At 37.7% G+C, this 144,179-nt stretch overlaps 3 protein-coding genes across 3 annotated transcripts; 2 read left to right on the top strand and 1 right to left on the bottom strand.

Annotated features, from left to right (window-relative positions):
* The first annotated feature begins 16,681 nt into the window (after window positions 1-16,681).
* On the top strand, window positions 16,682-36,199 carry slc7a14a (solute carrier family 7 member 14a). The gene is made up of 8 exons (XM_055202152.2): window positions 16,682-17,118; window positions 26,091-26,605; window positions 27,587-27,823; window positions 30,097-30,314; window positions 30,462-30,608; window positions 31,613-31,821; window positions 34,247-35,124; window positions 35,216-36,199. The coding sequence occupies exons 2-8, from the start codon at window positions 26,299-26,301 to the stop codon at window positions 35,590-35,592; spliced, it is 2,373 nt and encodes a 790-aa protein (XP_055058127.2). The 5' UTR covers window positions 16,682-17,118; window positions 26,091-26,298; the 3' UTR covers window positions 35,593-36,199.
* A 5,458-nt stretch (window positions 36,200-41,657) lies between these two features.
* Window positions 41,658-44,287, bottom strand: cldn11a (claudin 11a). The gene is made up of 3 exons (XM_055202151.2): window positions 43,802-44,287; window positions 43,072-43,236; window positions 41,658-42,621 (listed from the first exon to the last, which is right to left on the bottom strand). Exons 1-3 carry the CDS (start codon window positions 44,025-44,027, stop codon window positions 42,365-42,367), a joined length of 648 nt encoding a protein of 215 aa, XP_055058126.1. The 5' UTR covers window positions 44,028-44,287; the 3' UTR covers window positions 41,658-42,364.
* Window positions 44,288-72,093: 27,806 nt separating this feature from the next.
* grin3ba (glutamate receptor, ionotropic, N-methyl-D-aspartate 3Ba) lies at window positions 72,094-132,295 on the top strand. Its single transcript, XM_055202150.2, has 9 exons — window positions 72,094-72,664; window positions 94,706-95,370; window positions 104,725-105,817; window positions 105,945-106,090; window positions 113,874-113,989; window positions 120,792-120,943; window positions 127,341-127,505; window positions 128,571-128,641; window positions 129,581-132,295. The coding sequence occupies exons 1-9, from the start codon at window positions 72,212-72,214 to the stop codon at window positions 130,140-130,142; spliced, it is 3,423 nt and encodes a 1,140-aa protein (XP_055058125.2). The 5' UTR covers window positions 72,094-72,211; the 3' UTR covers window positions 130,143-132,295.
* Window positions 132,296-144,179: the final 11,884 nt, after the last annotated feature.

Here is a 144,179-nt window from a genome sequence, read left to right as displayed (position 1 = left end):
CAGTTTTTCTGTCCTGTGTTGACAACATGATCTCCTGTTGAAGTACTTTAGGGTTGGTTCTTATTTTAATGGCCAGTAGTTACAGTATGTCCTAGTTGTGGTGATGCCCTGCTACACGGTAAAATTCTGGCAGCTAGGGTGCCGGAAAAATACTGTAAAATAATGGGCACAATAAATTACAGGAATTTTCCGTGATACAAAATACATAGATTCTGTCATTTTACATGCACATTGACATGTTTTTCATGTGATTTTACAGTGGATATGTAAATTTGCTAGCCTGGGTGCAAGCCGAATTTAGCCCCGCCCACAACATTTCGGCCTGGAGTCGCTCCGTTGTGGCACTACTATGCTCGAGCGAAAAACTGATGGAACAAATCAAATTGTCAGGGCAGGCTTTTTACAACCACGTCACCAAAGAGCGCTTATGTTGAATCTGATCACAACAAAGATGGCCGCCACTGGAGAATTGTGATGTGACGATTCTGCCATCGAGTTCTAGAAGATTTCGACTGCGCGCACAACAACGTGGATATAAGCTTCTTTTCTGAAGCCCATGGATTAAGTTAATTTACAAATGGTAAGAGTAAGTCTGACTGTATGACTTAGTAAATAACTCACAATGTCATGATATGAATGAAATAGTGTAAGGTGTCGATGTACGGTCGCTAGACATTATTATAGTACAATCATAATGTTAGTCTTTTTTTCTTTTTCTTTTTTTCTTAGTCTCATTGTAGCGAAATAACTAGCAGACGCCATTTCAACATATGTCACACACTCGGTTACTCTGATTGGTCGTAGGTCTATCCAATTGAGGTCTATAAATTTTTTTGTCCTGGTTCTAATGAAACACGCCCCATAATCACAGCCCCATGAAGCGGTGACAGACTCAAATTTTGACTAGAATTTTGAGTATGACAACGTCAGGCTATAAATTTGCAGTACATTTCTGTAATTTTACCATTTTTATCTGTATTTAAAAAACATGGAAAATCTGTAAAATTACATTTTTTTTTACAGTGTTAGTTGATCATAAGAAATGATGCCTGGGTGTAACTGAGGCAGTACCCTTTTAAAACGTACACATTTGAAACATTTTCAATATGAAGGGTTCATATTATATATTATCTAATGGTGTACTATTAGAGTTGGGACATGATGTTGTTCAAAATTCCTCCATTGACCAAATTTCCTAAAGATATGATAACTTGTTTTGTTTTATCTTGTTTTGTCTTTCTCTCATGGTGATTTCTCACTCACACTGTCCTCTCCACTGTGGAGGAATTCAATTCACTTTGCACTTTTCAGAAAATGTTGTACTCAGTTCCTTCTCCTGTAATTATCAGCATTGCTCCACATTATTAACTTCCCAACACTGCATTTATTTTCTTTTTGTCTCATGCGCGAGATAGAAAAAATCTTAGAAATCACGTCTCACTGTCTGGAAACAGGCCCAGTTGTATATGTTCTAACATTACATGTTCTGCTTAATATGATACAGATGCATTCAAACGCAATCATTAAAAAAGACACACGTGTGCAAGGAGAAACTGCATGTTGGCATTTTCATTCATCTGAATAGCGGTCTAAATGCAAGTGCTCGGTTTGCATGGGTGTGGGAGTTTAACAGCCAGTCAAATGAGATGTGATTGCCATGTGACTAATCACTATGAAATGTAACGTGAAATGCAGTCCAGGAAAAAAAATCCATTTCATATTTTTAAGGCCTTCCAAAAACATTACATCTACACTGTAAAAATTCCTTGTTGCACATTAAGCTTAAAGAGCACCAATGGTCCGATTCACGATTTTAAATTTTTCTTCAGTGTGTAAGTGTGTATTAGTAAAGTAACGAAATGCAAAAGGTACAAATCCCAAAGTAAATTAAATCTCTTTTATTGGACTATAACAAACACACGGATTAGGCAACAGTTTACTTCCTGGAATTGTTGTTGTAGACAAGACCGACATTATCATAATTCCTCAGGCTTCAGAGTCATAGCCTGTAAGTTAACAACCGAATCTTTCAAATATGGTAAGGAGTGTCACCTTTCCAGAGGTCAGAGGTATTCACAACGTACAGATTAGCTGGCCAATCAGGGAGAAAATGATTTTCAAATCGATGAGTTTTGTACAAAATCAGTGCGTTTCAGGAAGAGAGGGAATACTGGAGCTACAAAAATGTACGGTATATGGAAAATAATGTGTTTTTTGAACCATATGCAAACACATTGTATTATACCAAATACACAAAATATGTTTTTTAGCATTAAAATAGATGCACTTTAATCAATTTGATATTACAATTAATTTTAACTTTCTTGTCTAGTGAGAAGTTGGTATAAATTATAAAAATAAAGGGTAACACTTTATTTGAAGGGGTGTTTATAAGACTGACATAACACCTTCATAATCATGACATGACACGTGCCATGAACATGAAGGAGATTTTATGTCATTCAATTACTGTATGTCATTTTTAATTCAAAGATAACAAGTCCCTTTCACACATACAGTCTTTACTGGTAATTTACTGGTAAATTGCAGTTAACAGGTCATGTGTGAACAGAACTTTCCGGTAAATCAGTGCTGCTAATTTACAAGTAAGAGCGGTTGTAAGATTACCAGTAATTTACCTGGTAAGCGCTAGTGAACAAAAAATCTAGATTACTGGCCACACTGACAGCTTCAGGCCAATCAAAACGTTTTGATACAGATGACGCGTTTACCCCTGCACTGTTTATGGACGTTTCCACACACACGCTGCTTAAAAGTCAAGCACACCTGAAGTAAACGTCCACATTTCTTCACCCAAGTTGTTTAAAACAGCTTACCATCTATTTGTTGAATTGCCAACGTCCTTAGCACAACCTCTGTGAAGGCTAATTTGCAAACGCAATGTTGTTTGGTCATGAGCAACTTTGCGACCATCAGCGTTTGCCACAGATGTAAAAACAATAAAATACGGGCTGTGTATATGAAGTCATATTGTTTACAAATACAACACTGAGCTCGTTGGCCACGCGCCACAGGTAACTTCTGCTTTCCAAGTTTACGCTATTTTGTTATTTGTTATGTTGTCTTACTGGTAAAAAGACAAAACGTCACTGTGTGTGTGAACAGCAGAGGTGGGTAGTAACGAATTACATTTACTTCGTTACATTTACTTGAGTACATTTTTTGGGTAACTAGTACTTTTAGAGTCAATTTAAGGATGGGTACTTTTTACTCTTACTCAAGTACATTTCTAGTGAAAAAACTGTACTTTTACTTCGCTACATTCGGTGGAGTTACTGCGCTACTGTCAAATGGTAATAATTAATGAATATATTTTATATATTTTTTTAAAGTTTATAGGGCGTGTTAGAAAGTTTTGCGAAACTGGCTGCGTCACCCTTTAGCGCGGCGCGACCGCATGTAGATGATAGGAGAAGCAGATGAGGGCGCGTGTGCATTCTGCGAGTAATATCGGAGGCAGATCATGCGTGGCTTCAAGTTCGGTCTATGTTTTCACTCCAAGAGGTCAAAAAGAATAGTTTCATAATGCGATGCATGCTTTGTTCAATAAACGATTGACTATTTTTTGGACTATATTATCTGGTGGCGTTCTATTAGACTTGGGACATGATGTTGTTCAAAATTACTCCATTGACCAAATTTTCTAAAGATATGATAACTTGTTTATAGAAAATTATTATTGTTTATTATTATTGTTTGAGATGTCTTTGTTATGACAATTTGACATTACCAAACAACCTATCTGACCACTTTTTACCAGTAATACAAAATGAATTTGTAATTAAGTGTTAATACTCTGTCATTACAGTGTCATGAATATTTTTCTTGACCTCAACTACAGTGGTACAAATATAATGTCATTAAAATGTCATTAAGTGTTAATATGCTGTCAAATAGTTTTATAACAATGTCATTAATAGTATTTAGTTCATAATGTTTTTTTAAAGTTTCATCCATGTGCTTAACAAATAAAATCAATCATTTAATAATAATAATAATAATAATAATTAAAATTGATAAATTTATATTTTATTGCATTTGGAGACCGGTTTACCTAAAATTAAATGAAAAAAGTAATAATGGGTTAAGCCATGGAGTGTAGGGTCCATATCGCTGGAAAAACAATTAATTATATTAAATAAATTAATAAATCAAGTAAATGTTTTGTTAGTTTTTTCTTCTATGTCCGAAAATTTCAGAACCCTCTGTGTGAGGAAGAACAAGTTCTGTTTTTATGTATTGTGCACATGTATAAAGTTAAGTATAATATTTTGACATATCTGTTACATTTTGTGAAGGTATTTTAAATAATTTGAGAGAGTATTAACACCTAATGAAATTTAAATGGCAGTTTAATGTAGTGTTAAACCATAAAGTTACTTTCATAAGTTTGATAATTATTCTGCTAAGTCATGTTTATGACAGATTTATGACAAGTTATGATGTATTGGTTTATGTCAAGTTGTCATAACAAAGACATCTCAATGTCAATCTTTGCATTAAAAATGATACTTAATGACAGTTGTCATAAAAGTGCATAAAATCTCCTTCATGTTCATGACACGTGTCATGTCACGATTATGAAAATCTCATGCCATTCTTATTGACACCCCTTCAAGTAAAATGTCACCAAATAAAGTTTTGTTTTATGAAATAAACTGTATTAACATTTTTTGACAAAATATACACTTTTGGGGGTTATGATGTCTGCATCTACCAACTATGCTATGCTAAACAGCCAAACTCCCCCCGGAAACTACATGCTATACGTGTGGAGAGTATGCATAAAAACACACACTATTTTGACATTAAAGGTCATTCATGGGGTCATTTCAAACCTGGCGATGAGGCAGTTGTAACATGAGGACGGTAGCTGATGGGCACTGTAGAGTTAAGACGCAGCTGGAGTTGAGGGAGGTAATGGAGATTTGACCCAGCTCTGGTCATATAAAGCCAGCTGTGGAAACACAGACCTGGTACAGAGCAGCAGAGCAGATTCAGGTTGCAGGTGTTCAGCAGTGAGGAGATCGTTGGATTGTTTTTCTAAAGCTTGGACCATTTGAGAAGCAGCCAGCCGTTTAAAGACTCTCCGTGGCAGTGGTTTCCACTGTGAAAGCGATAGATGAGGATAATGTTTATGATGAGCAGATGATCAGCCCTTGGCAAAGCTCATAGGGCAACCTAACAAAATTCAGTTAGATGCACGAGATGCTTGATGCAACAGACATCGTGTCAACTGCACTGTGTCTAAACTGAAATTTAAAGTGTTTCCTGATGTGGTCATAATCAGTCACATCTGCAATACAAGATTGAATTTCACACAGGCGTCTAAATTTGTGAATAGCCTCATTATGAAATATTGAAGAAATGACTGTGCAAACAGTCCTTAATCATCAGGGTTAGGAGGCAGAGTTTATCGCTCGCTGCAGGAATATGTTTATTTGCGCTCATCAGAGTCATTAAACATTCATTGTCTCCTCCAGTCCAATTGTTTGCTCAGCTAAACCGGAGTTAAAGATCCATGTTAAAGGCACAATAAGAACTAAATAATGTAGCTCTTTACTATACTATACATCCTTCGTTCTTCTGTTTTCTTTCTCTTGTAAACTCATGGCTATTTATAACATCTGATAGATCCAGAAGATACTGTGGCTCCCTTGGGTCTCATTGTATTCTTCCAGAGCAATACAGTGTTTTTTAAGGACTGAGAGTGTGTATCTCAGTTACTGACACACCGATACGCACTGCTACACTAACCTTTGATACAGGGCATCATATTTGGAGCTCGTTCAAGGACTGCACTAAGAGAAATGATAAAGCACAGGAGACCGTACCAAACTCTGTGCCAAATCAAATAACACAGGAATTGCTGAGTCTGAAAAACGCTGAGCATCTGGGACCTATTGTAGTCTTCATATGGAGATTGTTCATTGCTGTGTGTGTTGCTATATATGAGGAACTGTCATATTATTTGCACGTCTGGTTGTGAGAGACTAATGTTCGCATTACCGTGGTTTACTTGGCTGGTTTAATTTCCTGTGCTGTGTTTATAAAGGGCAGGTGCTGCTGTTTATCTTGTTGTTATTCAACTCATTGTCTCTGTTCCAATATGATAACAGTCCAACAACAGAAGTGATCAAACAGCACTTAATAGTGTCTCTTCTTTTTATTTCAATTGCTCACACAACCTTTTTATTTTATTGCATTATCTTCAGTAACAACAGGCTAGCATGCATACTGATATTGTAAAAGAAAAATTACTGAACTAGAGGACAAAATGTATATCTGAATAATACCTACACTGAAACAAATGATTCATTCAATTTACTCTATTACATTAAGGTAAGTGGTCGCAATCAATTTATTTAAGCTACATTAAACAAACGTTTTTTGTTTTGTTTTGTTTTTCGAATTTTTTTGATTAAATGTACCTAAAATAAATTGATTGCGACTGCTTACCTTAAAAAAACTTTAAAATAAATTGTAAAGTAAATTGAATGAATCAAAGGCACACTTAATTTATATTGTCCTTCCATAGATGCCCAGGTGAAAAGTAGTACACTTCCATAGTGTACTTAAAGTGCTTTATTTGCGCACACTAATTTTGTTCTTAATATACTAAAAATTCATCTTTAGTACTTCTTAAGATGTTCTTAAGATCATCTAAGTGTACTTCACTGTGCTATTTTGAGACACCATAAATATGAACAAAAATGTGCTAAAAATTAGGGCTGCACGATTTGGGGAATTTTTCCCATTGCGGTTATTGATGCTAATATTGCGATGTGCGGTTGCGATTAAAATAAATGGTATCATGAGTCAACTTGATGGGTTTTAAGGAAAATCCACACACAGTTTAGTGATAATGCTAAAATGTGTATTGGTAAAACTAGAAATGTTTTCGAATTGCCACGTGATGTAGCAACTGCTCAGTGTCAGTAATCCTAAATCCAAAATACCGCCATACAACAGACGTAGAGTTTTCTTTTAGCTACCAGATCACTGTCAACCTCCTCTGCATCCATCTTCGCTCTGGTAAAAGTGATGACGCACACCACACACGTGCATGCCACATGTGCACTGCCTTTTTTGTTCGTTTTTCTTTCTTTTTTTAAACAGCAAGGAAAATCATCAAACTGTTATCAGAAAGTTTGTGTTAACAAGTCCACATATATATTTATTTAATAAAATTTTATTTTATTTAATATACATTTATTTATTTAATATAATTGCAACATTTTGCTGTCATATAATCGCACAGGCTGACATCGCGATTGCGATGCGATTAATTGTGCAGCACTACTAAAAAGGTATTTAAAATAGGTCTGGGAAAATATTAATCGCGATTAATCGCATACAAAATGAAAGTGATTTTTGGAATAATAAATGAGTGTGTGCTGTGTGTAATTATTATGTACATATAAATACACACACATTCATGTATGTATTTAAGAAACATTTACATGTGTATATATATTTATTTATATTTTTTACTTTATATTTATTTTTATATATTCTATATTATATATAAATTAGAAAAATTTAATATATGTATGTGTGTGTGTGTTTAAATATACACAATAATTACACACAGTACACACACATATATTATGCAAAAAAATAACTTTTATTTTGTATGCGATTAATCGCAATTAATCTTTTCCCAGTCCTAATTAATTTTTTTTTTATTTAGGTACCACTTATACTAAACTTGAACCCATCTTTGTATGAAAGTTGAGTTCAAGTTTAATACAAGTGTTAACTAAATAATTTTTTTATACAGAGATAGGATGTTAAAAGTGCATTTTAGTTCATATTCATGCTGTCTCAAAATAGCACAGTGAAGTACACTTAGATAATCTTAAGAACATCTTAAGAAGTACTTAAGATTAATTTTTAGTATATTAAGTACAAAATTAGTGTGAATAAAGCACTTTAAGTACACTATGGAAGTGTACTACTTTTTCACCTGAGTGATTAAGTGATATTGCATAAAGCATACAGTACTTTATAAGAGGTCCTCTACAGTATGACTGTCATGCTTAGTTACATACTAAATCTTCACAACTATAAAAATATAAATTTTAAGCACATGAGTTTAAATGAAGCCTGGCTAAATTAATTCTTATTGCATTATTTAACAAAACAGGAAACTTCTATGGTGGCTTGGATTGATTATATTGGGATTTAAACTCTAACACCATGAAGCATTTAGTCTTGTTATTATGTACAGTAGATAGCAGATGAAGGGTCTGTGGGAGGGAATCAGGCCTGGTTGGACTCCAAGTAGATCTGCTTTGACAGCTGTGTAGGTGTAAACAGAAACTTACTTTAAAAGTTACTTTTTAAACCCTTGATCATTACTGGGGAGTATCAAGTTACTGTATGAATTTTGCTACTACGCCAAGTATATTTTGAAGGTTATTGCATATAAGCTGATCTATGGGGTTTGTAAGAGGTGTGTGTGTGTATGTAGTCTAGTGTAACAATAAGTCATCAAAAGATACCACCATGATCAAATCTGTGTGTGTGTGTGTAGCTCTTAGTTTTATTGTAATGATGCATATACTGGCATGACAGATTTATATATATATATATATATATATATATATATATATATATATATATATATATATATATATATATATATATATATATATATATATATAAAACAAACTTAAAACATTGTAAAGTGAATTATGTTTTATAGCATTCCAAACCTAAGACTGTAAATGCCTATTCATATTTTTTGGGTCACTAAAGAGATTACGTGAGTGAAAGATTCCTCTATGTTTTTCATTTTAAAGTGGTAGAGCCTGTGCTGAAGGCAAGAAAAACATTCAGTGAAGATCCGCCTGGGGTTTGGCCATCACTTGTAATACTTGAACACTAATTTGCGAGTATCGCTACAAAGACTGTTCATGCACTATTTTTTATTTTTTGGTTATCATCAGATGTGCACATGTTGATATATTCTCAGTAGGTGATAATAAACGGGATAAAGTTTCATGCATTTAATCACTATCTGTTTTTTTTTTTTGAGGTGAGTCGACCCTCAGTTCCCACAGCAACTACAAAGCCATTCATGTGCTGCAGCTCTAGTGTTACTATGGCGACTGTATCTAGATCATCAGGATTTACCAAAGAATGGAAAACAATTAAACAAAGAATGAGTAAAAATAGAAGAAACTGAGAGAAAAAGATCAAATTATCTTCTTCAAACAGTGTGTGCACACTTTCAAATGTGAAATCTATAAATAGCAAATGATCAGTTTCAGATCCCTGCCTTTGAACAATACCTATGTCACTGATATATAAAAGAGCCCAATGTTTAAATCATTTTCGAGCAGGAAGAATATGGCTTAAATTTCCAAAAGACTGCAGCACTAGGACAAGTAAATGTCCATAGGTCTGCTCACACCCTGACACGGCACACAGCACTTTTCCATGACTGTTTTCCTAAATATGAATATTGCAGTGTATTTTTGCATACACATACTCTACAATCAAATGTGTGCATGTGCACGCTTTACAAATGAGGCCCCTGGTTTGGCCGCCATCATTGGTATTAATTGCATTGGTTTCACAAAAGCTTTTTTTGTGGCGAAAAAGTTTTTAAGATATAAATATGTAAAAATGTAAAATGGTAAAATGTATGCTAATCAGTAGAAAGTATACTATAAAAAATAAAAAAATCTGTAAACTCTTTTAAAAAAATCTAATTAAAATCATATACTTTTAAAATTGTGTTATGTCTGTGTGAATGCGGTTAGGGTTTTTTCCCAGTTTGTAATTTAGTTAAGAGAACAGGATTCTAATTCTGAGTGTTTATATTCATTTTGCAGTCGACATTCTTCTTTGCATAAGTTTACAGTTTGGTATCGATTTCACCCCATGAGCACCCCAAGAGGTTTCGGGATGTCAGCAATAATCAGCTACGCATAATTAAACACCTTCATCTAAACATTTCCACCTTTGAAAGGAACTTCATCATTAAGGCTGCTTTTAAAGAAACTAATTCTCCACTCATCTATTATGTAAGGAATAATTGACGACAGGCCATTGAATTATAAAAAAAATAATGCACACCAAAGGTGGTAATGTGGCATGAAGCGTTACACCGCGTGTACATTATTTTCAAATAATTCAAAGTACCGAAGTCAATCATTCCGCTTATACCACAGTTACCACAAACATTGCTCTGGTGCCTATTTTTAGGACATTTGACAAGTTAGGTGTGCAGTTATCAGAAATTAATGCATACACACAGAACATTTCTCAGCCAATCAGAATACAGCATTCAACAGACCCGTGGTATAAAGAAAGATAATCAACACCCATGGAACATTTCTCAGTCAATCAGAATAAAGCATTCAACAGCCCCGTGGTATAAATCCCAAAGCCATATAAGTGAACCTCTCTCACACCAGATCAAAGTAAACGCAATTAAAGTACTCTAATAGATAGTAATATATAATGATATTCTGATATTGACTCTATATTTATTACCTCTCCTATGGAGGTTTTATTTCCACTGTTTTTAAATTATATTTATTCACATTTGCATATTCATAATGCACTCTTAATGAATAGCTGATTTGTATAAATCAAAGGATGGGAGGTATCTTTGCCTTTCTGACAGCCTGCAGTGTTCCCATTAATTAGCCCTTTTTATGAGTCCTTCATCCCACTTCAATCTGGATGACTCTGGCACCAGATGGTGCCCAGTTTAACTGATAGACGCTCGGCCCTCCCACTGGATGACTGATGCAAAAGAAAGATCCAATCACAGCAGCCTTTTTGAACTCTCTATTGGCACCAAGATAAAACAGCAGAAATACAGCTCTTCTTCACAGACAGACAGCCAGTGACACCAGCTTAACTATGTTGAAATAAAAATAGAAAAATAAAGACTTAAGAAAACAACAATTAAATAAATATTTAGTGTATTTATCACTAAACAGGTTGTGTATCTAATGATCTTGCCATTCACTTAACACAATGCAGGTGTTTTTAGTCATAAAATTTGAAAAATTATCATTGGGAGAAACTTAAACCATGCTTAAACAATGCCAACCTCATATGCCGAACCTGAATAAACTGCATAAAATTAATGATAAAAAATTAATTTGTGATGCGCCATCAGTTGTGGTCCTGAACGGCCTTGAAATAAAATTCTGAGTCCTCTTTGTCTGAGACCGAGACCAGACCGAGTAAAAATGCGGTCGATTCCAAGACCTTTAAAAACTGGTCTTGAGACCGGTCTCGAGACCAAGACCGGTCTCGAGAACTACAACCCTATTTTATGTATTACAATATTAAGTTACTCCCCAAAAAAGTAACCAATTGCATTAGTTACTTTTTCTTTCTTGGCTAAGCCTTGATTTCTTTTAGGCCTTGCCTACCCAGTCTTACGAAATTTCGTAATATAGTCACGTAACTTTTTGATTCTTTTTTCGTGATATTGTCACGAATTTCCGCGTTTTTTGTGATCGTATCATGAATTTCTGTTTGCGTGTGGTTGTCACGTATTGGTTACTCAACTGCTTTTTCTCAACTGCATTGTCGCTTCGGTTTAGGGTTAGATTTGGTGTTTGCGTTAGGATGTCACTTTAAGTAGGTTTATATAATTTTTTCGGAATAATTTTTGTTTATATTTTCTGATTTTTAAACCATTGCCGCTTAGTGTTAGGGTTAGAGTTGGGTTTGGGTAAGGATGTCAACCCTGAACGGAGGTGACAATGGAAAGAAAATAGGACAAAACAGTTGAGTAACAAATACGTGACAGTTACACGTAAACACAAATATGAATCAAAAAGTTACGTGACTGCATCACAAAATTTTTGAGACTGGGCTGGCCTTGCAGGTGTTTTTAGCACTGAGAAGTTAAAAAAAATTGCATTTTCCATCTTAAAAATGTCAAGCCCTGGCCTGCCATCTCTGTTTCTTATCAAACCGTTCCCGCTCAGGCACGCACACATAGAGTTCGTAAATTTAGTAATTCAGTTTAATTCAGAATCAACTTGAATTCACATTTTATATATTGTTTTAATACAAACTTTTTTTGAACTTTGACTGCTTGATTTTCAGAACAGTAATGTGTCACTTTGAGGTTACAAAGTGAGACTTGACCGGTTTGTGATATCTAAAACCAGCAATATTGGCCAGTTCTGAGACAACCAGGTGCTATTTTTAGAGAAAAAGTAATAGCTGTATTTGTACTGGATGTCACGCACACAAGCCACATTAAAGAACCGATTACCAATATTGCAAAAAGTAAAAGTTGGATTACCTTAAAAAAATACTTCAATTGGTAACACCTAAAAAAACTAAATTATTTAAACTTAAATTTTTAATTTCAAGTATTTTTCACTTAAACATATAGTTGAAAAAACTTATTATTTTAGGTGTTACCAACTAAAGTAATTTTTAAGTTGTTCTAACTTTTCACTTTTTACAGTGAATCGATAAAGGCTAATTATGATTTTTGAAATTGTGCTTAAGAAATAAAAGTTATGGTACAGTTGATGTCAGATTTAATTGTTGGTCCGAAATGCGTTCTTTAAAGGGATAGTTCACCCAAAAATGAAAATAATTTACATTAAGTCATTTAGCAGACGCTTTTGTCTAAAGCGAATTACAAGTGAGGTAAACAATAGAAGCACTTATAGCAACACAAGAACAGCAATACATAAGTGCACTGGAAATAGTCTCATCAAGTCCAACAGTATGCATAGACAAGGGTTGGTTAGTAATTTTTTTTAATAGAAATGTACAGATAAAGAGAAAGGGAAATAGTGATAGTAAGTCCGTTATTAGGAAGTGAAGTAATGGTGGAAGAGATGGGTTTTTAGTCTTAAAGACTTTAGTCTCATGACTGCACTAATTGTGATTTAAGAGATATCTGTCACATTTTCCCCATACTGTAGGACTTTAGTCTAGCATGACTAAAATAACTGCAGGCTTTGCACATGGCCACCATGACATGACTGCAAAAATTCAGTCGTACAATGTAAAGCTCATCTGTAGAAGAATCAAAGACAGGTCATTACTTTATTTATGAATACAGAGTGGTGGGAAAACACATTCTACCCACCCACTAATAAGTTGACTGATGACTCGAGGTTGCTAGATTGAACTATAATTACCAAGAATCTCATTTGTGTTTCATTTTAGAGCATTATGCACACTAAATAATGACCGTCTAGTCTTCTAATGACTAACATCTGAATCTGTACTGCTCACTTAGACAGCAGGAAGGGTTGCCCGAGTGACATGATCAATCAATCACAGTTCATATTGTTTTATTTCTGTTTAGGAGAATTATATAATAGTGTGAAAATGTAATCAGTAGCACTGTAGTTTCTGTAAATGACTGCATAGAAAGCAAATGGAAAAAGTAATTAAAAAGTCTGCCTTGACTCATAAAAGTAAAAAAGTTACTCATCCAGATACTTATATGACAGAGAAAGTATTTTCTTGTTTTGTGAGCAATATCACCAGACTTTTGGTGATTAGTTGCTGTCACCATCTGAGGCTTAAACTAATGACCAATTTTATTCGTGGCAAGGCAAGGATTTTCACTCTCCTTAATGGCTCCATCACCCTTTTAAAGGTCGGACAGTTCTGCTTGATGGCATATCCCCTACTTGCATGCAAAGTCAGGGTTCGTCTTGTTCTGCATCACAGGAGGCTTGGCATTAAATCCGCTCAGTGCAGGCGCGCCATCCACCATATGAGCAATCAGAGCTATCTGCTATTGATAATGAGCCGGCTTAGAGATGGCACTCCTGAGGTGGGTTTGTGCCTCAAAGAGAAACAGACCACGGGTGATATCTGACTGTTGCCAATTAGTAACAAAATCATAACGCTCAGTGCAGTGCAGTCCTTATAATTATGTTCTGAAACACAAATGCTGGAAATGGGTTTTTAAGCAGTAGATTATTATTGCAGTAGATTTGGGTATTAACAAGGTTAACAGAAAATATACACACATATACGCAAATTGTTTCAGCATGCAACAACATAAAAACAGCTTTAGTTCTGCAAAGAATCATGCAGATTCCCTCTAGAGAAGATTAGATCTGATAACAAGTGAAAATCATAGCTAAAGTGTATCAACTACTACACTGAGCTGATGTTACTGTGTAAAATTAATGTATACAGTGTTAGCTACAGATCTTTACAATTCTTGCCTGGCTGCCAAACCTCTCTTCGCACAGCAGTGATTCATGCTTATCATCACCATGGCAACGCACATCCGATGAAACCGTCTATGGAGGGCCGTTTAGTTTAAACTTTCCTCAACACACCTGCATGAAAGTTTCATGTCTGTCTAAGACATTGATTTGCTGGATCAGATGTGTTTTGATAAGGGTTGGAGCAAAACTCTGCAGACAATGGCCCTCCAGGAGCAGGATTGGACACATCTGGTCTATTCAGGAATATCAGCTGATGTCACTCACATCTCAAACTTGTCTTCCGCCATCTTGAGTACCTGAAGTGGTCGCGTGTGCATCAAGCTATTTTTACAACACTAAGAAGGCTCGACTAACACGGTCTCACACTGGGTTGGGCTCGACACAACATGATACTTTGCTCGAAGTATCGCCTGTGTCTCTACATGTGAACTTGAGCATTGAGAACATTGTTTGTGTACACAGAGTTTCCTAAAAAGAAGGTTTTGAACAACTGACTTTGGTTTCTTTGGCGTCCGCTCGCCGCCATCTTCCCAGTCAATATGAATCAGTCTCCGAATGCGACGTAAAGAGGGAGGTGAGTAAAGATGGATAGCTCCTTAAGCATAGTTCCATATAAATGCACAGATAATTCGTTGTTTTGTCACAAATGTAAAACAATATTGACCTTCTAGTTGAAAAAGGAGCCTCTCATTCATTCGCATTTAGAAATAGATTTTTAATGTCTGGCAAAGATGGCGAGTGGACACCATAACAGCCAAAGTCAGTTGTTCAAAACCTTTCTTTTTAGTAAACTCTGTGTACACAAACAATGTTCTCAATGCTCGCGTTCATGTGTAGAGATCAAGGTGATACTTCGAGGAAAGTTTCATGTTTTGTCGTGCCTTCTTAGTGTTGTAAAAAAGTGGTAGTGCGGTAGCAGCGGACAGCGGCTGGAAGAACGCATCAGGAATCGAGTAGGCATCACACCCTAACCAAGATATATATTTTTTAAAGTAGCGTTTCTTTTCATGACAGTCGGGTGCGAAATGTTGTCTTTCGTAGCCATTTTTTGTATCCGTAAAATCATAGACAGTAAAAGATAAGAAATCCGTAAATCGTAGCAAGCTAGCCAATGCTTGTCAGTAGCCTACTGGCACTCGGTAGGTACTTAAGATTGCGGCAGGCAACTGGAATGACATAAAAGGTCACATGACTGATATTTATGAATAGTAAGGGTATAGCTATATAAATTGTGGATACCGTAAATCAGATAATTTGTAGTAGATAATGTGTTCCTGTAGCTCAAGTCATAGGAGAAAAATGTGTAAGAGGCATGAGACTAATTCTTTATTGTCTCTCATTGCTGTCGGAAACGATTGAGATAATAAAGAGATCTCAGTTGTCATTTCACGATCATATATCATGTCTGACTGAACTTAATTGTGCAGCAAAGGCCCTAAGTAGATTTGGGTAGGTTTGGGGGCGATGGATTTTATTTGATTTTTGTGGGTTCTGACACTCAGGGTGAGAACTGAAGAGAAAATGATGGAGTGGGTTGAGATAATTTCGCATTAACGCATTGTTATTCCCTTTTCATTTTATATTGCATAATCCAAGTATTCGATGCTGATTGGCACCAAAGGTACCTTACCATACAGCATCTACAGCTGACTTAAACTTTTTTGTTTTAAGGAAATGTAATATGTAATATTGTATGTTATTAGCATTATTGTGTTTTCTATATTTTGGAATACCCAATATAAACCTGAAATCCACTTTAACCATATTACATTTACACAACATTTATTTTGGCAGACACTTTTATACAAAGCAACTTACAGTACATACATTTGATCAATTTGTGTGTTCTGTATTCAGTTTGTGAGATTGAATGATCTTTTGCAATAGCAATTGAGCTACAGAAACCGCTTGCTGTACATGTGACTTAATACAAATCTGAGTGACAGTGACAGAGGCTTAAGGCCGGGGAGAGAGAATCAAAGCAGGGTTACAATCCTAAGGCTCTTTGGTCTGTTTTAAGCACAGATTTGATGGAGACAGTAACTTCCCCCCAATATTCACCGTATGAATCACACACACATGGCTTAAGACCTGCAGAGAAAAACAGCAACAGCATAAGATTTCAAACTGGGGACCACCGCAGGTAAAATTATATGCGTGTAAAATCTTGCTCAGGGTGAACCCATGTAAATTATGTTGCAATAGACCATTTTCCCACCATCTGAATATTATTACAAAGTCATAAAAATGACCTTAGAATTAAATGAATAGACTATATAATGCATTTTTAGGTGATGGATGTGTCAAATATTGTACATTCATAAGCAATTGTATTTCATAGGAGGCCGTTATTTTGTAAAAGTGTGAACCTCATGCTCCTCATACGTCATTTTTCATCTCCTTGATTTTGCACTATTACAATAGATGCACGAGCCACAGTTCCTGTTTCCTGCCCATCCCCTTCATAAATGCATGATGGCGGATCACAGATTTTCGGTATCGCCTAAAGACATCACCGATATCATAACCTGGTTGACGTATGCAGTCATAATAAATAATACATTTTGTAGCTGATCACGTGGAGACAGTGTCTGAATAATTTAACCCCCGCGTTGCTAAACAAGTGTATGCTCCTCTTTGTGCGCGCGCGCTAGGACGCCGCGTACAGTTGCAGCATCAGTGAGGAAGTACCGACCCCTTAATCCCCAATGATGATTTATTCGCCGACAGCGCTGCTTTGACTTGGTGTGTATTATGTGTACATTATGTATATTATATGAGACGCAAACAGAAATGTATCCTGTTTGGATAGCAGCTGCGTTTGGACTACGACACCGTATCACAGTGATCTGAACCGCAGCACATCAGCACAGCTGGACAGCGGGCACCTCTGAAGGTAAGAGATGACCAAACCCTGACACTAGCTCAAGTGTAGGAAATGTTTATTGAATTAAATTGGATAGTTTAAGTCAAAACCGTAAACATAAAAACCGTAATTTACCAGCTTATGGCAGTCCACATGCACAAAGAAAGTGATGGAAATACACAACAGCAGCGCTTTATTATAAGCTTTGTATTCTCATTTTGTATTATTGGCTTTCATCTCTGAGTCATCTGCATTGATTAAAATATTGCAGGGATACTATGCTCTTAACTTTATAAACTATATATGTTCTTTTCTATATTCTTTTCTCGGAAGGGGCGGGGCGAAATGGTTATCAAGTAAATGTGTACATTTCAATAACACGTTCTTTCATTCCCATTTCCTCAATGTGCTCCAAAAGCTATATCTAAATTTAGATAAGCAGTGGACTCTTTTGATTGCAGTGTAAATATATGTGTTGTAGTTAGTGCTGTGGGCGTTGAAACGAGGTTAATCTCTAATGACATGATGGCAGTTACTCATGGATGCTGCTTTTAAAAGCAGCGGCGAGTCTCGCGTCTTATTTTCCGCCAGCGCTGACCATGGTGCTGAAATACACAAACGCTTGTTTATGTGATCAAGTTGCTATTAATATATAGCTCACGTTTAACTGCTACTTAAATTATCATTGCGTTATTAAAATAATCAGAAATGCTTTATCAAAGTTTAATATGAAATCATCTTTTCCAATGTGGGATTTTGTTGTCATTCACCACCTTAGAAGTTGTCTGATCATTGGCAATTGTGCATTAGACTGCTCTTAAACAGTTAAATAGAAGAGCAATTTATTGTCATCAGGATGTTAGCACTCTTTATAAAGAAGTACTTGTAGAAAATCAAATTGAACTGAACGTTTTAGTCAAATGAATTGGTAAAGTCAATTGGTGGTTATGAGGATAACAGACTCATCATAAAAATGGTGCACTTGTGAATGCATCTATTTAGAGACATATTGCCACTCCCTTAAATTTGCCTTTTGAACTCTGACTCATGATGAGTTATATATGGGTGTGACCTGCTTTTCTCAATGAACTGCACTCTTACATGCTCGAACCAATCTCCCACCACCATCATTATGTCACTTGTTCTGTTTGCACACAGCACTATAACACAATTAAAGCCTTTCCATCAATTAGGACCACCTGCAGATCTGCACTGGTAATGGCAGTGAACAATAAACATAACAAGATCTGGGCAGTCATGAGGAAACTACACATAAACATCATAATATAATCTTATTAGACAGATCCAACATGAATAATGATGACTGTCTGCCTAACTCTTAAATATGGTATTGCTGGCAGCATGTAAAATTGTGTTTGTTGTGTGTAGCCTATAAGATATTTGCTATGTACTACAGTAGATGGGTTAAAAGAGACATCACTTGGTGCCATGGGAGTGTTTGTTAATTAACAACCTCTGACTGTGCATATGTGACTGTTGCCTGAGTCGTTGCTATGACCAACTGATAAGCAAAATAATGCTAAACTTCTGTAGTCATTGTACCTTGATACTTAGAAATGGGAGTCGTGCTGAGGGAGACAAGATAATACATTTTGGTATGAAATGGTGTTAGCGAGGCAGATTCATTCCACTCAGCAGCCAGTTTATGTAACCGTGCTGTGCACTAGAGGAGGAGGGGAGAGCAGGGAAAACAAGAAAAAGGGAGGAGTAGCAATACAGCCTTGATAAAAAGATTTGACTGCATGTATAAGTTTCATAAAAGTGTACAGTTTGTGCATTAAACAGATCTAAAAGATTTTTTTAGATAGGAACTTTATTTGCATATGTATATTTTTATGACAAAAAGAAAGTTTAAAGAAAGTCAAAACCTTGGGAGGAATAACAGGGCCACAAAATTTCTAAGTGTGGCAACATCATGGCAAAGTTATATAAGTATATGGGTCATTCTACAGAAAAGGTGGAATTCGGGTGATGGAAATCTGCTTAAATAAACTTCTTTCAACATACCCAAAACTTCTTTAATAGCATTAATTAACTTGTCAAATCTATGAATCCGCAAAACGGGGAGCTTAATCTAGGTTTAACTTTAATACATTTTAATAAAGAATCCATGACGTTGTATCTTCAATACCTGACAAAATGAGAATATAATAAAAGATAATGAATATAAAACATTTTTTTCATCTTGTTTTGTTTTCAATGCTTTTGTGTTGGTCAGTTAACGGAATAGTGCTTAAGAAGTACTCATTAAAGAAGTAACACCAATGACGGTAACACCCATGACAATTTACAGAAAAAACTAACATTTTAACAAAATGGCTGCCATTAGCCATGTGCAATTTTATCAGAGATGTAACAATCACATACTTATTCAGTATAATGTATTTTTTATGTAAAGAGCTTAACACTCCCAGCTATAAAAAAGAGTAACACTAAAGACATCCAAAAAAATCTTATCTCAAAATTCTTAGATATATCATGATATTTTAGACAAATAAGGTAAGACATCTCAAAAACCTTTTGCCTTCCTCCACTGCACTTCTTCCACTGACGTCTTGACCCATGAAAAACTTAAAAGAGCTGATGCATTGTTTCAAAATAAAAGTGCTTTGGGTAGGGGAACACCAATGACATAAATTTGGGGGACAAATATTTATTTGATATTATTCATAGTAATAGTGTATTTTTACCATTTCAGTGTTGTAGTAAATTCATGCAGGGTTAAAGGTAAATGTAAATTAGATTTGTTTTATAAAAAACATGGTTTTAAATAAGAAGTACACAGTTCAACTTCCATGTATGATCAAAGGGGCAGGGCAATTTTCAGGACCAGACATTTAAAAAAAGTTTTAAAAAAGAAAATTATATAAATAAACTCTCTCATCATTTTAAAGACAGTCTATATTTATTAAATATATATCATTATGGAATTATTAGGTCAAATTAAATGATTAAGGGGTCTGCAAAAGCAAGGGACAAGCATGTCCACCTTTTTTGTAGAATGACCCATATGATATAGCCTTGCTCTACATCATGGACATTTGCTCTACATCATGGACAATTCTATATAAATAAGATCAATTCAAGTGTTTACGTGGTTAGTTCACCCTAAAATAAATATAAATTATTCATAAAATTCATAAATGACAGTCCTCTTAATTTCCTTGAAGTAGCAGTAAACTTCAACTGCCAGTCTCTGAAATTCTTCATAAAATCTTAATTTGTGTTTTACAGGGGGAAATGATTTTATGGGTTATTCTTTGCAATGATTGCAAATAAATTTGATTAAATTTGAATAAATTTGAGCAAATAAACCTTGTTTTCTCACTCTGTTAAGCCTAGTCTGCTCTTTCTCTCTCTTCACCCTTTGCCAAGGTGAATATTGGCAGTACAGTGCAATTTAAGCAATCTCTTATACAGTACATGCAGTTCTCAAAACACCATTTTTACACACCATCTGCTCAGCGCTGGAGATCCTGCTTTCGGTTAAAAAGCAACAGTCTACGGGGGTGAAAAAATAATCAAATCTCGTCTTGTGAATTTAGCCTTTATTTTTACAGTAAAAGTGAATAATGTAGAACTATTCTTCTCAGTCTTGTGTGTTAAAATGCCACAATAAAATGTCACTGCATTCTTAAAAACGTTATGAAGCTATTGGAAATTACAAATAGAAACATTGACATTTAAGCAAAATCGCTCAAGCAGGAGTGTGATATAGCTCTATAACCTGTGGCCTTGTGCCTCTGGCCTAATCACAGCCGTAATGATATAGAGCTATATCACACGACTCATTGCTTTAATACAACAGTTTGATGGCACAAGTTTGAAAAAGAAAACTAGAAAACAACAACGGAGTGATTTAACTCTTTTCCCGCCATTGCGAGTTATATCGCCAATTAAGAAAAAACATTTGCATGATTAAACGTGTTCCTTATGAGTTTTTATGGTAATGTTTAATACTGCGATTATCCAAGCAGATACTTACCCAATTTATAAAAAATCTGAAGCAAAAAAGTATTTATTAATTGTACACTCAGTGTATGTTTTTAAAAATCGTTCTGAATCTGATTTTTTTTACCAATATACCAATATAGAACCTGATCTCACAAATTTCCGTGGCATAGTCACAGAATTTTTTTGCGAATTTTTCCATGGCATTCTCACAGATCTCCGCATATTTCCGTGGCCCTGCCACGGACTTTCTTTTCCGTGGCATTCTCACAGATTGGTTACTCAACTGTTTTGTCCTATTTTCTTACCATTGTCGCTTCGGTTTAGGGTTAGATTTACAGGCGACAATTTATTTAAGTTTAGAAAATATAAAAGAATACATCCGAAAAAATAGTATAAACCAATACTTAAAGTGACATACAAACGCAAACACCAAATCTAACCCTAAACCGAAGCGACAATGGTTTGAAAATAGGAAAAAGCAGTTGAGTAACCAATCCCTGAGAATGCCATGGAAAAGAAAGTCCATGGCAGGGCCACGGAAATATGAGGAGATCCGTGAGAATGCCACGGAAAAATGAGCAAAAAATTCTGTGACTATACCACAGAACTTTGTGAGATCATGTTGGGAAAAATACCAATATTTAATAATTTATAAGCAGTGAATTATAAGATTGAATTAAACAAATATTGGATTTTGGATATAAAGGTTGAGAAAAGACCGCTACAGTATGGTATGGTCTGATATGACCCTACTTCTTTGCAATCTGGTTGTTAAGTCTGACATCATGCAGCGCTTTCGGGTCCAAATGATCTCAAATGCCATAGGGAAATAACAGAAAAATAACGCTAATATACACTTGTATCATAATGCAAAACTACCAAAAACACACAGTCCTAATTTTTTATCTCCGTAGCAAAATCCAAGATGACATGGAGTCATGAACATGGATTTTTTATGAATTATTAATATTTTTCTGTCGGTGATTCTGTAAGCCTGGAGAGTGTGATGTACACTGTCTGTGACTCTATAAAATGTTTGTGTAAATGTATAATACGAATAAATGGTGCTCATACATGGTGCACACGTCTGTTTAAATAATATCCTTTATTGAAATGAGTGGAGGCTTGGACCCGGAAACAGTATTCTTTACGTCATTACTTAACAAAGGGATAGAAGCTCTAACAGAAATACAGACAAACGTTTTCCAACCAGCTCACATGTTGTGCAGATGTATATTTTCAAATAGGGTGGAAGAAACTTAAAAGGTATATAATGCAAATAAGTTTATTCAACCTTTTTCAGGACAGTGGTGTTTTACTGCATATAAAGCATCTGATGTAAAATGTGTTTCACATGAAAGACCACAGGTCACAAGACTAGATGATTGACCATACAATGCTGGAACAAAATCAAAATGTCCAATGACAGAACAGGCCTCAAACATTTACTTCAAGCATACTCCATATGTGAAATGCATTTTTGTTATTAAAAATTCGATTGTGCAAAGCCTCAAATGAAAGTATTAAACAATCATAATGCTTCATGTACCCCAATGAAAACCCGATATGTTTGTATTAGATACCACTGTTCACTAATAAGAGATTAACAATGGCAATAGCTCAATCAATCAGGCCTCCATAACAAAAGCCATAAAATACGCTCAATCTCTTTATCCCCCTATGAGCTTACAATGGAAATCAATTCCTCTCACATTGCCTGCAGATGGCCAGACGCTCTGTCTATCATCTCCTTCCTTACCGATCACCCCCACAAGTACACTGTTTACCGACTCCTAATCGACAGTCATAGCTGATTTAAAGGAACAGTATGTAAGAAATTTATATCAATTAATCAGAAAATGGCCCTGATATGTCAGTAGACATTAAGAAATCATTTTCATTTCAAATACTTATATCATTGACAACAGTGGTCTGGCCAGGATATAGTCATTTAAAAAATGGAGTTGCAGCCCTCAATTGATGTTTATGTTGTCATTTTGTGTATTGGCCACCAGTTGTGTGATTGCAGTACCAGTTTTAGCCACAAGTGTTGTGATTGCAATACCAGCTTTGGCCACAATCCTACATACTGTTCCTTTAATTGAACCTTTATCGTCTACCTGGGGAACCACCTGCTTTATTTTTATTTTTTTATTGTCATTCTGAATGTAGGCCTGTGTAACTAAATTTATTTGCTCAGAGCACATATGTGACAGCTCACTAAAACTTGGTGGCAACTTAAAAAAAAAAAAAAACGCTGAACGGGAAAGAGTTCAGCATGCTTCCAATCATATTTGATCATCACTTCAACAGTTGCACAATATAAATGTTAATGTATAAATTAGATGAATGTTGATTTATAAAATAAACACCACAGTCTTAAATCATATTGTCATTGTGTCTTTGCTGCGTCTGTGTTGGTTGGGAACTGTGCTCTGTTTCAGCCACACTTGATTCTGAGGAACTACTTTGTTTGGCGGAAGAGTAATATTTGTACTAATATAATTACAACTTATTTGTGTTTCATTTTATGAAATCCTGCTATGCATATGAAGTAACCGTTTTATAAACGCAATAACCCCCGCGAAGCAGTGGGGTTATAGTGCATTTTATAACAGCTAAGGGGGTTTTTAGCTGTTATAAAATGCACTGGTAACCCACTGCTTCTTGGGCCTTATTGCTTTATTAATTATCTGAAAAAGCAGATTATGTGTGTTTACATGGCATTACTTGCATCACACGTCACTCGTCTTTCTTTATTTTATTTGCTTAGGTTTTATAGGCTATGTAATAAAAACATCACGTGAGTCATATATAACCAACCAACGTATTTATGTTCCTGTGGGCGGAACTTATCAAACAAGCTAATGACATAGCGGTGCATGTAATAACGTTTCACGTCATGTAAACTAGACTGTCACACATATTTGCTTTATAGTAAAAAGTAATGATTTTATGTATAAATATATTGATACAAACCTTTGTTTATCCACGTAAATCTGTTTGTGTGAAAACCGCAGCCTCTCAACACCTGAAGTGAATTCAAACAGCACCACACACTGAGTTAATTTGACCCAACATTTGGGTTGATGCGTCGCGGGAGGGATTCATTCAACTGTCAGTGAAAACAACATAAATATTAACCTAATATTAACCCAACTAACTGCCCAAAAAACTATTCAAGACTGAAAAAAATCAAACAATTAAATGACCCAAAAGGGTAAAACCAGTGTTTGGGTAGAAATAATAACCCAGCATTTTTTCGAGTGTAGCTGTGTAGCTTTGTCTTGTTTTTGTGACTTTCCTACTGTACACCCACACAGTGTGTTGCACTCCAGGCCACTGTTTAAACCTATGTGTTATAAAGTCAGTGGTGAGGAACTCATATTGTTTTAAACACATCAACGTCCGTCCAGTACCCTGAAGGCAAACAGTGTTATGTGACTGTGAAGGTTCAGATCTGATGGGAGTCCATATTAGATTAGAGCTCAGGCCTTCAGTTTGTTGTTAACTTGCTGACATTGCACTATGCCCAAGGCTGGTATGAACTTTACAGTTTCATTTTTGTAAAAAACAAGCAGGACATTTTCCTGCTTCACTGTTTCTTTAGGAAGCACAATGCTAACCATGGTGTACAAATAGTAGTATTAGTTTCTTTTTCAGAAAGTGTCCAAATTGTGTTTGCTGCGGCATGTCTCATGTGTACCACAACCATGTAAAGTATACAGTCCAAGTTGTTGTCAGATAAATTTGATTATTTAATTCATTTTAATTAAAAAGGTTCTCTTTAAAAATGGTGCTGTTTTTTATCTGATACAGTCAGTTAGTAGAAATACTAGTAAAAACCTAGTTTTCTTTCACTACCTTTTACTTGTAATTACAGGAAAGCAGACAAAAGCAGGACAGAAATCATTATACCGGTCAATAACCATGTGCCTATGTGGGAGGAATAGATTGCTCAATGCTCTGTTATTCTGTCATCCTGCAGACAGTTAGTCAGACACAGAGAAAATAGAGAGAGAGAGAGAGAGAGAGAGAGAGAGAGAGAGAGAGAGAGAGAGAGAGAAGACAAAAGAATTGGTGAAAGAGCAGATCAAGGAAATAAGGGGAAATAACTTTAAAATTCAATATAATATGTTGAAAAAGGTTAGAGGATAAAGCATGTCAGAGGAAATTATGTCAAAAAGAGCAAGAATAAACACACACTGGTTTGGTTTTGTGTCTGTTTCTTTTTGGCTGTGGACCAGAGCTCATCTGTACATTTTATTGGTGTAGTTCTTGATGTTCAAGAGAATCTCAAGATGTTAAATCAACAACTACTTACACAGGGCCATTAAAATGAGTATCACTTCCCAAACAGCTTTTATTTTTTAATTTTTATGTCTCTCATCTCAGCTGTCTTACACAATTTGGCAGTGTAAAAATCTGATAATGACATGCCATCCTTCTGTATCAAATCTAAGAATACATTTGGATTAAATTAATAGACACCGTCCGAGAATTGACAGGTTTCTCATATTATCATTCTTCTTATTTATGATTATGTCTGAAGGTTTTGTATTACCTATCAGTATCAATGTTCTTGACAGTATCATTTAGCTAGACAGATGACTGTGTTCTTATCTGCTTTTCTTGACCCACAAGGGCAGTGAAATATTGTGGTAGTAAAAAAACAAATCTGCTAAACTTGCGTAAGGTTTTATAAGCAAAAAATAGTGAATAGGCAATGGGACAAAGGGGTTGTTGCCTCTTGCATTAATATTTAATCAGGTAGATAAATGCAGATCTGGTGAATAGAGCAGTATATTCATTTATGCTACCACAAAAAGGCTTTTACCATGACACAGTTATTTATAGTCAACAACAGCCCCTCAAAAAGCATGTGAAAATCTCACACTTGAAAAATGGCAAATGCATCCTTGTTCATGTTGAAAAACAATAAAGAGTTAAAAAAACAAAGAGATATTTTAAATAAATGCTGAAAAAAAATTCATCATGTTGATGATGTTATCTTATTTTGTTCACAGCACTGCTTCATCTTCATCTTCAAGATCATGTGGATCTCTCTGATAATGATGCTCCAGTGAAGAATAGTAAGACCGCAACATCTCAGCAGCTTTCTGTGGGACCCATTCATAATCACAAAGTCCATATCCCAAAAACGACACTTTTAATTCTCCACAGACTCTAATCCTATTTCTGGAAGCCCTCTAAACTATAAAACCAGGCTCCAGGATGAGCGGACTCTTTGCCAAACTGGACCCACGGCGGATTCAGTGGGGGGCCACCTGGTATGCCTTCCAGTCCCGCATCCTGCGCACAAAGCCGGTGGAGTCGATGCTGGAGAGCACCGGAGGTGGCACCGGAGCTCATGGCACCAAACTTGCCCGCGTGCTCTCCACGGTAGACCTCGTGTCTCTGGGAGTGGGAAGCTGCGTAGGTACGGGCATGTACGTGGTATCTGGACTTGTTGCTAAGGAAATGGCAGGACCTGGTGTCATTGTGTCTTTCATCATTGCTGCCGTGGCCTCCATCCTGTCAGGTGAGTGCACCGTCAACTTCCTTTGACATACAGAAGAGGAAAATGAGCCAAATGCCAATCTGTCATCTAGCAGTAAACCTGCCTCTAGTGAAGTGTGACTGCTGGAGATGATCTACTTGGTGTTAAGGAGCAGTGGATAACAATTTTTTTTAAATCAATCTATTGATCCTGAGTCAGTAGTTTTGCTTTAAAACACATGTATGGCTGTAAAGTTAATTATAACGTTTACAGGTGGGGCTGTGAACAGCATGCAGCACCCTAAATAGAATCAGGAAAATTAAATAGGGAAAATCATTTACAGGTGTGACTATGAATGGCCAAAATAGAAATGGAAAGGAAAAATGGGACATTTTTTCTTGTAAGTTAGGAAACTTTGATCCCATGGAAACAGACACAGTGTTCAGATAAAACATTTGAGATTTTTTTGTCATTATCAGACGAATAAAAATAATACATTACACACAAATAACACATGGATCACATTAAATGGTTAAAGTCCATTTGGCAAACATAGTGGCACAGACCAAAATCACTTCTTTTGTTTCAGATAACAGTTAAACATATCTAATAGTTTAATAGTATCTAATCTCTATTTTATGTTATTTTTAAAGTGAAAAGTGCATATAGAATATGCATGTAATTTTAGGGTTATGCCCTCTTCCATAGCTCTGATGCCAGATAGTGCTTTGAGGATTAAATGTGCAAACACATAATCCTTATCCATTCCATTGGTGGTTGGGTTTACAGGGATCCAGCCTGTAAAGAAGGATTCCCCTGTGCTATCCAGCCCTCTGGGATTTTCTGGGTTTGACATTTGAGAATTTATCTGACACTCCAGCCCCCACCCAAAAAAAAAAAATCAATGTCCTTGTCTGAGCAACGTCTTAAAGACTTGCATGCTTGTATTGATATGGTATTACCTATAACTTGCCCATAACAGTCATGTGCTGCAGTAATACTGTATTTGCTATTTCTCCACAGGGGTGTGTTATGCCGAGTTTGGTGTGCGGGTGCCTAAAACCACAGGTTCGGCCTATACCTATAGCTATGTGACAGTGGGTGAATTTGTGGCTTTTTTCATTGGCTGGAATCTGATTTTGGAGTATCTGATTGGCACTGCAGCAGGAGCCAGTGCACTTAGCAGCATGTTTGACTCGCTGGCCAATCACAGCATCAGTGGTTTCATGATCAACCACATAGGAACTCTCAATGGCCTGGGTAAGTATGTAATGAAATTAAGTGCGCTTTTGATAAGTTCTTATCGTTTTGAACCTTACACATATTAAAGGATTAGTTCATCCCTAAATAATTTTTTTCTTAATAATTACTCACCCTCATGTCATTCAAACCCTTGATGCCTTTCTTTGGTATTCAGAACCAAAATGTGGATTTTTTTTAAGTGTGGTTTTGGGATTTCTGGATACAATGGGAATGGATTGTGACCAAGTGTTCTCAAGCTTTAAACGGATGCCATAGTGTTCAAATTACTCCATGTGACTTAATTGAGCTATATATTGACTTAATTGGGCTAAACTGTATATTTAAGCATACTGAATTGTTAAAACAATGTAATCTGTTATTTGATTAAATTTTTGACACAACAGTCCACTACCATTGTAACAAACCCAAAGCAACATTTTTTGTTAATTCCCCATTTGAGATCTGAAGGCCAAAGAAAGCCAATGGGCATGAATAACAATTTCTAGGTAAGGTATTCCTTTAAAGTCATTTTAGAGAATTGTTTCTAAACACATAATTATAAATGTTAGAAATGTATTGCTGAAACAAAAAACCGCAAACCATGTAGTACTAAATTGTGGAGTTAAACCTTTAAACAGTTTTTCCACATTTCTGTGTTCAGGAATATTTGGGCAGGGCTAAAATGGTGGCTCGATGATGCACCCAGTCCCTTATACAAAACATTTATTTAGGTAGCGGTATTTGAAAGTTGAGAGAGAGAGAGAGGCAGCATGTGGGCGTGCTTTAAGCGTTGACACACTGTAAATAAAAAAGTTCAAACAAACTGGTTTTGCAAGTCAATTCAACATACTATTTTAAGTTTTTACCTGTGCTAAGTTGACATAACTTATAAAAACAAGTTGAAACTGTTTCATTTAATTTTTTAAGTTAAAGTAACATAAAGATATGTTGATTTGACAAAAATGCTGCATTATTTTTTTTGTCTATTTTCCCCAGATTTTGATATATTTTATTTACTGGTCGTTTTGAATCAGTTAAATTTGGCTGGGTGGACCACTTTTTTTTGGTCATGTGACAAACTCAGATTAAATAATTAATATCACCTAATGCTTTAAGTAAACAGCTACCGGGAGTGCTGGTGTTGATAAGGGCTCAGATTAAAAAATAAAACAGACTTGCGGGGAAAGGGTTTATCAAATGTGGGTTTAAAAGGACATTAAGTGTGAAAAGATTATGCCTGCATTTTTATTTATTTTATCCCTTAATTTATCAGTGGATATTTTAAGAATAAATTATGGATAAAAATGACCCCTCTCTCTCTCTCTTCTGCAGTCAAGTGAAACGATTGCTCCAGTTTTTTTTTTTTTTTTTTTTTGCTTTATTAAACAAATTTATTAAATGTAAGTTCAGGAGGTATACAATCTAATCTTCAAATTATTACCAGGATATTAAAGGAGCCTCTTGTTCCCGACATCAGTTCTTTCGGCATCCCTCACCGCCCATATATAATTATTAGTAGTAGCCTAGGGAGATGGGCAAATCCTCGAGGCCCCCTTATAGTGAACAGCAAGCCAGATTGTCACACTATACGATTATATGGGCAGATGAACCTGTGAAATGTTCCTGTGATCAAATGCTTCTTCCAAATTGCTAATGCTTCTTAATTCTTTAATAGAATTTATAAAGAGAAGGAACATCAGGTTTTAACTGAGGCAAGTGACCGTGCAGAAGTTATCGTACTTGAGTTCATTTATAGGCCAATAAAACAACATAGCTTAATACTACAGTAAAGGTCTCACAAAAGATACATAGTGCAACTAGGCTCTTAAATAACAGAAGAATTAAAACAAGGGTGTTGGGCACTCAGAAAAAATATTTCACAGCATGCTAACAGGAAGAGTTTTCATTTATGATACTATATCTGCCCCAGACAAAACATCACATATCAAGCCAAAACACATAGTCTTACTCAGCCAGTAAAATCTCTTCTGGTAGCCAAGTCCAATATAATCTTTGCATCTACGTCTGTAAATTGTAGCCACAGTGCGGTTCATAATCACTTCTGTTTAGTACTGTTGTGTCTATTCTTTTGAAGTACATGGTTTATTAATGAAAGCATAAGGGGGTCAGATATTTAAGCTCATTGCTATCCATCTATCATCTGTTTGTCCGTACACATTCTAAAATGTATAAACTACACAAAGGTAAAAAATAGCCGTAAATGTAGTTTTTGTCAAAGTCTAAACTAATTTTGTAAAACAACGCTGTTGACTGTTGTTATATAATCTCAGGTAAAGGCGAGCAGTCGTATCCTGACATCCTGGCACTCGTCATAGCCATCCTGGTCACAGTGATAGTCGCTCTGGGTGTAAAGAATTCAGTGGGCTTCAACAATGTGCTGAACGTCATCAATCTGATGGTGTGGGTCTTCATAATGATTGCAGGACTGTTCTTCGTCAGTGGGAGCAATTGGGACGAGGGGAGATTCTTACCTTATGGCTGGTCGGGGGTAAAGAGCCTTTTGATTTTGTTGATTTTTGCTTTGTACCTAATTTAATTTCATGGTGAACAGGAAATCTTTTATATAAGCCAACATTTCTTACACTCAAAACAAACAATGTTTAGGAAATTACATTGTCTACTGTGTGCTCAACAGGTCATGCAAGGTGCAGCCACTTGCTTCTATGCCTTTATTGGGTTTGACATCATAGCCACCACTGGAGAGGAAGCCAAGAGTCCCAATACCTCCATCCCTTATGCTATCACTGCCTCTCTAGTCACCTGCCTCACTGCCTATGTCTCTGTAAGTATAGATGTGACGTGATGCATCATCTGCTGTTCATATCGTTTTTCTAGTTGCTCTTCAACAGAAGCAGTCTTTTGTCAAACTATGACATCATACTGAGTATTCTGAAAGCTTGGTGCAACAAACAGGTTATGAGCAACCCTGCAACGAAACCACGCTTGCAGATTTTAGTTACATGTACAAGTTCTGCAGACATGAGAAGAGATATATAGCTTAAGACAAAATTATTTTTTTATTTTTTTTGCATAGCCGGTTTATTGTTTTGGATTTGAAAACCGGTTTCTATAATAAGCAGATTATTATATTCTGTGCATGTAAACGCACTCACTGAATATTCTCTTCTGCTATCTGACTTTATCACCTTGCAATGCTGTCTTTCTGTAGGAGGTTGCTATAGTAACAAACTGAGATTTAACTTATCAACAGGCATTGTTCCTGCATCTTAAACTAGATTATATATGATAAACCAGTACATTTAAAATGTTTCATTTTTCACACATTTAAACCTCTCCCCAAACCCACACTCTTTCATGTCTGCATTGGTTTTAGCTGAAAATTGTCTTTACCAAAATGGCTCTTCATTTTCACATCTATGAGACTGTCGGATGAGAAGCAGACGTGCTAATGAAGTGTCCTCCTCTCATCTCATGCTGTTTTAGTTTAGCATAGACTAATTTTAGTTCGGGAACTCGAGTTCTCAGTCTGTATGTTTGTGTAGGTGTACAGTACGTTTATGTGCATAAGTGCTTGATTTATTGTATGTTTGTTGCAAATTAAGCGTATGGCTACTGACAATCAATTATTTTTTAATTTACAACACAGTTACTTACTGTATATTAAGTGTCTAAATGCCTGTTTTTAAGCAAACATTTTAGCCTAAAACAAATGATACCTTAAAGAAAATGCAGAGCAGCAAAAAAATTATCGTTGAACAATCAGGGAGGGGTAAATAAAACACACACTCTTTTCTGTATTCACTCTTTCTTTCGTCTCTTTTTCAGGTGAGTGTGATCCTTACATTAATGGTTCCCTACACAGAAATTGATGAAGATGCTCCACTGATGGAAATGTTTTCTCTACATGGTTTCCAAACTGCAAAATATATAGTGGCCATTGGCTCAATTGCCGGACTTACAGTTAGTTTGTTAGGATCTCTGTTCCCAATGCCGAGAGTCATCTACGCCATGGCAGGAGATGGTTTACTCTTCAGGTAAGGACAAAGAAATAACCAACAAAGAAGAATTTTTTGATTTATAAATGTCTTTGTTTCGATGGTAAAATACTACAGTCATGGTACGATCTTCAAAATGTTTCTTAAAAGGTCTTTGTCAGGCTGTATGGTATGGTTCCATATAAAAAATAACATCTAAAGCAGTGGTCTCCATACAGGAGTATGCCCGCAAAAGCACAGTCTATTAAAAGCCTCAATTTTATTATTTATTTATTACATATTTTTATATTACCTTGGCTTCTTTAATGTATGTTAACCAGTGTTGGGAACGTTACTTTGAAAAAGTAATTAGTTATAGTTATTAATTACTTCTCACAAATAGTAACTGAGTTAGTAACTGCGTTACGTTATTATAAAAGTGATTAATTACCAGGAAAAGTAATTACTGCGTTACTTAAAAAAATCGAATTTTTCAAATAACTTGAATGCCCCTTACAAAATTAAATATTTTAAATGACTAAAATGGATACTAAAGAGAAACGACAAATTTTGTGGCAGCATGTGACGATGTGAGGTGCTTTATTAGATCAGAATTACTTGCCACAGATGTGGAGAGACTTTTTCTTAATGGGCATAAATTGCACATTACACAAACATTCTTGCCTTTCACCTCAACAATGGAAAAGTAGTGCTTTATACTTTGTGTTTGCGACCGCTACCTTTGAGCTTGTTGTACTTGCCATCACCTTGTCGCCAGTGTTTTCGGAGTGATTGATGCGCGATGACCGGGCTGTATGTCAGTGCTTTGAGATGGGGCACAGCAACAGCACCGCTGCTCGTTGAGAAGAGAAAACGGCGCGTATTTTCATGTCAGTCTACAAAAGTCTCCAACCACGGCAGAAAGATAGCTAGATTTGTCCTATAAAGTCGCTAAAATTATAGAAAGTTGCTAAATCTAGCGACAAAGTGACCAAGTTGCTCAGACTTTTTTACACTGCTCGCTCGGACTCACTCGGCCTGTGCGAGTGTGTGCCTGTTTGTGAACTCTGCCTCTGGTTGGCTAACGATGGAAATTAAGCCAATCATCAGCAGCTTTGTGGTTCTCCCACCCCCTCTAACACACACACATACCAATCATCATCAGTTATGTTTCTCCCAACACACACACATATACACACAAGAGAAAAACAGTGTTTGGCTGAGAGAGCGAGCATACGGGTGAAAATTACTACAGTGAGATCAATTTTAGTAACGCGCAGAATTTTTATGTCAGTGACAATAAGCGCCGTTATAAAGGGGGAAACAATAATTTATTTGAGATCGTTACTGAAAAAAATAATGCAGTTACTAATGCCGATTACTTATAACGCCGTTATTCCCATCACTGATGTTAACATTTTAAGCAATGATAAAACATAAGTAAAATAAAATAAAATCAACAAGTAAAAGAAAAAAGTTTTTCCTATATAAAAAGTAGCCATCCAGATTGTTTTATTCATTGCGGTAGCCCTTGCTCACAAACAGTTTGGAGGCCCCTGATCTAAAGGGTTTCAGTTTCACAAAGAGGTGGTTTATACCTGGTATTAAGATGCGTTTTGGTCAATCAGATCACAAGTGGACGAGAGAGACACATTCAATACACCAGGGGTCTTATGTATAAAACTGTGAGTAGGATTCTTACTAAAAGTCTACGTACGCACAAAAGCCAAAAATGGCATACACCAAAAATGATGAAGACTTATAAAATAAAGCAATGTTCCCTTTATAAATCACAGATCACCTGCAAGTGTGCGTACATGAATCATCCTAATATCCCACCCTGCAAGCCCATTCTCCCATCAAGTTTGTTTTTTTATAAATCACAACCTTTGCGTGGGAACTGGCGTACGCACGTTTCTAGCCCTGTTTTGTCCGTACGCATGCTTTATACACGAGGCCCCTGGTATTTTCTTTTGTCCACTTTCGACCACTTCTGTTCTGATTACTGAGGGCGAGTCCCTCTGCTTTCACTCATTCCCGAGAGGGAGAAATTACAGGTTTAAATTGATGTGCACTATATGAGGACAGAGTCCGCCGCTTGTGTGGTTAGTAAAAATGTTGCACAACTTAATTTGTACATGTATATGTAAGAGCTTTCTCTGACATTTCAGGGCAATTGATAAAATAAGTTTGCGCAACTTTGACACGCTCACAAAATGTAACAAAAATAAATACACCTGTATTTAGCATTTAAATACACGTTACCTTTAAATTAAATTTTCAGGATGACTAAACATCTACCAAATTTTGTCCTCGCAACCAAAATGCACACCAAAGCCTTGACATTTTAATCGATTCTGTTGTAATTGTCAGTCAAAGACATTACATTTTCGTACAATATCAGCTTGAATTGTTGACGTATAGTAGATTATAGAAAATAGCTATTATGTAGACAATCTGATGATAGCTGTACTGTATGTTGCAGGTTCTTGGCTCATGTGAGCACATACACAGAGACACCTGCAGTGGCCTGTGTGGTATCTGGGTTTCTCTCAGCTCTGTTGGCTCTGCTTGTCAGCCTGAGGGACCTAATTGAGATGATGTCCATCGGCACCCTGCTCGCCTACACATTAGTGTCGGTGTGTGTCCTACTGCTGCGCTACCAGCCCGAAGGAGACATCCACGGTTTCGTCAATTTCCTTTCAGAGCAGAATGCAAAGCGCAAAGAAGGGGTATTGGCTGAGTGTGAGAAAGATGCCTGTTCGCCGGTAAGCGAGGGCGATGACTACGGAGGACCTGCCACAAATACCTGTGGAGCAAAGAACCTCCCGTCGCTGGGAGACAACGAGATGCTGATCGGTAAGCCCGACAAATCCACCTACACCTCCAGTCACCCGAACTACGGCACCGTGGACATGTCCTCAGGCATCGAGACGGACGAAACGGACGGCGCTTACTTGCTCAAGCTAAAGAAGCTGCTGGGGCCGCGCTATTACACCATGCGAATCCGGCTCGGCCTGCCGGGAAAGATGGACCGGCCCACTGTCGCCACGGGCCGCACCGTCACCCGCTGCGTCATCCTGCTTTTCATTCTCATCTTCTGCTTCTGCTCCCTCATCATCTTCGGGTCGGTTCAGATCGCAGAGGGTCAGTGGTGGGCTGTGCTTTTGCTGGTGATACTTCTGCTGGTCATCACGCTCTTGGTCTTCATTATCATTCAGCAGCCTGAGAACCCCAAGCGTCTCCCCTACATGGCTCCCTGCGTTCCCTTCGTCCCAGTCTCTGCCATGCTGGTGAATATTTACCTCATGCTCAAGCTTTCCAGCATCACGTGGATCCGTTTTGGTGTGTGGTGCCTTGTGGGTAAGTTTAAGTGGGAGCCATACTGTTTCCTAAATGATGAAAGTTCTCTGACAATCAGTTGTACAATATCTTATGTGTGTTTGTGTCGCAGGCATTCTAATCTACTTTGGCTACGGCATGTGGAACAGCACCCTTGAGATCACGGCACGTGAGGAGGAGGCCCACGCCAGCACGTACCAGCGCTATGACATGGGTGTGGATGACAATTTGGCAGCGGATGATGATCTGTATCCTTCAGGAGATGGGGGTCAGTTCCAGAGCTGGAAATCCCATGAGGGCAAAGGTGGGCACCAGAAACAGCAACGCCAGGAGCAGCACGACTCTCAGCATGAAGTCTTGGACAGGGCGGACAACAATAGGACCTCCACTTACTCTTCAAACAGCAGGGCCAAAAGCAAAGCTGGCAAAGCCAGTCCAGGCTTTGAGGCGCTGGTGGTCGATGATGATTTGGACGATCCTTTGGAATGAGAAAGCAGTTTGAATGTACTCGTCTGCCAACAGCTGCAGAACCCTTGGGCTAGGTTGTTATCTCTCTGCAGTGAATATTTATATCATTCCCATGTCTTCATTCGCAGATGTTTTCTTCGTTTGTTTTTTACTAGAGATACAGGATAGCCAGAATGATCAGGGTGGTGTCCTTTATCTTTAAAACACATTTTGATTGTGTTCAATCCTTTTTAAATTACACAGCACCTTTAACGATTCATTAGTTTGGTCCTGAGTTTTTAGATTTACCAAGCACTTGAATATGTCCTATTTATTGTCTCACTTAATAGCACCACCAAAATGATAGACTAGCAAAAAAATTTATTGTCATCTATTGAATAGTTTATAGCTTATCACAGTCCCACAGCTTCCCCTAAAACAACTGACAGGAAGGTCATTTAGCTTGGGTCCCTTACTGTATTCCATTAGCCCAGTGGCGGCCAGTGACTTCTTTTTTCGAGGGCGCACGATGCGAAGTTCGTCACAACATGTATGTAGCCCGTCATGTGTGTGGTTCGTAATTTCAAGATGTGTATTAGGCGCGTCGAGTGGTCCTATGTGCATCACGTTTCTTGTCAAAATAAGTGCCTGCTGCAGCTCGTCTAAAGGGTTTATGATAAAATTGACGCTCGCGTTTGCCAGATACTCGCATAATCTCATGCGTAATCAGAGTTTACTTGTGTATATTTTTATCATAAATGGTTTTGACGCGTGTGCAGCGGACACTTGTTTTGACAAGACACGTGATGCACATGGTTCACATGACGCAACAAACACATGTTTTGAAAACGCGAGCAACACACATGACACTCCGAAAACTTATTTTGAATTAGCGCCCCTCGGAAGAGCAGTCACGAGCCGCCACTGCATTATCCTCACATTTTCTTTACGTGGGGTCAATTTAAAACCAGCCGAAACATTGCTATTCAAAGACCTCGCTGCAGATGTTCACTTTAAAACTAACCAGATTTGCACATACTTTTCTTACTCTTGACTCTTGCTTCAGATATCATAGATTTCCTATTATACATGAAATACAAAAGGTAAGGACAATATAGCCTCACAGTGAAAGAATCAAAAACCCCTTTCTCTTCCATGCTAACATCTAGCCCAAGTAAGGTTTGGATCGTAGGTTGTCCCAAATAGTAATTGGACTTTGCTTGCAATAGTGCCTTCATCTGTTAATGTGTGCTTTAAATATGTCCATGCTTGTTTGTTTTATGTCCATGGTTGCATTTTCATTCGATTTTGACATTTCTCAGTGAAGGTTCATACACGCGTGCCTGTCCGTTGTCACGTTTCACCGCTCCATTCATCTTCTGCCAGTACTGTAGCTCCACTCCGTCCTTGCAAGCAGGCAGCTCTGTGTAAATACTGACAGTGTGACCACAGTACAATTTGTGTCTCTCGGCTGGTCAGGGTGTTTCCATTGAAAAATGACAAGATGTGGGCAAACAGAAGCTACATGAAATTTGCATGTAGTGGGGAGCGTGTCGTGAATTTTTGTCTGGGTGTGCCGTTCTGCTGTTCTCTTCCCCTTGATTTACGTGGCGTCTGACTGATTCGTCCAATCGAACTCCATCTGTGCCGCAGCTCTGCCAGCCGAAAAGGCAAAAACGAAAAAAGAAAAGACAACCAACGCAGGTCTCAAATACATACTTAAAGCAACACTAAAGTGTTTTTTTTACCTTAAAATAATGTTTTCAAAAAAGTTTCAGTCGTTCATCCACCCGAAACATGGTGAACAGCATTTTCACATTTGCTTTGCAGCCCTCTATCAGCCAAAACCGCACTAAAAACGTTTTCAACCCTCGGGTCGCGGTCCTGTAATTCGAGTGAAAACAACAAAAACTTGCTTTACGGCAGACCTACAATCCAATCAGAGCCAGCTTTGCTGCAGTAGGCTAAATTATAATGGACAATTCCGCTTCCAACCTGTAGGGGGAGCAAAGAGCAAAAACTCTTTAGTGTTGCTTTAACACATATTTACAGAAAAGGCACAATAGTTTTTGTTTGCTTTTAGTTTCTCTCATTGAAAAAATAGAAGAACGAGTTGCCGTACAAAGCTGTCTCTCTTGAGTCCCATAATCTCACTGCATACATTCGCCATGAAGCATAGCATTTACAGCTTTGTTTGGGGCCTGCGTTGGTTTGTTTCTTGCATTTGGTCTATGATGTGATTATTTTTGTCGCTGTGGCATTTTGCTGAATGTGTAGCATGTTCAGACATACAGGGCCCAGACTTCAACTGTGTTCCTGAGTATTTGCATGTGTGGTGACCATCGAAAGACTTGACGTAACAAATGTAGCGTACTGAGAGATGAGAATAGCAGTCTGCCCTTATGCCCCATCCCTTCCCGGGTGGCCTCTGTTTGCAAAGCAAGCCAAAGTCTTCAACCTTTGTTTACTGACAAAAGACACCATTTTACTTTTGTAGAGCAGAACACCATATAAAAGTGTGGAAGCGTAGGACAAAGAAATTGAAGAGAAGTATTTTTTTACAGGCATTTCATAACTTCGGGTTCTCTGTGGGGTTGCTTATCCACCGCTGGTGGTACTTTGTGGGTTCACTTATGGTTTCAGCAGAACTTCTAAAGAAAAGTTGTGAAAGCATATATTTTTAATGACCTCTTTCTAAAATGTTAAAAACGTAACTGGAGATGTTTGGATTTTGATTTGGTAGTTATAATGTTTATGTTGGAATGTTAAAACGTACTTATAGAATAGAGTCAACGAGGGCACAGTTTAAAATCAACAAAACACTATTTTGCTATTATGAACCTGTTTGAAAAAATCAAAACTACTGCTTTCAAGTCAGCTACTATTTGTTATTTGTCTCTGAGAAATGGTACAGTGTTTGTACTTTATATAAGCTATCTTACCTGCTATCATAGTTTGTTCGGTATTTGTTCAGGAAATGTGGAGATCGGCTTCCCCTGCCAATCTGATATTTGTTTCTGCTGTATATTTTGGTATGAAGTGGATGTATTCTGGTTTCTATGATTTTTTTTAAAGAACCTATTTATTGTTTCTTCTTCTTGTGGTTTGCTCTCCCGTTGCACTGTGTAATGAAATGTTAATATTGCTTCCATGCAACAATGAAAGTCATTTATTGCAGATCAGATAAGACTCCTGATTTTCCTTTCTCTTAAAGGCAGTATCACAAAAATCAAAATCCTCACACGAGTGGCTTGTGTTAGCGGTGCAGTCTAGCTCAGTTTCCTGTGGGGTGGAGCGCTGAGCCTAGAATAACAGGCAGTACCTGAGCACAATGGAAACATGGTCATACTGGGAGCACCGCCATGGGCTATGCAGAGGAACGAGATGTTGTTCCATTATCATTGCTACAGTGGTGGTCGATGTCGATGTGGTACAGTATTTTGAGATATTAAACCATGATATCTCAAGCTTGTTATGTTTAATTCATACAGACTTGTCTTTCTGTATGGCACGGACATCGACCTAACCAGCACGCTCCTTTTGTGGGAGGGTCTTCATAAGTGTTTTCCTATGAGCCACTCATAGGACGTCATTTGTGTTCATTTTCTATCTGTCATCAACCTAAATCAAATCTAAATGTGATTTGCTTATATTGTACGCAATAACCTGGTGCTATGCAGACATCCTGGATGTGAGGAAGACAATGCACTGGGGGTGTGTGGTACTGTAGATACTTTTCCTGATATGCTTATATATAGAAATACCTTTATTTAGATATATTATACATGTAAATATTATGCACTTTTATGCTTATGCAAACCTATTTATAGAACAAACAAAACCAAATTCTTCTTTATCATCAGCTGCTTCGAGTTACTGAATACCTGCATTACTTAATCACTTGAATTTACAGAGCCTGGGACAAACTTCTTCTGGACAAACTCTACCCTGGGCACCATGAGTATAGCCTTAGTTGACCTTAAAGGCGGGGTGCACGATCTCTGAAAGCCAATGGTGACTTTTGTAATAACCTGAATAAACACGCCCCTATCCCAATAGACTCTGGACCTTCTTTGGTTAGACCCGCCCCATATATACGCAACCCAGACAATAGAGCGCAGCACGTCATAACCTGAGGACCATGCCCACCGGGGGGAAGCGGTCCGGCCGTCTCCGTTGACTTTGTGTTGCGAGGGGCTGCCTCCTTGTCATTTCTGGCTTGTAACAAAAACAGAATATTGCCTAAAAGCTGCTGTGTGACAAGGTGTACAGCTAACAAGCAAAAAAAAAACAGAAATAGTTTTTTATAAACTGTCGACCCCAAAAAACAAGTGTTTAAAGACACAAAAGTGGAACCAGGCAACTTTTCATAGTTATTAGTAGAACTCCTATTAGTAGAACTGCGTCCACTAGGGGGAAACGTAGTCTGCAATCCACTTTTTTCTCCTTAAAGGCTGGGTTTTATGGCTCGACAGCTTATAAAAACTTATTTCTGGGGTTTTTGGCTTGTTAGCTGTACATCTTGTCACACAGCAGCTTTAAGGCATTATTCTGTTTTTGTTATAAGCCAGAAATGACAAGGAAGCAGCCTCTCGCAATACAAAGTCAATGGAGACGGTTGGATTGTTTTCCCCCCGGTGGGCGTGGTTTTCAAATTTGCATAAGTGCGCTCTATGATGTCGGTTAGTAGACACGCCCCTTACTGCTGATTGGCTACAACTGTGTTTTGGTAGTCGGTCCAACTTTTCCAAAGTGTTTTTCAAAAATCATGCACCCCGCCTTTAATGGGTCACCCTTTCACAAACATTGCTACTTTTTAGAAGCCCTTCTCTTTATTTAAGTCAATGACAAAAGGGTAATCCCAGTGTTGGAATTTTAAGTCATTTGGTAAACATTCAAAAAAATTCAACACCTATTTTTTTTAGTTTTCAATGTAAACGAGTGAGTCATGGTTCCCATATTTCCATATCAGTGTGTGATTATTTACTTGAAAAATCTTAAACAAATAGGCACTTTAAATGGTATGAAGTTGCCATTTGTTGGTTCAAAATATTGATATAGCCTATGCAAGTCCTCTCAAGAAATGCAAAACGTTTTCTCTATATGAACATTGGGAGTGCTGGATTAACATCAGAGAGCATCTGCTTTTGCCCTTTTTTCCTGCTGGTTCAGGTTATTTTCTGCTTTGACATTTGAATATATAGAAATATATTGTATATAACAAAAAAATCATACTAATATATTCCACCCTAAACTAACTCTAACCAAAGACTAAAAGCTGAAGGCATTTGTTGTCACAAAATATTCTGCCATCATTTACACACATTTGTCATTTCATGTCTTTATTTAGAAAACAAAATGAGAATATCTGCACTGATTATTTATGCAATTACATTAAATGTGCACTGTCGCTTTAAAAGCCATGAACGTGGTCCATATGACTCATAAACTATATTCCAAGTCTTATAAACGAATAACTTTGGGTTGGGTGAAAAACAGACAGGATGGCAGAATTTCCTTTTTCTTTTTTGGTGACCTGTTGCTTTAAGTCTCACAAATAAGAAGCAATAAGCTGCACCGTTGGCAAAATAATGTCATACTGACATTTGCTCTCTTGTTTATTCCAACTCTACAAAACCACAAGGACAAAAATGTCTGTGTGTTGCTTAAATCTTCAATATTCTGCATTTTTTGACTGTCACACCTTGTATAACAGGAAACATTCACTGATTCTATTTAAAGAACAAAAGATGAACAGAAACACCACATAAATCTGCCTTAATGGCAAATTACAACTCTTAACCTTTAATCAGCATGTCTACCGTTAGACATTATGCTGCTCATCATTTGCAACACAACCAACTTTTCATTAAAGAGAAATCGATACACATACCAGTACACGTAACCTACGACTCGGGTACCTGAATCAATCATACAGTATGTGCTCTTGAGTATCGTTACCGAGAATGAACAAGAAGTTTAATGATGATGCAGTGCACTCGCCTGAGCACCTGGCAGCTGCCAAGCCTAAAAAATGCTGTGTGCTGAACAATATGCAGTCCCTTAGAGAGCAATTCTGCATTCAGAAAACAGAATTTACTGTTCAGTGTTTTCCAAAGGGGTTTATTTTAAAAAATGAGACATTGTCTATAATAAAAAAAATCTAGAACTATAGTTAAAGAGAAGGCAATTTCTCATGGACAACATTGTTTATTACAACAAACATAATAAAAACTGCATACAAGTATTACAATAAATAACAGAGTCAGTTACTGCTTTGGTCCAATTTTGATCTAATTACATTTGGGCAGCTATTATTCATTCCACGTCTTAACTTCGTTTGCTTGACATAAACAGTGTTCTGAAGTTAATCAAGTTTTTAGCTGTACAAAAAGACTGAAACAAATCAAAACATTCACAATAAAACAATTGGCAAATACTGTTAGTATTCATATAAAAATGCATATTGCAAGATTTAAAAAAAAAAACTTCTACTACAAAAATAAGACTTATAGAAGGCACACTGTACTGTGCAGAATCAGTAAAATCCATGTGAAAAATAAATCCTTTGTTACTGGTCCTCTGATTACAGCAGGTCTCTCACCAGTGACTGTCCCTTAATACTGTATGTAACCTTGCTGCCAAGTCAAAGGGCGGAAAGGGTTTAAAGTTCATCTGCAAAATAACAATCCACAGTTTCACCACTGTAGATACAAACACGCTTGAAATGACAAAGTGTTGAGAGAAAGATAAAACAGAGAGAGAAAGAGCAAAAATCTGATGGGCTGAACTTGCTCTGGAGTAATCCCAAACCTCACACATGTGCGCTTTTGGCATGGTTAGTGGAGGCAGTGCTTGGTTGGGTGGGGCCCTGTTTGGAGTAGTAGAATCGATTGTTTTCAGTGTATGAAGCGGAGCTGTCTGCTGAACAACAGGTGATCATACAGCCTCCCAACAGACACAGTCCAGTGCCCACCCAGCCAGAATACAGGGAGAAGCCAAAGGACATCAAGCCCCTCTCATGATGGGCCCCAATGGGAAACCACACGGTGGAGACGACGCCACAAATAGCTGAGGAGACAATAAAAGAGAATTAACATTAAATTTGGTATTTTACTTGTTAATGATTAAAACGGTATTTTAAAAATGTTTAGGCAATACTGTTATTGTAATACTCCCACCTATCACTTATTTTAGTTACTCAGCTAAATGAAATACTGTATGTGTATCATATTTGAAGAAATTCAAGGGTAATTCAAGTTGTTAGTAAAATCATAATCCTCCAAGAGAAAGACAGAAAATCATTATCATTTCTAATAATTACAGAAATTAAGCATTTTCCATTTGGTAATAATAATTTTTATAAAAGCTGTAAATTGTAGCCTATAGGACTATACATTATAAAACGAGATTCATATCCTGTGGGCTATAGGCCTAGTACTATATTTACATGTTTACTATATTTTACCATACAATGACTTTTAATGTAATAAAACCTCATTTAAGAAATCTCATGCCCACCAGTTAACAGTATGAGGATCCCTCCGAGCACAGATCGCTTGTTTTTGGCGCTTTCAGGTTCACTGCCGAGGTTAATACAGGACATGGACATGAGCACGAGCGCGAGAGCAGGCAGTCCAACAATCGATGCGGTGACCATTAGAGCACGAGACGTCTGGATGTAAGCTGGTAAAAAAACGAAATGAGTCTTCAGTCATTTTTGTAAGAACACAATATTGATTTCATTAAAGAATAATTTTTTTTTTTTAATCAAACAGCCACATGTATTTTAAGCATCATATACCTGCCATGTCATAAAATATTTATTTCATATTTTAGTCTCACTATTCTTGTCCCTCAACACATTGAATATCTACACTCAATAATGTTTATGGAAAATATATTAGGATTTTTAAAAAGTAAAAAAAGATGCAAAATATAGGCTACATTCACAATTAAAGCTTTGAAGAATTAACTGTAGTTTTCTATTATAGTAAAATTGACTTTGTATTACCAAAGTTTAACTGCAAATTATGGTTAAACTATATAGGAAAACCGTGGATGGGCACTAAAATTAAACCCAATAATTTTGCTGTACAATTAAACCATGGCTTCCTTTACACCTGGAAAACTGTTTACTTTTGTTTTTGTTGCTATTATTAATCCACATGCCCGGGAAGAAAATAATTTACGAAACTGATATATCCATAAGCACATTTATTGCAATTAATTATTTATTTACTTTACATACCGGGTAAATCGAGAATCTGAGTGAGTGTGATGCAGTGATAGAGAGCTGTTGAGATCACACAGTCTGCCCACAGACCCTTGGCTTCCAGTTCATCCATCTTCTTACAGGTGTTCATGTTGTATTTACAGGTGACGACCCAGTCATTGGTGGCTGTGGCGATGATAAGTCCGATCCAACCAAGAAAACTCATCACAAAACCCGTGAACTGTATGCAAGTATTTGCCATGATGTACAATTAGTATACGATAAAAAATAAAAGTCCTTTTTGCCTTAAAATAGAAATTACTGTAGTCGAATAATCTGAAGCCTGACGAGTTAATTTGTGCAATTTATCTGTGGTTGGTAGTTTCCAAGTATTTTAATCCACTGCGCACAAATCATGTTGAGGCAAAGGTCCCAAAAGTGAGCAGCACGATGTTCATAAAGCGTTTGTGAACCGTTACGGCGCTTTTATAGAGGAACGGTGAAAAAAACTTTCAACCAATCACATGCGCAAACGCACTCTTCAAGGTTACTCAAGTCTTATTTCTAACACTCGTGTTTCTCTTATCACGCTCATATAATATACTAACAAATGATGCGTACATAACGTAAAAATTAAGAAGTACTTTAAGCCACATTAAAACATAACAATGTCAGAGTTTTAATTAAGAGTTGAGAAACGGTGCCGCACGCGTCAGCATTGCTAGATTTGTGATTCATGGCTGCCCCCTGCTGGTTTATTTTCACAAACTGTTTACAAATGTTTCACAAAAAGTTTTAATGTATTTTAGAGGATAAAGTTGGAGTTGTCACAGACCTTTGCTGATTACAAAAGATGAGGGCAAGAATTGAACCAATATGCATCAACTGCTTGACCACTAGAGAGATTATATACACTGAAAAAAATGATTCGTTGAATTTAATAAATTTTTAAGGTAAGTGATTGTAATCAATTTATTTAAGCTACATGTAAACAAAAGTTTTATATTTTATTTTACTTTACTACTCTTTTTTGTTTAAATGTAGCTTAAATAAATTGATTGCAACCACTTAAGCTACCTTAAAAAAATGGATTAAATTCAATGGATCATTTTTTTTCAGTGTGAGAACGTGAGAGACGTTCTTCAGATAATAAAGATGCTCAGTCTTGGTGAGTCTGAGCTTGGGTTAATGAGTAGTCGAGACGTGCAAATCTAGACGTCTGACATGAAGGTCAGCTTGGAGATCAGATGTATGTTGAAAGCTGCAGACAGATTCAGAAGAACAGAGCCATTTATCCACTAGGGGGACTCCTTTGACTTCCACAGTAACACAAAGGTCTATAGTATACCTTCAGACAGATTCATTCCTATTCATCTCAAAGGTAGTTCAAAAGAATCTTGCCTTTGGAGGGCTAATAACATCCAGCATAGAAATGGGAAAAATAAGTCCAGAAGAAAACAAATCATGATCATGCAATACTGAAGCATCTATACTTAAATGAAATGCATATGAGACTGTATACTTTGCATGCTAACATCTCAATATAGTCAGAAAACAAAAGGCCAAGGGAGAAAGATGCTTTTTACTTTTATAATAGTGTAGTTAGCATCTACCAGCAGAGGCTGACTATTGTATAATCAGTCAAATCTTGCGCCCTTGACCATGTTTACTGTATATGAACATGTTTAATCTAATCTTTAATGTTTGCTTAATTTTTGTCAGTTTAGCCTTGTTTATTGTTGTGAAAACATTTAATGTAAAGTGAATAACAAAAGAGGTTTTAGATGCATTTTAGGAATCGCAGCTCTATAATCAAGAGTGAATTAAGTGGATAACATCTTGCATTTCCTACACTCATATCTAAGTTCACTATTTTGTTTACCTTGCTTGGGAATATAATAAACTGTCAACAGCACCCCTGTTCCTCTACATCTGTCAATCTGAACATCCTCAAGGGGCTAAATAAATCACCACACAAATATCTCAAGCAAATTCATCATTTGCTCCAGGAACATGCAGCATAAAAATTAAGCTAATGGTATGGATCCTAATGTTGGTCCGACGGAGCAAAATGATCAAAATGTACTGCAGAACACAGCCGTGCTGTGTAAGCAACTTGCTGGGTTGACCAAACATCTTTAAATCACCTTAGCAGGAGGCAAGGGAGGCAATCATCGAGGTTTTTACTTCCGTCAATGTATTACATCTCTCATGTCAGCAAGGTTGCGAGCAGCTGAGAGACATCATTACTTGTGAATATTTTTAATTCTGTGCTAGAGCTCATTTGTAGAGCAGTAAATGACTTTGGACTTGTTGTTTTGACTTCTTTATGGAGTAGCCTATGAGACGGATCTTAGTGATATCATAACATCTTCATTAACGAAGATGCATGATTTTGAATGTATTTAAAAATGTAAAGTGTTTACATCCAAATCCACATAACCAAACATATTTCATAGATTTATTAAGTAATCAGCATCGCTTATAACTTTGATGTGCTGTATTATGCTGGTAACTCATCTTATATTATGGGTGGAGCACATTAGTTTTGGCTCCATGCAACCGAAATGGCATTCAGACCCATGGAGTGCTCCTATAAATAAATGTGTAATTTCATGCACTGGCTCTCATTAGAGCCAAAGATATTCTCTCTTGTGACTGATGGTGCAATAGCATTTGCTTATATTGTGTCTGATTGCCAGCTGAAGGTTATTTGGTTTTCTTACACAAAATGTATTTGGAAATGATTTTTGGAAATTCGAACCTACTTAGGCTACTAACAACTGTGAATATTTTTCGCAATTCAACATAATCTTAAGGTCATTTGAACGTATCTTTTGAGGTAGCTAACCTGAATTACCAAATTGGTAAAATTCCCTGTGATGTTGGGTTTAGTGGTGGGGTTTGTACCTTTTTGTAGCATTTATTTTGAATTAATTTATATGAATTATAGCCAACTCGTGTAAAGGGAAACCAACTGTTGGCCCAATGGAGGAAACCAAATGGCATGGCGAAAGACCTTTGCGTCTTTCGGTCTTTTCCGACACTTACTGGTGACTTTTTGACGTACATATTTTAGGTAGTTTTATCCAACTCCAAAAGATAAAATCTCGCTGTGTATAATAGAAATTAGATTATTTATTACTTTTAACAATTACAGAATTTGGATGAATGTCTGGTTATACTGATTTAACCCTACTTGGTATTGCATCCGTTCGTTCAGGCTTGAGATCCCATGCACCGTGCGTTTATTAATTTTTAATAATTATGCGGGTCCATGATCACAATCGAACCAGGCTTAGTCACTGCCAGAGGTTGGACTATAAGAACTTCAACTAAAATATTTGTTAATAAAATGTCATCGAGGTTTATGCTATTATATTTATAATGTTGTTTTGTTGTAAATGATAATTTTGTTAATGTGATCAATGTTTACTTGCATGAACTCTGTTCAGCAAATTTTATTCCAAAGTACCAACAACGCATGTCAAAAAACACAGTTTTGTGTGTGTTTCTGTGTAGAATCAAGTTTATTCAAAGGCTGACTTATAGTCAGTCATGAATTTTGTGTTATTTTAATAAAATGTATAACACTAAAAGTAATATTAAAATAAAAGTAAATAAAAATAGAGCTCGGTTAACTAAGTGGAGACGTTGGACAAAGACATTAACATTAAAGTTAAATTTAATAAACTTGCTGAAATATATTTGAATTACTAGAATTTTTTATTAAATGTACTCTTATTTTAGTTCACATTACTTATTTTTTAAGGCAAAGAACTTTCCTCCAAATTTTCAAGTAAATTCAACTTGTCTGAGTTTACAGTACTGTTTTATTTGAAGTTTCAAAGTACAAATGGCAGGATAGCAATGTTTAATATAAATTACATATTTCAATGTTATACAGAACAGGGACACAACTATTTGTTAGACCATAAAGAAAACAGTAAAGTCTGTCACATAAAATGAAAATTAATTTAAATTTAAACAGTTTCAGTTTTCAGAAGGTTTTCTAAAAGTTTAAATTGAAATTAAAAAATTTTAAAGTCAACAAACATCGCAAATGTATAAAAGTATATTAAATGTGATTTCTTTTTACTAATGTTTTAGGCAACTTGACTAATTTGATAACATGAAAAATAAATGTGGACAGTACCAATAATTTATCTTAAAGTGCATAATTAAACCATTTCTCAATACTTTGCACACCCCTAAAGAACACATGGTATTCTGCACTCTTTAAATAAATGTACAAGAAAGTTGTCACTGTGGTACCTTTTCAAAAAGTACACTTTTGTACCTAAAAGGTGCATATTGGTTCCTTAAAGGTACATACACTGACCTAAAGGATTATTAGGAACACCTTTACAATTTCTCATTAATGCAATTATCTAATCAACCAATCACATGGCAGTTGCTTCAATGCAGTTAGGGGTGTGGTCCTGGTCAAGACAATCTCCTGAATCAATCCAAACTGAATGTCAGAATGGGAAAGAAAGGTGATTTAAGCAATTTTGAGCGTGGCATGGTTGTTGGTGCCAGACAATCTGCGCAGTTACTGGGATTTTCACGCACAACCATTTCTAGGGTTTACAAAGAATGGTGTGAAAAGGGAAAAACATCCAGTATGCGGCAGTCCTGTGGGCAAAAATGGCTTGTTGATGCTAGAGGTCAGAGGAGAATGGGCCGACTGATTCAAGCTGATAGAAGAGCAACTTTGACTGAAATAACCACTCGTTACAACCGAGGTATGCAGCAAAGCATTTGTGAAGCCACAACACGCACAACCTTGAGGCGGATGGGCTACAACAGCAGAAGACCCCACCGGGTACCACTCATCTCCACTACAAATAGAAAAAAGAGGCTACAAATTTGCACGAGCTTATAAAAATTGCCTGGTCTGATGAGTCTCGATTTCTGTTCAGATGGTAGAGTCAGAATTTGGCGTAAACAGAATGAGAACATGGATCCATCATGCCTTGTTAACACTGTGCAGACTGGTGGTGGTGGTGTAATGGTGTGTGGGGGATGTTTTCTTGCCACACTTTAGGCCCCTTAGTGCCAATTGGGCATCGTTTAAATGCCATGGCCTACCTGAGCATTGTTTCTGACCATGTCCATCCCTTTATGACCACCATGTACCCATCCTCTGATGGCTACTTCCAGCAGGATAATGCACCATGTCATAAAGCTCGAATCATTTTAAATTGGTTTCTTGAACATGACAATGAGTTCACTGTACTGAAATGGCCCCCACAGTCACCAAATCTCAACCCAATAGAGCATCTTTGGATGTGCATCCCACAAATCTTCATCAACTGCAAGATGCTATCCTATAAATAAGGGCCAACATTTCTCAAGAATGCTTTCAGCACCTTGTTGAATCAATGCCACGTAGAATTAAGGCAGTTCTGAAGGCGAAAGGGGGTCAAACACAGTATTAGTATGGTGTTCCTAATAATCCTTTAGGTGATATGTACCAAAAAGGCACATGTTAAGACCTTTTTAAAAGTACCTGAGAGTGTGGTTGTGGGCAGATATTTTGTGCAATAATTCAAGTCTCCCAATGTTTTTTTTGCTTTGCTTCAATCTGGTCTTACTGTACATAAAACAGCAGACACCAAATCTCTTGTTGCTTTTAGCCCTTTTTATTGTATCTTTTAAAACCGCTTCACTCTGAACTTGCTGAGGAATAGCTGGTGATTGATTTTCTCATTCACAACCAGCAGCATTGGGCAGGGGACTGGACTTTTATAACAGCTTCCAAACATATCATGATCAATGAATAAGAGTGCCTCCTACAAAATCTAATGCCTCCTACCACATCTGTGTCCTAATGAACACTAACTACAATTCATTGCTAATGGATGGCATAGCTGGAGAAAGAGCCACCCCCCATCATTCTCTCAAAGCCTCAGATTTACTGCTACTGTGCATCCAGTGAATATTGTGTAGTGATCTGTCTCGCTCAGCACTTGAAACAACAAACCGTTGTGGATCTATCTCCCGTGGGTTAATAATCGGTTATTTCTTGTGTATTTCGATTCCTTTATCCTCTTTTGCTTAACATCTAAAGGTTTGATCAACCTGCTGCCCCAAAGAAAACCTTGGAGCTGTTTAGAAAAGAAAATTGTACATCATGGGATACAAGGTTTTTCATTTCTTATTCTGCTTCCAGAAATCTTGAAAGATCCTACAAAGACCTCACAACACAGGATGGATACCTGTTCACCAAACAATAGTATCAGGTGTGCCATGATAGCTTTCCAGTATCAGCTGTTCTATTCATAACCGACAATACAGTAAGTCTGGATGAAATATTTTACTGTCAACAACTGAGACAGTAAGCCATATTTTGATAATGTTTACTACACTTAGGGGGAAAACCAGAACCTCTGGCACACTGTGAAAGCTTCATTTTGTCATAGCCAAACCTTAAACCATTATCCGCTTGTCAACAGTAAAGTTATTCTCGGATCAAAGAAAAACGTTACATCTTCCCTCAAGCATATCAAACTGTCTAGACAATCTTTTACACTGCTCTGACATCTATGTGCCATATGGTGTAAATATAGTAGTATTTTATGTCAACATTATCCATCAATTCTGCCCAATATAACTGCATTGTTTGCTGAAAAACAAAATACTTTATATATCAGTAGAGTCTTCTGTTTTTTGCAGATGAAAACACCAAAGGTAGTCTAAGAACTGCAAGTATCATTTTCTCATATTAAAGATTAAATGCAAATTAAACTGCCCGCCTCATTCTGCTTCTTATGTTTTATTAATGACTTTCTTGCCTGAATGTGTAAATTCCTCTGTACTAATAATATAAAAGTGTATACTGTAACAAAAGCAGAATAACAAAATTCTTCTCGGTATCACTTTTAAGTTAATGTTAATCAGTTAGTGTTTTACAATATTTTACAATGTTTATTACATGACAGTTAATGTTAATTGCATTATGAACCAGCATAAACTAGCAAATAACAATAGTATATTTGAAGTTAACATTACTTATGTTATTATGCAATGATATTACGCAGCAGCCGAAAATAGTCCCCTTAGTAACTTTCAATAGCAGGGGACTTTTTTCGGGCGCTACGTAATATCATTGAGCCTCCTGCAGCCATGTTACGGCAGCAAAGTCCTTGATTATTACACCAGAATGAGAGTATAGTTCCATATCTGCCTAGAAAATCACAACTTTTAATTTTCTGTCGGTCTTAGTACACGATGAAACTACAGAAGAGTCAAGTTTTAAATAGATAAAATATCAAAACTGGGCATTATTGAAATGGTTATTTTTGAGCATGATGCTAATGGCACATCCCTTCCATAAGATTAAATATGGTCAAGGGAGTATAAATCAAAATGTATAAAATCAAATCAAAATATATTACATTTGTTAAATTTTTTCAAAGCAGCTTTACATGAGAAAAGAAATGAATAATTAAATATTCAATTATAGACTAAATTATTCAATTCTAAACAGAGATGGCAATAAAGAGTTTTATTTGGATGTGAAGGAAAGCCTATGTTGAAGTTAATTTTTAGTGGTTTTATAAACTTTCACTTACAATTCTGCAACAAATCACTGATTTGGTCAAGTTACTGACTGCAGCCATAACATCAATCTGCTGTTACAGAGAATAAAGACTGCTTTGTACACTGTCAGAATAAAATGGTCAATCTGTACCCAGGTTGTCACTGGAGCTGTACTCTTTTCGAAAAATTACAGCTTTGCACCTAAAGAGTTCATAGTACCTCAGAAGTACATATTGATACCAAAAAGTGCCAGAAAGATACATATTAGTATCTTAAAGGTATACACTCACCTAAAGGATTATTAGAAACACCATACTAATACTGTGTTTGACCCCCTTTGGCCTTCAGAACTGCCTTAATTCTATGTGGCATTGATTCAACAAGCTGCTGAAAGCATTCTTTAGAAATGTTGGCCCATATTGATAGGATAGCATCTTGCAGTTGATGGAGATTTGTGGGATGCACATCCAGGGTACAAAGCTCCTGTTCCACCACATCCCAAAGATGCTCTATTGGGTTGAGATCTGGTGACTGTTGGGGCCATTTTAGTACACTGTAAAAAATCCAATTAATGAAATGTTGGATGGGCAAAAATATATAAGTTAAACCGATTTTTTTGTTTGAGCTAGTTGAGAAGACATATTATTTTAAGTCTAGATAAATCTGTGTTTAAAACATTAAATGAATGGTTATTTTCAAATCCAGTCAACATCAGAATGGCTAGTGTTGACTGAACTAATTAAGACAAATCAGGAAAATTTGTGGACTTATGACAGCTATGTTTCCTGACAACAAAATGCTCATAATATTACTGTTATTTGGTCACAACATGTAATTGTAAGAGTTGTTCAGGCGTGAATGTATGTACTTTAAGTTTAAATATGCGGTCGGTTAATAAAGATAGCGTCTATTTAAAAATGTTCTCAGACACTTTCGGGCGGAGAAGAGCTCCATATGAGCTCCAGAAAATCACAGACACTTAAGCGCTCACACCCCGCCCAGCGCAGCCTCGCCTCGGCAAGCGCATCAGAAATCGACTGCTGGCTCTGATATCTCTGTCGCGTTTAAACATGTGATTTAATTCATTTTAATTTCTTATATTTAATAATAAGGTTTACCGGTATGTTTTAAATCATATTTTAGGATTGCACTTAATTGATATCGCTGTTGAGTGATGTTTCATATCTTTTACATTTGTTATAACCGGACTGCATGCGAATTTGAACTTCAGAGCTAAAGGAGCGGGTGGAGAAATAGTCCCAATATCATAACAATCTTAAATAAAACTTCTAAATATACTCGTGTGTGTACCCGTGTGCGCGCGCGCGCGTGTGTATGTACAATATGTGCGTGAGTTTTTAATTTAAAATGTCTTAACTCGGAAGGATCTGGATCACAGGTCATTTCATCTGAGATCATTCCGCATGTAACAGCCGGAATCACTCACTGTTTCCCACAATGACACACAAGTCATCAGCCGTTTCCCCAAGTTCACGTCAGGTAAGTGTTTGTAAATAAATGCTAATTTTAGACTATATAAATTGGCAAAGACGCAAATACTCGACGTTTTTGTAAAGATATAAGTTATATAAAGGTGTGTTATGTTATGTGTCCGAGTTAAAGTGGAGCTATTTTAGTTAAGATTACCGGACAGGGTTTAGGACAGCGTCTTAATTATAATTGGGACATTTTTACAAACAAACCTTATAAAATACAATACTGGTGTGTATTTTGAGACAAAACCATAGCACCCATATGTTAAGAGATGTCAGTATTTTAGTCAGTGATAAGTCCTGTCCGAGAAAACCGCCCAATAGTGTTTAATTCAATTAAGTGTGATGTCTGAGGGAAATTTGGCAATTTTAGGGTATAAAGTCTTTCACAGTCAAGCTTTATTATATTAAACATGTATTTATTAGGGATGCACCGAATCCAGGATTCGGTTTCGGATTCGGCCGAATACTGGGCTTTTTGGCGGGGTTCGGGTTCGGCCGAATCCTAGATTTTTTTTCCACCGAACCGAACCCTAGGCTTGCGCTACGCTGGTCGACGTCACGCAGCCGTTGATTACACACATCGGGTGCTGACGTGGAGATGAGCTTTTTCTTTCGGTCAGCTGGACACACCAAAACTTTTAAACACCGCTGAAAACGCCTTGAGGACCCCAAATGCCAGATGTTTTTCAGCCGAGTGCTTGGTAGCTGTGATGCTTCAGCTGTGAGCCGGTTGGTTGCTGTGGTAATGTCCTGCCCCTCCTCCACTGTAATTGGACGGCCGTGTGAAGACTGACATTGACGAGCGGAGCTTCTCACTCAAAGTTAAATATAGTTTTCAGCGTGGAGCTGCTTGCTTATTGGAAAAACGAGCGTGTCGCAACGCATCGCTTTCATTATGCATAGGCTTATGGTAATTGTCAAAATAGTTTTTCCAACTTGTCATCCTGGCATAATGTACAGTTAAAATTACCATTCATAAAATGAAAAATACACTGCTGTGGACGTTTTTTACTTCATTAATGTGTTTTACTGTGTTGGAATAAGGATGCGAGTAGGATTCGGTATTCGGTTTCGGATTCGGCCGAATCTAAAACGGTGGATTCGGGATTCGGCCGAACCTAAAAAATCTGGATTCGGTGCATCCCTAGTATTTATGTATGTATTTATATTCCTCTGTTTATCAAACCAGAGTGGAGATGATGTGAGAGGCAGACCAGAGGGATACATGGCGAAAGAAGTTCTTCTAAATGACCCTGCAGATGTTCTGACTGAGTTTGGAGTGCGTTTTGGACTGTTTTATGCCCTATATTTAGAGAAGACTTAATTCTGTATGATCAGTCTCTATGATAATTGAATAAAGCTTTTGTTTTTATGTGACTGCAGTTAATTATTTGTTAACAACACCAGCATAAATTATTTGATAAATCATTTTAAAAAGTTTATTAAAAATTCCCAAATAATAAATATTAATTGAAGTAACACATACAACATTGAGTAAGTACTTGGATTTTGATTGACAGGGTCTTTGCTGTAAGTTTTTAAAGATTCAACTGATTAAAACATTTTAGTTGAATGAACTATAAAGCTAGTTGAGCAAACATACTTTTTTATATTTGAGTCAAGTTTGGGCCAACTAAAAAACATCAATCCAGGTAACACTTTGGAGTCAGAAATTGAGTGATCGTAAAATTTCTGTGGAACTAGTTACTAAAAAATAATTAATTGAGCCAACAATTTATTTTTTACAGTGTACAGTGAACTCATTGTCATGTTCAAGAAACCAATTTAAAATGATTCGAGCTTTGTGACATGGTGCCTTATCCTGCTGGAAGTAGCCATTAGAAGATGGGTACATGGTGGTCATAAAGGGATGGACATGGTCAGAAACAATGATCAGGTAGGCCGTGGCATTTAAACGATACTCAATTGGCACTAAGGGGCCTAAAGTGTGCCAAGAAAACATCCCCCACACCATTACACCACCACCAGCCTGCACAGTGGTAACAAGGCATGATGGATTCATGTTCTCATTCTGTTTACACCAAATTCTGACTCTAACATCTGAATGTCTCAACAGAAATTGAGACTCATCAGACCAGGCAACATTTTTCCAGTTTTCAACTGTACAATTTTGGTGAGCTTGTGCAAGTTGTAGCCTCATTTTCCTATTTGTAGTGGAGATGAGTGGTACTCCGGTGGGGTCTTCTGCGGTTGTAGCCCATTCGCCTGAAGGTTGTGCGTGTTGGCTTCACAAATGCTTTGCTGCATACCTTGGTTGTAACGAGTGGTTATTTCAGTCAAAGTTGCTCTTCTATCAGCTTGAATCAGTCAGCCCATTCTCCTCTAGCATCAACAAGGCATTTTCTCCCACAGGACTGCCGCATACTGGATGTTTTTCCCTTTTCACACCATTCTTTGTAAACCCTAGAAATGGTTGTGCGTGAAAATCCCAGTAACTGAGCAGATTGTGAAATACTCAGACCGGCCCGGCTGGCACCAACAACCATGCCACGCTCAAAATTGCTTAAATCACCTGTCTTTCCCATTCTGACATTCAGTTTGGAGTTCAGGAGATTGTCTTGACCAGGACCACACCTCTAAATGCACTGAAGCAACTGCCATGTGATTGGTTGATTAGAAGCATTAATGAGAAATTGAACAGGTGTTCCTAATAATCCTTTAGGTGAGTGTATATTGGTAAATTTATATGCATATCTAATGGTACATATTAATATATTTTTAAAGGGTACTGCCCCAGTGACAGCTACTGTAGGGTACATATCTAGTAACTGAGCTAGAAGTGTACATGGAAAATATGCAACAAACTGTATTCCCTTTGCATATACAGTATGTGTGTAAGAGTGGTAGAGCTTCAAACTATGTTCCTGAAAAGTTACAGAATTTCTTTTCCGGGAATGATGTATGATAATATTAGTCAAATTAAATTTACCTCCTTTTTTCAATAAAATAAATTTTTCATCATAAAATGACCCAAACTCATTAAAAGAGTTACTGTAGGCGTAGACTATACATTGCGAGTTTGACATTATAAATCAACATCCCTTGGTATTGTTAGTGAACATTTGACCGTCCTTGACAAAGCAATCCCCTGATACAGCACCCTGTTGAGAAATTGCTTCTCTCCATCTCTTCATCCATCCCTCACCACTGTCGCAGGTTTAAATCTACACCATCCACACAAACGCAGGAAGTCATTAAGCTGCCACTATCAACAGCCTAATCACCAAAGATTGTGAGAATGTGCTTTGGTTTAAGCAATGGCAAGCATAATAAACGTAGCACTTGAATAAAGCATATGCATGCATTCATACCGAAACAAGCCTGCTGAGGTATGCAAACAATGTTTAGCTCAAAGATACAGAAGGGGGACATCAAAGAGAATACCAAAATGTATTCATGTACTTTAAGGTGCTTATCATAGAAAGCATGCCTGTAACCTATGTACATATTTGCCTGCAATTCATTTCAGTGTGCACATGCTGAGCATTAAAAATATAAAGCTTGCATAATACAGTGTCATAACAGTTTCACTGCACATATTTCTAACGCTATCTTGTGTTTCATTAAAGTAATAGTTAAATAGTTAATCCAATCCTTTACATTTATACATTTGGTACCAATATGTACCTCTGAGGTACCAGTGTGTAACTAATATGCACCCTTTAGGTACAAATGTGTACTTCTTGAAAGGGTATTGCTCCAGTGACAGCTTTTGTATCTTTTATTCTGACTGTATAATTACAAAATATATGATGGCTGCGGATATCATGCATCAGAAGGATAAAATGCAATTTAATTAAATAACCACATCCTAACTCACATAATAACTTGGGTCCTTAAATGTGGATAAGATGGAAAATATTAACAATAATAAAAAAACAATCAGATTATTGCTTTTAAGTAGATACTGAACTATTATGAACACACTGAGATGATTTATGATATAGTTATTGAATTTTTTACTGTGTTTCTCACTCAAAGCCATAGTTTAGATGTTCTTGGAGCTCTTTTTGTGTTACTTTTATGATGTTTTGGCATTCTTTTCAAAGCTTAAAAGCTCCATTCAACATTTCTCATTTTGTATTAGAAGAGAGCCATGTGGTTTGCAACTACATTAGAGTGCGTAAATATTGACAGAACGTTCAATTTTGGACAAACTGCCTTGAATACGAGATGCATCTGCTGATTTCTTTTCTAAAAAGTTGGAACGTCTTTACATCTGCACAAGGAGCCGAGCCCAGATAATATGTTGCCAGATTGATATGTGTTTTTTATGCCATCAGTTACAAATGGCTATGCCGTTCGAGTTGGCTGTGGTTGTCTCTGTGGAAAAGCATTTCACCAGCCTGATTCAAATCTTTACTTCTTACTGATTGAGTAGTTCAAATGATTTCGTGATCCGGTGCAGGGACTGAAGGCATTTAGGGGTGTAATAGACAAATGAAATAAGCTGGAGCAGTGAAGTACGTACTGTAGAAGAAAAATTGGACTTGTTGTCATTTCAAGGACTTGTTTAATGTACTACTTAATCTAGGTCTGTTGGGAGTGGAGTGGTAAAACGGAATAGTTAAATTGTGTCAGCAGAGTTCCTTTCAACGACTTAAGATCTAATGTGGTGGTTATGAGCCCTGCTTTCAGTCCAAACAGTAGGCTATAAATGTATTGATACATTTTTTTTAAACAGAAGCTATCATTAAACTGGGTAATTTAGTGAAATTGTTCATTTCGGATATTTCTGTCAGTTTCAATTAGAAAAATATTGAGTTATTAAAACTGGCTCAGGTTGTACTTTCTATTTTCATCCACAGACTCTCCTGTTCCCGACATTTTTGACCAAAAATATCACTAAATGCTTTATATTTTTGAATTTTCATTAAAAAAGCAGCATGGCTTTCATAAAATAAAGTAATGGTTGAAATGAATCAGGTTGTTCCTAATTTGATTTCAGAAAACATTAGAGGGAAAAATCAAGCTGGGGCATTATGAAGGCAGATATACTGGTCTTGTGACTCTGGATCATCATTAATGAGAAATGTAATCAACTGTAGTAACTTCATTACATTTGCTGACATAAATAGATGAGATCAAATTAAGTACAGAAATATATATTTACATTCAAATGAAGTAGTTCAAATAGTTTCCTAAAATAGCACATCCTTTCAAAATGATTTGTTTTAGTGGTGGTCTGCCAGTCCTTCCCGTTCGCTTAATACGGCACATAATTTTGTTTTATGTAATGGTTTCACAATCCTTTTGTATTTCTTTTACCATTGTTGCTTTGATTTGCAGTTAGAAAAACTTTTTGTTACACAAAATGACATCCAAACCCCAACTCCAAGCGACCATGGCTTAAAAAGGACAAAAACATGGAGAAACCTAACACCCTAAAGCAAATCCCAAATCTAAGCAAAAATGATTTAAGAAATAGAAAAAAATTAAGAAACCCATTAAACGACACAAAAAGATGCACCGTATTAAAGAGCACTTATTTCATTGCTAAAAACAATGTTATTTTGTGTATATGGTGTAATACAATGTGTTTGCATGGTTAAAGGTTAAAAAACACATTATTTTTTCACATACCGTACATTTTTGTGAATCGGACCATACAGTAGGTGCTCTTTAAGTGTACGGGAAGGACTGGCGTATCATATGCATGCAAAATTGCAATTTGGCATATGTATTGCACACGTTTTTCACATTTCGTGCTATTTATACGCATCTACATGAGACTGGGAAGCAGGAGGCATAGGATGCAAAGCCCAAACATGAATGCAAAATATTAAAATTATTCAAAATGTATTTACCTTTCATATGCTGTAGCTCAGGCATGTAATGGAAGCCACATAGAGCTGGTCCTTTTTAGTAAAATAACCAATCAGAATGCGTATTCAAACGAGGCAGCATAATTTGCATATCCAAAACGCCCTAAAGAGCAAATGAGATATAAATAACCTATCTATGAAAATAGCCAACCATTATCAGCAATGACCTTTACAGCCAATTAGCTCTCAGTATCTTTCAACTGTCTCATGAAGCTTCAAGTTTGGAGAAACTTTATAATATACCCAAAACATAGAGAAGAAATCTAAATTGAATCGTATTAAACACAAATGTAAGAATAAATAACATGAACATGTGTACATCTGCCAAAATGAAGGATCATTGCCTTTAGATGGAATCTTGCGGCACCATTCATTTATTATATTGACATTGTGGTGGTGATTTCAAAGACTAAAGCATCATTAATTATCATGACTGGGATGTATGGCATATTACTATTAATCTGTATGCCATCTACTGTTTATACTTGCCTAGTGTCTCTTACCAGTTTCATGTTCTTCCGAGTGATACAGTTGTTTCTTTCCCCTTGCTTTAATAGAGTCCTGAGCTTCAAGTCATCTATCAAAAGTTTTATGCTTCCCATAAAATTACTACTTAAGTTCTCGGAGGCCATTTTACTACCTGCATTTGAATGAGAGAGAGTGGTGTGATAAACATGAAAGTAGAGAGAACGACACCCGTTACCCCGATGAGCGAGCTGACTAGCAGTGCCAGGGTTTTGCATTTTTCACACAAATTTTGTCTGCGTATTAAAAAGTCACAAAACAGAGTGTGTAAAATTATACGATGCTTGTGAATTAAGTGTAAATTAAATGGACTGACTTCATACAGTCAGGCATGTGAAGTATATGATATTAGGGGGTGTGCCCATCAAAACACCAGACGGACACCAACTGTGGAGCTTGCAATAGTTTTTAGCTGAACGCTTTGGTTGCTATGATACTTCTGCTTTGTTTATCAGTCGTTGAACAATACCCCAGTTGGTTGTTGTGATATTTGTCCCGCCCCTCCTCCACTGTGATTGGACGGCCGATTAGAAGTGACATTGACGAGCTGAGCGTTTCACTTAAAGTTGAAAATTTTTGAACTCTCAGCGCACAGCCAAACGTGAATAAATTGCATAGTTGGACCATAGACTGTAAAAAAGATGGACAACACGATGTCACTTCCTTCCATTGTAATGAATTTAAGCCAAAATGTCTGACCATGGTCGCCGCCATGTTACGTAAAAAGTAAATTTGGAGCCAGAGCATGTGCAGAAGATATCGTCAGTGGAGCCAGAGGGGGAGCCGAGTTATCAAACTTCTGCCCAAATGCTTGCATGCCCAATTCAACCATAACCATTGAACGTCTCGTTTGACTGGCTTTCTAAAATAAGGTAAGTTAAAGGTCACGTTCTTCCTTAACCCATTTTTTAAACCCTAGTTAGTGTGAAATGTTGCTATAATAGCATAAATAATACCTGTAAAATGATAAAGCTCAAGGTTCACTGCTAGGCGATATATTTTCTTTAATAGAATTCCCCTTTCAAAACCTACAACGAACGGCCGGTTTGGACTACAGCCCTCTACTTCCTGCTTTAATGACGTCAGTAAAACGTCTTTTGACTAAACTCCGCCCACAGGAATACATCAGTCGTCAGCTTTGGCTCAAACGGCTCTGCTAAGCTAAACTGCTGTCGAATCAAAATACACTATCAGAACTTATTACATATTTATGAAGGAGGGACTTCATAAAACAAGGAAGACATCAGCCAGTTTTGAGGACAGTGAAAACAGCGCTATAAAGATAAGTAAATTGTGTGAAAAATACCGCGTTTTTTTTACACGTGAAATCTGAACACATGTTATATTGTGCACTGTAAACAATCAAAGCTTCAAAAACACAGAAAGAATGGGACCTTTAAATACAACTCATTTTGTCAGTGTGTAAAATAACACAGAAATCAAAATTAATACTTAGTTTTATCTTCAATCTTTACTCAAAGCTCCGACAATCCACTCAGAGAAGCAGTCAGTCACAAATATCAATCATAATGACACGCCCTGTTTTTAAGGCATCAAATTACCAGCTAAAATGATACTTATTGGAAAAATAAACAATTGAACATATATTAGCGTAATAACAACTACCTTAAAGAACCAAAACCATCTTCCGGGAAATTTTATTGGAATTGTGATTTTTTTTTTTATTTATTTAGAGCCAAGGCCGTTTCGTTTGCATGGAGAGGGCGGGGATTATGACTTGTACTGTAGCCAGCCACCAGGGGGCACTCAAAGAGCCAGCGGCTTCACTTTTCAAGATGTACGAGGCACACCCGAGTTGAACATTTTGTGTTATCTTGCTTCATTTGAGTGTGAAATTCACATCATAAAAATCATTCGCACATGAAATTTTTGTCATTTGCGCATGAAATTTAGGTGCGAATACGCGCAATTTACCAGCTTTTGCTAACTTAATATGCGTATATATCTCAAATTGAGTAAAGAGCATTTTTTACAACTTAACAGATTGTCCAACCTCCTCACTCACTTACTTTCGTACAGCTCCGGGTGTCCACATACAGCGACGATGATTTTTTCCTTCATTGTTGTTAAAGTATATCTGCCTCCACTCACTACGTCGTAATCACGTCACTACTAGAGCAAGCTCCTGATTCACGTTGGGAACATCCGCTAAAAGGAAAACTACACAGGTTAACGAGTGAAGGTCAGGTTAGGGGAGTTAACAAATAATGAATAATTAATGAGGAAACAAGAGGGGCGGGGACAGAGACAAGACACGGAAGCACATAGCCCAAACAACAGGCCATGTGCTACCACACAAAACATGGGTACCACCACAATCCCACCACATGAAACATAAATTACTGTGACAGGCTGGCAGGATCATGACAATGATGTTAACAAATGAAAATTGAATGGTCCTACAAAAAATTTGGATTTAGAAGCTTTACTGAACGTTAAAGTAAATAAAAACAATATTTTGTGTTTTTATGTGCCAATCCACAGCATGCAGCCAAATGATCTTTTGACTTAGATTATTATATTTTTAAATCATATTAAAGCTTAAATTCAAATGATATTGATTGAGTCTTTTACAGCTCACTATAAATCAGTATGTAAAAAGCCAAGAGTATGGACGGAAACAAACAACAAATCCTGGGATTCAGACCAGTAAGTCAGTTCCACATTCCTTTCATGCCCAGCATCAATGAAAAACCATACATAAGGTAAACATTTGGAAATGTGGAGAGGTGGAAAGATTGTCTTGCACATGGACGCTTTCCATTTTCAGTATTATACAGGACCGGCTGAGCGATGCTTGTCACAAAATCTATAGCTCTCCAATTTTCTTTATGCTGCTCCACTACAGCTTGAATACTCCAGCAGTATCTCTTAAACACAGAAGCTACACACCTGAAAAGCATTAAAGCAGACAGCATTCTTTGTTATGAGCTCTTTTCTGGTCTCTCATTAGCCTCTCAATACTCTGTGAAAAAGGCTTGTGTCAGGGTCTGTCAAAGCATATTACTGTTCAGCATTTGGTTTCTGTTTCATACAGATGCATAATGCAGCACGGAGCGTCTCAGTGTGATTTACCAGAAAAAAAGCATCTGACCTCTTTCACAAGAGCCAAGGATAGGAGATGGGGTTATGCAAGGTCGGGTGAGCGGATCAGCGGGCATGACTTGACTGCATCTCCCATGCTAGTGTTCTGCATGAATGCTCGGCCCGTTCTTAACACCTCCACATCTGCAAAAGGTCAGTGACTGCAAATCGTCATATGAAGGGCAGGGGAATCAGAGTTGTTGCATGAAGACGGCCTTCAAGTTGTGATGCATGAGCCGCGTAAAGGATCAATGGATCTGCCCCTTTTAATCATTCAGGTTGGGTAATGAAATGCTTAATGGGCTAATCATCTCAAAAGCTACATATGCTTTGGATCTTGATGAGACCACTGAGGAATGCCCTATTAGAGGGAATGAAGAGGAGTGAGGTTAAGTTTGAAGGATCAGTGGAATTTTAAGATTCGTGTACTACGGTGATATGTTTTCATGGATTACCTCTGAATCTGAAGCACACCGATATGAATCAGAGCTGGATGAATCATTTCAAAATGTAAAAATACGTAATGTAAAAATATGCATTATCTGTTAATTTGCTTTTAAATAAAGTCTTTAAGAAAGGCAACGTGGGAAATAAAGACTATGGTGTTAATGGTTTCTTTACAGTCTTGTCGATGTTATGGCCTAGACGCGCCTCATTTTAAAGGTTGTCATAAAAAGTTTTTGAATAGTGTAATTAAAAACAACAACTAGAACCCTTGTGTGGTGTATTTTGTTATGGCCTTTTTATACGAGTTAAAATACTTTAAGAGGGTTTTAATCTCCCTCAAAGGTGTAAAATAACCTTGCTCTGTATGGGTAACTCACTTAATTCTAAAACAGTAAATCATGAATACTGTTTATAACTATAATTTTGGATCTATTTAAACCTCTAATAGGCTTGGTTGTTGAGACCAATTTGAAAATGGTCTCGTACACACTGCAAACTTTCGGGAGTGACAACCGCATTTTAACCGCATTAAAATGCGGGAGTGAATCCCCTAAGTGTTCATTTCATGTCTGTACGGAACAAGACTCACTCCCGAAAATGTGATAATTGACACAGAAATAACCATAGCAACGTTTGACCAAAATAATAACAACATTGTGTTTTGCAATAAACCTCCATCTTGGCGTTGTGTATTTTACGCTTTTGTGAGGCTGCTTCACAGCGCGGAGCGCGCGATCTTGCAGTGTTGCCAGGTCCTCGTCTTTTTTGTATGTAAATACCGTTTTGGTGCTTAACCGTTTATGGCTTTTTGGCTCATGAAGCGATCAAGTTTTTGGTGTTAATAAAGTGTGAGGGTGCGGGTCCCAATATTTTGATCTTTGAGCATTTAGATTTATTTCGGTTTATTATTGGATGTTTCTTGTTCGCTGTTTTTTTAGTGCAAGATCTAGCAACACTATACAGCAAATGCTTGTGCCTCTGTCATTTTCTGAACCGCGCATACAGAAGACTTTTTCCTCTTCTAAGCATTTATTTTTCAGAAGAGAGACCTGTCCTGTTTATGATGAACGTTAAACACTTGATTAACAACTAGTTGTTCACTTCGTTATGTACACACTAAGCAGAGTTTCTGTCACTACCTGCATTTTGCGGAAGTTAATTCGGTTGTAGAATGCGGTTGTGAGTCCGTAAATTACTGAACTGTGTAGAACAGGATTAAGCATTAAAAGGTGAAGTGACAACCGAATTAATATGCAGTGTGTACGGGACCATGATTTTGATTTATGCTTTAAATCTGATTCAATATTAATTTAGCTATGAATACTTCTTTAAAGTCACAATGAAAATGAAATAGGCTTTATGCCCAGCTGGACTACTTCCTGAACTTCAGCCAGCTCCTTGTTTCCTGTCTGCCATTATTGGACAAACTGATTAATCCAGGTGTGCCTGACCTCAGTAGTCACAACAACAATAATCAGACACACCTGGATTAGTTTGTCCAATGATGGCAGACAGGAAACAAGGAGCTGGCAAGTTCAGCAAGTAGTGCAGCTGGGCATAAAGCCTATTGAAATAAAAACTTTTTATAAAATATTGTAGTGTTTATATTTTTTTAAATGACTTATCTGTGCGCTTATTTGTTTTAAAATTATAATCTTAATAAAAATGTCAACCTCCTCCTCCTCTTCCACTTTACTTGAAGGGGTGTTCATAAGACTGACATGACACCTTCATAATCATGACATGACACGTTTCATGAACATGAAGGACATTTTATGACAACTGGCATTAAGTGTCATTTGTTCAATTATGTCGTTTTTAATGCAAAGATGATATTGTTTGAGATGTCTTTGTTATGACATCTTGACATAAACCAATATAACTTGTCATAAATCTGTCATAAACATGACATAGGTAATTATCAAACTTTAGAAACTACCTAGCTTTATAGGTTAACATTACATTAAACTGTCATTTAAATATCATAAATTGTTAATACTCTGTCAAATAGTTTTATAACAGCATCATGAATAATTTTCTTGACCTCATCTATGTTGGTACAAATTGAACTTTGCGTTAAAATGTCAATAATTGTTAATACTATGTCAAATAATTTGTACGTCAAATTATATTTGTACCAGTGCACTGTAGTTGAAACTGTTATAAAACTATTTGACAGAGTATAAAACAGAGTATAGACATTTTAAAGACAAATTTAATTTGTATCACTGGTAAAAAGTGGTAAGTTATGTTGTCTTGATAATGTCAAGTTGTCATGACAAGTTAAGGCCAGTTCACACTGGTCAGACAACTACCAACTCCAACAGACACCAACAGATACCAACAGACAACCACATTCTAAAGTCTCATTTACTTTCATCCAACAACTGCCAACAGGGGTTTCACACTGGTCAGACAGACTCCAACAGACACGTCTGTTGGAGTCTGTCTGACCAGTGTGAAGTGGCCTTTATAGTGTACAGGTATTGGTTAAAGTCAAGTAGTCATAACAAAGACATCTCACGCAATGTCATCTTTGCATTAAAATGACATAATTTTACAAATGACCCTTAAGGACAGTTGTCATAAACGTGCATAAAATCTCCTTCATGTTCTTGAAACGTGTCATGTCATGATTATAAAGGTGTCATGTCTTATGAACACCCCTTCAAGTAAAGTGTTACCAAATTTTATTTTGCAATTGAATCTACATTTAAATATAAATGCTGGTTATTGATATTGGACAGAATCACTGCTGGGTTAAAAATGACCCAATTCTGAGTTATTTGAACCAAATTGCTGAATTGTTGTTACTCAATCATTGGTTAAAAAAAACCCAGCGATTAAGTTAAAACAACCCAGAATTGTGGGTCATTTTTAACCCAGCAGTGCTTCTGTCCAATATTGATCCAGCCTTGAGTTAAAAACAACCCAGAACTTTTAAGAGTTAGGTGAAAGTGTTCAATAATGTTTAATTAGTTTTTACTTTGGGTAACAACAACAAATTATACTAACAAGAAATATGCACATGTAGTGCACACTGGATAATACAAACTTGTTTACATTGTAAATTTTAAAGTCATGGATAATCACTGAAGTAACAACTATAGGTACAGTAACAGTCAGCTAACACAGTGGTTATGTGGAGTGACGGTACAGATGACTAAATGGTATCTCTGTAATAATTATCATTGATTGGGAAAACAGGTCTTCTGCTTTAACATTGTCCATGTGGTAGGGTAATTGTAAGAAAATCAATGGCTTTTTTCAGCTTACAGGACTCATACAGGGGCCCTTACAGAGAAAACAAGGAAAAAGAAAAAATCAGCAGGATTTCAAATGATAGTGGCTGGAAAACTGGTATGTGCCCACTGGGGAGCAAAATGTGAGTGTGCAACGTATGGAGGTGCTCTGCATGTTTCCTATGAAGGGAAATAATCAAGAGGGCCCCCTAAAGCTTTTGTAGCATAACCCCCTGCAAATGAGTTTTCACCCTTAGATACACATATATACATACAGACACACATTTTTCCAAATATACACCAAGTTGTGAGGGCATAGCCTTATCTAAACTATGGCAAAAAATAAATGCAGCTCAGCAATACTGTTTTGCCCAGCGGCAGTGTAAGATTTATGGATTTACATCTGTGTGCATGTGCTAGAATACAGTATTCCTTGAAATACAGAACCTTAGTCCTCATCAAAATTTCATGCATGGACTGAAACTTATGTTTCGGGAAAACGTCAAGCTGAGAACGAGATTTTCCATAAAAATCAAGGTCGGATTACACTATTTTAAGTACAGACCTTCAATGCTGTTCTGTTTTTTGTACTTATACAGTGTGGCCCACAGTATACTTTTTATTACAAAATATTTTTCAGCTAAACAATTTGGCTGAATTTTTTTGTTTGTTTTGTTTTTGGTACTGTACAGTATGTGGACTTTCTGCTTAATGACAGCATGCACTCAAGCTAACCCAGACAAAACCTGATGATCCATGTTATCCCAGCATGATTCAATAACGTTCCAGAGAGCATCTTGTGTGCTTCAATGAAAGCAAGAAAAAATTGATCTTTTGATAAAGTTAACATTTGCTTACATTTGATTAATTAAAGTCTCTAGCCAGATATTAAATGTGTTCTGAGTTTGACACACAACAGAAAAATGTGTTATTAACCACCCAACCAAATTGAAATGATGGAAAAGAATGGCAAGTAAATAAAATACGTTCAAAATCTTGGAAAAATAAGCTGCATTCTCTGCCCTCATGCGGTGTGGCGTGTCCCCCGTCATTGCTGAAACCACGTCCGTCCACGTGCTTAAAAGTTGCCATCTCTATCAACTTTCAAATACCGCTACAACCTGAATGGATGCTTGCGATTGTGTTAGGTGCGGGGCCATGCGCTCTGGGCCAAGTGGGTGACTGCAGCCACCATTTTAAGCCAGCCTAAAAAATCTGTTTAACGTTCTAACTCTGCAATTCATTACTACATAATTTACAGTCTTTTTGGCATGTTTCAGCAATACATTTCTAATAGTTACACAATGTCTGGGTTATTTTTGACCCATAATGGATAAATATTGGACAGAACACACCTCTGGGTTAAAATTGACCCAATGCAGGGTTGTTTTATCTGCTGGGTTATTATAGCCACCCGATGGTTGCATAACATCAACCCAGCAGAGGGTCATTTTTAACCCAGCATGTGTTCTGTCCAATATTTACCCATTAGGGGTCAAAAAAATTTTAGGGTGTATAATGTGTTTAGAAATATTTTTTTAAGATTGACTTTACAGGGACTTTAATAGAAATAATGCATATTGCAAATAATAATGCAAATAATTTGATATTATTTTGCACGCACATCACAACTTTTCTTTCTTTGAAAATTGACATATTATGAAAATCTGACTTTTTCATGTTTAAAGGGACATTTCACTTTTTTAAATTTTAAAATTCCAGCTCCCTTAGAGTTAAACATTTGATTCCTACCATTTTGGAATCCATTCAGCTGATATCCGGGTCTGGCACTAGCACTTTTAGCATAGCTTAGCACAATCCATTGAATCTGATTAGACCATTAGCATCGCAATAAAAAATAACAAATGAGTTAAAAACTTGACTCTTCTGTATAGTTACATCATGTACTAAGACTGACAGAAAATTAAAAGTTGTGATTTTCTAGGCAGATATGGTAGGAACTATACTCTCATTCTGCCGTAATAATCAAGGACTTTGCTGATTTAACATGGCTGCAGCAGGCGTAGTGATATTACGCACTGCCTGAAAATAGTCCCCTGCCATTGAAAGTAACTATTCGAAACTCTTTGGTTATTTTTTAGCGTGATGCTTATGGTCTAATCAGATTTAATGGATTGTGCTAAGCTATGCTAAAAGTGCAAGCGCCAGACCCGGAGATCAGCTGAATGGATTCCAAAACGGTAAGAATCAAATGTTTAAAGGTGCAGTGTGTACATTTTAGCGGCATCTAGTGGTGAGGTTGTGTATTGCAACCAACAGCTCAGTACACTGCTCACCCCTTGCTTTTGAAACACAAAGAGAAGCTACAGTAGCCGCCACCAGACAAACATGTCATTGTCTGAGACTTCTGTAGAAACATGGCGGCCCAAAATGGCAACTTCCATGTAAGGGGACCCCCGGTGTATGTAGATAAAAACACCTCATTCTAAGGTAATAAACACATAACGGTTCATTATGAAAGGTCTTTATACACCCCTGATAATATAGTTTTGTAGATTATTTAGCATTTCTGTCAAGAAATCTCTCTAGAAATTACACACTGCACCTTTAACTCTAGGGCAGCTGGAAATTAGCTGAATAATTGACAACACAATTATTTGAATAATTGACAACACAGTTGAGTTTCAATTTCAACAAACCACCGTTATTGTGTTTACATTCCATCAGATGATTTGCATTTAAAAGGACACACCTAAATCTGGCACATTATTGCTCACACCTATAAAGTGGCAAATCTGTGGGGTATATTTCACATAAGTATACTCTGAGGAAACCAAAGATTTATTTTACATCTTAAAAAAGTCTTGTGAAATGTCCATTTTAAATGGTCAAATGATTGTTTTTTTAGTGTTGAAAGTTTTCACTGTATATTGCAGTCCTGCTCTGTCAGATAAAATAGTCCCAAGCTGTCACTGGGGCAGTAAAACTATCCTAGTAGGTACCATTTGAACCAATAAGTATCTCTGAGGCACTAATATAAACCCTAGCTAGGGACCATTTTTAACCTTTTTCTGAGAGTATACGTACAACAAATCAAGTAAAAGTGTTGTGTCTGTTGGTTAGTGCATTGTCTACTCATTTTGGAGAATAACCGTTACACTGCGACAATATACCTTAATATGTGGTAAAGTTAATTAACCACATGAAACTCATTACGTTTTTATCAGAATCACGTTTGCTCATTGTAATAGAGCAGAGTGGGGTTATGGACCCAGTTTGACCAAATTAAATGAGGTTTCATATAGATACCCTCCTGCGGTGAACTGCATTCTGACCCTTTTTAATTTGAAGTCGAAAATTAACTCACAGTTTCCACGTTCTCTTCATCTAAGACACAAGTTAGAGGAGGAATAAAGTTCACAATGTTCCCATTTTCACAGAGCCAATCGTTTGCAACGTTTTGCAAGGCTTTTCAGAAGCAGGAAAAATAGCTTCTTTTTGGCACAGTATAAGAAAAGGCTACTGCCTCCAGCAAAGTATCTTGTAATATATGAGTACATAGCACTTCAGATTTTAATAGAATTATCCATTTTAACTTCCTTCCTCTTGCTCGGCGCCTTCCGATGGTTCATCACATCTAGTGTGCTGCTGTCTAGAGTGCACAAAAGATTGTGCTGAAATTAGTCAAGTAAGATGTGCTGAGAATGTTGATGTCGCAGAATGATACTCAAAAGCAGAGCTCTTCTGCACAAGGTTTTCAATAGACAACTGCGGTAGATTGTGAAGAGCTGCAACCTGCACTTACAGAAGCATCAGAGATGCCGCATTTATCCGTGGGGTAATTGCACGTCTTCCCTTCGATAGCTTTTACGAGTGAAGATTCAATTACAAAAAATTCCTCGACTCAACTGTTGCATTTCAAACAGAGTAAATGCTGGACTGTCTAATGTATGTGCATTTCACAATAACTAAACTGAAGTCACAGCAGGGATGCTGAGGGGGGATTAACTATATGGATTCTCACATCTGGTAAATATGGTGGGTGTAATCCCTCAAATATAAATGTGTTTTTTAATTGGCTTTCTGATTAAAGTGTAATCCATTTTTATACATTGAATCTAGTTGAATGTGATGGACTATGAGGAGTTTCCAGTCCCGGGAGCCAACTAAATTAAACTCAAAGGGACGTATATGAAAATGAATTCACGCTGCATGAGTGAATAAGAGACGGCGACATACGTATGAAAGTCGACCATGATGGTCTACGTGTCACGATAGAACAGTTGCGTAGGCGCCTCGTGAAATTTTGATTCATCCCTAAATCACCCGCATATCCCAAATATTGAGACGTGTGGGTCTGTATGCACCCAAGCTGAAACAACAATCACGCATGCATCACTTGTTCCATGTTAGTCTCTAGTTCAGACAGACAGCATAGTTCAAAACCATTAAGTGGAATTGGAAGCAAACTGAGCGAATGGCTTTGGTGACATCATTCAGGCAAAAGGTTAGCACAAGAACAGAGAAATGTAATACTTGATTTGTTCCCATAATGGATGACATGTTTTGAGCTATAGACTAAAGTGTTACCTATATAGGACATAAAACCTGTCAGGGCATGCACTTTGTTACCCAAGTTTTGACATGGATCATATGCTTTTTTCTGTAAGTGTTCTCTAATCTTCTAATTAGTCTTTGGTGTTACTACTATTACCAGCAAATGGATTTGTGGGTGCAAAGTGCAATGTTTTCAAAAACGCACACATAATTGCTTCAAAAAAGAAATTCAAGTCAAGCAGTGCTAATATGTTTCTTGTCAGACAAGAAAATAATCAGTTAGATGGAAGAAAAAAAACAACACTAGATTATTAATATTTTCTTAAAGTAAAAATAATTTTGAATAAACACAACACCTGTACATGTGTATGTGTTTGTGTATTTTGATAGGAGGGAAAACTCATTTTAGATGTATTTTTGTTTCTTACCTCATAAAATACCCTAGGGTGTGCTGACTTGTTATTGCAAATGTGCACCAGGCATCATTTTCTGAATGTAATCAGCCCTTAGTTCCCAATAATAATTGGGCAAGCTAAGATTGTGTAATGAACACTTACACATACATTATATGTTTATTTACTCAAGGAGAAAATGTATTGCAACATGTATTTATAAGAAACAATTTCTTAAAAAAATATTGTCATTTAGATTTAAAACAGATGCATGCATGCATATGCAGGTAGTGTTTATGGAATCTGAATGCAATGTTAAGGAAGGCTTGGGATGTTATTATTAATAGCTTGAAATACACACTAATGATATCGCTTCATCACAAGGATTTTTTTATTGAGCTGTTGTTACACCTTGCATTTAATTTTTGCTCTCCAAAAGAGTGACAAGTTAATAATGCTGTTCAAACGCAAACAAAAGCCACCGTAAATTAATTTCCCCTAAACAGTGAATTCCTGTTTCCATGCAATTATTTTTTAATTAAACGCTTTATGAATGGGCATTGTTCTTGAACTATTCCAGAGCCCCTGAATTCACGAGGCAATTACGTCCTCAGTCACCTCTTTATCTCTTCCTAAGGCTTCCCTGAAATTATAAACTGTAAAATATTTACCTTGGCGGTCACTAGTCTGTAGGGAATTGTGCACCTATCCTATGATTAACTAACCATCTAAGATTTAAAGATATTATTATAATTTTTCATACTAATTTTGATTTGAAGATATTATGCTAATGTTTCATACTGTACTGTAGTGACCTTTGGGAATATTTTTTTATCATAATATGATATTCTTCTATCACACTCCTAAAAAGGGTTCTTTACCACAGAAGAACCATTTTTGGTTCCCCAAAAACCTTTTTGGAAACATATTCTTTCCTACATTTCATGTACCTTTCTCCACCAAAAGGAACCTTTGTGCAACAATGAAAGGTTTTGTGGGTATTAAAGGTTCTTTAAACATACAGCTCGCCAAGGAACCTTTTTAGGAATCTTAAGAGCGCAGCCAACAGTTAAAGTATTTCCCAGTCCGATACAACACAGCTGTTCTCCGACCAGCTCAGTGATGCTGAGACAATCTCAAGTGGCACAACACCTCCCTTCACGGCGCGCACGCCAACTCTCCATCCACACTTGGAGTAGATGTCATCTATGCAACACCGAGGCTACATCAGCGCGCACGCAGAACCCTTAAGGACAGAAAAAATTGGACAAGAATAGAGCGATGCCATCTTGTGACGAGACCTCAACCCAGTTGCGAAAGGAGCAGGATGAATTTAGTGCTCTCCAGATTTTTGGCATACCTTCACGTCGGGCTCCAAGTCGCTCTCCACTTGTGTATTTACCCGTGTCATCTGCATCCCCAGCCCTGTCACATCTTGGCACGCATTGGGCACACGGTGCGTTTGGGTGCGCTCCTGCCGACCCGCCAGCAATCCCGGATACAGGGCGCACTAAACCGCGCCCTGGTCCACCTCCGGCAAAGTGGAAACAACTTCTTACCCTACAATCTGAGCTTGGAGGTATTGTCCCGAGAACCGCTGAATGGAGACCCGGAGTCCATGTTCAGGTGCGTGTGTCAGGATATCGTTGTGCAAGGAGTCTCCGCTGTGCTCGCGTTCCCACAGAGCCACGACGAGCTCGTGCAAGTGGAGTTTATGTCCTCGTTTTTGGAAATACCTTTCATCAGTATCATTGAGCAGGGGGAACCTCTTAAGACTCAGGTAAGCTACTCATTTTTTCGTCTCATAAAGAAGTGCCGAAATCTTTAGTTTTCTAACAGAGCGAGCTTTGGATTTTGGGAAAACGCGCTGTTACGCACGCGTCGCGATGTACTTTTTTTGTATATACATATTTGTTTATTTTATTACATGCATTAACTGCTAAAACTGTCATGTGTTAACGAATCGTGTCAACATAATTCCGTGAACGAAGTAAGCGCGTAATGGTACAGAAAATAGGCAAAAAGCTGGCAGTTGTACCAACCCCTGAACATATGTTAATGTAAGAGAGAGAGAGGCAGGCAAAAAGAGTTTAGGCTCTCTAAAAGTTAAAACTGTCAGGTTTATCAGTTTTATCCTAGCTTTTGAATGAGGTGAAAGGCAGAGTGTGTTCCACTGGGACAATCTGAAGACTGTTTAGGGCTCAGGGTTAAGATGTGTGGACCCTCATTAGTATTCTAAGCAGCAAACAGAGCGGATGCCAGTCACACCAGTTGTTTCTGTTTGACTCCAGCAGTGCAGCCAGTTATAGTGGTTTCTCTTAGCAGGAGAAGCTCAAAAGATTTCCCTCCCATAAAACTCTTGACAGCATATGGGCACAATGGAACAAAGACTCCGGTTAAGAATGAAGTGTCCAGAACAGCGGGTCAGCGAAGAGACTCGTCCTTTAAAACATTCATTCATAACAGCTTGATTTATTAGACATCTTATAAAGTGTAAGGCACTCTTCTGCATTTACTGCCAGGCTGCTTGAAAGTGCAGCTCGTGTATCGTGTTATTAATGTGAGTCGGAGCGGAAACATAACCAGGTCCATTTGTGTGATTAATGAAAATGATTCACAAAATGTTTGTGATTGCTTCATTTTGACACGGCCCTCAGGAAGTGTACAATCATTAGTGCCTATCTTTTTCAAGACCGAGTCGGGCCTGGCTCGTGGCATCGCTGTGGAGTCATTACATTTCCAAGTTACTTTAACAAATTAAAAGACAGATCTAATGTTATAAATTTTCCTGGCCAGTGTGGAGGACATTCATCAGACGGATTTTCATTTATTTTAGGCAGCAACCCCCGGGATATTGCATAAGACTTTATACAGTCTTCCAAAGTAATATTCTTTATAGTGAATAACTCCCCGTTCGGCCCTTCAAAGAACAACATATCCACGCGCTGGTGTCTTTCGCTGTGCACATAGGTTGAATTTGCAATTACTGTCTGAGAAATTCAATTGAAAATGTTGTTTCTATGATTTTCATTAGTATCTCATAATTTAGTTTGTTTGCAGACCAAATATGCTGGCTTGGCCTGTTTAGTCCGTAAAATTCCTTTGCTAAGCTATATGCTTCAGTGCTTATTAACTTGTTTCCCTTCTATAGAAAGTATTCCTGAACACAAAAGGAAGATTAGCACATGAAAAACTCAATTTGTCCCTTTGAATGAAATTACATTCTAATCCCAGGCCTTTCTCAATTATGCCTCATTGTTAGTTTAGCTCATAACCACTGGGAGAGTTATTAAGCTTAATGAATGTTTAACTTAAGAGGAATGTTTAGACACCGTCCAAATGTTGATTTTTCAGTTAAACCCTTATGTCTTAACATCTAGAGAGTGGAATACGAAAGTGACCTTATTATGTACACCTAAATCAAGACATTGATTTGTGCAGAAGCTATTATTATCTTGTGCATGCCCTTATTATAACATAGCTTGGCCTTTTGCCATCCCATTCTTGACTTGTACTGGAGATGTAACCTTTGGAAGAGTAATGCATTTTTGAAACGTATGCATTGCAATGCATCTCCCCAATAGTTAAAGGAATAGTCCATTTTCTTAAAAGAAAAATCCAGATAATTTACTCACCACCATGTCATCCAAAATGTTGATGTCTTTCTTTGTTGAGTCAAGAAGAAATTATGTTTTTTGAGGAAAACATTTCAGGATTTTTCTCATTTTAATGGACTTTAATGGACACCAACACTTAACACTTAACTCAACACATAACAGTTTTTTTCAACAGAGTTTCAAAGGACTATAAACAATTCCAAACGAGGCATAAGTGTCTTATCTAGCAAAACGATTGTCATTTTTGACAATAAAAATAACAAATATACACTTTTAAAGCACAACTTCTCGTCTAGATCCGGTCCAGCGCGACCTAACGTAAATGCGTAGTGGCGTAGCGAGGTCACATGTTACATATATAAAACGCACATTTGCGGACCATTGTAAACAATAAACTGACACAAAGACATTAATTAGTATCATTTGACATACAACAACGGCGGAACGGTCCTCTTTATCAACACTTGTAAACACTGGGGCGGAGTTTCGCGTTCGTACTCTGTGACCTCTTGACGTGATGACGTATTGCGTGGGGTCATGCTGGCGCATCACGACCGGATCTAGACAAGAATTTTTGCTTTAAAAAGTGTATATTTGTTATTTTTCTTGTCAAAAATGACAATCGTTTTGCTAGATAAGACCCTTATGCCTCGTTTGGGATTGTTTATAGTCCTTTGAAACTCCTTTGAAGAAAACTGTTACGTGTTGAGTTGAGTGTTAAGTGTTGGTGTCCATTAAAATGAGAAAAATCCTGCAATGTTTTCCTCAAAAAACGTGGTTTCTTCTCGACTGAACAAAGAAAGACATCAACATTTTGGATGACATTGTGGTGAGTAAATTATCTGGATTTTTCTTTTAAGAAAATGGAATATTCCTTTAAGGGGACTGTGATAACTGTCTGATCGGATCTTACCACTGTCTTTTAGTTTACATAATTATTATAGTAATTTGTCTATAAAGTGACATTTATATAATGGGTCATAATACTAAATGACATCAATTTGGCTGCTAAAATTTAATTTAGAGGAAACCACATCAGTTGTAGTTCATATATTTATACTCAGAAACATTAACTTCATTGCACTATTCATGCTTTTTAATTGCAGTGCAATGGCATATTACAGCTCTGTATAAATCTGTCTATAGCCAGGTCTGTGTAAATAGTAGAGGTAGACCGATTAAACGGATCCATGCCGATAGTTTTTCAGAGTGCATCCGTTGCTTCATATAATTAAGAAGTAATTAATCTGCTGAATAGATGCTGCATTAACAGAGAAACAGCAGGAACCTAAGTTCTGACATGACAATTAGTAGTCAGTGGCGGCCGGTGACTTCTTTCTCGAGGGCGCACGATGCGAAGCTCGTCACATCATGTATGTGGCCCTTCATGTGTGTGGTTTATCATTTCAAAATATGTGTTCGGCGCGTCAAGTGAACATTTGTGCATCACGTGTCCTGCCAAAATAAGTGCCTGCTGCACATGTGTCTAAAGGGTTTATGATAAAAGAGACGTCCGCGTTTGTCAGATACTTGCTTTATCTCTTGTCTAAACAGTTACACAAAAATACACGCAGAAAAACCCAACCCAAATGTTTAATGTCATGATTATTACTATTGATTTGCATTAGTTTATATCCAGCTGATTACTTTTATCCATGATTTATCCATAGTTTAAGTTAATAACTAGAGCAAGCAAACTGTATGCAGCTGTTGGCTTTGTTAACATATCCAACAAATCAAAATCTGATTTTGGTTCTTTTTTATCATCACTGCAATACATCTTTAATTGTTAAAACAGAAGCAAATAATGTACAAGACTACACTACATTTATGTAATTTACATTTTTCACAGAAATATTTACTTCTATACTTATTAAAGGCGGGGTGCATGATTTTTGAAAAACACTTTGAAAAGGAAGTCTGGCCGACTAGCTACCACAACACACTTGTAGCCAATCAGCAGTAAGGGGTGTGTCTACTAACCGACATCGTTGCCTGGGTTGTGTATGTGTGGTGCGGGTCTATCAAAAGAAGGTCCAGATTCTACTGTGGTAGGGGTGTGTTTGTTTAGGTGATTTCAAATGTCAACATTGGCTTTCAGAGATAATGCATCCCACCTTTAAAGGCGCTCTAAGCGAATTGACGCGTTTTAGACCATAAAACATTTTTTGTTACATACAGCAAACATCTCCTCACTATCTGCTTGCTGCCTGTCCGCTGATCAAACTGTAAAAAACGCGATCTCTGTAGACAGCTCAGGCTCGACAAACGGCAATATCAACATAGTGGCCAAACCTAGCACAACAAAACATAACAAAGTGTTCCAGCCAATAAACGACAAGAAGGATTTGGGGGTGGGGGTTGGGCGCGTTCATGAAAGCACGGACGGGAGAGGGAGGGGGAGTCGTTAGCTAAGCTCCGTTTGTTTGAAAACAGTTCAAACAGGAAGTGACGTCGCACATTATTCGCTTAGAGAGCCTTTAATATAATTCATATATTTTAATTTATACATTTTGCACATTTTTATAGTTCAGTTCTGTTGTTTTATAACCTTTGTTATACATTTCAGCACTGTTTCACTTTTAGTGTTATGTTTTTTTAATCCAGTATCTATTTTAAAAAACTGTCGGTCAATTAATCGATTATTACTATCGGTCGACCTCTAGTAAATAGTCCTTCTGGCATCTGACACTATGATTATTCTGTAAAGCCACTTTGTACATAAAAGTGACTTGACCTCACCAGGCTTTGACAATAACTTAAGTGGCTAGTTGTTTTCCAAAGTTACTAGCCACTCAGCATTTTTCAGGGTTCCCACACCTTAGTTAACTTCAAATCCAAGGACATTTTAAGGACTTTCCAGGTCCAATACCCTCAAATTTAAGGACTAAATGTGGGGAACTCAAACTCCTTTTGAGGGAACTCGTGCTGCGTCACTGCGGTGACACTTTGGGGACACCCCCAGGGGTAAGTGCATCTGAATGTGTATATCAAATTCAACCAATAGTATGGTTTAATGACAAAGACAGGGTGACACGGGAGCCAGGAAGTATATCGCTATCTGAAATATTGCCAAAGATGGCATTACAAAGACGCAGGAAGTATGGTAAGGGAGACGCAGCGTCTCGTTCCCTTTTCAGGGAACAGCAGTTACATACGTAACCTGAGACGTTTTCATGTGTCAAACACAACTATGGAAAAAAGCATTTATATAAGCATTTAAGCGAACAGTTTAGCATGTGTGCTTAAAAAGTCTAGAATTTTTATGATATTATCCTACACTACACAGGGAATAACATGGATTTTTTTCCAGAAAACTTCTTGCATAAATAGATTCAAGAACTTTCAATGACCTGTATCTATGTATGTATATTTTTAAAAACTTCCCAGGGCCTTGAATGTTTTCCCCAGATTCACAAACTTTCAAGGATTTCAAGGACCCTAGGGAACCGTGATTTTTACTGGCCACAATTTTGTTGTTGGTAAAATACAATTTATATGATTAAACGTGACTTTGGCATCTTAAAATGACTTTAATTTGAGTAATTGTACTTAATTTAGCTAGATTAGATGCGGATTGACTTTCAAATGCAGATTGAGATTTTTAAGACTAAATGAAGACTACATTTATTAGCTGGTATATACAAGGTATATCTCGGTATAGATCATGTTATACATTTAGGTGCATGAAAAACATGTAAGGCATAAATAGATAAACTTCTAATGAATACTGTATATTAAAAGTGGTCCCGGGGTGTAGAAGATTAACTGAAAAGATAAACACAAAAACCCCAGACAGTAAATACTGTCAAGACATGTAGCCTACATGGATTTTACTGTCAACTTGTTTATGCAGATTGTATTTGATAAGCTTGATCATGGTTTCTGAATTCAAGGCGCAATGTCAAGAGGGCATTATTGTTGCCCAAAGTAGCCTACATTTATATGATGTGCCAACCTCTCCGCTCGCGGGTTTCCTTTGACTTCGGTTAAAACTGTGAAGTGTGCATTCAGGTATGCGCTATGAATCTCTCTCCGCTCTTGCCCAGAGAGTGTGCAATGCATACACTTTAAATCTCTTCAATCAGTTTCATGCAATTGTTTTATCTTTCCTGAAGTGTGCGTGTATGCGCTCAGACTGTGTCCCGTGCATTCGCAAATCCGTCAGTGCTCGTGCTCTCTGTGGTAGCCTAAATAACCCCTACTGTACGTTGCGCTGGGTGCAGGGAGTGCACATGGGAGTTGTTGTTTTCCAGTGTCGCATTACGCATTGTTTATCATTTCACATAACTTTTAAGAAAACTAAAAAATATATATATTCAACCTGCCAAAGTGGCCAGTAGTAGGATTGGCTGTCTTACCCGCCACAGCGGAAATCTACCCGCATTTGACGGGTTGGCAGGTGTTAATGTCAAGCCCTGAATATCACCCATTTCTGCAAGCAACCTGTACATTTTCTTTTTAAAGCACCTTGTGTGCATCGTTTACAGTAATAGTCACAGAGGTGGTCTGCAATAGATCTCCTTCTCTCATTCACTACATTGCTATGCACGCATGCATACACACCTCCACCTATTCCCAGCCCCTAACAATGGTGATCATCAGTGCATCGCTCAATTGTCCACGGCCTGGATCGCTTCATTACAGAAGCTGAGGGTGTAAATAAAGTGTGAAATGCCTGGAGGAGATGGTCTGTAATCTCCCACATGTGCAGGGCTGAGATAAGCCCAGATGGGCCACTAAGGTCTCTGAGAGTAAGTGTGGGAATAAGCAGGGGTGTATCAGGCAGGTGAGAAGGATTGTGCTCCGAGCTGTGCTCATGGGGTCAGGATGGATCAATGTTGCCAGGCACTATAGCCTACGGCACCCAAGCACACTCATAGGGTTTATTAAACATCTGTGTATGCGGTTTAATGCCATATGGATTTGGGTTAATGCCCACATGCTTAAGCCGAGAATGCTCTGACCCATCAAAACGAACTGGACAAGTAAGGGACATGTTTGGATACTCTGCACTGGTGTACATTTCCAAACTTATTTTTTTGGTGCACCTGCAAAAATATTAAAGCTTAATTGAATTTTGGATGTACATTTCCACTTACTGATAGCGATCAACATGCTGTGGCCTGGCGTAATCTACCCAGTCTCACGTAGATGCGTATAAATAGCATGCAGCGTAAAAATCGTGCAATACATAGGCCAAATTCCACTTTGGCCTGCATATGATATGCCAGTCCTTCCCATTCACTTAAATGGCGCATCTTTTTTGTTGTTTTATTTATTGGTTTCTCAATTTTTTCAGTTTTTTAAACCATTTTCGCAGGGCTGGCCCGAGGCATAAGCGAACTAAGCGGCTGCTTAGGGCCCCGTGGCCACCAGGGGGCCCCCGATCGTTTTTTACAATTAAATAACTTATACAAGTAATATAAATGAATGAATGTATGTGTCATACTGTAGTCCATTAACATACATTTGAGGAATAGAGGACTAAAAAACAACATAACGTTTTTATGCTGCACCGTTTGTAAGTCGTCCTCCGTCTGTGTGCGTGCGCGCTTAAGTGCACTCAGTAGTGGACACATGTGGAGACGCATTTCAGCAAAGCAAAAAAAAAAGCAAGCGAACATAAAATCATTCTGTTCTTGACAGGGCACATACAAACAAAATGATCTCCACAGTACTCTTTTTCCAATAAAACATTTGTTTATGTCTTAGGTTTATGTATAGATTAGGCAGAAACCAGGTCTGTGCTTCTCTTAAAGAGACAGTAACCTCAATTAACCTACTTAAGTCTGTGTCATTAATGTGAATCAAACAATCCCAGACAATGAGAAAATCACTTTTGTAGCTCTAAAAAATAATAATTGTATTTAATTAATACAATAAAGACAGCGTTATGATTCATTTGATTTGATTTCTGAACCTAATGCTAATTTTAGACCTTACTTAATGTGCAACTTTGTTCTTTTTATAAATTTTTGTAATTTCTTTATTTTTTTATTAAAAAGGGTGGTGGGAGGGGGCCCCCCAAACAAATTCTGCTTAGGGCCCCTAAGAGGCTCGGGCCGGCACTGCATTTTCGCTTGGGTTTAGGGTTAGATTTAAGATTTGCTTAAGGAGGTTATTTAATATACAGGTTTCTCCATGTTTTTCTCTATTTTTAAGCCATGGTCGCTTGGAGTTGGGGTTAGAATTGGGGTTTGGGTTAGGATGTCATTTTCTATATAACAAAAAGTTGTTCTAACCCTAAACCCAAGCCACAATGGTGAAAAAAGCAAAAAAAAAAAAAAAAAGAGAAACCAATAAATAAAATGACAAAAGATGCGCCGTTTAAGTGAATGGGAAGGACCGGCACATCACATGCACGCCAAAGTGGAATTTGGCGTATTGTACGATTTTTACAATTCGTGCTATTTATACACATCTCCGTGAGACTGGGTTGGGCGTAATTTATGACTCTTTCCTAGCCGTTCCCACTTTATAGGCTATGTGCTATATGCACTCCAACCCTTTTTAATATTAGGTGAACTTTAATCCCGGCTGATCTCTCAATAAAACACAATCGAATTTTCCCTCTGCTCCGATCTCAGTTCTCACTAAATAGTGTACAGCGCGTCTCACAAAATGATTCACGCTGCCTTTCAAATCTCACCACAGAGATGATTCATTGTTTTGATTTTGGCACTTGGCAGCTTAATGGTGGCCAAGCGGAGACCGGCATGCATTTCATTCCAATAATATCTCTCCGGAGTTCCTAATTTTTGTTTCGGAATGACTGTTGTTGCCATCTTTATTGGCCTGATACTTCACTTCAGATTTTTAATTGTTTTTCTCATAGCAAAACAATAAAAAGCCGGTTTATCTTTCTGTTGTTCAGATCGCAAGACCCTTTATGTTTTTTAAATCAATTTTCTTATGAAGAATCCGCTCAGTCGCTTGGCACTGGGTGAAGCCTATATCTAAATCTGCAATCTAGCTGCTTCTCGGCTGCTTTTATGATAAAGCTGGTGGAGAAAACAAAAGAGAGAGCGAGAGAGAAAGAGAGAGAGGGGAACGTCTGTTCATCTTGGCATGGGACCCACAAACAGCATCTAAGAATGGGAAGGAGATTTGCATAAGCGGGTATTACAGTTTAGCACTATGGATATGCTACTTTTGATGCAAGTTCCCTCTGTGTGTCAGTGTCTCTCTGTAACTCATTTTTCATCTCTTCTACCATCATTTTTTTTATTTCCATTACTTTTGTCTTATCTCTTTTTCTCTGGCGAGTATGTTTCAATTATCTTCCCTACTTCTCCGATAGGACAGAAAAAGACTTTGGATAACAAGGGAGAAGATGGGTCGAGCGTTCCCATCATGCAGCGTGTGTGAGGCACGTACAGTAAATGCAGCTTTGATGCTTATTTATGACTGATGCACTTTAAGCACTTTCTGATCATAGCAGTCTCATACCCATCTGCACAAAAAATGACTCCGCTTCAGTTAAGCTGCAAGCCAGGGATTTTTCACTTTCTGAAGGAGCGATTCTGCCTTAATTAACCCGAATGTTGATTTATAAAACACGGTCATCACTTTTAACACCTCCAGAACTTTTAGATCCTCATATAAAACTTATTTGAGTTCAGCCCATTTTTTAATTTTTGGAGTAAATTGGAGTAACAGCTGCAGTTTTAGGATTTATTAAACTCGTCAAAGCCTTTATTGTTTTGAATGCCAGTTGTAAAGTAGTAAAATAAGAAATAAACAGTCACAGATTTCAATAAAGCGAAAATCCATCTGCTTTGTCGCAGCAGTAAAACTCGTCTTTCTCGCCGACTTTCACCTGCAGATTCATTTATATCCTCCTTCATTTCCTTAGATGAAAATTAATTCCCCAGTCTTGTAATGCATCTCAAGGTGGGTCAAACTTTGAATGTTATTGCAGTTACAGTGCAATATGGAGCCTGTCGCTGAATATCCGCTCAACGGTACGTGTAGATATGCAGAGACAGCCATGTGGAAGTGTTTATTCAGCTCTGTCACACTCACTTACTGTTGCCTCCGTGTTGCTGATGATTGCAGACATTGTGCTGAATTACCTTTTGCGCCCCCCTGCACCTTTAGCGAGGTTGCCCAGCCCCTTTAACACACATTGCTTGGCTATCAGAATTCTTGTTAACTTTCATCTTTTCTTCCTGTTTCCCAATCGCTGTTTCAAAAGACTACACAAACATGACCTGGATTGCCTTGACATCTGCAACAATGTTGTTTTTGTCCCCTGTATAGATGAAACGATGTGAACGGACATCAGCTGCAACTGCACACAGTCATTAATAATGATGAGTGATTTTACAGCGTTTTATAATGAATCAGTCACTCATAAGAAAGCAATGGAGTTTAGATGCCGTGCATTAGAATAATAAGATAAACTATATTGCTGAAGAAATGATCTTTTGGTATGGACTTGGAGTCCCTTTATATATCCATCTTGGCCTTGAAAGCTCATCGGTATGCGCAGTTAATGTCTTTGCTTTAAGTAAACATTAGTCACAGTTAGGAATTCACTTTACAGTTAGGTATTGATTTTGTATTTGACTTGAAATTATAAGAGGTTACATTATCTTTCTTACCTTTCAGAGAGTCTGTTTCATGTAATGAAAACAGTGTTGGTGATGCAAACATTATAAACAAACATATAACATAAAAGACTAGACTTAGCATGGCCGCTATAAACATAGGTAACATGTACATAGGGATGCACCAATGTTTGGCAACTGAAACTGAACCAACATCCAAAAATAGGGGAAATAAAGCATTTTCACTGTTCATAACAATAACGTTATATATAATAGCAACCAGCATAAGAGGTGTGCACACTTTATAAATGCAGCAAATATGTTGGCAGTGTGAAAACATTTTAAAATTGCTATTTTTAGTCATTTTATCCCTAATTGTACTATAATTGTAAAACATTGTATTTAAAAGATCTGCATGACGATTCTTTAAAGGGGACATTTCACAAGACTTTTTTAAGATGTATCTTCAGTGTCTCCAGAGTACGTATGTGAAGCTTCAGCTCAAAATACAAAAATGTGCTGTTTTGGGTGTGTCCTTTTAAATGCAAATGAGCTGCTCACTGCACTAAATGGCAGGGCCATGGTTGGATAGTGCAGATTAAGGGGCGGTATTATCCCCTTCTGACATCACAAAGGGAGCCAAATTTCAATGATCTATTTTTTCACATGCTTGCAGAGAATGGTTTACCAAAACTAAGTTACTGGGTTGATCTTTTTCACAATTTCTAGGTTGATAGAAGCACTGGGTACCCAATTATAGCACTTAAATATGGAAAAAAAACAAATTTTCATGATATGTCCCCTTCAAGTTTATATTCTGGTTTGGGATGAATGACTAAATGATGACTGATGTGTTCCTGTACTGTAACTGTGGGTTCACACCAAATGCGAGTTCAACGATTTGCGCAAGTAGATTACATACAAAATCAATGCAAAGACGCGATCAAACGCGTCCTCGCATGGGGCGATGCGAATGCTGCGATATGGGCGGCGCATTTCCCGCGAAAACATGTGCTATTTGCCTTAAACGCGTCTTTGCCCAAGTTGAGAATATTTAACTTGAGCGAACAATTCCCATTACACAAAGTTAAATCCCGCGAGTAATCTAGAGCGAGTAAAGCGATACCCTGCGTTCACACCAGCCGTGGTAGAGGCATCAAGCGCGAGTGATTTCAATGTTAAGTCAATGTGAAGACGCGTTGATGCGCGTCTGGAGGTCTCGCAGCTCGAATGAGGCATTTAGCGTGGTGTGGTAGATGCGATTCCTTCTCATTCGCACGTCTAGTTCACGCGAATGGCGCGAGTAGAAAAATTTGAACTTTGGCTGAAAAACGTGCCGCCTTAACCAATCAGGAGCTTGCTCAAGTAGTGACGTGATTACAGGAAGCGAGCGGAGTCACAGAAACCTATGGAAGGCCCTCCCATGGCACGAATTTCTGCGTGAATGTCTCGATGCCTAGAATTTCACGGGCGGCTTTCACGCGCAAATGAAGCGAGTAAACTCAAAATGTTCAAGCGGCAAACTAGACGCGGTAGACGCAATTTTGATGCATCAAACGCAGCTGGTGTGAACCCACGGTAACTCCTTTAGCTCAGTTGGTAAAGCATTGTGTTAGCAGTGCAAAGGTCATGGGTTTGATTCTTCACTGTCAGAAAAAATTGTCTAAATATGGTCTCAAGCTGTCAGTGGGGCAGTAATATTTATAAAAGTCTTAATATGTACCATTTAGGTACAGATACTGTTTGTATACGTTGGTACCAATACTGTATGTACCTTTGAAGTACTACTATGCACTTTTTAGGTGCAAAAAAGTACTTTTTGAAAGGGTACCACCCAAGTGGAAGCAAATGGGAGCATTTTTTTTTTAATTTTTCCTAACAGTGTAGGGAACCCACAAACTGCTAAAATACCGTATGTGTACAGTATAGCTTCAACGCACTGTAATTCACTTAAATAAAAAATAAATAAAATCATCTGCTAAACGGATTATTGCAGGGATTTTATTTGTGGGGGAATTAATTTCCACAAGTTTTTCAAAATTCCTAAAAATCATCTCACTTCTTTTTTAAATTCAGATGATATTTTCTTTGGCCTGTTGACAACATCCCAAAAAGCTGTTATCTTGTTGGATTACAGACCAACCCCACATTCTCATCTCGCATGCCCTGTTCTGGGACTGTGTGTGTGTGTACTTTGCCTACAGCCACCAACCACAGGCCTTCATCTTGACTCTGTCTAATATATTTCAGCCCACCAGCAGTCTGTGTTTCTGGCATCCCATCCTCCTGGGAGGACTGGGGCCTGCTGCGTTCACACATCGATTCCAAAATGTTATTCTTTTTGAGCAGGGACCATGTAAATGTCAAGCAAAACTTGAAAAAGGAAGATTGATCCAAGCATGAAATCATCATTATCTGCAAAGCACAGACCAGTAGTCTCTGGATTTTGGGGATTTCAATGAGGACAACAGTGAGGTGCTGTTGCTCTTTTCGAACTGAGGAACTGGAAAAGGAGCTTAAAAGTAGCTGTTGTAAACCTAAAAAGCTCAGTTTCTCTAATTTGTGGCTATTGTAAGACGCTTATGCAATACAGACATGAAGAAACAAGAAATGATACTTTGCTGAATTCTCCTGTAATTACTTTGCTCTGTCATTATTTAATTAGCTTTATATCCAAACATACATTACTTTACTTTTAATATGGAACACAAAATGAGGTATTATGCAAAACGTAAAGGACTAACAGTACAAAGATCTAAGCAAACAGGGATGGGCTGGGATAGTTAGTGTGTGTGCATATCCATTAAAAATAATAATAAAGATGTATAGAAGATAAAATAATGAAGTTATTTATTTAAATTAATGCATTTAATCCAAAGCGACTTAGAGTGCATTCAAGCTATGCATTTTTAATGTGTTTTCTTGGGAATCGAACCCATAAACTGCTAACACAATGCTCTACCAACTGAGCTGCAAGAATACCTTCAGTCTGACTTAATAATCACATCAGCAACTAACATGTAGCATTATGTCTCCGGTTAGGCTGCATAGGGTTACTAAAATGATAAATTTACCCTCAAGTTAATTAAACATTTTTTAAATATTAATATATAATTAATCATCAGCCTGTCATTAATCCGGGGAGAAATGATGTGTCATGCATCATATATTAAGATCCTTTCTCTAAACCACCATGAAGCAGGCCGACCTCTGAACGTTTTTCCGGCCCGTCTTTGAATCTGATAACATATTTCAGTGAAGTCATTTTTGCATAAAATTTGAGAAGATTACTCTGCTCGTGATGTCCTTTGCACATTTTAAATGCTATCAGTCAACATTCTCAAAGCAGATTTGCATATGAAGTGTGTAGATGAGGCCGAGCACATGCCACGCTACACATAGAGAGGATTTCAGTTTTAGCATGAGTGCGGATGGCAGCTGCTTGTTGAGGAAAATGCAGTGATACTTGTGATTAAGAAGAACGCGGCTCTTTACATTTATTTACATTAAGAAGGATATTTTTAACCCTACTTCAACATGTACAAGAACTGGATTTAGGGCAAAATGTTAGTTTGAACAGATTGATCCTTATAGACGATCTTCCTTTGGGAAGATTTACATGGATAGTTCACCCAAAAATGATTTTTTTTCATTATTTACTCACCCTCAAGTTGTTCCAAACCTTTATACATTTTTGTTGAACACTAGTGAAGATATTTTGAGTAATGATTGTAATCAAGCAGTTTTGGAGCATCATTGACTTGGTAGGAAAAATACTACTATAGAAGTTAATGATGCTCCAAACCGTTTGGTTAAAAACATTATTCAAAATATCATCCTTTGTGTTTGTCAGATTTATTTATTTAACAAATAAAAATAAGGTCGGCATGATTTCGTGATATAGTCACGTATTTTTTTATTCTTTTTTCGTGCTATTATCACGCATTTTTCATGATCGTATAACGAATTCCTGTTTTCGTATGATTATTACGTATTGGTTACTCAACAGCATTTTCCTATTTTTAAACCATTGTCGCTTCGGTTTAGGGTTAGATTTGGTGCTTGCATTAGAATGCCACCTTATATATTGGTTTATATTATTTTATTTATTTTTTTATATGTCGCCTGGCGCTAGGGTTAGAGTTGGGTTTGGTTAGGGATGTCTTTTTATGCGACAATGGTAAGAAAATAGACAAAACAGTTGAGTGACCAATACGTGATAATCACACGAAAACAGGAATTCGTTATACGATCACGAAAAAACATGAAAATTCGTGATAGTAGCACGAAAAAAGAATAAAAAAATACGTGACTACAGTATATAACGAAATTTCGTGAGACTGGGCTGGATTTCACCAAGTAAAATGTGATCCTGGACCAACATTTTAATCAAAGATACCCCAACCTACCCTTAACTCAAACTAGAGGTCTTCACGGGTCCACTTAGATCCGAAAACCCGAGATCTGACCCGAGACCCGATCGGGTTCGGGTCTAAAAGTTTCACATGTGCCTCGGACACGGGTCGGGTACAATAATAGTGGCATCGGGTCTCGAACTCTCTCGCCTGTGTGCGTCAATGTCCTTTTCAAACCTCTCATCTGTTTACCAAGAGCGCTTGCGACATTGTGTGGTTGTCGGAAGGTTCATTTTCGTTGAGACAAACATGTCAGTCAATTATAAATGTACATTTTAGCGGTTACGTTGGTGTCGTCGTCAGATAACAAAGTAAAACGAATGGAGCAGCTCGCCAAATTGGTTGCAAGGCCACCGGAGTTTCTTTCTGTCTGACTGCTGCGCGTGGGTCTGCAGAATGAACACACGTCAGTGCCGTTAACATTCGGTTCCAGTCGGGTTAAAAAAAAATTTCACTAGTTCGGGTCGGACTCGGGTCTAATTTTCTCGGGTTTGTCTCGGGTCGGGTCTTTCTTTAAAATTTTTTTATTTCTGCACGTCGGGGTCGGGTATGAAGTGATTTGGGTCATTTCGGGTCGGGTACATTTCTTTGGACCCGAGAAGACCTCTAACTCAAACCCTAACCATTTTTAAACCCTCAAATTAGTGTGAAATAATAGTTTGAGGAGTATTTCTAAAAAGCCACTAACCCAATCCTAAACCTTAATCTAACATGCACACTAATCTTAATCCTGCAATCTGATTGGTTAATGAAAATGTTGATTCACGACCAACAATGGTGTTGATCCAGGATCACATCTTACTTGGTGAAATCACGTTCACCTAACATGCACCTTCTTCAGCGATCTTGCGTCCTTGTGTTCTCGCTTTACGTCATCATTAACCGTCGAAGTTTAATTCCAATTCTCAAGAACACAAGTACAAAGGACGCACGAAAATACCCGGATGTGTTCTTGATATTGAGGATGCATCGAGTGCAGACTTGCGCGCTGAAATCTGGGGAGGTCAGGTGACCAACAGGAAGATCGCACACTTCTCAATTCTCACAAGTGCGTTCTGTGTTCTCGCGACCTTCTGAGTTGTTCTTTCAAGGTCGCTTGGCAAGACCAATCTCCGTGAGAATGCAAGTCCGTTCTTTGCATTCTTGGAATTGAGAAACAGTCATTAGCTGTGTTAACGATCTTTTTTAGCTCACTGTTTGACGTCACAGGCCAGTGGAAAAGCAGTTCATTTCCAACTGAGGCTGAGGTCTCCTCTGGCAGTCAAGCCACTAATAGCATTCAAAACTGTTGAAAAGTTCATATTAACCTCTTCTTATCGACTGACATAACAAAAGTCAATTAAGTTGCCAATGTTTGGGGGTGCAGCAGGAACGTATAATTAGATTTTAATTACACATCTATTTTGTCTTTAGATAATTATTTTGATAACTCTTCTGAAGGCGTTCCGTTATTCATAAGGATAATAGGTTGTAAATTATTATCGATGACCTACTTTCTGTTAGGTAACTTTTATCTTCAACATTTTCAAGATAAGAACAAAAAATTACAATATAAATCATTTTCTAAACTTTTTTCATTATAATCTAAAACTGCTGGATGAGTTTCAACTCAAGGACAAACCCAGCCATTGGGTTAAATTAACAATGAAACTATTTTTATTTGACTCAATGCAATGGGTAAACAACAGCATACACTATCAGAAAAAAGGTACAAAAGTTGTCACTGGGAAAATACTTTTTAAATAAGTCCTAATATGGACCATTTTTCTATCCTATTGAAGAAGGGATGACCTAAGACAGAACATAACAGATGCCAAGCATTTACCTTGAGTACAGCATTAAACTTCAGGTCCACAAGGATTATCCCTGAATTAGTGTACTGTAACTTCTTTTAAAAAGCCACTGCACATGAATATGCATGAGACATTGTAAAGTTCACTTATGAATATTTGAAATAGTGTTTCTATTGTAATTTCCAGGAGTGCAGCGTTTTTCCTGATTTCATTTGCAGGTTCTATTTAATGAAAACCTAATAGATAAAGCTTTAGAATAATGCAATATTCTTAATAATAAATCAAACTAATGTCCAAAGATCTGGTTAAACTCCATGTTTGCTTGTGTAACAGTTTGTTTACAGCTTCACCAGGACAGAATATGTTTAAGATACACTACTGGTAAATTTGGACAGGGCCATGGTAAATCACCTCATCCATAAACTCACATATCCCAAATGGGTTTCATTTTCAATATTACTTTATCGCCCGGTGGGATTGTATCGTGCTGCATGACTCACAAGGCCTAATGTAGGAGATCATTCCAATTCCTATGTGAAGTGTAAAAAAATTATTTTTGTTTCAAAGCCCCAGACACCTCATTACGGTGCTGTTTTCTGTCCCACGGTGTTATGAATTTATGAGCACTCCTTTCACTCACAGAATGGGACATTTTTTGTGCCATTGTATTAGGGTCACTGTGAAGCAAACAAGATTTGGAAATGTTATCAAGAGTAATAACAAGTCAGAGTATAGACAGCTACCATTTAATAACGCAGGAATGTTATTATACTGTGGACACAAACTGGGCACAGCAGTACACAAAGGACAGTGATATAGTGACATGCGCAAAAAGGTAACAAGCAGCAGTAACAAGAAATACCCTGACTTTTCGTCCTTGGAAAGGAAAAACAATCGCAGTTGGTGCAAAGTAATCAAAATGCAGTTTCTTAAAGTGCTGAGCATTGAGTTTCATAGCTTCAATTTCCTGTTTCATCATTAAACCAAAGATCTGATTCCTGTGCAACATATGCAAAGTTAAGATAAGGAAATTTCAGTGTAGTCGTAGCTTTTGTCAAAAATCATTTTCACTTTTCTGATCTCGGCGCAAAAGAAATTATTAACCCTCTGATGCATGAATTATTAAATCGTGGTAGGAAAAATGTTTAAAGTGTTTCATTTTCCATCCGAGTAAGATTATAATCACTTCTTATCTTGTTTCTTTTTTGATGTATTTTGAAATGACACATCTGTCCACAGTAGTAATAAAGGGCTGTAAAGCAATTTTTAGGGAAGTAAAAGTGCCATTTTTAAATATTAACTTACAATATTTTTATGAATGCATAAAATAACATTCTTTAATAAATTATGAGCTGAGTAGAAACCTTCTCAGATTATATCAGTATTTGAGATGCTTGAAATATTAAAGAAAAGTTACAGTCATGTTCAAACACAGCCTTACTGTTGACAAATTCACAAGCATTTGGTGTGTTTAGAGATATGAAAAATTTATAAATGAAATGTAGGCTTAATTGCGATATCGAAATACCTTATGGTATATCTTATCTTATTACACGGAACTCAAAAATGCTTGATTCTGATTGGCAAGTCGCTAAATTTTAAGGTTTGTTATTCCGAGATAACTGCCTGAAACGAATGACGCCATAACCAGGATTCTGCAAATTATTTTGATGGATACGGTTTAATATTACCAATATGTCTTTCAAGCACATATATGACATTATATTAACAAATGATTGAACTAAATAGTGTGTTCATGACATCTGAACGTGTAATTTAAAAAAAGAAAATAAACAGGTTTTCCTCACGGAAAGTCTGCATTTGTTAAAAATGCGCAAATAAAATATTTAAATCAATATTTAATGTTCTTTACCTTACTTATGAGGTAAATAGCCATGTAATAAGCGAAATAATATACAGGCAGCAGAGGTTGTTATCATAAAATAAGCCCATTCAAAGTAATACAAGACCCTCCGCTTCGTATCGTGTCCTGATCACACTGTCTGGGCTTATTTCTGCGATACAACCTGCTGCCTGTACACTATGCTTTACATATATCACTGCGTTTCAGTGCTACAGCCAAGCCACTTTGTGCAACCCATCTTATCCCACTACACTGTATATGTCAAATCAACAAGTTAAACAGCTTCAATTAAGTATTTATAAGTTTATCAACTATTCACATGTCAAAACTTAAAGTAGATTTAATAATTGACTTGCAAAACCAAGTTGTTTGAACTTCATGCTGCATTTTTTTACAGTGTATGCGACCCAAAAGTGGGTCTTGACTCCCAACCCGCAGTTTGAAAAACTCTGACTTAAATCATCTAATAAAAACCATTTTAGTTCCCTAAAGAATCTTTCAGACAAAGGTTCTTCAAAAGACCATTTCTTTCTCACTTTTCTCCATTACAAAGGATCTTTTGTAAAAAAAGAAAGGTCATGCGGATGTAAAAGGGTCTTTGTAGAACCAAATAGCCTAAAATGGTTCTTCAATGGCATTGTACATCTTCATTTTTAAAGGGGACATTTCACAAGACTTTTTTAAAATGTAAAATAAATCTTCGGTGTCCCCAGAGTACATATGTGAAGTTTTAGCTCAAAATACCATATAGATAATTTATTATAGCATGTTAAAATTGGCACTTTGTAGGTGTGAAAAAATGTGCCGTTTTAGGTGTGTCCTTTTAAATGCAAATGAGCTGATCTCTGCACTAAATGGCAGTGCTGTAGTTGGATAGTGCAGATTAAGGGGCAGCATTATCCTTATCTGACATCACAAGGGGAGCCACATTTCAATGAGCTATTTTTTCACATGCTTGCAGAGAATGGTTTACCAAAACTAAGTTACTAGCTTGATCTTTTTCACATTTTCTAGGTAGAAATAGATGCACGGGGAACCCAATAATAGAGTGGGTAATGGTTTAAGTTAACATTACACCTTCATGCTATGGCTTTTAAAAATCTGTCCACTGTAGTAGGTGTAGTTCATAATTTTTAATGCACATTTTTTTATATTTAGATTTTATGCATTTGGCACAGGCTTTAATCCAAAGTGTCTTGCAGTGCGTTACAAGCAATATAAGATCACTTTTCCCTTGTTTTTAATTATTCTAGTACATCAGTTATTGTAAGCAGTGCACTGACATTGATGGTAATATAGAGATTAAAGAGCTGCCATCTCTCCACTTATCAGATGCTAAAGCCAGTCTCTAGTACAGCTTTAGACACTGGGTGTTACACGTTTGTCAGACAAGCTTATATATAATGACGTGGTTAACTGAATACAGAAGAGACGCCACTCAATATACATGGCACATATTAAGGCATCACTTTCAAGCCACATGAAGGATAACTATGCCGTTCATCTCTCAAACAAACCGCTCGTTTTTTTCTAGCCTAATTTACATAATAGCCTACACACATGAATCGCTCTTCAAATCACAATACCCCAAATCATCCATATGTATAATGCTAAACTGCACAAATCACTTCTTTATCCCCACACCGTCCTTTTCAGATTCCCCTCAGTCCCCCAAAGAGAGCCTCGGTTTCATTCTGTAATTAGACGTTTGGTTTTTGCAAGACCGCATAAACGCTTTGAAATTATTCAGATGTGTTCGTAAATCTTGCCTGATTCCCACAGGGGGTTTGTCTTAATTGGGTTACTGTCATTCTTAATGGAGAGGAAACCGTATTGATGTACCTTTCTCTCACATTTCTCTCAACCACCGCATTTTTCTGCTCGAAATATTCCGAGTCAGAATTTTATGTCATCTACTAGATAAGCAGTTTTCTTCACGGCATTAAAGCACTTTGGCACAGCATTATGAAGGTGTAAAGATTATATCAAAGTTGATTACGGCGTAGTAATAACAAAGCTGAATCAGCGCTCTGTTTTCATTACGTGAATAATTAAATGCAAAGGAAATGAAGTGAACCATTATTCTAAGATTAGTTATGAATAAGTTGCCTTACAAGCTCATCAGCTATCGGAGCAGATATCACATTGGGTTTCTACAAGGGCTTAGCAGTCTGGTTTAGAAAGATAGACTAAGTAATTTCCAATTTCGCAGCTCTATTATGGTTTGCTTACGCACCTGGTGCAATGGAAGAGTGACAGATGGACCCAGCTCGCTCTGTTTTTACACGCGCACAATAATTTGATGGGAAACCTACAGTATGGGCAAGTTTGCACAGTATTGATGAAATGTTACCGTGTAGTAGTCCAAGCATTTATGAGCTGTCAATTAAAAATAATGCATTTATTTGCTCCGGACACCAACACAGGTTCGGGAAATTACCTGCAAACTGGAAAGTGGAAATGGATGTGTTTAGCAGAACCCGCAGGGCTTCGGTAGCAGACAGCAAATCAAACCATTCATGCTGCTCTGACCGTGTCAGCTAGTTGGATCCATTTGGACGTGAAATGTTCCTACTGGGTGCATGTATTGTTTGGATGAGCAGGTGTTTTTGGATCGATTGAGCATTCACGTATAAGGTGTTTGTTTGTTTGTCTGCTTGTCTTTCATATGGCAATGTGTGGATATACCTTGGAAATAATAGATAAGTCCTTAAAATTCTTATCAGAGCTCCCATACGAACACAACCTTTTGTCTATTTCTATTTTTTAAACCATTTTCCAATTCTTTTGTTTCAGTCGAGCAGAACTTTAATGGCAAATTGAAACAAACGCACACTGTATTTTTATCGTTCGCCGCATGCATTTGTAGAAGGTTGTGCGGTGAGTGATGGGGAAAGTCACAGGGACACGTGTCGGAGCTGCTACCCCGGCAGTAATGTTATTCCAGTCACACAGGTTTTAACTTTGCGTAGGGACTCTGCAGTTCTGTGGCCCCTGCTGTTTGCTCACAGTCTCCCACCAGGTTCAAACACTTCCTCTTTCCCTCAGAACAGCCGAACGTCCCATCTTTTTTCTTACGGCGCATTCATGCACGCCCCCCTGTCAGTACGCATCAAAAACAACCAAGTGATGTCCAGGAGCTATTCCAGAGGCATCTCATTTTGTTTCTCGTACTAGTAAATCGTGACCGGTTTTGATGCCGGTTGTTTCCGCGAGAGCTGTCAGCCTGTTTTCTGGTGTATTTTTCATTCAAATGATTCCAATGTTCCATTAATCTCCATTATTGCAGTGCTTGCATAAAAGAAGTATTGTTTTCAGTATTCTTGAGTATGAAGTCAAAATGAGTTCAGCAAGTAAAATATTTTTCTATTTGCCTATGAGGCAGCTTGGGGAGACGCAAGTCACAGGAGATGTAACACCCTGCCCGGATTTTCCTCTTACTTATTCAAAATTATAGTCATTAAGGAATCCAATAAGCACTTGCAGCCCGAGGATGTCATTATTCTGTGGTTGGGTTTACTTTTGTTTTGATGAGTCAGGAATGAGACCTAACTGTGTTTGTCTTCTCTGGGTTCAGAACCGGTTTCACCTGCAGATGATGACACGCACGCCCCCCTCTGGACTTGCGGAGCTGCTATTAGCGGTGCTGCTGAAGGGGGGCTGGCAGGGCGGGGCTGCCACTCTTTGTCCGGAAGGTGGCGACACGGGCATGCTGAAAGAGTTGGAACGACTGGGTCATCTGGGATTGGATGGAGCCCACCACTGGCATCTTTGGGAGACCCTCAACCTCTCCAAATTAGAAGCAACAACTACAGAAGAAGGAAAGACACAATTAAGAGAAGAAAAAGTGATGGAGCTTCTCTCTCAGCTCCTTAGCAGGACCCCTTCTGCTCCAGCGTCCTCCATGGTTCTTTTTAGCTCTGACCCGCAATGTACGGCCACCGTGCTGCGGAGCGCACATCAGCTTAGCTTTGCGTTGCCGCCAATGCAGTGGATCATGGGATACCCACTTAGTCTGGAGTCTCTACACTCCATTGGCTCTCCACTTGGTCTTTTGGCTTATGGGGAGGTGAATCGCAAGCCATTAAACTTTTACATAAGGGATACCCTACAGCTGATTGGCAGGGCTGTCTATGCTGCCACAATGGTGAGACCGGACCTGGCACTTATCCAGAACATGGTCAACTGCTTTGACAAACCTAACAAACATGAGTTGCCCTCCTCTGGACAGTATCTAGCCAGGTAAGCTAAGCATGTTGTTGTATATTATTTTCCAGTGCTGCGTAGTAGTGTTTCTAAAAGTATAACAGTAGCATACTGAAAAAAGTGTAGTGCCACTAATATGAATTCAGTTCTTACTGTATATGGATGAGTTATTGGCAACAATGGAGCTGAAGATTGCAGAATTGGACATTACCAAATGTTCTTATTTTCATGAATTCATTTAGCAGAGGCTTTTACCTGAAGCGAATTATAAAGAGAGCATTTAATATTTTGTCAGAGAGCTACGAATAAGTGTAATCTTCAAAACCATGTTTATAAGCAGGAGTTGAAGCTAGGAAAGATGAAGAACATACAGAATTTAGAGTAAAAGATAGTTTTTTTTAAAGTAAACAGAGTTAGACTGGAAAAGTTGACAGTTAGAGGTTAGTACAAGGTGTGTTTTGGGTTGTTTCTTCACTTTCAGAGAAAGGTATACAAGGTATTGTCACTGAGGTGGTACTTTTTCAAAAAGTACACTTTGTACCTAAAATGTGCATATTGGTACCTGAACGCTACATATTGGTACCTTAGAGGTACATACTGGTACCTCAAAGGTACTAATCTGTATCAAAATGGTGCATTAGGATCTTTGGTGACACTTTACTTGAAGGGGTGTTCATAAGACTGACATGACACCCTCATAATCATTACATTTTATGCACATTTATGACAACTGTCATTAAGTGTCATTTGTTCAAATATGCCATTTTTAATGCAAAGATGACATTCTTTGAAATGTCTTTTTTATGACTACTTGACATAAACCAATACATCATAACTTGTCATAAATCTGTCATAAACATGACATAGCAGAATAATTATCAAACTTAAGAAACTACCTAGCTTTATGGGTTAACATTACATTAAATTGTCATTTAAATGTCATTAAGTGTTAATACTATGTTTTAAATACCATAACAAAATGCAACAGGCACATTAAAATATTATACTTAACTTTATGTATGTGCACAATACATAAAAACTGACAACTAACAGAACTTGTTCTTCCTCATACAAAAGGGTACTAAAATTTTCTGACATAGGAAAAAAACTAACAAAACATTTAATTAATTAATTAACTGTAATTAACTGTTTTCCAGTGATATTGACCCAACAGTGCATGGCTTAACCCATTATTGTACTGTTTTTATCTTATTTTAGGTGAATCGGTCTCCAAATGCAATAAAATATAATTGTATACATTTTAATTATTATTATTAATATTAGATTATTGATTTTATTTGTTACAATCAAAAAACATTATGAACTAAAAATATTGATGACACTGTTATAAAACTATTTGACAGAGTATTAACACTTAATGACATTTTAATGACAAATTATATTTGTACCACTATATTTGAGGTCAAGAAAAATATGAATGACACTGTTATAAAACTTTATGACAAAGTATTAACACTTAATGACATTTTAATGAAAAATTATATTTGTACCACTATATTTGAGGTCAAGAAAATATGAATGACACTGTTATAAAACTATATGACAAAGTATTAACACTTAATGACATTTTAATGACATAACATATTCGTACCACTATAGTTGACGTCAAGAAAAATATTTATGATGCTGTCATAAAATCTATTCGACAGAGTATTAACACTTAATGACATTTTAATGAAAAATTATATTTGTACCACTATATTTGAGGTCAAGAAAAATATTAATGACACTGTTATAAAACTATATGACAAAGTATTAACACTTAATGACATTTTAATCACATAACATATCCGTACCACTATAGTTGAGGTCAAGAAAAATATTTATGATGCTGTTATAAAACTATATGACAGATTATTAACGCTTAATGACATTTTAATGACAAATTATATCCACACCACTATACTGTACTGCCCTACAAAGGCTAAGTGCAGTAACTAAGCAAACACTGAAACCGATAAAAATGCCCTTAAAGTTTTTTACACCAGCCAGTCAAACATGTTACTGCAATTTTGGCACACAGGTTTTTTCTGAAATGGGACAAAATTGAACCAGGAGACTTTGTCACAAGACACAACAGATCTCACAAAGCTCATTTCAACCCTTAACTCAATATTGACCAAATGCATAGTTACTACGCTTTGGCTTTGTAGGGCAGTATAGTAGAGGTCAAGAACAATTTTCATGACGCTGTTATAAAACTATTTGACAGAGTATTAACACTTAAAGGAGCATTTCATTCACAATAAATTTTGAATTTGGTGCCTATTTGACCGAGAAAATGAGTGTTTGTAGTCTCACCCCCTCTACAAAGATATAGGACTTCCTTCTTTCAATTATGCAAAATGATGATTTTTACATCATTGAAAGAAGGAAGTGCAACACTGAAATCCATATTTCTCCTGTCTCAGGGGAAACAGAGGGAATGTTGCACAACCATTCAAAAACATGACTGGGTTTCTAACTATACACAGCTTAATGCAAATGGGTGAAGTGTCCCTTTAATGACATTTTAATGAGAAATTATATTTGTACAACTGTAGTTGAGGTCAAGAAAAATATTAATGACGCTGTTATAAAACTATATGACAGAGTATTAACACTTAATGACATTTAACTGACACAACATATCTGTACCACTATAGTTGAGGTCAAGAAAAATATTCATAATGCTGTTATAAAACTATATGACAGAGCATTTACACTCAGTGACATTTTAATAACAAATTCAGTTTGTATCACTTGTAAAAAGTGTTTAGTTATGTTGTCAAGTTGTCATAAACATGCATAAAATATCCTTTATGTTCACGACACATGTCATATCATGATTATGAAGGTGTCATGTCAGGCTTATGAACACCCCTTCAAGTAAAGTGTTACCGGATCTTTCTAACAGATTCCTGTGACAAGTTTTGTACCTTTTATTTTAGAGTGTTGTTGGTAAATGATTGTGTGCAGCTTAAATGCAAAACAAATATTTAAAGCAACGTCTCGATCCAAGACATCAAGAATCAATTAAGGGATGCAGTGAGCAGATGTATAATGTCACCACTAATGGCTTACCTATTAAATGACTCAATAAATGATTAAATGATCTATTAAGGGACTGTCATCATTAGATATCCATTATAAATCTTTTTATGTTTTTTCATATCAATATTCTCCTAATCATTTGTAATACAGTAAAACATATATTTCACCTTAAAGTATCTACAGCATCTACTGTATGATTTCTTGATAGCTATTGTTAGTAACTCCCTCACACTGGTCTACAGGCTGTCAATATAAAAATTTGATTTATATTTGTAATTCATAACCACAGATTTGTTTGTTAGCTGCACACACAGTACAGTCATTTCAAGCTAAATCAGCAGTTGTTGGTGTGGGTCGACACAGTAAATACATGGTAATACTTTATAATAAGGTTGTATTTGTTAACATTAGTAAATGCATTAGATAATAACAATGAGCAATATAGTTTTTAAGCATTTATTCATTTTTATTCATATTAATTAATGTCAATAAAATTGTTCAAATTAGCTCATGGCACATTAACTTATGTTAACAGTTAAACATTATTAATAACTACTGAAATGAACATTAATAAATGCTCTAGAATTGTGGTTCATTGTTATTTCATGTTAGGTAATGCGTTAACTAATGCAACCTTATTGTAAAGTGTTACCAAATACATTTTACATTTAGATTGTTATAAGAAAAAATATCTGTATTAGTATTCCAGACACTGGCGTTATATTACAAGACCATTCTTTCCTGGCCGCAGCATGCTTTCATATCTAAAAGTTATTTTTTCTGATGGAGCCACTGGGGACGTTAAAATGCAATTAAATGACTCAGGGGCGTTTTCAATACATCTATACCTCCTAAATCAAAATAATACCTCTGTGCGCATTTACATAAACATTCAGGTAAGCAGTTGCACAATGATGTATATTCTCAGCAGGGTATATGTCATTCGTGTCACCTTTATGCACCGCACATTTTATACTCATAGCTCACACACTGACCTGCAGAAAACAGCATAGGACATTTATGCATTCAGACTGCCTGCCTTTTTCTGTCTTAAATGCCAGTGTCCGGTCCATTGTCAAGAGCTCACAAACCTCCTGTCCACTTCCTCTCACCCTGATGCATTGTTGTTATTGTGCCATTGGAGGAGTCTGGGAGGGTTGTGACATTCACTAACAGTGTGTACGCACATGTTTCAGGATAAATCCTACGTATGTTTTTAAAGCTAATGATTTACTTTTAGGTTTGTACTTTCAGTTTTTCAAAATACAAAGTAAAATATATATATATATATATTTGCTTAATGTCACTATATACTGTGTAATCTATGTGTCTTATATGTCAGCAGTCCCCCAGTGAGCAAGCCAAAGGTGACATTAGCAAGGATATAAAACTTCAATGGTGTCGAAGTGAAGAAAAACCAGGCTCAAGGGAGAGTCGGTTCTCCTCGGACACATTTACATAATGCTGGTCCAACTAGACAGAAGATGAATACTACTTGTAGAAGCAAACCAATCTGTGAAATTATACAGAATGTAGCCTAACCAGAAAGTTAAGGAAGCTGTAAAATTATTGAAAAATGATTTTAAAAGTCCATCTTATATTGTATGCTGTGCCAAAGGAGCATTATTTATTGATGTGCTGTATTGATGTTGAGCATCTTTTCAGAGTAGAGGGTCTGCCAGATTCTTATTGTCAATACGTCTAAGCACTTTCATAATAACAAAATGATTTATGTAACCATGTGCCATGAAAGTGCAGTCGATCATGTGTAGTCAGGGAGGCTGTGCGTTAAACGAAAGGACACATTTATGTGAAGATGCACCAGTAAATTACATGTGCGACATGCTTTGTTAAACACTTAATTAATGATTTTCATTGTGTCTTTATTATGCACTCTAAAAATGCAGAGTTGGGTCAAAAAGAGACAAACCCAGCCAGGCGTGTGTTAAATGAACCCAGAACATGTTTATATTTGACTCAGAAATGGCATAAAACAACCAAGCATTGGTTTAAATACAACTCAAAGGTTGGGTTTGTCCTTTTAACCCAGCACAGGGTTAAAAATAAACCAATATTTTTTTAGGCCCGATGAAGACCCAGTAGGGTCGAAACGTTGCTACTTTATTTAAATATGGGAGTTAAAAGCAGTTTTGCGGACATTAAACTTTTTTCACTTTAATAGTTTATTTTGTCCTGCACATGCCAGAAGGTGGGATGTGCACACAATTACTTGTTTAACATATTGGGTTATTAACCAGTGTCGGCCGGTGACTTCTTTTTTCGAGGGCGCATGATGCGAAGATCGTCAGAACATGTATGTAGTTCGTAATTTCAAAATATGTGTTCTGTGCGCCGAGTGAACTTATGTGCATCACGTGTCTGGTCAAAATAAGTGCCTGCTGCAGACGCGTCCGAAGGGTTTATGATAAAAGAGACGCTCGCGTTTGCCAGATCCTCGCATAATCTCATGCGTAATCAGAGTTTAGTGTTCAGGGAGTGTCTTGCGTTTATTTTGCGAATGTGAGCGCTTTTTTATCATAAACGGTTTTGACGCGTGTGCAGCAGGCACTTGTTTTGACAAAACACATGATGCACATGGTTCACATGATGCAACAAACACATATTTTAAAAAAAGGAACAACACACATGACACTCCGAACACATATTTTGAATTTGCGCCCCTTGGAAGAGCAGTCACGAGCCGCCACTGTTATCAACCCATGCTAGGTAAATATTAGACAGAATACACTGCTGTGTTAAAGGAAAAATTCAGGATTTTACACTTAAAGCCCTGTTTTCAGATTGTTTATGATGAAATAGAACGGTTTTGACTGTAATTTCGACATATGCGGCTGCCCCAAGAATTTACGGGTGATTGTTGTTTACCTCTACAATGTGTGTATAGGTGCACTGGAACAATCCTTCCTAAAATGCATTATGCTTTCGTTTACAAAGACGTGAAACTCACCGAGTGGTCAGGGGTGTTCACTGATATCCTCACACAAAAATCGCGGCAAAATACGCATTCCAACAGTTGTTAGCATTCGTTGTAAACTTGTGGAGCTATTTTTCCAAACGCCTCACACCCGTACATTCTTCCGCTGAGAGCTTGAATAATAGACACTCCAGCCCAGTTGGTGGTGCTAATCCACCTTTGCCAATTGCAAGAATACAAACAAAGTTCCCGGCGCGGAGTAATATCTCACAGCACATCTAATACAAGTCAATGGAGTTGGCAAAAACGATGATAAAACAACTGTTGGAATGCGTATTTTGCAGCGATTTTTTTTTTGTGAGCATATCAGTGAACACCCCTGTACACTCGCTGAGTTTCACGTCTTTGTAAACGAAAGTTTAATGTATTTTAGAAAGGATTGTTCCAGTGCACCTATACAGCCATTATAGAGGTAGGAGGTGATACAACAAACACCCGAAAATTCTCGGGGCAGCCTCATATGTCGAAATTTCAGTCAAAACCGTTCTATTTCATCATAAACAATCTGAAAACAGGGCTTTAAGTGTAAAATACTGAACTTGTCCTTTAATACTGACTCAATGCTGGATTGCTTTAACCCAACTGCTGGGATATTATAACCCATGGTTGCATACTGTAAAAACAATCCTGCATTGGGTAATTATTAATCCCAGCATGTGTTTTGTCCCAGCGTGGGTTAAAAATAAACCAGTGCCTTGTTTTGTGCATCCTGTGTTAGGCGATTATCTGTGAGGAATTAACAGATAATAACTGGTAAACAAATCAAAAAGTTGATGCTGCGGCTGCCTGGGTTGACCCAATGTGCGATCAATCCCCAAAAGTGAAAGGTCTCTTATCATTGTATATTGGAAAAAACCTTGCCTATCTGCTCACTTGCACAAATGAGATTTTTTAACAGTTAGAAAGAAGTAAAATCACATCCAGATATAAGATTAAACTTGCGTTGTTATACGAGTCTAAGCTCAGATAAGTAAACTTTCCATGAAATGATAAAATGTGAGACTGGGTGGAATACAGTATTGCGATTTTTAATATTCACCTCACAGTATAAAAATTCCCCTATTTCAAGGAATATTTCCCCTTAGAAATGAGAGTTCAGCGAAGGAGCGCATGCAATAGGTCTGAACGCATTCTTTGTCAAAATCAGAAAAAAAAACATGACATATTGTGATTATTGTTTCACAGAGATGCTAATGCCTTCTGAGGTTTAATAATAATCACAACAGCTGTATTCTGTAGTTTTCATATATAAAAACACAACCCGCTTTTGCTTATACAATATCCGCTGACTTTAACTGCTCTCACATGAAACATTGGAAGCGTTTTCAGTGGGTCAAACGTAGGCTATGGAAAGAAATTAACGACTTAGCCAATCAATTTTTCTTCTTTTTTTCCTCTCCGTTCTGTTTTAATGGAAGTGTGCCGTTAAGGTCACACAGAGTGCTTAGTCTCATTTAGCCACACATCATAAGCCTCTTTATATTTTTCCTCCGTGACCCAGACACCACCCACTAGCCCTTTGACTACTTACACCTCTAGCTGATTTATCGATAGAAATCGATCTTTAAACTAATTCAAGGCAGAGCCATAAAAACTGTGCGAGTGTGTTTGGAACGGCATCACCTCCTTTATGTCCAGATATATATTTAAGTGTAACATTGGGTGTTATTCATCTGTAAATCCCGCTTTATTTATTTATTTATTTATTTGTTACACTTCAATAGAAGGTTATACTTGCTGTCCTATTGATGTTAAGGACGCGGACTGTCAAATGCGGGATATTGGTTCGAAAGATTTACTGTGATTCGGCCTCTGGATGGCTGCCCGGGTCGTAATCCTGCACTTATGTCCTTTTGCCTTTGAAAGCTGATCTGAACTCATGAATCAAGATTGATTCATATCTCATCCATATCCATTTTGCTCTGATTCTGCTCTCTTGCTGTAAAGCATATATTTGTGCTAAAATTTAAGTACTTTTTCATTTAAGGAATAAGTGAGGAATAAATATGGAAATCTCAGATTTTACCCAACAAAATATTACTGTATATTTCTTATAAAGTGACACATTCATTTTTTTACTAGTTTATGAGGATTACATCATCATTGCAGTTATGAAAAAAAATGGTAGACTAAAGTAAATTTGCTTAATGCTGTTACATGTAAATTACAAAAATATTGGCACAAGCAGCATTGCGACCTATATGGACCTATATAGTCTCAAACTAAAATACATATTTGAGCTGTCCTAATTTTAAAACCCGTTGTACTGACATATCTTAACATAAATCAGTGCCATTGTTTTGTCTCAAGATGCACACCTGTATTGTTTTTTTTTGTACGGTTTGTTTTTAAAAACTACTTAAATGTCCTAATATAACTAAGGCCTAGTCTGGATTAATCTAAACCCTGTCCGGGAAACCGCCCCATAGTCACATTTATTTATTTTTGTGATTTATTGTTTTCTACATAAACCCATCCTAAATAATGTAAAGAACATTCTGTTCAAATCTAACTTCCATATCTTTAATATTAACAGGGTAAAGTTAAGATTTAAGTCATGATACTAGTTAGTTTATGAGACTTGTGCAACAGAATTATAATGCTTAGGTTTATTGACTACCTACTGGTATCATCCCACAGACAAAATCCCAAAGTGCATTTTGGTGAAAGTTTCTGTGGCATTGCCTCTTGCTGATAGGAGTGCTAATTTTAGGAACACTCCTATTGCTCATAGTGATTTTGAGGGAAGTGACAAACACCCAAATCATCATTAGTTGAACAGTATGAAACAAAGACATATTATGACATATGACTAATCCAACCTTACTACATCAGGTAACATAATCGCATGCCAAATAAAAGTGATTTTTTTTTTGCATAATATATGTGTGTGTGTGTGTGTGTACTGTGTGCAATTATTATGTATACTTAACCACACACACATATTCATTTCCGAATGTTTTAATTTATATATAATTTTTTAAATGTATATATAATTTTTTTTATTTATATATAATATAGAATATATACAAATATAAATACATATATACACAAATGTAAATGTTTCTTAAATACATACATCAATGTGTGTGTATTATATATACATAATAATTGCACACACTCATATATTATGCCAAAAATCACTTTTATTTTGTATGCGATTAATCGCAATTAATCTTTGCCCAGCACTAATTTTAGATCAAATAATAAATCTTAAAGGTAATTGCTCAGTATCATTTCTATAGTGAAAGACTTTTATAAAGCCATCTTTTCACTGTCTGTGCTTTAACCAGGAGGCATATTTATTCCCCTTACAATGCATATGTCTCTGCTGTGCACAGGTTTCTGTCAAACACTTCCTTCACAGGCCTGACAGGCCAGGTGCAAGTACAACGCTCCACTTCCAGGGTGCTTACGTCCCAGCATTACCACATCTGGAGTCTACAGCGGGACCCTTTAGGTCAGCCCAGTTGGGTGACTGTGGCAAGTTGGCAGTCGGGCCATCTGGAAGTAGAGGAACAGAGCCTGTGGCCAGGCATGAACCAACGCCATCGGGAAGAGGGCCCGGGGATCAGATTAGGCGGCCGCTGGCAAGCAGGACTCCCAGTGGCAGGGAGCAGATTGCGTGTGGTGACCTTGGTTGAGCACCCGTTTGTATTCACACGGGAGGTGGACGACGAGGGCCAATGTCCGGCGGGGCAGCTGTGCCTCGACCCTCAAACCAACAACTCTGAGGTCCTCAATCAGCTGTTTAGGGATCTGGAGCAGACCAATAGCAGTTCACTGCCAACTGAGATCCGTAAATGCTGCTATGGCTACTGCATCGACTTGCTGGAAAAGCTAGCTGAGGACATGAACTTTGAGTTTGACCTGTATATTGTGGGCGATGGGAAGTACGGGGCGTGGAAAGGAGGTAAATGGACCGGGCTGGTTGGCGACCTGCTCAGTGGTGTGGCTGATATGGCCGTCACCAGTTTTAGCATCAACTCTGCTCGAAGTAGAGTGGTAGACTTCACAAGTCCTTTCTTCTCCACCAGTCTGGGAATCCTGGTGCGCAGCAAGGACACGGCCGCACCCATTGGTGCCTTCATGTGGCCCCTTCATTGGTCCATGTGGGTGGGCATCTTTGTGTCATTGCATATTACGGCGCTTTTCATCACCCTGTACGAGTGGAACAGTCCATTTGGCATGACTCCGCACGGACGCAACCGCATCAGGGTCTTCTCGTACTCGTCTGCTCTGAACCTCTGCTACGCTATCTTGTTTGGCCGGACTGTTGCCAGTAAAAAACCAAAGTGCTGGACAGGCCGGTTCCTCATGAATCTTTGGGCCATATTTTGCCTGCTGGTTTTGTCCAGTTACACAGCCAACCTAGCAGCTGTCATGGTCGGGGAGAAGACCTTTGAGGAGGTGACAGGAATTCATGATGTCAAGGTGAGACATTGTATTATATTAGAGATAAAATGCTCAAATGTTCATTTATGTTGTGTTATATGATCATTGTATGATTATGTCAGTTTTTTCTCATAGATTCAATCCCCCTTTCATTCTTCTTTTCAAGCTCCATCACCCGTCTCTAGGGTTTCGCTTTGGCACAGTTCGAGAGAGCAGTGCTGAAGATTATATGAAGAAGAGCTTCCCCGAGATGTATGAATACATGAGGCGCTTCAACAAGCCCACCACTCCTGATAGAGTTTCTACACTCAAGTAAGTGTTTAAACCCAGGAGGGAAACCAAGGTGATAACAGATACTGCAGGTGGAAAGCCCATTGTAGGGTGGAAGATCTAATAAAATGATTAAAATGAATCACTTGAAGTAAATTTATTTGCAGTACAGTGTATTCAGGGTATATGGAATCTATCATGTAAAAAGCCGCACTCTCACACATACATTTATATTTTTAAACAAGATAAAATCAAATAGTCTCAAATAGCAGGTCTGCCAGCAGACAGAGAATAAAATATACTGTAGTTCTTAAACATTTTGGTGCCAGACTGCTTCAAAAATCAAACATAAGTGATTCTGCTGTTTTTGTCCATATTCTACTTATACACTAGATGAAATCTAGCTATTAAATATAAAGGAACTAGATGTTTTGCTAGGAAATTGTTTGCTAGCCAAAGCGGCTTTCAATAAATACTTGGTGTTTCGAGTCTGTTAGAATAGTTTATGTCAAGCCCTCAAACTTTAAAAGTTTGCTGTGGGGTTAGGGTATTTACTGTAGCCTATATGTTTTTGTAAGATCGAACAGTGCTGACTTCAAACACTCACTTCGTCCAAAACCGCCTATATTCATACTATATAGGTGAGTAGGATGTCCAAGTATAGTATTCGAAAAACAGTATACGAAAAGTACCTGAAAAGCTGTGTCCCAATTCAAGGGATGCGACCTTCTAAGGACGCGACCTTAAAAGGGGAGCACTCTGTCTTTGAAGCAGCCTCTAAAGTCTGCGAAGAGAATTAAAATGAGACGGTCTAGCCTTCGGAGGATCCATAATTTGCGTCACCGGCTGCACACGCCCACCGCGCCTGTCAGCAGGACACAGTGGAGACATTTCTGACTTATTAAAATAAATTTTATTTTCGAAAATATGACACGTTGATGTAATTTAAACCTAACCAACAGTATATCAAATTAATCAACCTTAGAAATATGCACAACATAAACCAAATAATATTAATACTAAACATAACTTATAATACTAAAACAGTGACAAGAAACAAATGTCTGCTAAATACACACTTTTATTAAAAAAGGTTTTAATTGTTAATTTTAAAATATCCAGCAAATATATATTCTAGTGCTGTGTTCAAAATATCGATACGACGATACATCGTCATGGACGCCTTGGGATAACCTCTGCTGTTAAGGATCCATTTGTTCTATCCTTAACAGCGCTGAGAAATAAAGACGCATTTTAAGGCTTCATTTTAAGCATCCTTTGAATTGGGATGACTTTATTAGCCTTTAGTCGGACTGCTGTGATGCAATAGGTCTTAGAATACGTCGTTAGAAGGTCGCAGCCTTTGAATTGGGACACAGCTAATGACCAACTACTTTCAGCAAGATCCTGAAGTTTTCATTCAATGGACACTTTACTATCCATTAAGCCCCCGGGAGAGGAATTTTCCAACTTAGATGGATAGGCATTGTTTTATTAAAAAATCAAAACACCGTCTGAAAGCGGTAACACATTCAAATGCAAATACATATTAAACAGCTGTCCCTAGTGTTTAAATTGCGCTAAAGTTATTCCAGTTAACGACTAAAGCTGCATTCAGACTAGCAGCGACTAGAAATAGCAAAGCGACATGTTCTCAATGGAAGCTTGGTGACTTCCAGCGACATGAGCGACAGTGACCCTTGGCGACTGGAGGGGGCGGGTCCAGTCGCGCAACAACTTGCAAAATGTATGCAAATTATAAGGAACTTTCAGGAGCGACTACCAATGAGAACGAAGCAGTGCAGTTCACGTCATCCGTCACTCGTCAGTTACTGGAGTGGACTGTAGCTACCTGTACTTATTTGTTAATGACAACCAGATTTAGAAATGCCTCTTTTGAAAGAGACGAGTGACACACAGCGACAAAGTCGCGTATAACTTTTTGTTATGATAACGTATATCACATAATGTATTAACATGTAATACTTCCGAATTTATTCATACGATTTATAGTCATACTATACAGTAACGGTCGACGAGTAAGTACTTCATCTAATTCAGTACCTACTGTCACAGTATGCGATTTTGGATGCAGAAATTAAGTATTCCACTTAGCCAGCTAATGTCACCCTTCCACTGCACACGATATTTAGACAAGACTGTCGGAATTCGCCCCTAGTGGCAGTCGTAATGAACTTTTAGTTTGAACGTAATCCGTGTCAACATGGGAGAGTAGCACATTTCAGTTAATAAATAATAAATGAATAAAGTACACGAATGAATAACTACATGGATGCAAATAAATAAAACAACAAACAGCTAGGCATATAACAAAATGCCACCAATATTTTTGGAGAGAACATATGGCAACATGATTAAAAATAATTACATATAAATATTAAATTAATAATTCATCATCAGTAATCAATCGTTTTTAAAGGATTCAAGTGATACAAAAAAAGATTCATTGTTTTCAGCTCGCACAAATGTTTTGATTGGAATACATTGAAATACATCACTTCTGGTCAGCGGGTCGAATGTGGGTTAGTCGATTAACTGTGGGTTTGCACCAGCCGCGTTTGAGGCGTCAAATTCGCGTTTAGTTTGCCGCTTGAGCATTTTGAGTTTACTCGCTTCATTAACGTGTGAAACCGCGCATGAAATTCTAGTCATCGAGACATTCACGTGGAAATTCGCATCATGGGAGGGGCTTCTGTGACTTTGCTCGCTTCCTGTAATCACTAGAGCAAGCTCCTGATTGGTTAACGTGGAGCGTTTTTCTGCAAAAGTTCAAATTTTTCAACTTGCGCCTTTGCCCGGGCAACTCTCAATTTGCGCCATTCGCTCGTCCAGTTTGTGTCTACCGCGCAGCCCTAAACGCCTCATTCGCGGCGCGAGACCTCCAGACGCGCGTCAACGTGTCTTCACATTGACTTAACATTAAAATCACTCGCACTTGGCGCCTCTACCGTGGCTGATGTGAACACAGCATAAGTTCAATAGTTGCTTAAGTCCAAAGTTCTTATCGGATCCAAATATTTTGCATCTGCAGATGATCGCAACCCCACACAGCCCTTGTGCGAGTCTCCATAGGGACAACAAAAGCACTATTACAGATTTTTATTAACAAAACAAGTGGATTCACAAACTCACAATACTAAAAGCTAGATCAAGATCTTTCTAATCTAGGGCGATTTGCAGACAACCTGGACTCTTTCACATGATAGAACAGATGTTTATACCATCATGATAGGACAGCAAAAAGGGGAAAATGCTCAGTCCTTGCACAGACAACAAGCATCCCAAAAAGCTCACAATATTGATCCAAATTAATAGGGCCCAAAAACTGTCAAAGTATAAGGGCACCATGTCAGTTCTCACAACCTCGTAAGCTCTTGAGACTCCTGTGAAATGAATGTGGATCTCTGTATGGCATGCAGTTACAGTCATTTCCCTTTTAAGAGGAATTGCCAGCTCGCCCTTTTTAAACAAACAGAGTGCATGAGGAGTGTCGACAGCAACAGGTGTCTGCTTTTCAGGCTTTAGCTCTGTTGTCTCAGCTTGCATTCATCCCTGAAAGAAAAAGCGCGGCACACTCTAGGCTGAGAAGTAAGCAAGTCAGTCTCTCTCAAGTCAAAGTCTCTAAACTTGCTGAATGATGCCAAAGCTTCGCTTCAAAGTTGACAGATTTCTCAAGGCAAGCAAACACTCACATGCCCACAAACGCACACAAAGATGTATCTTTAGATTCAAGCTCCTGCACTGTGCAGGATTTGTCTTTGTACCCTCTTTCTTTTAGAACTGATGCTGGTTTTCCTTACATGTCAAAATTCCCTGCTCGTTTCACACGAGACACCTTTACACGGTCAGCATTTTTAGAGTTGAGATCGCAGCGATAGTTCAGAATCCTTGGGGCAGGCTTTTTTAGACAAGCATCCGGACAAAGCTTACTCTAAAAAATATCTTGTGTAAGAGACTTTAATACTGTGATCCTGTCTTCCCAAACTTTTTCTGTCACCTTTGAGGTAAAGTGAGGTCAGCTGATGAGCAAGTAGTGCAATTTAAAGGCTCATTGTGTAACTTTAAGAAGGATCTCCTGACAGAAATGCAATATAATATACATAACTATTTTATCAGTAGTTTAAAAAGACCTTACATAATGAACTGTACTGTTTTTATGACCTTAGAATGAGGTAGTTTTTATCTACACACACCACGATTCTCCTTACATGGAAGTCACTGTCACTGCCAGACAACGACATATACAAAATCACTTCTGTAGCTTTAAAGGTGCAGTGTGTAAATTTTAGCGGCATCTAGTGGTGAGGTCCCAAATTGCAACCAACAGCTCAGTTCACAGCTCACCCCTCGCTTTTGAAATGCATAGAGAAGCTACGGTAGCCAACACAGGACAAACATTTCATCACTGGAGACAATTTAATAAAAAAGTTTGTCCATTATGAGCTTCTGTAGAAACATGGCGGGACAAAATGGTGACTTCCATGTAGGGGGACCCTCGGTGTATGTAGATAAAAACATCTCATTCTAAAGTAATAAAAACATAACGGTTCATAATGAAAGGTCTTTATACACCCCTGATAATATAGTTTTGTATATTATTTTGCATTTCTGTCAAGAGATCCTTCTGGAGATTACACACTGCCCCTTTAAAAAGATTAATTTTATTTCATTTATATCATGAAGAAAGCCCTATTCGGACGGGATTAGTTTTTTGGGGGTAGATGGTGTAATGTAATTTTACCACAGGACATCTGTAATATTGATGGTCAATTCGCACGGGATTAGAAATCTCAGTGAATATTAACGTGTATATTTACAGCTGGTCTATTCGCACTGGATTAGTATTACCTGAGGTAATATCTCCGAACCTTTTTACAGAAGGTAAAAGTCGCAGTAATCTTTACTGACATTGTCCGTAATGATTACTGACATGGAGCATTTGGATGAGACTAAAATCACTGAGAAGCTCTGATAAAAATTGGATTACCCCACCTCCCTATGTAAAACTAATCCCGTTCGAATAGTACTGAAGACAGTGTTATTATTAATTTGATTCTATTTCTGTACCTATAAATACAGTGGGGCTCGAAAGTTTGGGCACCCTTGGTAAATATGAGCAAAGAAAGCTATAAAAAATAATCTATAATGTTTCTTCTTTTAAGCTTTAATAAAAAAATAACAAAAATATAATGTTTCATTGAAGTAAAACAATTGAAAGTGAAGGGAAAATTACATTACGAAATAAATAATTTTTTCTAATAACCATATTGTGTTCCTACTGCCAAAAATACTCTTCTTCATTTCATGTGTCCAGAAAACCAAGTCCTATTTGATTTGCCATACTGGAACTTTAAATAGGACTTGGTTTTGCGGACATATGAAACAAAGAAGAGTATTTTTGGCAGTAGGAACACAATACACTCTAAAAAACAAACGGTGCTATATAGCACCAAAACAGTTGCTTTGGATCGTAACGATAGAAGAACCATTTTTAGTGCCATATAGCACCGGTGAAGCACCAGTGAAGCACCAGTGAAGCACCTGTGTAGAACCATATAGTGCCATGTAGAACCCTATGTGGTGCTATAGTGGTGCTATATGGCCCCTATATGGCTCTACACTGGTGCTTCACCGGTGCTTCACTGGTGGTTCACCGGTGCTACATGGCACCAAAATGGTTCTTCTATCGTTACGATCCAAAGCAACTGTTTTGGTGCTATATAGCACCGTTTGTTTTTTTAGAGTGTATGGTTTTGGTGCACACATTGATTAAAAAGTGCTCCATGTATACAGTTAAATATACTGCTGGATCTTCATTGTTTTGAGCCTACTTTTATACCAGAGGTCCTTGACATCTCATTTAGACACATGGCTTTATGGCTTATTATATCAAATACCAACAAATAAAAAGTCAAAACCTGACTTGCTCTGCTGGAAATCTTATGGGTCATGGTAAAATATTTCATCAAGACATTGGTTAAAACAAACATCAAAGTAAATAAAAAAGGGTCCCTTACACAAAATCAAGGTCCTGTCATAGCCATCCCAGTTCCCTGACCTGAACCATACAGAAAATGACTGAAGAGTAGAGAGCAGCAACATATGAAGGTCTGGAGAAATTCTGTATGAGGAATAATCTAAGATCACCTGCCATGAATTCTTTAACCTCATCAGACATTATAAAAGAAGACTCTGAGCTGGTATCTTTGCAAATGGAGGTAGCAAAGAGGATTAAATAAAGGGGTGCCCATATTTATGCCCAGTATTGGAGAAAATGATTTATTTTGTAATGTAATTTCCCCTTTACTTTCAATTGTTTTAATTTAATGAAACATTATATTTTTGTGATTTTTTTTTTTAATTAAAGCTTAAAAGAAGAAACATTGTAGATCATTTTTTATAGCTTTCTTTGCTCATATTTACTAAGGGTGCCCAAACTTTTGAGTCCCACTGTATACTGTTAAGGGGGTCACACACCGGCCGTTGTAAAAAAACGAACACATTGTTTTCTATGAGAATTCGCACAACGGCGCAGCCAGGTGGTGCCTGTCTGTGCCGCCCTGCTTTAACTCAGGAAGTTGCTCAAATCCCTGTCGCGCCACACAGCGCCACTCACATAGTTTAACATTACATAACATCATATGTGTCCCAAATCATTAACGATTAACATTGGCTGCTAACGTATATTTAGGATTTTGAAGTAGACGCTATCTGACGAAGCTCGCGCTATTTAATGTACACTTCCGGTTTACGATACCTCCGAGTTGTCCTAGACGCGACTCGGCGCGACGCTGAGCTGCGCGGCCGGTGTGCGACCCCCTTTAGACCTTACTCTATCTTTTTTATTTTCATATGCTTGTAGTTTCTTGATTTGTTCTTACTTTTTTCCTCATTCCTTTTTTTGCTGACCGAAAATGATTTGATCCATGACTCAAAAAACTTAATGTAATTCGTTTAACCACTACTATATTGTAAAATGATGTCATTTGAGAATAGGCATTGAGGTCCACCCTATTTCACAAAGGTCCACTCAATTTAAAATTTCTGCCCTCGCCACTAGTGTTATCCAGACATTATTGGCCATGAAAGTCTGTTATACTTAGGAGCAGACACTTATTGAGGTTTTTCTGGTAGGTTTTAGTACCACGTCATCTTAAAAAAAAAATGCCTCTTCAAAATTGCCTGAAAAACCACCTCATGGGAGGGTAAAAACTTTTTGCGATATATGAGCGTTTTTGCTAAATTGACGTATTTTCCATTCGCAAAATTTGAAGGGTAATGGTTCATGTAAGTGATGGCCACTCTTTTTCATTCATTCAGAGTGAATGATGTCTGAAGCTTTGAACACATATGATTTGTGTTATAAACAGACTGGAATAATGAAATCATTAAATCGTTCATCATAATGTACAGTGCATTTTAAAGCATGAAAGCGTCTCTATTCGTTGTAACTGCACAAAAATATGTGACCAATACATTTTTAAAGATTTCTTCATTTGTTGCTGACAGAAGACAGAAGATCAAATGAGTTTAAAGCAGCATGAGGTTGAGAAATTGATGAACCACCACATTAAGAGATAAAGTGACAGCTTATGAAACTGATTTGGCAATTATGTTTTCCTTTCAGTGCGAAGAAATCCAGGCTGGGCATTTCAATACATTTTGTCCAGCACTGTTATTACTTTCTATTGTGTTGTTTTCAGTCAACCTACTCGTTCCATTAAAGACAATTGTAATTAGCATAAGTTTGAATGGAGATGGTCTGCTTTGTTTTTCTCTGACTATTCTGTTCTGTGTGTTGAAGGACAGATCCTCCTCAGCTAGATGCCTTCATTATGGACAAAGCTCTGCTTGACTATGAGGTTTCCATAGATGCAGACTGCAAACTCCTGACTGTGGGAAAACCATTTGCTATTGAAGGTAAGGCCTCCTGTGGCACTCAGTATGATGTTCTCCAAACTTGTTAACAAGGCTAGCGCCTCTGACCATGATATACTGCATTACATTAGCTTATAAAAAACCTTGTGCTGTTTTTCAAGATTTTATACAAAATTACACCTCACAATTTAGACCTATCCATTAAATCACCTAGAGGCTAATGTGATGATTACCCTCCAAGTCAAAGAAGGCCTAGTTTGCCAAGTATTATTTCACAAAGCAAAGCTATTATGGGGTGTAGATGCATTTCATGGCGGTCACCCACCCGTGACGTACATCTCATCTAGATGTAATCTTCTGCTGTGTGCATATAGGTTTTTTGTTGTTGCTGTCTTCCAGACCTTTCATTATGACTGTGAGCTTTTATTAGATGCTTGATCAAAGCTGCACCATTACAATCATATCTGCTGGTCCTAAATAGACAGCTGCGTCAGGGTCTGCAAAGCTTGTAAACAGTGCGCTGCATAATCAGACCATGCAGGTATAAAGCTGGAGTCGAGCATCTGTTCAATACACAAGGTCTGTCATTGTAAACGTTATGTTAATGCAACCTCAGATAGAGAGAACTAGCAGAAGCTTTCATTTCGGAATGGGTTGTGTCCTTTAAAGTCCTGTTCAGATTTACTGTGATTTTATGGAGGTCACCCGGTAGCAAGTACTGTAAGTGTCCCCGCTGTTGGATGCCCTTACATTGCTGGTGGCCTGTACAACACGCCATAACTTTTTAAAATCTGATCACGAATGGGAGGTATGGCAAATGGAAACAGTATGTCATTCTGATTTGACAAGAAATCAATTATCTTGCTAGGAAAAATTTGCATTATACTTTACATCTTGAATAAATGCATGACTCTCTTGGAATACCTCAAATTTCAGACCTGGTCTTCGTGCATTTTTATATGTATTTTACGAGTTCGCTTTAGGATGCAATCAAATATGTTAATAAAATATATTTTGCATGGTGTCTGAGTACTCCCCCGTCCTTAACTGGGATAGATATACCAGCTGAGAATGAGGCGATGGGGTGGAGGAGGGATGCTGCAAAAAACAGTTACGGGACAGAGGTAAGGGATGGCTATGTACTGTATAAAGACCTCTTCGAGCTGAATGGTTGGATTACATGACTATGCTCCTCCCGAATTTAGGTAAATTTAATTTGAAGAGCTCATATATAATAGCCGCTAAACGACTCCTCCATCAAAAATTAGATAATGATATAACTGAATGCTTTTGGCATGTATTATACTTTTTTTATACATTTATATCAATTAATCATAAAATGGACCTGATATGTCACTAGACATTAAGAAATAATTTTCATTTCAATTACTTATATCACTGACAACAGTGGTCTGGCCAGAATATTATCATTTAAAAAGTGGAGTTGCAGCCCTCAACATAATGTTTATGTTGTCATGTTGTGTATTGGCCACCAGTTGTGTGATTGTAGTACCAGTTTTAGCCACAATCCTACATACTGTTCCTTTAAATACAGTTTACATATTATATTAGGATATTGACTGAAATTTTGAGCCTTTTACTTTTATTCAAAAAGGACAGTGAATAGAAACTGGAGACTTTTTTAGAAGTGGATATACTGTATGAAGAGTTTGGTTCCAAAACGCAATAAAATTTTGGTAAAAACGTGTCTTCTATACCAAGAAAGAAACAAGATGAAAACCACTATTTATAAACTTTCACATAGCATCTTTAGGTTATAATCACATTAAAAATTCATAATTTGATTTTCAAAGATTTGTTATAAAAACTGATTATTTTTTCCGCAAAATGAAATAAATCCATCCAAGTTTTTTTTTTCAAAATGCTATAAATCTATTGAATCAATATATAAATGTGCATTCATCTTTGCCATGTTATATTCATTTAGTTGACTAGTGGTATACACCGATTAAAAACACTTACTTTGTCATATTAAGAACACTGCTGCGGTTATACTTGGGACATCGTCGCTGAACTTTTTTGACAGCGATCAGCTGTAAAATGTTTTGGTCCTGCTCGATTTTCGTTGACTTCGTTGATTTTCGCACTGAATGGTGCGCTATGATTGGTTAAGCAAATGGGAGAAAAGATGACAGAACACGGCGGATATCGGATTTGGCGTAAAATTAAGAATTTACTTTTTAATACTGACCAGATACAGTACTGATTTTTTTTATGCCGTTTATTGCGTTTTAAAACCAAACTCTTCATATGTAATTAGAGGGTTTTGCTTTGAAAGACTTTATTTTAAAGTGGCATTTAAAAAAAAAAAGCCTTTTCATGTATTGACTAATAACTAGGGATGCACCGAATCCAGATTTTTTGGGTTCGGCCGAATACCGAATCCACTGTTTAAGATTCGGCCGAAACCGAATACCGAATCCTACTTGCATCCTTATTCCATTAACACAGTAAAACACATTAATGAGATAAACAACGTTTTTAACTGTACATTATGCCAGGATGACAAGAAAAACTATTTTGACAATTACCATAAGCCTATGCATAATGAAAGCGATGCGTTGCGACACGCTCGTTTTTCCAATAAGCAAGCAGCTCCGTGCTGAAACCCGGCGCTGAGCACCGAGAGTTAAAAAATATTCAACTTTGAGTGAGAAGCTCCGCTCGTCAATGTCAGTTTTCACACGGCCGTCCAATTACAGTGGAGGAGGGGCGGGACATTACCACAGCAACCAACCGGCTCATAGCTGAAGCATCAGAGCTACCAAGCGCTCGGGTGAAAAACAGCTGGCATTTGGCGTCCTCAAGGCGTTTTCAGCCGTGTTTAAAAGTTTTGGTGTGTCCAGCCCCTAAGGCTCACCGAAAGAAAAAGCTCATCTCCACGTCAGCACCCGATGTGTGTAATCAACGGCCGCGTGAAGTCGACCAGCGTAGCGCAAGCCTAGGGTTCGGTTCGGTGGAAAAAAAATCTAGGATTCGGCCGAACCCGAACCCCGTCAAAAAGCCCAGTATTCGGCCGAATCCGAATCCGAATCCTGGATTCGGTGCATCCCTACTAATAACCTTTTCATTGCCATTTAAGTGAAATTGCTGAACCTAAACATAAGAGCCTGATAAAAAATGCTCATTTATAATAAACATGTCAGATGCACTTAGAGGGTTTTGCATCTGAAGTCTTCATATATTGCTAAAGTAGCTTGGATTGTATGAGCACATTGCATCGCTAGAGTCTCTGACCATGCCCAATTCTCACTGCCAACAATTTCACTGTTACTCATATTGTTACCAACTCTCACTGACAATAAATAACTTCAGGTAGCTTTGTTCTTTGCTTAGAGTGTGAACACTCCTTAACGCAGCTGAGAAATAACTTATTGCACAAGGTACTTCACAGCTGCTTATTCCAGAAGCCAACCAGTGCTTCCTCTCAAATGAGTTCAAAAGCGCACATTTTGGTTTGTTGTAGTTGGCTAAGCAAAATGCAGCTGCGCAGCTTTGTAGGACAGTACCGAAGTTGATCAAGATGCAAGTGGTGTTGTGTTATGTGCTGAAAGGAGGGGAGGGATTGCTTGCCAAGAGTGATGTGTGGGATTGCTGTGAGCCGAGGGCTTTGATGAAATTTGTGGATGTCAGAGTTGTGCTCGCATCTCTCCGGTTGCCCGACTCCAGAACTGGCGCTATGACAGACGTGCTGTGCTGCCTACAGTGCATCGGTACAGAGCACCAAAGATTCATGCTTGTTCTTTCCAAGGCGCTCTGACATATCAATAATAGAGGTATTACTGCTATCAATACACACAGCAGAATGTTGAAGCAATCTTAAACCCTTACGGTGTTCATCTGACTTGCCAAGCTTTACATCAGCTGGTCCGGTGAGGAAGCAAGATATGTCACTCATCAGTAGGAAAATGTGCTTTTCTGCAGCTCAGCTGGTACATGGTGCTGCCAAGGTCATGGATGCATGTAATGATCAAATTTTATAGATTGAATGCACATGTCGCTTTGGATAAAAGAGTCTGCCAAATGCATTACAGTATAAAGAGAATGTATAAAATTACTTAATAAAAAAAAAGACCATGCTTATGAATGTATTTTACAGTCTTATAAATAGCAATAGACAGCATTATGGAGGAATATAACTGGATCTGGTGGACTTTTAATTTCAAATAAAGTCATTCATGTATTTTACTGTTGAAGTTATTGACTGTTGGTTGCAATGTCCCACCCCTGTATATGCGTATCCAGGGGTCCGGGCAGAACTCAGAATTACGTCAGAAGAGTCCGTAGTCCAATGAACATCGATCTTTGCTCCATTAAAATCAATGGTAACAGTATCTGCCATGGACTGACTTGCTTCAGTGTCTACAATTTAGGCTGTTTGTGCAATCCTTCATACATATTCATGTAGATTCAAGCTCAACACATTTATTTAACAACCACCCTATAGGCCTATGTGTAATATTTTACATTTTAATGCTGCAAGAACGGTATATTACATATATACAGTACAAAATTTGTGACCTTGAACCACAAAACCAGTCATAAGTAGCATGAGTATATTTGCCGCAATTGCCAATAATACATTGTATGGTTCAAAATTATATATATTTTTCATTTTATGCAAAACATCACTAGGATATTAAGTAAAGATGATCATGTTCCATGAAGATATTTAGTAAATATTAGTAATATGTGTTGCTAAGGATATTTGGACAAATTTAAAGACGATTTTCTTAATATTTTGGTTTTTTTCTACCATCAGATTTCAGTTTTTTTTTTTTTTTGTAGAAGAGTTTTTAAATCTTTGTATCTCTTTTTTATTATTATTATTATTGTTATTATTTATTTATTTATTTATTTATTTGCTAAGGACTTCATTTGGACAACTTTGAAGATGATTTTCTCAATATTTTGAATTTTTTTTACCTTCAGATTTTTTTACGATTTTCAAATCGTTGTATCTCAGGTTTTTTTCTAAAGACTTCATCTGGACAACTTTGAATTTTTTTGACCATCAGTTTTCAGATTTTTTTTAGAACAATTTTCAAATCATTCTATCTCTTTTTTTCTAAGGACTTCATTTTGACAACTTTGAAGACGATTTTCTAATTTTTTTACCATCAGTATTCAGGGGTTTTTTTGGAGAACGGTTTTCAAATCGTTGTATCTTTTTTTAAGGACTTAATTTGGACAACTTTGAAGACGATTTTCTTGGGGTGGGGGGTTAACCATCATATTTCAGGGGGTTTTTTTTGGAGAACGGTTTTCAAATCATTGTATCTCGTTTTTTTCTAAGGACTTCATTTTGACAACTTTGAAGATGGTTTTCTCAATATTTAGTTTTTTTAACATCAGATTTCAGATTTTTTTGTAGAACGGTTTTCAAATCGTTGTATCTTGTTTTTTTCTAAGCACTTAATTTTGACAACTTTGAAGAAGGTTTTCTCAATATTTCCTTTTTTACCATCAGATTTCAGATTTTTTAGAAAAAATTTCAAATCGTTCTATCTGTTTTTCCCCTAAGGACTTAATTTTGACAACTTTGAAGATGATTTTCTTAATATTTCAATTTTTTACCATCAGATTTCAGATTTTTTTGTAGAACGATTTTCAAATCGTATCTGTTTTTTTTAAGGACTTCATTTGGACAACTTTGAAGACGATTTTCTCGACATTTTTTTCCCATCAGTATTCAGGGTTTGTTTTTGTTTTTTTTGGGAACGGTTTTCAAATCGTTGTATCTCTTTTTTTTAAGGACTTAATTTGGACAACTTTGAAGACGATTTTCTTAATATTTCAAGGTGGGGGTTAACTATCATATTTCAGGGGTTTTTTGTAGAACGGTTTTCAAATTGCTGTATCTTGTTTTTTTTCCAAGGACTTCATTTGGCCAACTTTAAAGACGATTTTCTTAATATTTGATTTTTTACCATCAGATTTCAGATTTTTTAGAACAATTTTCAAATCGTTCAATCTGTTTTTTGTTGTTGTTGTTTTTCCTAAGGACTTTGACAACTTTGAAGACGATTTTCTTAATATTTCCATTTTTTTACCATCAGATTTCAGATTTTTTTTTTAGAACAATTTTCAAATCGTATCTCTTTTTTTTTTTTTTAAGGACTTCATTTGGACAACTTTGAAGACGATTTTCTCAATATTTTTTACCATCAGTATTCAGTGTTTTTTGTAGAAAGGTTTTCAAATCTTTGTATCTCTTTTTCTCTGAGGACTTCATTTGGAAAACTTTGAAGACGGTTTTGTCAATATTTTCGATTTCTTTTTTCTTTTTTACATCAGATTTTTTTTTACGGTTTTCAAATCATTGTATCTCGGGGTTTTTTGGGTGTTTTTTTTTGGGGGGGGGGGGTTTGCTAAGGACTTAATTTGGACAATATTTCGATTTTTTGTTTGTTTACCATCAGATTGCAGGGGTACTTTTGTAGAACGGTTTTCAAATCGTATCTTGTTTTTTTTTTTTTGCAAAAGACTTAATTTGGACAACTTTGAAGACGATTTACTCAATATTTTTTTTAACCATCAGATTTTCAAATTGTTTTATCTCGGCCATTGTCCTATCCAAACAAACCATACATCAATTGAAACCTTATTTATTCAGCTTTCAGATGATGTATAACTCTCAATTTCAAACAAATGCCCCTTATTGCTGTTTTTGTGGTTCACATTCGTACTTAAAAAGCATAAAATATGTTATTTCACAGGATGTCATGTTCTCCACGCAGTCACAACTGCTTCACTTTGTATGCCACTCAAGTGCCTCACAGATTCAGAGCCATGTGAACTCAGGTTCACCTTGTGCTTTCAGGTTACGGGATCGGGCTGCCCCAGAACTCACCCCTGACGCGGAACTTGTCCGAATACGTCAGCCGCTACAAGTCTGACGGCTACATGGACATACTGCATGACAAGTGGTACAAAGTGGTTCCCTGTGGAAAGAGGGTTTTCGCTGTGACAGAGGTGAGCCATCAAAGCACACTATGACACTGTGAGCGTGTTTGTCCCTGTGCACGCGTGCATCCAGCCAAAGCTTTCTGTCCTTGACCGAGTCTTCCTTACTGTCAGACAGATTCTTTTCCATCCGAAAAAATTCTTTTGTTAGGAATAGCTGTCTCCTGCAGTTTAATAGCCATTCTGTCAGAGGGATGCAATGCCTCCACAATCCATTTTCATTGCAGAGGGCTCTCTGTCAGCTGCACCGCCCAACACACCTGAGGTTCTGAGTAGCAGTCGCCGGCGTGCTCCATCAATGGAGATTCAGTCAATAACCTCACAGGAGCTGTAGCACTCTTGTAAGACATTGTCTTGGACAGTCTGGCTTCATTACCTAGCTGTCGTTATGAATGGGAGACTTCATGAGTAGAAGCCATGACATTTGTTTTCGGCCTCTGTGCCAGCTGGATCTCGTCGTATAGTCATAACTCTTTTCTCTCTTCTCTCTCTTTCTCTCTCTCTCTCTCGCCAAGCTGTCCTGTCACCACAGACACCATGCTGTAAAACCACTACTTTGCTGTGCAATAAATTCTGCAAACTAGCAGGAAGGATCGACTGTGAAGTCCCCCAGTCGGCTGTCCTCTCTAAATGAATGTTTATTCCTGTTTATTCCCGAGCTGTTTATAGAAGCGGCTTCAGATGCAAATAGCGGCAGTTTATCTTCTCAGTGTTATTCCGTCTTAATTAAAATTAGTCCGTTTTTTTCTTAAACGGCTTCTTGATTCGTAGCCAGAAACATCGATATCGAGAAGAGAGAGATGGGAAATTTAAAGCAACATTAAGCAGTGCATTTGGCATACTCTTAAAATAAATGAAAAAATAAATTATGTAAAAACAAAATGCCTGCGCTTGTGTCTAAACAATATTTTGTTGTTCAAGGCTACAGCACTTTTTTTGTCATTGTGCCTGCAGAGCGTACAAAGTCAGATCAATTGTTTTTTCCAATCGAGTGCCTTAAAATGTTCATGAGGTATTGCTGTTTTGTAACATTAGCATTATACAGACACGATGGGTCCCTCGGTAATAATTGCGTACAAGTGTTCTCGCTAATGTGCACAGAAAAGGTTGTCATTCAAAGTCTACATAAATTTGAGCCTTGTTTTCATAAATCTGGATTATTGGAAATGAGGTAGTGTGTGCTTGAAGTTAGTAATTAGCATAATACACACCTCATCCATTTTCATATAAGGGAATGACCTCATCTACAGCCATCCTTCACTCGCTGCTGCTACATTTTGAAAGAGTATAAAGACTACTCGACTCAGTTTTCCAGATCAAGCAATAATCATTTTTGATACACTACGAGTGATTTATCTAGCTGCTAACTTGATGAATCACATTTAGTGTGCATAAACACTCGTGCATGCACGGTTAGCTCATCTTGAAAGTGATCTTCTCAGTAGTGACGTTCAGATTAACTATCGCACACTGCACTGCAACCTCATCTGGCGTCTGAGGTCAGCCAAAGCTTAGAGTCTGATGATCTACGCCTGTGCGCATCTGCATTTCGCCGCTTTGACTCTCTCCAAGAAACTGACATCATGATAAAGGGCTGTAGCAAATCCTGTTACGTGTTGAAAATAAATACAGTGAAACTAGCAGGACCGTGAGTGATGCAGTGACATTTGATACGTTCCCAAAGTCTTGTTATGTGATACTTTGGATGACCAGAGTTCAGACAGTATTGTAAAGCTCTTTAGTTTGTTTGGATGAGCTCCATTAGTGTGTTATTTTCTGCCAAGAAGTGAAATGTTTTTTCAATTTCGAGCGCTCCAAGTCAGCATGACTTTAATTTCATTTAGAACGTGGATACTTTATAAAATTGTGATTAGCTTTGGCCAGCAGGAATCCTTTTCCCTACAGATCAAAGGCACTGCAGAGAAATGATGGATTCTTCTGTGAATGCCGATGCCCGAGGGGGAAGTAACGATAGGTCAGGCACTAAGAGGATAACCTGGAAAGAGTTACTAGTTATTATCATTGCTTTTCATCTGGAATGGTAGATGCTGAGTTGCAAAAGTGCATGATCAGTATGCACACTCTCAGAAAAATGGTCATAAAATGATCTCAAGCTGTCACTGGGGCGGTACCCTTTTTCATATTATTATCTCAGAAGTACATATTGGTACCAAATGTACAGGTATACATATATAAATGGTACATATAAGTAACATTTCATTTGTACAGAGAGTTGGATTCTCTCCATTGAGAAATGTTTACTTCCTTGTAGGTGGGTTCTCTGTTAAAGTTCAACACTATTGGATCTGCCCAGAGTCACTCAGGATCTGCCATAGCCAATTGCTAACATGTGGTCGAGACGTATATCATGCGCCGAAACAACAAGTCTGAATGATCAGAGGATTGTTTAGAAACAGATGTCTGTCAACAAGAGATGCAGGTTTTGTTCATCGAATTTAAGAGTTCAAGGAACAATTGATAATTCTAAATGTACATTTGACACTAAGGACAATAATGTAGTCATCTGTCGAAGCTGGGTCTAATCATTAACAAAACGCCGCTCCGGTCGTTGACCCACAACGACACACAACATCAACGTCATCGTTCACAGCCACTCCCTGTGTTCGCTGATTGGTCCTACAAGAATTTGATTTCTCAAAACTCTAGAATAGGCCGAAAGCCCAGAAGTAGTACTGAACGAAAATGAAATTGAGCGGAAGTGCGTAGGAGGGCGCAGCCAGGCTAACATATTAGGACATTTTAAAAGGGACATATCACGAAAATCTGACTTTTTTCATGTTTAAGTGCTATAATTGGGTCCACAGTGCTTTTATCAACCTAGAAAATGTGAAAAAGATCAACCCAGTAACTTAGTTTTGGTAAACCATTTTTTGCAAGCATGTGAAAAAATAATTGAAATCTGGCTCGCCTTGTGATGTCAGAAGGGGATAATACCACCCCTTAATCTACACACAGTACTGCCATTTAGTCTAGAGATCAGCTCATTTGCAATTAAAAGGGCACACCCAAAAACGGCACATTTTTGCGAACACCTATCCACCTGTTTCCTAACGTCAATGTGGGCGCCGCCATCTTTAAAGCTCCAGTGTGTACTTTTTTTAGTTAATTCTTAGCAAAAACCCATGTTTTCCTCCAAAAGTATGTGCTCATTCATGTGTAATTACTTCCACCCCACTAATCAAAGTATTCTCGTAAGTGTAGAATCTGCTATTTAAAATACATACCGCCGTAGCGCTCTCTGGCTGAATCCATGTTGTGCATCCATCTTTGAAATACATTCGCCGACGAGGGACATTCCTGAAATTCAAGCTCCGCCTTTCGCGCTTTCAGACTACACTCAAGCTGGCCGCGAGCTGAAGCCTACGGAGGTTGCATGTGTAGGCGGTATACGTCATCAAGACAGTCTTATTTCAGAATATTAACAATTATAAAGCTGACATTTATTCTTAGTTAATTGTAAATTGATGTAATATGCTTATGACTTGCGAATGTAATGCTCAGTTAATTTAAATAAACCAGGCTTGATGACGTATGCAGCCCGGATATGCGACCTGCGTTAGACTGAATCCTTCGGCCGCACGCCGTGATAAACCTGCGATCTAATGCTTTGAAAGCCTGTTGAAGAACTATTCTCGAGGACATTAAAACAAGTTGCCAAGGAAGCGAAACAGGGATTTTAAACGACAACGCGACAGGAAAAACATCAAGACCATAGTCAATATTGGAGTTAGTTTTCCAAGATGGGGCTCATTGGACTCAAGTTACTTTCTATCTTCACCACAGGTAATTCAGCATATTCGTTTACATCTATACAGTTTATGTTGTAAACTTGAAGTTTTACAGTTCCTTGGCTAACTATAGCATGGGTATGCGTAACACTTGTTAGTGTAAACATGCATGTGGTTTAATGTCTTGGAACAGCCACACGCCGTCTCTCCGCCCATTTATGTAATCTGAGGTAACTGTTACTGAGATAAATGTTTTTCATCTTTTCTGACCTCTAACACAAACACACGGTGTACAGCGCTATTTTTAGCCTTTCATTGATAAAAGCGTCTGATCTGCGCGTCTTTCGTTTCATTTTACAAGCGTGTGAAAGTTGAGCGATCTTATTTCACCAATATCAGAGAAAGCTCTTACATATACACGGACATGTAACGTTTACTTAAACATAAGCATTGGACTCTGACATATTAGTTCGCGTCCATTTAAACCCGTCATTACTCTAGCTCATGAGTAAATGACAGGAGAGGAACTGGTCCACAGACCATCTCCTCAGTAATCTGAAGAGAAGCGGTCGAAAATGGACAAAAAGAGACGGATTTAAACACCAAGTGTAAACGTAATGTCTCTCTCTCGTCCACTTGTGATCTGATCGACGAAAACACATTTTAATACCAAGTTTAACAGCCCCTGTGATATTTTTCCTCGCGTGGATGAAAAAGGAGTGTCTAAGCTACGTTTATGATTGCTTTTTGTAACTTATGTGATTTTAAGCGGATATATCATGACAATCAGACTTTTTACATGTTTAACATAAATCTGTATGCTTTGACGGATCACAGGCAAAGGACAATGCAAATTGTTCTTTTTTTTAATTGCTTTTGCTTTAGCTACTGGAAGCCATGTTAACCTTGGCATGACAGGGCCACCGTACTAGTTAAAACGCGTTCCGAATGGGGGGGGCTAGAAACTAATAATCAGTTGGTTGTCATATAGAGCTTCACCGCTAGATGGGAGTAGATCCTACACAGTGGGGCTTTAAGCTTTCCTGTTTATGACTTCCGGTGAGCCACTAAAGCTAATGGCAGTCTATTGCGAAAGACACAGGTGACTGGCTGTTTAATGTTTATTATGAAATCCAGGAAGACCGACATAATTTGTGCAAATACAAACGCAGTAAATCTCTACAAAACATTTGTTTTTAACCATAATCCATGCACATGCACTCATGATCTGTATTAACAAATCCATCCAGTAAAACCTTTCATAGAAACTGCCAGTAAACAATAAAGACAATAATTGTTTAAAAACAACTAATATTATGCTGTTAAAAATATGCTGATTTATTTATTCTGCTACTATATATTATTACAAAAATGCGATTACAGTACAGAATATATACAACATAATCTGCGTAGTTAATGTTTATAAAAGTTTGTAATGTGTTTGCGCGTACTTTTGTTATGTTTTAAATGAAAAAGCAAATACTTTCAATAATTTCATAAGCTCATGTCTCCACCTAGTGCGTAAAAAGCGATGTAATAATATTTTCATAAAACGAAAACAATACTTAATACATGGAGTGGTTTAATATGTTTATTATAGTTTGTTCAAATAACTTACAATGTGTTGAATGAGAAAGATACTGCTGACTGCGTCGGACCGTGTGAAGCTTGACATGTCGCCATAAACAAGTCCATTAAAAATTGCCGTTTAAAAAAACCTCACACCAGAGGGACAGTTGTGACATTTTAAACCAGCCCTTGAAAAGTTAAAAACACAAAGTCTTGGTAAATTCCATGTACAAACTCTTGACTGACTTTCCGATTGTAAAGATGCTGATGTCTCTGTGCTTTTATATTTGTGCATTGAAGACCCGTAACCTCCGATCAACAACACAAAATGATTGAAATTTCATCCTCACACTGGTTCATACATGACAGGTGTAGTGAATATTAACTTTTTAAATAATGTTTTATGCGTGCTCCCACTACACTGTTTTCTACCGGCTGGCTATTAAACCGGAAGTCTCAGACCGGAAAGGAAATACGTCACATCACTTACTTCCGCGTTCGAGAAAAAGGTGGATATGGTACTTTGAGCTTAAACTTCAAATAGGTACTCTGGGGACACCAAAGACTTATTTTACATCTTAAAAAAGTCTTGTGAAATATCCCCTTTAAAGGGTACTGCCCTATTGACAGCTTGGGACATTTTTGACTAAAGTATATCTTCTGACTGTGCAGCCATCTTTGGGCACAATATCTTTAGCAAATAAATGACCAGTGACTTTATTAAGACAGCACTGTCGATTTATAAGTTGGTTGCAAAAAAACAGATTAGTTTTCAATAAGGAAAGATGCTTTTTGTCTTGTTAAAGTTGTAGTTATGACATCTGTCAGTAGAGGTCTTACTGGGGTCAAAACCTTGACCCTGTGGCTCAGGATGGTCTCCCTAAGTACTCTGCCCCCTAGAGTTAGTTCAGACAGGCTGTACTGACCTCATCCAAAATGATGTAAGAAAAATGAAATATTGTCAGCAGTCTTTTTTTGATGCTGAAACTTAATAACCAACTGTCCAACCGTACTGTGGTGCACTCTGCATTACATTTGTCATTTATTGACAGATATCATCCTGTGTGTGTTTGTTATTGTGTTCAAAGACACTGCAGATGGGTATCCAGCATTTCTCTGGACTGTTTGTGCTGTTGTGCGTGGGGGTAGCGGGGGCTTTGCTCACTCTGTTAGGGGAACATGCTTTCTTCAGATTCATCCTGCCTCACCTCCGCCACCAGCAGAGATTCAAATACTGGCTTCACACCAGTCAGGTGAGCTGCTACTTGCTACTACACTGTAAAACCTAAAAGTTAACTCAACTCAAACCATTTAAGTAAACCGGTTGCATTAGACCATTCAAGTTTTAAAACACATACATTTGAGTACTGTGAACTTAAACAAATTGAGTCATATGCAGTTATGCACTTATATTTAAGTTCACACGACTCAAGTTCACAGTACTCAAATTTATGTGTTTTAAAACTTAAATGGTTTAAGGCAACCGGTTTCCTTAAATGGTTTGAGTTAAGTTAACTGTTAGGTTTTACAGTGTTTACTAATAAACTTAAGGAAAATAGTTGTTTGCAATATGTTACTCTGGACCACAAAGCCAGTCGTAAGGGTACATTTTTTAATTTGAGATGCATAAGTCAACTGAAAGCTTAAAAAATAAGCTTTACATCGATGTACAGTTTGTTAGGATAGGACAGGATGAAACTCTTTATCTTTCATTTGACGGGTGCAAAAAATAAAAATATTGGGGAAATCGCCTTTAAAGTTGTCCAAATGCAGAAAGTTTTGATCTATTTACAGTAGGGAATTTACAAAATATCTTCATGGAACATGATATTTACATAATATCGTAATGATTTTTGGCATAAGATATTTATAATTTGACCCATACAATGTATTGTTGGCTATTGCTACAAATATACCTGTACTACTTATGACTGGTTTTGTGGTCCAGGGTCACATATGAGAATAAACAATGCTTTTTAGGCAAAACAACACGTTATCAACTTCTATCGTTACAATAAAGTTGTATTAATGGTTAGAATATAAGCATGGTGATTATTATTTAGCAAAAATATTTTGCTGACTCTTAGGTATAAAGGTATAAAAGCTTCTTTCTTTGAAAACATGGGCATGTGCTCCCTCTAGTGGTTAAAAGCTGAAAGCACAATAATGTATGGGATACTGTATGTGGGTAGGTTTGTGGCTGATAACTTGAATTAGTTGTGTTAAATAATTAATACATGAAATGTGCAGTGCTGTGGGACTAAAGTTGTTTTGTTTTATGTATGCACTGCTTTGGCGGTATTTTTTTTTTACTTTAGAAAATCCATCGTGCATTAAATATGGATTGCGAAGATGAGAGGAAATCAGAGTCTGAGAGCACAAATAGATGGTAAGTTTGTTATAATTATCACATAGCAAACTGGATAAACAAGATATTAAAAGCAGTATAATGATCATTATTGCAAAATAAACACCTTAAGATGATACAAGACTAATAATCACCCTATCAGGGTTTATTTTGTTATAACTTTTGAGCTGAATGCAAATTTCCAGTGGCGGCCAGTGACTTCTTTTTTCGAGGGCGCTTGATGTGAAGTTCATCACAACATGTATGTAGCCCTTCATGTGTGTGGTTTGTAATTTCAAAATATGTGTTTGGCGCGATGTGCATCACATGTCAAAATAAGTGCCTGATAAAAAGGGTTTATAATAAAAGAGACGCTCGCGTTTGCCAGATACTTGCATAATCTCATGCGTAATCAGAGTTTACTGTTAAGGGAGTGTCTTGCGTGTATTTTGTGAAAGTGAGCGTCTCTTTTATCATAAAGGGTTTTGACGCGTGTGCAACAGGCACTTATTTTGACCAAACACATGATGCACATGGTTCACATGATGCAACAAACACATATTTTGAAAACGCAAGCAACACACATGACACTCTGAACACTTATTTTGAATTAGCGCGCCTCTGATGAATAGTCACAAGCCGCCACTGAAATTTTAATTTGTGACCCTGTATGTGAAAATCCAGCTTAAGTTGTTTTTTGTGATACAAGAAAATGTACTGTAAAATATCTTATTATTGATTATGGCCCTTAAAATTGAAATCTAAATTTTGATGCCATGATCCTGCATCCTAGATTTCACAGACAGAGTCATATACTATATATTTTGATGCATATCCTAATAGAACTTAGTTTTGTATGTGTGCTCGTGTTTCAAAATGTGTGGAGCAAGTGTCATTTAAAAAAAATCACCGGATAAAGAAAACAAAGGAAAATCAATACTGTTTCTTGTAAGACTGATTGGTGCTTTGTTTTCCTATCAGTTCCACCTTGTGCCTGTCGGAGAACTGTAACCTACACCGCCTGCCCCCGGCTGACCCCACCTCCTCATCGCCTCAGCCTTCCACCTCCTCCACTTCCCCCTCTTCCACAACCAAGTGGAACAATCAGAGTGCGAAGGCAGGCCGAGAGGCCAAAGATCATAACAAACGTGTCCACTTCAACCTGGAGACGCTCAACAGCTACCAGCTGCAAGCTCCGCCCCCTGGGCCCGAGAGGAGCAGGAGAGGGCTGGTGGGAAGTCCGCCCACCCAGCTGTGTTCCAACGGTGGACCCAATCTCAGCCTCAGCCTGGTGCTGTCACCTCCAACCTGCCCAGGTGGCTCCTCGCCATGGGAAGAAGAACTGAGTGAACTGCAAGGGAGGATTGAGGAGTTTCGTGGTCAGCTGAGATCTGCCCTGGCCAGGAGAGCTGAGCTCCAGCGCAGCCTGGTCCGACAAAGGCTCGGCCAGTCGCAAACAATCTCTGCCGCTAATTCGGCCGAGACATCGGCCCTTTCCAACAGTTCCAACACCTTGATCAAAGACATCAACAGAGGAAGGTGATGTTTGTGACTGGAGCAGTGAATATGGGGACATTTTCTCATCTGAGAATTCATGCCGCCCTACATTCTGCTTTCTCATTGACCGCTGGGGTGTTAGAGATGGATGAAAAATTTTTTTGATGGCGATCTAGCTTGTAATGCTGCAGACTGGCTGAATTCCAGTTTGAGAGAGAAAACATTTATCTGTGTATTGTGTGTCTGTGGGTGCGTGTGTGTTTTAAGCTGGAGAGCAGAGAGCAAACTCATAATACACTGTTCATTGCTGGCCAAGGTGAATATTTGCAGCTACAGTCTGTTTTGTAAATAATTCAATGGGATTACTTAGTAGGATAAGCAACAATGGACCAAACGTAACTTTTTTGATTAGGCCACTATTCTGGCTTGCGGCGGTGTACTTTTTCCACACAGTACTGTACAATAGACATGATGTTGCTTTTGTGTTTTAATGGTGATTAAGTATGAATTATAAGAGATGTTTGACCCAAAAGGTACGGACGTACTCTATTACCCTGTATAACCTAAATGTTATAGGGGCGGTTTCCTGACAAGGGCTTAAGACTAGTCCCAGACATAAATTCTTGTTTGAGGTGTCTTAACTGAAAACGGCTTGCACTGACATATGTTAATATACACTCACCTAAAGGATTATTAGGAACACCTGTTCAATTTCTCATTAATGCAATTATCTAATCAACCAATCACATGGCATTTGCGTCAATGCATTTAGGGGTGTGGTCCTGGTCAAGACAATCTCCTGAACTCCAAACTGAATGTCAGTATGTGAAAGAAAGGTGATTTAAGCGATTTTGAGCGTGGCATGGTTGTTGGTGCCAGACAGGCCGGTCTGATTATTTCACAATCTGCTCAATTACTGTGATTTTCACGCACAACCATTTCTAGGGTTTACAAAGAATGGTGTGAAAAGGGAAAAACATCTAGTATGCGGCAGTCCTGTGGGCGAAAATGCCTTGTTGATGCTAGAGGTCAGAGGAGAATGGGCCGACTGATTCAAGCTGATAAAAGAGCAACTTTGACTGAAATAACCACTCGTTACAACCGAGGTATGCAGCAAAGCATTTGTGAAGCCACAACACGCACAACCTTGAGGCAGATGGGCTACAACAGCAGAAGACCACACCAGGTACCGCTCATCTCCACTACAAATAGGAAAAAGAGGCTACAATTTGCACAAGCTCACCAAAATTGGACAGTTGAAGACTGGAAAAATGTTGCCTGATCTGATGAGTCTCGATTTCTGTTGAGACATTCAGATGGTAGAGTCAGAATTTGGGGTACACAGAATGAGAACATGGATCCATCATGCCTTGTTACTTGTCACTGTGCAGGCTGGTGGTGTAATGATGTGGGGGATGTTTTCTTGGCACACTTTAGGCCCCTTAGTGCCAATTGGGCATCGTTTAATTGTTTCTGACCATGTCCATCCTTTTATGACCACCATGTACCCATCCTCTGATGGCTACTTTCAGCAGATTAATGCACCATGTCACAAAGCTCGAATCATTTCAAATTGGTTTCTTATATATGACAATGAGTTCACTGTACTAAAATGGCCCCCACAGTCACCAGATCTCAACCCAATAGAGCATTGTTGGGATGTGGTGGAGCGGGTGCTTCGTGCCCTGGATGTGCATCCCACAAATCTACATCAACTGTAAGATGCTATCCTATCAATATGGGCCAACATTTCTAAAGAATGCTTTCAGCACCTTGTTGAATCAATGCCACGTAGAATTAAGGCAGTTCTGAAGGCGAAAGGGGATCAAACACAGTATTAGTATGGTGTTCCTAATAATCCTTTAGGTGAGTCTATATCAGTGCTATTGTTTTGTCTCAAGATGCACACGTGGATTGTTTGTTGTAAGGTAGGTTTGTTAAAACTATTTTAATGTCCTTATGCCTAGTCTTGGATTAATCTAAACCCTGTCCAGGAAACCGCGCCATAAAGTCTTAATGGTTAATTAATGCATTTATTACAATTATAATACATACATTTTTAATAAACATTATTAATGAAGTATACGATTTGAAGTTAGAATTGAATTTGTACTGCTGTAAAACCTTCAAATTATGCTAATGCTAGTTACAGTAACTGGTATTTATTGTTAGTCAGTTGCGGCCGGTGACTTCTCTTCCAAGCGGCGCAAAAATATGTTTTTTGTGTGTGTCATCTAAACCTATTTGCATCATGTCAAAATACATGCCTGCTGCACACACATCGAAAGGTTTATGATAAAAGAGACGCTCACATTCACAAAATACTCGCAAGACACTCACTTAAAGGCGGGGTGCACGATCTTTGAAAGGCAATGTTGACATTTGAAATCACCTAAACAAACACACCCCTACCCCAATAGAATCTGGACCTTCTTTTGATAGGCCTGCCCCACACATACGCAACCCAGGCAACGATGTCGTAAATGAGTGAAAGCAATGTGCATTACTGCGGTAATCCAGGTCAAATATGTTTTTATAGTACTGCATGATTTAAAGCAACACTATGTAGTTTTTTACCTTTAAATAATGTCTCTAAAATTATTTTAGTGATAGAACAACTTTTAACTGGACAAATTGTACTGTTCCTGCAACCTGATCAGCCTCCTAGCTGCTACAAGCACACTTTGAAAGTGGCGGTGGAGGGTAGCGCACACAGCCCCGCCCCTCCCCCTGCCTGCAGAAGAGTGTCTGATACCCGGCACTGTTGCGCTTTTCAACCACATGGGGGAGCTTTAAGTCATTTTTACATGGAAACTACAGTGTTGCTTTAACATGTGAATGGTTTTGCTCCGTTTCACATGGAAGGCGACGTTAAACAAGGCACAAGAGTAAGAGGCGGAGGTCGGAATTTTGCCACGGGCAAACGGCTGCAGGAGACATAGATCGCATACACATGCTGCAGGCTCAAAAACTTGCATAGCACAAGTACAAGTGTCTAGCTTGACTCATTTTTTTTCATCTATTTGATAAAACCCCTTAGAGGTTTGATAAAACTAAGCGTTCTATCCTCCGTGTCATTAGTAGACATGCCCCTTACTGCTGATTGGCTACAAGTGTGTTTTGTTACTCGGCCCGAGCATTTTTCAAAAATCGTTTATCACTAAATACCTTAAAATCATATTTTCCTTCATCTCAAGATATTTCACTTGCTTTCACTGATCAGTACTATAGCTATCAGTTAATACAGCAATCTGCAATGAGGCTCTGAGAACGGTCCAATCACAGGAGGTCAAAAACATAAAAAACAATATTGATTCGCTTACAACATAACTGTGAGGGTTTGGGGCGCACAGTCCTGCGCCTCAGGGCGGATCCGAAACCAGCCAATTAGAGCTCAGCCTCAGGCCACATGTTTTTACCCGTTTTACTGACCTACATAGACACTCATTAGGGGTGCGCCCCAGACACCAGGGGCACAAGATCTCAGGCCCTATGTATAGGCAGTCCTGATGGGCCCCCATGCCCCACCCCTATAATATATTCTAGACTTTTCAAAGGCCCTCTCTTCTTTTTGGGCCCTGGTAATCAGTACACTCAAAAAAATTATTCATTGGCTTAACTCAATAAAATTGTGGGCAGGATTTCCATCCAATATGAATGTGTACCCCTAACTCATAAAAAACTGCTTTACACAATAAAAATATATTGAGTTAGTCCAACTCAATTTAAAGTAAATGGCAATACTCAATTAGTTGCCTCAACTCAATTTAGTGTAGTCTGAATAACTCAATTTAGCATAGTTTGAGTAACACAATGTAGTGTAGTCTGAATAACTCAATTCTGTTATTTTATATAAAACGTTATTATATCATACTAATTAGCATAAGCACATGTTAGCATGCTAATAATAATAACATATGATACTTTGGATGAGCATGTGAGAAGAGACTGATCTCCAAACAGGCATTAACACAGTTAGTGCTTATTGAGAGATATACGTCACATCCACAACCTAACCACAAGCGCCACTCTTCTGCACGATGGTAACCAAACAATTTGAAAAAATATAACACAAATGCTTCTAAATCAATAAGATAAACGGACATTAAATACTATTAAGTCTTTCTCTTTACCTAAAAATGCATAAAATAACACTAAATTAACAAAATTACTCTCCAAAAGCAGTTGCATGCAAAGCATGCTGGGAAATTCTTTTTCCAGAACCCAAACTCAAACTAATTGTGTTAACGCAATTAAAAAGAAATCAATAAATCATAGTACAAATTCTTTTTGTGTTAGACTAATTAAATATATATACTTTTTGCACTTAATGAGGTATTTTTAATTAATTGAACACAATTTTAATGTGTCATTTCTAAGAAGGGCTTGAATCATTTTTTTGAGTGTCCGACGCCCCTGCCAGACACACAAACATGACACACACACAACAAACTCATTTGATTTTTGATTTTTTTAAATTAATTATAACATGACTAACAGTGAAATAGTACAACTAAACGATTTTATTTTGTATTCATTTGCACTATATATTTAACCTGTTGGTAACATGTTAAAGTACACTCAAAAAAATGATTCAAGCCCTTCTTAGAGATGACACATTAAAATTGTGTTTAATGAATAAAAAATATCTCATTAAGAGCAATAAGTATATATATTTAATTAGTCTAACACAAAAAGAATATGTACTATAATTTATTGATTTCTTTTTAATTGCGTTAACACAATTAGTTTGAGTTTGGGTTCTGGAAAAAGAATTTCCCAGCATGCTTTGCATGCAACTGCTTTTGGAGAGTAATTTTGTTAATTTAGTGTTATTTTATGCAGTTTTAGGTAAAAAGAAAGACTTAATATTGTTTAATGTCCGTTTATCTTATTGATTTAGAAGCATTTGTGTTATATATTTTTTAATTGTTTGGTTACCATCGTGCAGAAGAGTGGCGCTTGTGGTTAGGTTGTGGATGTGACATATATCTCTCAATAAGCTCTAACTGTGTTAATGCCTGTTTGGAGATCAGTCTCTTCTCACATGCTCATCCAAAGTTTCATGTGTTATTATTATTAGCATGCTAACATGTGCTTATGCTAATTAGTATGATATAAAAACGTTTTATATAAAATAAAAGAATTGAGTTATTCAGACTACACTACATTGTGTTACTCAAACTATGCTAAATTGAGTTATTCAGACTACACTAAATTGAGTTGAGGCAACTAATTGAGTATTGCCATTTACTTTAAATTGAGTTGGACTAACTCAATATATTTTTGTTGTGTGAAGCAGTTTTTTATGAGTTAGGGGTACACATTCATATTGGATGGAAATCCTGCCCACAATTTTATTGAGTTAATCCAATGAATCATTTTTTTGAGTGTAGCTTTCCTCTCTGGGCACCCCCTATTGACCGGCCGCCACTGCACTAAACTCATATGAGATTAAGTGAGTATCTGGCGAACGTGAGCGTGTCTTTGATCATGAAACCCTTCGAGGCGTCTGCGGCGGGCACGTATTTTGACATGACGCGTGATGCACATATGACGGGCTAAATACATTCTTTGACAAGCATTGCATCATGCACCCTCGAAAAAGAAAAAGAAGTCACCGGCCACCACTGATGCTAGTTAAGGTTATTTTTCCAAATATCTAATTGACCTGCTTGATCTAAGAAATGTTTAAAATCAATGGCAATTGAACACTGTAGGTTAAAATAGGTTAACATCTTCTGAAATGCTGGCTCTGGCTGTCAAACTGTTACAAGATAGTATTTTTTTTCAGACTTCAAAGAAAGTTTTTAATAGGAAACTAGGAGGGAGGCTGTCAGGGGGCTGAGGAGGAGAATGGCAGACTGATAGACAAGCTCCATCTTCCACCAGGAGACTGAATAACAATGGCCTCATTAAGTTGAGTTGTTTTTCTTTTAGTGAGAGAGAGTATGCTTGGCTGCCCATTAAGTGTTTGACAAAATAGTCAGTGAGTGTGAAGCTATTGTCTCTTCTAATGTAGGTTTACTGGCAAGGCTGTCTTGTGTTTGTTTCTTGATACATTATTAGGCCTACATAAAATGTATAATAGAAGGCAAAATAACAGTACTGATCAAACAACATTTTCCTTTGTGTATTTTAAAGACTCGCCTTTCTTTTACATGAAACAGAAATTAGTTTTCTGTTTATAGCTCATTTGGAGACAAAACTACGACAGGGTTGCGGAGCCTAAATTACTATCAGACTAGTTAAATTGTTCTTAATGGCTTCATGTTATTGAAAAGCTTATATAAAGCTAAGTGAGTGATAACTGCTAATTGCAAACCCACATGAGACTAAATCATTAAATAATAATAATACTTTATTGTCCCTCAAATGCGAAAAGTGTATTGAGCAATACAATTAAATTAAATTTACTGTTCAGGCTGTCATTGAGATGCATCTGTGGCTTATTCTAAAGCATGTTATGGTCTGTCAACGCAGGGCATGAATTACAAATCATTGTTATCTCATAGTAATTTCTCATCATTTTCATGAGCATCATGCTTGCTGTCAGATCATAGCCCCTAACTGGAGCGCAACCCTGCTGCTGCAGTTTACACAACATGACCTGAGTCAGAGCTGCCATATGTCATTGTGATTCATGATACATACCACACATGGCCATATACTGCTGAATCCTTTCAGGAAAATCTGTGTCTGTAATAAGCAATTTACATATTGCTATAGTTTAAGCCTTAAAGGGGACATTTTACAAGACTTTTTTAAGATCTCAAATAAATCTATGTATGTGAAGTTTTAGCTCAAAATACCATATTGATAATTTATTATAGCATGTTAAAATTGCCACTTTGTAGGTGGGAGCAAAAATTTGCCGTTTTGGGTGTGTCCTTAAAAATGCAAATGAGCTCTGCACTAAATGGCAGTGATGTGATTGGATAGTGCAGATTAAGGGGCGATATTATCCCCTTCTGACATCACAAGGGGAGCCTAATTTAATTAGCTATTTTTTCACATGCTTGCTGAGAATTGTTTACCAAAACTAAGTTACTGGGTTGTTCATTTTCACATTTTTTAGGTTGATAGAAGCACTGGGGACCCAATTATAGCAGTTAAACATAGAAAAAGTCAGATTTTCATGATGTCCCCTTAAAATATACCACTCTTAACAAAGAAATTGTTATGTAAAGCAACACTATGTAGTTTCCATGTAAAAATGACTTACAGCTCCCCCTTGTGGTTAAAAAGCGCAACAGTGCCTGGTATCAGACATAGAGGTCTACACAGAAGACCCGAAGACCCGGGACCCGACCCGTGAGGGTTCGGGTCTATATTTTAAATGATCAGCCGGGTCTGGGTCGGGTCTCAATCTATTATTTTGGGTCCCGGGTCTGTTTAACATTGTGGGTAATACCCGAGGTCGATCGGACTCGGAGAAAACACACTCACATTTAAATAATTTTTTTCAAAAACAGCAACAAAAACTGCGTACATTTTTTCTATGACGCTAAAATTGCGTTAAAAAGTTTATATTTGGTTGCCCCAACCAGGCAGCTAACGCACATGCGCTCTTGTAATGTTTCTCTGGCTACCAGTCAGGAGCTTCTGCAGTGAGACGCAATGACTTTACCTTTGACAAATGGCTCTTTTATTTAGAAGGCAGGACCTATTCCGCCGTACCGCGCATTTTGCACTGACTTCTCTCATTTTTATAATAATATTATAAATTGACTGTCTTGCTGTTATATCTAAAGTTTTCGCGATCTGCTCAAAAAGCACAGAGATGATAGCAAAGAAGTAAAGCTAACTAAAGCAGCCATGGCACTGAACGAGCAATCGTTATTATAATTCAAATGGGCAAACATTATTAAGCAAGTTGACCCGATACACAACAAATGTAAAACTGCATTATTAATCACCATGACTGTAAAGTGGATTGGAATAAGCATTTCAATCGTCAAGAGAGGAATAACATGATGGAACTTTCTTGGAAATAAGGATTGTGCATCACACAGTCAGGTACAAGGAGGGAGAAAACTAACCTCTATGGGTAAGACAAAAAGTTTAATTAAAAGGTTAATTTTCACTACTTGTTTATTGACTTATTAATAACATTTAGCTAAAGAATATTTGCAGGTCGGGTCTATGTCTTCCCGGACGGGTTCGGGTCCAGATTTTAAATAATAGACGGGTCTGCGTCGGATCCGGGTCCAGCTTTTAAATAATAGACGGGTCCGGGTCGGTTCCGGGTCCAGCTTTCAAAACAACAGACGGGTCCGGGTCGGTTCAGTGTAGCACATTTACGGGTCTGATTGGGCTCGGGTAGGAATTTTTGGACCCGTGTAGACCTCTAATCAGACACTCTTCTGCGGGCAGGGGGAGGGGCGGGAGTGTGCTTGTAACAGCTAGGAGGCTGCTCAGGTTGCAGCAACAGTACAATTTGTCCAGTTAAAAGTTGTTCTATCACTGAAATAATTTTAGAGACATTATTTAAAGGTAAAAAAACTACATAGTGTTGCTTTAAAGCTATAGACACCTAAATGTGTTTTGTAAATATCTTCTTTCCAATCCACATTGGACGTTAAAAAACATGTTTTGTATATTTTCTCATACAGTACGGTACAGTACACCATACGCTCTGCTTTTTAGGTGCTTGCAAATATTTGCAAATATGCAAGAGGCGAGGAATGACTGAGCAATGAGTTTTGATCATCTTTACAGCAGTGTCTATTTTTAGGGTTACCATCAAACTGCATTGCTTGTCAGTCTCTGTTGTGCAATTTCTATTACCAATATCTTTGAGGTACTAATATGCACCCTATAGGTACAAAACTGTACATTTTGAAAGGTTACTCCCCCACTGACAGCTTTTGTACCATTGAGAGTGTACAGCCATATTTAGCTTACATCTACAGCTTGTTCTTCTTCAGTCCTTCTTACCATTTCACAGAGACAAAAAGAACATAAAAAACGCAGAACCTGGTAATAGATGTCTAATGAATCTTCCTCGCATAAGCCACAATAGATAATTAAGCTCAAGTAAGTATCTCAGAAGCAGTTAAAGGAAAGGAGAAAGCTTTGAGAACTCAAGTAGATGTCTCGATGGGTAATTCAAGCTCTAGTAATTAGAACTCTTATAGGTTAGTTAATGGTGCACGTCCTAGATTTACAGAATTAGGGGCGGTTTCCCAGACAAGGTTTAGATAAGGGGTCTTCAGCTTTTTGTGAGCAAGGGTTACCACAATGGATAAAACCAATTCTGGAGGGCTACTTTTTTGATATAGTCTACTTTTTTGTTTTACTTGTTGATTTTATTTTATTTTATTGTGCTTGTTGATATCTTGTTTTATCATTGTTTAAAATTTTAATAAAAATGTGTAATAAATAAATTGAGGCTATTAATAGAATGTGCTTTGGCGGACCACTCACAGACTCCGTGCGGGCCCCATGTTGGAGACTACTGGTTTATATTATTCTAGTAGTAGACCTAGTTATATTAAGAAATGTAAGTAGATTTTTAACAAATAAAATTACTGATGTGCATCTTGGGACAACATAATACATGATATACTTTAAGATATGTCATTGTAAGCTGATTTCCATTAGTTCAACTCATACAAGCATTTTAGTCTTGGACTAGAAACCCTGTCCTGAAAACCAGCCCATAAAGTTTTGTTTCTGAATTGCTAGTCACATTTCAGTTGATATGGCACATTATCTAATGTAATCTTTGCTAAGTAAGGTCCTGATAGTCATATTTTGAAGTTCTCCTTATCTTTTTTCTTGAATGGGTTTTGAAAAAAGTTGGAACTGTATGAATATGACCTCTCCTTGGTGCTGTTAGAACCATCTGAAAACTTCTTTGTTGGATTCTCAACCACATTGACAGAACTGTTGCCTCTATTTACATCTAAATCGATCTGTACTGCATTTGGCAAAAGCAAAAAAATCTAAATGTACCAATAATAATTCTGCCCAAGACTGCTGTGATGGCAGGCTTCTGCCACAAGAGGTCTCCTGAGCTATGTTACTTTTATCACAAAAGCAGTGTAGGTTTATCTAAATGAATAAGAGCTTGTAAATGAAATGCCATTTCCTACCAATTGTATGATTTCTCCCTTTAGTATACACCCTCAGAAAAAATACAAAATTACTCTGGAGAGGTCCAGAAGTACACATTTGTACCTAAGAGTGCATAGTTGGCTACCTCAAATGTATATATTAGTACCAAATGAATACAAATCTGCACCTAAATAATACATATATTGACATTTTGTCTGCAAAGCTGGGTTGTTTTCACTTTAATTGAACCCAACTGCTGGGTTTGTCCTAAAATGTACCTTTAAGGTACAGATGTACACTCTAAAAAAACCTGGGTTATTTCCAACCCAACATTGGGTCAAAAAGGGACAATCCCAGCTGTTGGGTTAAATTATCCCAACAATGGGTTATAATAACTACTCAACTTTTGGGTTGAAACATTCCAGCATAGGTTAAATTACAACCCAAAACTGAGTTGAAAAAAAGCATTTTTTAGAGTGTTTTTTGTTGTACCAATATGTTCCTTTGATGTACTAATATGAACACTATGGGCAGTTTCCCAGACAGGGCTTATCCTAGTCCCAGACTAAATTGAATGTTTGTGCTGATTTAATTTAAAAACATTTAATTTTTACTATTGGTAACATTGTTTTGTCTCAAGTTGCACACCTGTAGTGTTTTTTGTAAGGTATGTTTGTAAAAACTTACTAAATGACCTAATATAAATAAGGCCTAGTCCATGGATTAACCTAAACCCTGTCCGGGAAACCGCCCATTTAAGTACAAATGTGTACTTTTTTAAAGAGGAACCATCCCAGTGACAGCTTTTGTAGTATTTTTCTGAGATCCCATGAAAATACTGTATACAGCCATACCGCTCTCCTGATTTTGCCAAGTGGTTGATGTCCTCAGGGCAACATTATGTTGACCCTGGGACAACATTTCAATCAACCAATCAGATTTCAGAAATAAGTTTACAGTTTGTTTTAAGGTTAAGATTACAATCTGGATTAGCTGTTTCTAGACCATTGTTTTTCAGTTATGATGTCCCTCTGATTTTAGGGTTTGGTTATGGTTAGGGTTGGGGTTTGGGGTGGGTTTAGGTTTTATTTAGAAAAATGTTGTCCTTAAGTCAACACAATATGTTGCCCTGAGGACATCAACCACTTGGCAAAATCAGTTTGAGCACACACATACCTGTTAATTCTTAATATGACACTATTTTTGACCCAATCAGGGTTAAAAATACCCAGCATTTTAAGAGTGCATACAGCGTCTGAAACAAGACCAACAGCCAGAAAACACACTCATAATGGAAGCTGCTTATGTACCTGTCACAGGTGATGTTTTGAACCAACGACGGGCGGAACCCGTCTTCCACATCTTTGGTTGAACCGACGACGGGCGGAACCCGTCTTCCACATTTCATTTCCGGGGTTTCCCCGAAGTCAAAATTAAGCCTGATTGCGCGCAGGTGGGGATAATTTGCACAGCGGTCGCTGATAGGCTGACGAGGAGAAGAGTCAGTGCATAAAAAGACCTTTGGAGACATCAAACGGGGAGCTTGTGGTGTACTTTGTATACGCTGTGTTGCTGCTTTGCAGACGGACCACGCTGGCTGGATCGCTCTCCTGGGGAAGAGAGAAAGGGGCAGTTAGCTGACGAAGGAATATTGTGGAGTTTCATTGAGAGAGCGTACACAGAGCCATCAAGAGTGCAGTTAATAGCTGTTGTTGACAACGAAGTGTGAGTAACAGCTGTGGTACTTATCTGTGCAATACTTGTACAAAGAGTGTTTGGTGTGTTCCTTTGTGTTTTTGAGGTCCCTGGCCCCACTGGAGAGGGAAGCGTGGGCGAGCCGTGGTTTGACCGGAAGCACGGACGAAGCACTTGGTAGGAAGCATCGTTCACCAGTAGAACAGTGGCCCTGTGGGAAAAAGGAAGCGCAGGTGAGCCAGAGGAGGATAATCAACACGCCGGGCCTGTGAATAACACACATCTCACTCTCATCGGCGGTCCAGCGATCGCCCAACCATCCTCTCGAGGTCGTCGTAGCCAGGTGGCAAGAGCAATCTAAAAACCACGTGAAGTTGTATAAGAGTGCTGTGGGTGAGTTTCACTGATTGATGGTGTTTACGCTTTACTTGCTGTGTGTATGCTGTGCTTGTAGTGTTCAAACCGCCTAGCCCTGACGAGTCACGAGACGGCGACATCCGTTGTGGCCTGGGTCCTAAGGAGAGCGAGAAAATTTGAGCCCTGTGCCCGGGGTGTGTCAACGAGAGCTTCGTTTGTCCATAGAGCAGACAGTGGTGAAACCCAGTGAGTATTATCAAGAGTGTACCGTGCGGACTGTGGGTTGTAACGGTGTGTGTACTGACCTCTCCAACAGAAGCTCGTGGTGAGCGGAGCCCCGACGAAGGTTCGCCCCAACTCGTGACCCCGGTCGTGGAAGAAGGAGGGGGAGTTTGGGAAGCGTTCGGCTCCGTGTCATCGGACCCACTAGTCCCTACGACGCCCGGACAGCTGGAGTGGATGGGCGAAGGAATACGGTGCACTGACACTGCAGCGAAAATCCACTGTTTGCAGCAATCACCTACCTGTACAAGTGAAGCTCTGTGTGCATAAAGATCCCGAGTGCTGTGAGTAACGTAACCTGTGAAGTAAACCTGTTCTGTGCTTATAGCAATTACATACCTGTATAAGTGAAGCTCTGTGTGAGTGAAGATCCCCAGTGCTGTGAGTAACGTAACCTGTGAAGTAAACCTGTTCTGTGCTTATAGCAATTACCTACCTGTACAAGTGAAGCTCTGTGTGCGTGAAGATCCCCAGTGCTGTGAGTAACGTAACCTGTGAAGTAAACCTGTTCTGTGCTTATAGCAATTACCTACCTGTACAAGTGAAGCTCTGCGTGAGTGAAGATCCCCAGTGCTGTGAGTAATATAACCTGTGAAGTGAAACTGTTTTGTACTTGTAGAAATTACCTACCTGTGCCGGTGAAGCTCTGTGTGGGAACGAGGATCCTCCAGTGCTGTGGGTAACGTAACCTGTGGAGAGAACTTGACCTGTGGCTATAGCCATCACTTACCGTTCCAACGAAGGTCCCGTGTTGAACGAACAGCGACTAGTAACAAAGTACCTTACCCTTGTCTGATTATTATTCTGATTCTGCCTCCAGGAGAAGCGGAGCGCGCCACGGATTGTTGGGCCAGAGCCCCCAAAGGAGCCCCTGTCCCCAGTCTTTCCCCCAAGTGGCCCTGGAGGCGAAGAAGAGACACACTAGTTTTAAATTACCCTTTCCCCTTCCCCCTTTCCTTTTAAATATTTAATAAAGCTTGTTTTAACTGTAGTATACTCGTCTGTCTGGTCATTGGGGTGGTCTTGGGAAACTCCTCGAGGTGGAAGAGTTGAGAGGGGCGTGACCTTTAGTTTATTCGGGTCCGCCCCCGGCCGTGACATACCCCAATATATGACCTGGTCCCTTACTGCTGCACACTACACATTCAAACACACATTTCTTATTTATTAAACTACATGGTTGTATGAGATATTGTTTTGACATGCCAGATAGGCAAAAATCAATCATGATGCAATCGGTCAGTGTTGGTTCCTTCAAAAACAGACTTGGGAGGACCAGAGAAGCAAAATAGGACACAATAACTGTGACAAGGTGAAGGTGGAGGAAACTGCAAGGTCTAGCAACACCTGATCCTCCATTTTGAGTCTGTAATGAGTGCATATGAAATTGATGCGAGCGTGAAACGTGTTTTGAAAGCAACTGATCCTCGTGGAGTGTGCGACTAATTGGCCAGAGAGGACATGAGAATTGAGGCTGAATGGCTGAGTGATGATTTTATTAACTCTCTGCAGCTGGATCCAATCCTGAGGTATAGGAGAACTGCCCAAGAGGCCTTTTACTGTCTCCTGGGAAACCAGCCGTAAGCCCACTGCTTAGAAAAGACCCCCCTACTCTTTTAGTGTGGGAGAGAGGGAATAGGAGGAGGGGCTTTTTTATTTTTTGCACTTTGTTTTAGTTCTCTGCTAT

Source organism: Misgurnus anguillicaudatus, chromosome 2, assembly GCF_027580225.2.
Source record: "Misgurnus anguillicaudatus chromosome 2, ASM2758022v2, whole genome shotgun sequence".
Classification (NCBI taxonomy): Eukaryota; Metazoa; Chordata; class Actinopteri; order Cypriniformes; family Cobitidae; genus Misgurnus; species Misgurnus anguillicaudatus.
The sequence above is the reverse complement of the archived record's forward strand: the minus strand, read 5'-3'. Positions and strand labels throughout refer to the sequence as shown.

Coding starts and splice junctions, on each gene's coding strand:
- cldn11a (XM_055202151.2), bottom strand. CDS start 44,027: ATGGCAAATACTTGCATACAGTTCACGGGTTTTGTGATGAGTTTTCTT. Junction 43,237..43,801: donor TCAGATTCTCGATTTACCCG/GTATGTAAAGTA, acceptor TTTTTTTACCAG/CTTACATCCAGACGTCTCGT. Junction 42,622..43,071: donor GATCCTCATACTGTTAACTG/GTGGGCATGAGA, acceptor TTGTCTCCTCAG/CTATTTGTGGCGTCGTCTCC.
- slc7a14a (XM_055202152.2), top strand. CDS start 26,299: ATGAGCGGACTCTTTGCCAAACTGGACCCACGGCGGATTCAGTGGGGG. Junction 30,609..31,612: donor GCCTCACTGCCTATGTCTCT/GTAAGTATAGAT, acceptor TCTCTTTTTCAG/GTGAGTGTGATCCTTACATT. Junction 35,125..35,215: donor TGGTGTGTGGTGCCTTGTGG/GTAAGTTTAAGT, acceptor TTTGTGTCGCAG/GCATTCTAATCTACTTTGGC.
- grin3ba (XM_055202150.2), top strand. CDS start 72,212: ATGAATTTAGTGCTCTCCAGATTTTTGGCATACCTTCACGTCGGGCTC. Junction 113,990..120,791: donor AAAACCATTTGCTATTGAAG/GTAAGGCCTCCT, acceptor TTGTGCTTTCAG/GTTACGGGATCGGGCTGCCC. Junction 127,506..128,570: donor ACTGGCTTCACACCAGTCAG/GTGAGCTGCTAC, acceptor TTTTTACTTTAG/AAAATCCATCGTGCATTAAA.